At 41.1% G+C, this 122,548-nt stretch overlaps 1 protein-coding gene across 1 annotated transcript; it reads right to left on the bottom strand.

Moving 5' to 3' along the window:
• Window positions 1–41,155: 41,155 nt before the first annotated feature.
• Window positions 41,156–102,474, bottom strand: LRRC63 (leucine rich repeat containing 63). The gene is made up of 10 exons (XM_062195169.1): window positions 102,403–102,474; window positions 101,938–102,097; window positions 82,948–83,652; window positions 82,485–82,538; window positions 78,865–79,022; window positions 65,922–66,020; window positions 64,162–64,298; window positions 58,002–58,085; window positions 56,384–56,623; window positions 41,156–41,369 (listed from the first exon to the last, which is right to left on the bottom strand). Exons 1-10 carry the CDS (start codon window positions 102,472–102,474, stop codon window positions 41,156–41,158), a joined length of 1,923 nt encoding a protein of 640 aa, XP_062051153.1.
• Between the last annotated feature and the right edge of the window lie 20,074 nt (window positions 102,475–122,548).

Here is a 122,548-nt window from a genome sequence, read left to right as displayed (position 1 = left end):
GAACAGTGAACCTGCGCTGTGCTGCGTGTCTGAGACTTTGCCCTGCTTGTTCTTGCTGTGTGGCCTAGCCTATGCTAATACAGGAAGCCTCAGTGCCTGCTGTCTGGTGGATGAGTAGGTTTGGGACAGGTTTGTTGCTCTCTCAGTCTGGTTGGGCTGCTATACTAGAACACGTTAGGTGGGTGGCTTATAAACAAAGTTTATCGCTCATAGTTCTAGAGGCTGGAAAGTTCAAGATCAAGGCCGAAGATTTGGTGTCTGTGAGAGGCCCCCCCCCGCCGCCCCGGCTCACCCATGGCATCTTTTAGCTGTGTCCCAACACGGTAGATTGGGTGAGCCCTCTGTCAGGCCTCTTTTATAAGGACACTAATCCTGTTGATGAGGGCTCCACCTTCCTGACCAAGGCCACACCTCCTAGGGGGATTAGAGGGTTAGAGGTGAGGATTTCAATAAAAGAATTTTGAGGATCCATAAAACTTCAGTGCATAGAAGACATCTCAACAGCAAAAGTGATTCTATGGCTTCTAAGTTATCCGCTATTATCTGGGACTCCTTACATTTAAAAATAGAATAATAAAGAGGGCAAACAGTTCTTTTCCCTCACATTCATTTCCAGGTCCAACTCCACGCTCACATCAACATCTTTGCAAAAACAGCTTTTAATTTTTGTCTTCATGTCTGTATGTATTTTCTCTTCTACCTCCCCCAATAGAGTTTATTCCACTCACCCCACCAAAACTGTCAAGGCTACTAGCAAATTTCACTATCTTCATCTTTACCCCACTGGAACACCTGCCAAGGTTGCCTGTAATCTCCTTAGGAAAAAAAAAAACAAACTATGATCAAACTTCATTATAAAAATATAAAATCATAAATTAAAAAGCTAGACTATTATGAAATTTACCATATTTCACAGTGGGGGTATCTGCATAGTAAGATTAGAAAAATTTTACAGTGTTTCTTTTATAAGTTTATTGTATAGAATAGGTATTATTTTTCACATCACATCAGTTTATATACTTGTATTAAAAAAAGATGATGGTTCCATTTCTGCTGTCCATGCCTACAGGTGAGAAGTCAGGTTAGCTCTTGGGGACCACCTCAACCCCGTCTTGGTTGGGTCTGTTGATGGAGGTACTCTCTGGTCCCAAAGGCTCCTGAATTTCTTGATTATTTTTGCTAAAGGTAATGTGAGCGAAAGTGAGTAGCACTGGCCTTGGATGCATCAAATGGACTGGATGCATCTATTCAGTTTCCCCCACCCCTGAAGACTCTGGGACCCACTGGAACATCCTGACTTTGTGATCCCTCTCCTTCCTCCCCAGGCCACTCCTTCCTCATCTCCTGTGCACGTTCTCTTTTTTCTTCTCTGTTGATCTCCAAATAAAGATAAGATGCCAGGGCTTGGTTTTAATAGTGCTTTTTCTTCTTTCTTTTGCTAATCTTATCCAGTGAAATAGCTTTAAATGACTCCCAAATTTTAGCACAACTCCAGAGTTATGTAACCTACAGAAGACGGGAGTTATACAGTTCTCCCTTGGTATCTCTGGGGGGATTAGTTCCAGGACAGCCAAAAATCTGTGGATGTTCAAGTCCCTTATATAAAATGGCCTAATATTTGCATATAACCATACATATCCTCCCATATAATTTAAATCATTTCTAGATTAATTATAATACCTAATGTTATGAATTGAACAGAATTGGGCTATCTAAACTCATGCAGATATTTAAACTCTGAAGTCTTATGTTGTCGACTAATGGATTAAGAGTGAAGATTTGATGGAATTGTGACCTGGGGTGTGGGTCTGCTGGGAAGTCTGGATGACTGGGGGCTTGCTCTCGGAAGATGGCTCCTGCAAGTGGGTTGGTTATCTGAGCAGAGTTCAGCCTTGCTTCTTGCTCTGCTTCCTGGCTCACCACTGTTGACAATTCCTCCATACCCACTCCACCATGGCCAGCCTCCGCAGGTGCCTCCACTAACAGGCCCACCTGATCCTGAACTGTGCCCTCCAAACTGTAGGCCAACACAGACCTCTTCCTTCCCAAGAAGCTCCTAATATGCAGGGAGCTTCTCTCTCTCTCTCTTTAAAGTTTTATTTATTTGAAAGGCAGAGAGAGAGAGTCTGCTGGTTCACTCCCCAAATGGCCACCAATGGCCAGAGCTGCGCCTATCCGAAGCCAGGAGCCAGGAGCTTCTTCCAGGTCTCCCACATGGGTACAAGGGCCCAAGGACTTGGGCCATCTTCTACTGCTTTCCCAGGCCACAACAGAGAGCTGGATCAGAAGTGGAGCAGCCAGGATTCAAACCACCACCCATATGGAATGCTGGCACTGCAGGTGGCAGCTTTGTCCACTCTGCCACAGCGCCAGCCCCAGGAGCTACTCTCGATGATTATGGCCAACTGGGGATGCTGATAATACGTGGATTTGCACAGAGCTCTGCTGGTACAGGAAAATAACCTCGATTTTCTTGTCCCCATTGTCTGTCTTCTGAGTCTCTTGTTTAATCTGAGTTTCTTGAGTAATTATCATGTACCCAGCAATTTACCAGAGACTCTGGACTGCTGAGTTGAAGTCAGTTTAAAGATCTATCATTGAACATCAGCCTTGCTCTAGGCTTTGGAGCACAAGTGTGAAGCAGACCTGTGCCTGCTCTAGAGAAACCCACAGGCTGCAAAACTGATGGTTTCCTAATCAATCTAATTAATCACCTTCTGAGTCGAGGTCCTCCTCAGTCTCCTGTTCAGTTTATATTTTTTATTTTTAAAGCTTTATTTATTTAAAAATCAGAGAGAGAGAGAGAGAGAGAGATCTTCCATCTGCTGGCTCACTCCCCAGATGGCTGCAATGGCCAGGACTAGGTCAGGTGGGAGCCAGAAGCTTCTTCCGGGTCTGCACTTGGGCCATTTTCTGCTGCTTTCCCAGACCATTAGCCGGGAGCTGGATTGGAAGTGGAGTACCAGGACACAGACCTGTACCTATATGGGATGCCGGCATCACAGGGGGCAGCTTTACCCACTATGCCGCAGTGCCAGCCCCTCCTGTTCAGTTCTAAAGCATGACCTATAAAAATGCTCCAGTTAGTAGCTCTTCCTCACGCCATGGGGTACAGGAGTGGGTGAGGCTGTGCACTGCAAACACCATGAAACCCTCTCATTCTCTCTCCAAGTAGTCCTAGGGTCTTGGACAAATTTCCCCCAGGGGTACCTTGGGAACACCCTCCATATACACTTTAAATACAAACACAGGCAGAATTTGTTGACTTTTCTTCTTTTTTTTTTTTAACCAAACCTGATTCCAATGAGGTTGACTGCCTCTATTAACCACCTCCACCCCTCCCCATCCTGAAGTTGTTAACCAGTAATACTGTGTCTGTGCTCCAGTGCCAAGGTGGCCAGTGAGCAGGGCGGGTCCTCGATGGCCCCTGCCAGGCCCCTGCCTCTAACCCCTCCAGCCTGCCGGGTCTACGTAGGATTTCAGTACCTCAGCAGCCACCCACCTCCAAGTCCCTGCAGAGGAGAAAGCCAGGTAGGAAAGCGAGGCAGGGGCAACGTCGTGCAGTCAGTGTGTGCACTGCTTTTCCCGTTCTCAACATTTTCCTATTTATAGCTCCTCACACTTTTTGTCCTTGGAGTTTATATTTTAAAAGTAATTCCTTAATTGTTGTTTTTGAGCAGCTTACTGTTGCTTTATTTATTAATTTAAGAGGGAGAGAGGGAGAAGGGGAGAGAGACAGAGAGGGGGAGAAAGAGAGAAAGAGAGAGAGAAAGAGAGAGTTATCCTTTCTCCACTGATTCACTCACTATTGGCTGCAATGGTCTGACTGTGTCTCAAGAAGAAGCCTGGATCACAGCCCAGGTCTGCCCACGTGGCTGGCAGGAGCCCAATTACTGGAGCCATCACCACCGCCTCCCAGGGTTTGCAGCAGCAGGAGCTGGAGGCAGGAGCCTGAAACTAACCCCAGCACTCTGCCATGAGCTGCAGGCGTCTTCATTGGCATCTTAGCTGCTGGGCCAAACGCTCGCTCCTTCCTGTTGCTTTGGATGGCCTTCATCGGCATGAGAAGTAAATGTGTGCGCAACTGCCGTCTTTGTAGCAAGTTCAAGTTTACACTCTTCATATACACATATAAAATTATATATTATATAATTATATATTATAATTATATAATATATAACTATATATAATTTTTTCAGGATATGCATTTTCCAAGCCTTTTTTTTTTTTAAAAAAAAGATTTGGTTATTTATTTGAAAGGCAGAGTTACAGAGAGGCAGAGGCAGAGAAAGGTCTTCCATCAGCTGGTTCACTCCCCAATGGCCACAACGGCCGGAGCTGGGCGGATCCGAAGCCAGGAGCCAGGAGTTTCTTCTAGGTCTCCCATGCAGGTGCAGGGGCCCAAGCACTTGGGCCATCCTTCACTGCTTTCCCAGGCCATAGCAGAGAGCTGGACTGAAAGTAGAGCAGCCGGGTCTCAAACTGGTGCCCATATGGGATGCTGGTACTGCAGGAGGCAGCTTTACCCACTACACCACAGCGCCGGCCCCTTAAGCTTATACTCTTAACTATCACACTATATATGATCTCCACTGACACTGTCTCACTGTCTCAGAAGCACTTTTGACAGGGGACTACTATGTTTGAGTCACTTTTTTTTTTTTTAACGGAAAAAGAATTTCCAAGAAGACAAGGCAGAGAGAAAGCATATGAAAATATTTAAAAGCAAGATCTATTTAAGTCAGAGACTGCCAGCCAGAGTGGCATGGTGGGAGGGGCTCTAAGAAAGGAAAAATCCAAAGGGGCTGGTGGTACTGGGGTTTTCAAGCACAATTTTGGGGAAGAAAAAATAAAACAACTTATCAGCTTGATGTTCAGTTACAAGACGGGGACAAAAACCCACCAAAAGATCTGATTTGCAATTTTTTTTACCCTGCCTGGCTTGCTGTTTAGAAAGTTGTCTCTGGGGGCTGGAGCTGTGACGCAGCAGGTTAGCGCGCTGGCCTGAAGCCCGGCATCCCATAATGGGCACGGTTCTAGTCCCGGCTGCTCCACTTCCAATCCAGCTCTCTACTATGGCCTGGGAAAACAGTAGAAGATGGCCCAAGTGCTTGGGTCCCTGCACCTATGTGGAAGACCCGGAAGAAGCTCCTGGCTCCCGGCTTCGGATTGGCGCAGCTCCAGTCGTTGCGGCCATCTGGGGAGTGAACCAGCGGATGGAAGATCCCTCTCTCTCTCTCTCTCTCTCTCTCTCTCTCTCTCTCTCTCTCTCTCTCTCTGCCTCTCCTCTCTCTGTGTGACTCTGACTTTCAAATAAATAAATAAATCTTTAAAAAAATGTTATCTCTGGCAATGGCATGTGTGATGGAGGTAGGGCCGTGGCAGAGAAACCGCTTTGAGGCTATGGTTCACAGAGGCCTCAGCAGAAAGGAATGAGGGAGCCTGTGCTCACCGGGAGCAGCACGGCATGCTGGGGGCAGTGCACTCTGAGGTCAGCAGGTGAGAAACTGCTCTCTAGAAAGTGTCCTTCAAAACCTCTTAGTAAAGCCGGCACCGTGGCTCAACAGGCTAATCCTCCGCCTAGCGGCGCCGGCACACCGGGTTCTAGTCCCGGTTGGGGTGCCGGATTCTATCCCGGTTGCCCCTCTTCCAGGCCAGCTCTCTGCTGTGGCCTGGGAAGGCAGTGGAGGATGGCCCAAGTCCTTGGGCCCTGCACCCGCATGGGAGACCAGGAGAAGCACCTGGCTCCTGGCTTCAGATCAGCGCGGTGCGCCAGCTGCGGCGGCCATTGGAGGGTGAACCAACGGCAAAGGAAGACATTTCTCTCTGTCTCTCTCTCACTGTCCACTCTGCCTGTCAAAAAAAAAAAAAATCAAAACCTCTTAATAGCCACATGAGAGACAAAGAGATCTGGTAAGGCCAATAAAGCAAGGTTGTACTCAACTTTGTTTAGCATGCTGATATAGCAGTGACCAGCAGAGGATGTAGTTGTTCAATAAAGAACATCCATCTGCAGACGGCGCTTTCACACTCAGGTGACACTGGGCACACTATGGGCTCCTGCAAGGACCGAGAACACGGAGGGGACCACAGTCTCCTGTTTGCTGTCTCCCCGCAGGGCTGGCTTTTTTCCCCCTGATTCTTTCTTCTCTTTCTTTCTGCAAGCTTTTGGTTAAGCTGTAGTAAGTTAAGAAAGCAAATGATGAGACTTTAGTGTCACAAGAAGAAAGGCAGCCAAGTTAGCCACAGCGAAGTTAAGATCGGCTTCGACCTGGGTGAGCTGTGTGTTTATTCAGAAAATAGTCCCCAGTCATCCCCCTTCCACCTCGGTCACAAACTCACCGCAGAGTTGGCCCTCATATTTTTACTGCATAAAATCGATCCGAATGACAGAAATGATTTTTCTCCTACTTAGCAGCTAAGTTCCTATTCTAATTGCAGAAATTTTAATGTGATTCTTGGTGGGATCCATGACAGCTTCCTGCCATCAGTGCTGAGACTGCCAGACTTTGCCATTCCCAGCCTCCTCTGTAGCCAGGACACTGGCGTAGGACCCAGGCCCCACAGGCAGGAGGCTCCCCACCAGTTCTGAAATCAGGGACTTGGGATGCAAAGTGGTGGACTGGCAGTGACAATGCCTTCATGTGACTGTGCCTGCGGTCCTGGCTTTTTCTGATTCTTCCTTAAGGCCCCTGGATTCTGATTTTTCTAAGTTGGCTCTTCTGGAAGTCCTGATATCCTTTGGAGAAATCCCTTTTCTATTCAAAGCACTCTCGGCTATAAACCTCGACAGACAGACGAGGGAACTGTCCTGGAGTCTGGCCCTGGTTCATAGCCACCAGCATAACAAACACGCCACATGACGCAGACCTGTGTGTGTGCTGTGTGAGTGCAGACCCATGGGTTGACGCTGCTCTACAGGCGAGGGCTGGGACTTGAGCTTCTCTCGCTACAGTTGGTACTGAGGTTCCCAGCCCCCACCCAGAGGAAGTGGGCAGAGTGTCGAGAAGGAAGTGGGGAGGAGGAAACCCAGTGGCGGAGAGGGGTGTGGCCCTCACCCATCAGCTCCTGGCCCCAGCCCAGGCAGTGTTGATCTATGGGGGACTCTCATCCAACTTAACCTCAGCTCTGTTCTGCTGAGGGCAAAAACCTATTTTTCCTTCTTGAAAAAGCACTCTTGCATGGACTGTGTGTTCACTGTTTTAGTTGACATTGCAGGAGCTGCTGCTAAGCTTCTGGTTGGAATTTCAGAGCTGAAACTAAGCACTGCACTATCACAACTCGGAAGAAAACTCAAGAGGAAAGCTTCCCTCATTATCTGCCTTCCCTGTGACTCTACCTAGTGTCCCTGGCCAACTCCTCTCCTCATAATCTCTCCACCTTACTATTTCTGTACTTTGATACATTAACACTGTTAGAGAGCTGGCCCTGAGGATCAGTCTGTGTCACTTCCAAGGGTGTATGTAATATTTCTGAGCTGTTTTAATTCACGCTACGCCTGACACCAAGTGCAGGGGTCGGGGAGGGTTTCCACATCAGCCTATTTTCCAGCTCTTGGGACACCAGCTGGGTGTCCGCTGATTCACCCCAGCTCAGACTCACTCCCCAGAGCCAGTTTCAGTCTCCACAGGTTCAAGGGCTCAGCCCCACAGGCCTGACCTCACTGCAGAAGCCGGGCACCAGGGTTGGGCAGCCAGCTTATGATTCATGCTTCTGTCCAGTGTGGCTACACAACTGGGGTTCTCACAACTCCTCCAATTTTAGGTTCGATGATTTGCTCAAGTGGCTCCCAGAACTCAGGAAAGCACTGCACTCACATGGCTCAGTTCCTTCTGAAGGACACAAGTCAGGACCATCCACATGGAGGAGATGCCTGGGGCTGGAGGGTAGAGCTTCGCTGGGTGCACCCCCTTCTCAGCACTCCACATGTTCACCACGCCAAGCTCTCCACACTCTGCTGCATTGCTCTGTCCATTGTGGTATTCTCTCAATTTCTAGAAGGCATTAAACTCCTATCCCATTACACACTGTTCCCTGGGCTCCCCTCGTCAGATGCTGGGCTGCCTCCTAACCTCAGAGCTCGGCTCAGCTGCCTGGAGCAGCTGCCCTGACCTCACCTGCCCATCTCAGTGGGACTCCTTGTTGCATGGCTCCTACTTGGCATGGGTTATTTTCGTCAGAGTATTAAGCATAGTGACCATGCTGCCCCTTGAGTAGCCTTTAAACCGAGAGCATGCATATTTCATTCTGTTTTAGCATAATCTTGCACATACAGCTACTCAGTACATATTAAGTGAGTGAATCCTTCATTAAGTTTTTAAAAAAGGATACATCAACAAGTTCAAGGTAAGAAGTATGGGTGGTTAGCCTGGTGGCAAAGATGCCAGTTAAGATGCCCGTATCCCGTGCTGCAGTGCCTGGGTTTGATATCCAGCTCCCGACGTCAGCTTCTTACCGGTGCACATCCTGAGAGGCAACAGTGGTGGCTCAAGTAGTTGGATCCCTGTTATGCTAAGTTCTGGCCTGGCCCTCACTGCTGTGGGCATTTGAAGAATGAATCACAGGACAGGAGTTTTCTCTCTGCCTCTGTCTCTCTGCCAAATAAAGAAATATTTTGAAAAGTTTATGGAAAAATGAAATCAATGTTAAGTTCGCTTGGTGCAAATTATTTTGAAACCCATGTGTACTTTTTAAATTATATGCATCGTTCATGAGCTTTAAAAAGACCCCTTGGAAGCAAAATCAGGGTGAAGACAAAGTAAGAGGAGGAAACATACCTTAGATTCAGGGAATAAATACAAACAGAAAATACAAGCACAGGTTTCTTCATGTTTTCACAAGGAAACAAAAGTTTGGCCTTGAACTTTCTTATGGCAAATACAGAGTGGTACACTCAGTTACGCGGTTCAGGCTCTGAGATAGGATCAGACCTTTTCAGGAGAGGCACAATGTTTCCTAGAATTCACCCCTGAGAGCTATTTCTCCTCGGAGTCAATGAGAACATCAGAGAATCCCAGATCAGTGTACTAGAAGCTGACAAAACAGCATGGTACTGGGGAAAAACAACAACTGACACATGGACCAGCAGAACAGCATAGACCCACATACACCTTCAGCCAGCTGATCTTCAACAAAGGTGCCAAAAGCATACACTGGAGAAAGAACAGTCTCTTCAATAAATACTGCTGAGAATTTTAAAATTTACTTTATGTGAGTGAACTTGAACATCTTTTCATTGTTTATAGCCCTTGACTATTTTTCTGCTGAATTATGGTATTTGCACTTTTTGTGTGTTGAACTCTTTATTTAGTAGAGTATTAAGCCTTTAGCATTCATATAAATTAACAATATGTCATTTCAAAAGTAATAAAATAGGTTAAAAAAGGATTTCAGGAAATAAGAAAATAAATAGTGCTGAGAAAATTCAATAACCATGTGCATCTCTCATCATATACAAAAATCAACTCAAGATGATGAAATGTAGCATGGACGTTTGGTGCTGCTTGGGAGGCCTGAATCTGATATTGAGTGCCTGGGTTCAAGTTGCAGCTTCATTTCCGATGCCAGCTTCCTGCTAACACATACGCTGGGAGGCAGCAGGGGATGGCGCAGGTATTTGCATCCTTGCCACCCACCTGGGGAACCCTGATAGCTCCAGCTGCTGATTTCTGTTGGGCACAGCCCTGGCTGTGGCAGGCATGTAGGGAGTGAATCAGCAGATGGAGATACCTTTAAAATAAATAATAAATACGTTTTAAAAAATAAAGACTTGGGGCTGGGGCTGGGGCGCAGTGGGTTAACGCCCTGGCCTGAAGTGCTGGCATCCCATATGGGCGCCGACTCTAGTCCCAGCTGCTCCTCTTCCGATTCAGCTCTCTGCTACGGCCTGGGATAACAGTAGAGGATGGCCCAAGTCCTTGGGCCCCTGCACCCACGTGGGAGACCTGGAAGAAGCTCCTGGCTCCTGGCTTTGGATCGGCGCAGCTCCAGGAAGTGAACCGGCAGATGGAAGACCTCTCTCTCTGTCTCTACCTCTCTCTGTAACTCTGTCTTTCAAATAAATAAAATAAATCTTGAAAAAAAGACTTAAATGTAAGTTCCAAAACTATGAAATTATTCAGAGAAAATATCGGAGAAATGCTTAAGGACATTGATCTCGGCAAAGATTTTTTTGAATAAGATCCCCAAAGCACAGGCAACAAAATAAAAACCAGAAAGCTAAGGAGCTTCTGCACAGCAAAGGAAACAAACAACAGAATGAGAAACAAGTAGCAGAATGGGAGACAATATTTGCAAACTATCCAATCCAACAAGGGACTAAAATCCAGAATTTATGAGGAACTCAAACAACTCAACAATATAAACCAAATAGCTCAGTTTAAAAATAGGGAAATGACCTGAACAGATATTTCTCAGAAGAGGACATACAAATGGGCAACAAACGAATGAAAATTGCTCAACATCACTAATCATTAGGGAAACGCAAAATAAAACTGCAATGAGGTATCATGTCACCCCAACTAGAATGGTAATAGTGACAAAGACAAAAAAAATTACAAATGCTGGTGAGGGTACAAAGAAAGGGGAACTCTTATACACTGTCGATAGGAATGCAAATTAGTGCAGCCACTGTGGAACACAGTATGGAAATTTCTCAAAAAAACTAAAACCAAACTATCATACGACCCAGCAAACTCACGACTGGGTATGTAAATATCCAAAGGAACTGAAATCAGTGTATCAAATGTACCTGCTCAATGGTGTTGGCTGCAGCACTATTCACAGTAGTGAAGATATGGAATCAACCATGGTGCCCAGTGATGGGTGAGTTACTGGATAAAGAAGTAAGGCACATATACATGAGGGAATATTATTCAGCCATGAAAAGAAGGAACTGGAGGGTGTTACGTTAGCTGAGATAAGCCAAGCACAGAAAGACAAGTGCTGTGCGACACCACTCATAGATGGAGTTTTAATGGTAGATCTCATCCGGCCTCCTGCTAATGCACCTGAGAGGGCACGGGCCCTCCGTGTGGGAGACCTGGTTCTAGATCCCGGCTCCTGGCCTCAGCCTGACCCAGAGCCAGGCCACTGCAGCACTCTCTTTGGAGTGAACCTCCAGAGAGATCTCTGTCTCTCCTCTCTGTCACTCTGTTTTACAAATAATAAATCAATAAATCTCTCAAAGTATAAGTTGGACTCATAGAAGTAAGTAGAATAGTGGACACCAGAGACCAGAAAGGCTGAACAAAAGGAGACGCACAGGGAAGTTGGACAAGGGCTATGAAAACCCGGTTACATGGGAGAAATAAGCTGCAGTGTTCTGCAGAGCAGTGGGTGATTACGGTTTGCAACTTTTTTAAAATAAAGTTTTATTTATTTGAGAAAGTGAGAGAGAGAGTGAGACAGAGAGGGGGAGAGAGAGGGGAAATCTTCATCCACTGGCTCACTCCCCAGATAGTCTCATGACTAGAGCTGAGCTAGGCGGAAGTCAAGAGCCAGGAGCTTCTTCCAGGTCTCCCACATGGCTGCAGGTGCAGGGGTCCACGCACTTGGGCCATCTCCTGCTTTTCACAGGCCATTGGCAGAGAGCTGGATCAGAAGTGGAGCAGCCGGGACATGAACTGGTGCTCATATGGCATGCAGGCATCGCAAGCACTAGTTTAACCCACTATGCGATGCGGCAGCCCCTGTTTACAACTTTTTAAAAAAGTAACTAAAAAATAGAGGAATTTGAAGGTTCCAAACATAAATAAATGATAAATATTTAGGGAGATGGAGATGCTAATTACTCTGATTTGATCAAATATTGACTCTTGCAGGCATTTGGGAGTCAAAGTTTCTCTCTCTCTCTCTCTCTCTCTCTCTCTTGAACCAGCGCCCACATGGGATGCCAGGTCTGCAGGTAGCAGCTTAACTCACCATGTCACAGCACCAGCCCCAAATTTAAATATATTTTTTTAAAATGTAATTTCTTTGTAAGCCTCTTCAATTAGGATAATATTATTAAAGATTTATTTATTTATTTGAAAGCAGAATTAGAGAGAGAGAGAGGACCCCAGAGAGTGCGATCTTTCATCCACTAGTTTGCTCCCTAAATGGCCACAACGGCCAGAGCTGGGCCAGTCCAAAGCCAGGATCTAGGCGCTTCTTCCCATTATCCCAAATGGGTGCAGGGGCCCAAGGACTTGGCCATCCTCTGTTGCTTTGCCAGTCACATTAGCAGGGAGCTGGATCAGAAGTGGAGCAGCCGGGACTTCAAATGGCACCCATGTGGGATGCTGCTGTGGTAGCAGTTTTACCCGCTACACCAAAGTGCTGGCCCCAGGATAATATGTGTTTGTTCTTTTTAAAAATTTTTTTCTAAATGGAGAGGTAACGAGTTATTTTTGATTATGAAAGTTACTCATGTTCACTCTGAAAATCTATGGCATCTGAAGTGTATATGTATTTTGTTATGTATGTATACTTATTTTTCAAAAGTATTACAAATTCTGTTTTGTAAACTACTTTTTTTTTAAAAAAAGATTTATTTTATTTATTTGAAATACAGAGTTAGAGAGGTAGAGACAGAGAGAAAGGTCTTCCATCTGCTGGTTCATTCCCCCAGATGGCTGCAATGGCTGGAGCTGTGCTGATTCGAAGCCAGGAGCCAGGAGCTTCTTCTAGGTCTCCCACATGAGTACAGGGGTCTAAGGACTTGGGCCATCTTCCACTGCTTTCCCAGGCCATAGCAGAGAGCTGGATTGAAAGTGGAGCAGCTGGGACTAGAACCGGCATCCATATGGGATGCCGGCTCTTCAGACCAAGGTGTTAACCCACTGCACCACAGTGCTGGTCCCTTGTAAACTACTTTTTTCGCTCAATATTTCTGAGTATCTTTGCATGCAAATCCCCACAGACCTACACAATTATTTTAATACCTGCGTACTATCCTATTCCACGGCTCTACCACAATGCATTTGGCTGTTTTCCTTCTAGAGGTTTTGCTATTATACATTCACTAGGGTCAATTCTCATGTATCTTTACTTTTATTTATGGATCTAATTGTGTGGTAAGGGTGAATGGCCTCCCTTCTTCTTTTCCCCCTGCCATCCTTCTTTTGTTTATTTCTAGCTGCTCCTTTGGCATCAGCATGCACATTTTCCTTAAGCTAAATTCTGGGAAAAGGAACTGCTAGGTCAGACTGTGAATATAATTCATGTTTTTATAAGTTTTGCCAAACTGCACTCCCCGAATGATGACTCAATTCAGACACACTCTGGCTGGGCATGAGAACGTCCATGTCTCAGCAGTGTCCCAAACACCAGTTCTCTTCATTTTGTTTACAGCTTTATGGAAGTATAATTGAAATATACTAAACCATATGCATTTACTTTATATCTTTGCCTGTAAGTGGAACACGATGTGTTGTTTACTTAATTCATACTTCTTTAAAATTCTGATTATTATTATTTCTTTGAGATGAAGAGAGAGAGAGAGACAGCGAGCTACCATCCACTAGCTCCCCCCCCCCCCCCCGGGTTTGCAACAGTCCCCCTAGCTATAGCCTAAATCTGGAGAGAGGAACTCAGCCCAGGTCTCCCATGCGGTTGCAGGCATCCAATTACTTGTTCCTGCACCAGCAGGAAGTTCCAGTCGGGAACCAGGGTCCAACCCAGATCTCTGAAATGCGGCGTGAGTGTCTGAGTCCATGCCTTAACTGGCGGGCTAAATGCCTGCCCCTTGTTACTTCCTTCGGTTACAAGACTGAATTTCTTAGCGTATGTTTGTAGAACTGTCTTTTGAATGTTGCCTGTCCAGTTACCCATTTCCAGTTCATTTCCAGTCTTTTTCTGAAAGATTCATGACCGTTCCCTAGGACTGGAACACAGATTTGCCTTGGCCATCAAGGTCAAGGTTAAAATGTCAAGTTGTTCCCCCGCTGCCTGGCTGACATCTGCTGCAGTTCTTTCCCCGTCCGACAGGTGGCGTCACGAACCGCAGATGCGTAAGGGCCCAAAGGGGAAAATGACCCCAGCTGGGTGGAGAGCTGGTCTTGCTCACTGGGTCAGCCGGGAAAAGCAGACTCAGTCGGACACACACACACACAGATTCACCCGCACGCCTGGTTGGTTGTTGATTGGCTGACTGAGAGGAACGGGCTTACCGGATCGCTGGGCCAGTGAGGCAAATCCGAACTCTGCAGAGCAGGCTAGGTCGGAGCTGGGGTTTGCTCTTCGAGCACGGATCGTGCCCACCAGACGATGGGAGGCCGTCTCCTTTACTTCATGCCAGCTGAGTGTAGCTGCGAATCAGGTCGACAAAATCCCCCCATAGACAGGCCCACGCTAGCGACTGATTAAATAGCAGGGCGCGCCAGCCCCGGCCACCCTGGCCGGGAGCCACGCGTGTCCTGAGCACACAAGGGCGGGCTTCTCGGCGGGGCAGGCACCTGGGGCGGGGAGAGAGGAGGCCGCAGGGCTCCCCAGCTCATGCCAGGGGGCAGCCATGGATCTGCACGCCGCTGGGCAGATGCTGACGGCTCGTGAAGTCGCCGCAGCGGCTTTGTGACTCACCCATTGCTATCTGGCCAGAGCAGAAACGCTGTGGAGTGTTAGCAGCCGCCCCGCCTGCCGCGGGGGGATGGTGTGAGGGTGAAGTGCGGAGACGTGGGGGAGGTTAGGAGACCGGCACCCGGCACTGGGTCACCTTGCAGCGACATCTGAACTGGGGGTGTCTGTGCGGCGATTTTCCTCGCGGTGCGTGGCGGCGGTAGGTGTCAGATCTGCCCACAGGAGGGCGCTGTCGACACAGCCTTGCCCCGAAAGGTTTTTCAAACCCTCGCTGGAAGGCGCGCCGCGCTGTCTGGGTCCATAGCTGGATTTCCCAGGAACTGCTGAACCACGGGGCCTGAAAACCAGAAGAGGCCCCGTACACAATGTAATCCAGTCCTGGGATTTTACTCTTGGAAGCCGCAGGAGGTTAAATGTGGGGCTGGTGAGTGCGACTTGCAGAACCGACACAGTGGCAGGAACACCAACTCCAATTACATTCCGTGTGGCGTGGGAGAGGGGAACAGAAACCTTGCTTCCGAAAGGGAAAGGATGTCAAAAGTGTTACCAGCAGCTCTCGGCCGAAAGGAAAAGCAGGCACTGGTGTGTATGTGTGACAGAGAGAGGGGGAGAGTGTGCATTTCCAAAAGGTGTAAACACTGGATGCCGGTTCTTGCCTCTGGGCTAGCTAATGGGACTAATGTGTTCCAGATGATGTGGGGCCGGGCTGGGCCTGAGTGTGCCGGCCCCGCCCCGTGCCTTCTAAGAGAAATTTGCCTGCTGCAGCCGCTGTGGCTCAGGCAGCCTGCTCGATCCTTCCCCTTTCTCCCCAACCGCAGCTGACCCCAGGATATCCAGTCCTTAACCGGCCTGGGGCATGTGGCTGAGCCCCTGGTGGGAAAGCTGCCATGGACCCATCAGCTTCCTTTTCTCTGAGATCCAAGTGGTCGAAAGATGAGGTGGTGAGGCGGGAGGTCAGACAACACTGGGGATCCCGTGTTGTAGTGCCTGGGTTCAAATCTCAGCACAGGCTTCTGGTTCCAGCTTCCTGGCTGGGAGGCAGCAGGTGATGGCTCAAGGAGTTGGACTGTAGGCTTCCAGCGACCCACCTGGGAAACCTGCGTTGAGTCCCTGGCTCCCCGCTTCAGCCTGGCCCAGCCTGGACTGTTGCAGATATCTGGGGGAGTGAACCAGTGATCTCTGTCTCTCTCTCTGTCTCTCTCTCTCTCTCTCTCCCATTCAGATTATTAAACGGAAACCAAACAATCCATGTGGTGAGCAGCAGAAGTTCAGACAGCACAAATGAAATAGATCCTGATGAAAACAGAGGGGAAATTTAAGTTTATATTTTATATTGGGGGGGAGGAGTGTGCCTGAAGAGGGTAGATCTTTGTGGTCACGTATCTTATGGGCTAAAAGGACATGGAACCAATCACACACACGCAGTGTACCGATGTCAGTTCCCTGGTCTCCATACCGCATTATAGGAGTGTAAGAAGCTGGGAGCAGACACGTGGCTCAGCTGCTCAAACACCTGTTAGGAAGCTCACCTGGGTTCAGTCCCCAACTCTGGATCCTGACAGCAGCTTCCTGCTCATGGGGACCCTGGGAGAAGCAGGTGATGGCTCAAGCAGTAGAGCTTGCGGGCCACACACAGAGCAGGGCATGAGGGGGCAGCTTTCAATCCGGAGAGGAGCAAAGGCATTGTGGGAGCCAGGAAGGCTGTAGCCAGGGGAAACCATGCACCAAGGAGAGCCAAGGAGGTGGCAGCGTTCCCAGGGTGCCCCCCACCTGCCTTTTCTTGAGGTAACTTGCTTGGGTCTCTGGTTCTGTGCTGCTAAGTGGCTGGTGGTGGAGAGAGTTTGGAAAGCATTGCCAGACTGGAAACCCGGTGGCAAATGCAAAGTTGCTGGTGGGTGTGTGTGGAGTGGGACTTGCTGTAGGAGCTCCTGCAGAGGGGTGTGTGTGTGTGTGTGTGTGCACGTGCCCAGGGAACGGAGCAGGAGATGCTGCTGCTGCTTGCCCCTCCCCCCTCACACCCACAGGAAGGCTTAGCACAGGCCTGAGGTGTGTGTGTGTGGGGGCAGGGGTAGGAATGGGAACCTTCTCTGGGAGTCTCCATGCAGAGAGGTCAGACATCCTCCCCGCCCTCCTGACGCTGGGCAGCACCTCTCTCTTCCCTCAGGGCCCAGAGATCTATTCTCTAGGAAAACTGAACTTGAGAAACTCGATGGGATCCCAGTGAAGGGGGGTGGGGAGCCAAGGGGAAACGCAGAAACCCGGCACACCGAGGCCTCGGCTGCCGGCCCCCTCCCCCACTCTGCGTTCAGGGGGCTGCAACCACGCGTGCAGCTCTCCTGCCCCGGGGCAGGAAGACAGAGGAGGCGTCTCTGGGGCAGGCGAACGCATCGAAGGAACATATCCCAGGCTTTCCCCCTGATTGGGAAGACCCTCCAGGGAGGGATACTTGAAACACCGACCTCCTTGTGGTGAGTCCTACAGTGGCGTACACGCTACGCTGGGAATTTGCTCCATGCTTAAGTGTGAATGAGCGGGGAAGATCACCAGACATTCATGGCAGCCTGAGAGAGAGGAAGAAGAGGGAGGTGGGGGGAGGGTCAGTTTCCTGGTTTTGATATTGTATTGTGAGAATATAAGAAGCTGGGGCCAGGCACAGGGCTCAGTTGTTAAGACACCAGCTAGGATGCTCACCTGGGTTCAGTGCCGGCTCTGGATCCTGACTCCAGCTTCCGGCTCATGCGGACTCTGGGAGGCGGCAGGTGATGGCTCAAGCAGTTGGGTTCCTGGGAACCATGGGAAACCCTGAGCTTTGGCTTCTGGCTGTTGTGGACGTTTAAGGAGTGAACTGGTGGGTAGGAATGTGTGCTTGCTCGCTCTCTCTTGTCTCTCTCTCTTTCTCTCCCTCCCTCATTTCTCTCTCTTTCCCATTTCTCTCTCTCTATCTCTCAAATAGATTTTTGAAAAAGAAAAGAGGTAACCATTGGGGGAAAATAAATGAAGGCTACTTAAGACTTCCCTGTACTGACGTTGTAACTTCCTGCAAATTTGTAATTATTTAATGATAAAAAGTTAAAAAGACTAATATCCCCATTGAGTTCAGAGAAGCTATTTTGATGTCCAGAACAACTATGAAATAGTATGAAAAAATAAGGGAGAAAAATTTGAGGTTAACAGTGAGACACTTTTTAAAAAATGAAGGGGTTGGGAGATTATAAGGGAGAAATCTCATGCAAAATAGAAGCGAAGTTGAAGCAATGGAAAATATGCAAGAAGAATAAGAAAGTTAGAGGGTCTGTCTTGAAAGTCCCATGTGAACCTGCAGGAGCATCATAAGGAGAAGGGAGAAAACAAGAGGAAATCATCAATGCAATAACATAAGAGCATTTCCTGGAACAGAATGTTGCAGGTGAGTTCCAGGTGCCGGGGTTCACTGGGTGCCCAGCACAATGAATGAATAAAGACTCACACCAGACATTCTAGAAATGTCTGGAAATCCATCAGCATGCACAGAGGAGCACAAGTCAGACTAGCAGCAGGCCACTGAGTAGCAACTTTCAAATTCCGAGTGACAGTGATCTTCAGAACTCTATACACTACACATGTTGAGAGTAGAGGGGGGAATGCTCAGACCTCAACACGATGACCTCCTTTTCACACTTTCTTAGGAAGCTACTAAAGGATGCGCTCCCTAAATCAAAGGAGTAAGCTAAGAAAAAATACGTGGGGTCCAGAAAAGGGAGGCTCTACTATGGAAGAGTGGCAAAAGAAAAGACCTAGGATAGCAGGGGAGGAATATGAAGGGCAAGAGAGTTTTGAAGGAGGTCTGGGGAAGAGGACAGAAAGCTCAAGAAGGCACAAGAAGGAGCACAAGATTTGGGAGTCTGAGAACACCACTGAGTGTATGAGGACAGTGAAGGTGCATTAGGAAAGTTTCACCATCAGTACATAAAATATCTAGCAGGAAGAGACAAAGCAAACTCTTACCTAAGAATAATGAAGGATCTTATAATAAAGGGCCCTGCTCATAGTGTGCAAGGTACTGAGAGCGGGTGAGATTTGACTCCACCAAGAGTTATGTCATAATCACACTAGGGGAATTGTACTCCTAAGAGATGGGATAGGATAGATTTTTTTTTCCTACCATAGGAGAAAGTCAGTAAGTACTATGGAAATAGAACAAAAGCATTGCAGCTTAGGCGTATTGTTTGGAGATATGAAGGTAAATTCCAGTGGAAAGAACTAGAAAAGTTGAGAGCAGTTAAACTGGGAACAGGATTTGAATTTCATTTTAAGCCTTTAGCACTTTTAAACTTTTTTTTTTAAGATTTTGTTTGTTTATTTGAAAGGCAGAGGTATGGAGAGAGAGAGAGAGAGAGAGAGAGAGAGAGAGAGAAAGAGAGGGAGACAGAGAGAGCTTCCATCTGCTGGTTCACTGGCCCAGATGGCTGGCCAGGCCAGAGCCAGGGGCTGGGAGTTTCTTCTGAGTCTCGCATGTGGGTGCAGGGGCCCAGGACTTGGGCCATCTTCTGCTGCTTTTCCACGTGTATTAGCAGGGACCTGGATCAGAAGTGGAGCAGCTGGGACTCAAACTGGGACCCCTTTGGGATGACACTGCAAGCAGCAGCTTTTAACCCACTGTGCTACAGTGCCGGCCCCAATACTTGTTAAGTTTTAAAACTACAAACATGTAACAGCATTAAAACATTTATAAGGACACATGCCAAAGTTTTAAGAATACTGTAATTAAAGTAAGTAAAATTAAAATCACTTAAAAGTGAAATGAAGAGAAACTTTAATGACTAAAAATTTATTTTCACCAAGACTTTATTAAGTGTTCTTTTTATTTCAATGTGTAATATTCAGAGCAATGATACAAATCAAGACAAAGCAAACCGATCCAAGAGATTTTATTTTTAAATGGCAAATTCCCGAAGAACCTTGTGAACAGTTTCGTGCCCCTCCATCTTCCCCCCATTCTTTACTCTGTTGCATTAAATCTGTTTAACTTGTCAGAAAGATAATCTTTAACATTTTCAGTCATCAAAACATTCAATTATTTTTTATCTACTTCAGAGGATAGACTGGTATGTGTTAATATTTCTTATATGTCAATGGTTAACAGGCCAAAGGTCAAAGGCCACATCTATCTTATTCATTTGTATGAGCTCATGTTTAGAATTATGCCTGGTACATGGTAAGTGCTCAGTAAATTCGCATTTTGTGAGTGGTTATTAGTAACCAAGGAACTCCTCTGATCAAAGAGTCTTTCCTCTGTGCATTCGACTTTTTTTTTTGAAGATTTATTTATTTATTTGAAAGTCAGAGTTACACACAGAGAGGAGAGGCAGAGAGAGAGAGAGAGGTCTTCCATCTGCTGGTTCACTCCCCAATTGGCCGCAATGGTCGGAACTGTACCAATCCGAAGCCAGGAGCCAGGAGCTTCTTCCGGGTCTCCTATGTGGGTTCAGGGGCCCAGGGGCCCAAGCACTAGGGCCATCTTCTATTTCTTTCCCAGGCCATAGCAGAGAGCTGGATCAGAAGTGGAACAGTCGGGACTTGAACTGGTGCCCGTATGGGATGCTGGCATTGCAGGCGGCTGCTTTACCTGCTACACCACAGCGCCGGCCCCTGTGCATTGTACATCAGTCTCTTACCAAGTACACAAATCCACATTCCAGATTTTAATACAGGTTTGGTTTTGCTAATCAAATAAATAATTCCATATTGTAAGGATTGTGATAAGCTACTAAACTTTCAGCCCTCCAGGTCTGCCTGAAAACAAGGCTGGCTTCTCTCAGCACATGCACTGCCCACGTTCCCTGCTACAGAAAGCTTCCCCTCCACAGCCCCACACAGATGCCATGCCCTGGCTAGCCGGTGGCCTGCTGGCCACACTGTGTGGCATGCCTCTGCTGGTTGCACCAGGAAGGGCACCTGACCTGAGGGAGGACAGTCCATTGGCTGGGCAGCAGTAACGTGAACTGGGCCCACCAGAATGCTCTGTCTTGGCGATTTGGACTGGTGCCAATGAAGACAACAGGGAGTGGTGGTGGGGGGGGAGCTGTGAGAGCAGTGGCCATGTTCCCACCAAAGACCTAATGAAGCAGAGGCAGAGTCCGTGGAAGAAGCCGGTTGGCAGGTGCCGAGGAACAAAGGGACCTCAGTATCAATCCGTTGTACTAAAACCAGATCCTACGGGGAGGAACACCAAGCAGGCAGGCAGGCGGGCCAGAGTGGCTGTGGGTCCAAAAACCCTCCAGATCCAGGGCCCACCACAGTCCTTGGTTTCAGTGTTCAGAGACAGTTCACCTTCCCTGTTGCTTTACTTGTGCTCTGAGTGCGGTTCCTGCGGTCTGTGGTGTTTGTAATCCAATGAGACTCACCCGAAGAAGCTTAGTCTGTCATGAAAACTCTGTTGTTTCTGTGTTGACAAAGAAAGCTTTGCTGTGAGCTTCTTTCAAGGGGGAGAAGACAGCAAGTGCAAATGAGTGGGCCAGCAGGGTTTCAGTGGCACAGAGAAGGTAGTCAGTGCTGACAGTGTGGGTGTCTTTGGGCCAATCACATAGCAAATCACATCTAGGTCTCCTCTCTCTGATTCCAGGTTCCTGGCAAAACGCCTTGCATATTTTCATTGCTTGAAAACTACTTGTGGAATGAATGGATTCTGCAGTGTCCTGACTGGACTTTACCAAAAGCCCATTGCAATGATATGTAATTTGTTGAAAAGAAACAGAAGCATAAATGAGCTCTTGGCAGGAGATATTGCCATATCCGCTTGATAGTTCATTATTTAGGAAGCACCTCATACCAGGCACTGTATCCGAGACTGAGGCAATACAGCAAAGATGACAGATGTGGTCCCTGTTCTCAAAGAGCCAATAACCAAAGTGTAGAACAGAAATCGGATCAATAATTACACAGGCCCTGGGTGTGACAAAGGAATGGACAGGGTGCCAAGAGAACATTCAAAAGCAGAGGTCTAACCTAGTCTGGAGATCAGGGAACGTTTCCTGGCAGAGGTAATATTTAAGCTGATTCCAGAATAACCCATTAGCTGAGACATGGTTCCAGCATGTGCGAAGGCCCTGGGGCTGGAAAACTATAGTCCATGTGAGGAACCAAAAGAAGCCCAGATTGACCCAGCTGTAGACTGGGTGTGGCATGAGGTGAGGCTGCAGGGGACAGCTAGGCGCAGGTCCCTCCTGCTGGGAGAAGGATTGGAAATCTGCCTAGCAGCGTGGAGCGGGGCCGTGCTGTTGCTGTGTTCAGCGTTACCACTTGGAAAGCTCTCTTTTGAAGAATTCTGTGGGAAGCTGGCTAGAATAGGGTTGGAGCTGATGTGTATGGCCGTATTGATTATTAAACTATCATATGGATGAGTTGAGAGCTCACAGTGGCCCGGCATGAGTGGAGGCGGTTGATTAAGAGTTGCATGGAGATATTGGAGAGATACACAGGTGAAGGCAGGGGTGGAGGTAGAATGGATAGGATTCAGAAAGTTATTAGGAATGGAACGTGGCCATGGAAACATGGAACAGTTGAGGCATTCAACTTAACCTACTGTACCGTGTATGTGTGTATTGTATTGTGTAGTGTATAAGAGAAACAGGAGGGAAATTTTCCTAACAGGAATAAACGTTGTTTTCATTGGCTTCATGACATCTTCAGTCCACTCTGAGCAGAACTAGTCCTGGTAGAACATGGGGATGTTGGGCTGAAAACTTTGCTGTGCCTTCTAACACAGTGAGGAATGGCTGTGGGCTGATACCCACCACCCTGCCCTTAGCCCCACCAGGTCTGCTTGCTGCCCCTTTCCACCCTGCTGTCTGCCCTGGGAGGCCACCCTCTAGGCTGCGTGTCGATGGCTTCCCAGCCTCATGGCTTCCAAGTGGGTCTGGATCATTGGAAACCCTGAAAGGCAACCTGAGAGAGAGGAAGGAGGGTGGGGCCAGGGTATCTGCTCCTCCTGGTTTCTTCCCGTGAGGCTGCCTTGTGTGGCCCACACCATCCCTTGACCAGAGGTCAGAGCACCTGTCAGTCTGTTTATTCTCCATAACTCCCCCCAACCCCTTTCAGGTCTTGAACCCTCTATCTCCTTCGTCCCTTTAGGCTAAGGATGGGGCGAGTGTGCTGCCACCAGCCCAGGTTCCTCCCCCGTCTCATGTCAACTGTGCCCTGTCCTGGCCTTTTGGGGCACACAGCTTTGATGTCTGCCTCCCTCCCTGCAAGTCCCCACCTTCCTGCTGGGGGTGCGTACAGAGAAGCAGCGCTCCTCCTGTGAAGCTGCTTGTGTGCCTGCTCCTGAGTGTGAGGAAGCTGAAGGAAGAGATCACAAGGGACCGGAAGAGCTTTGCACCAGCAGCTGCCCCCCATGGGCAGGGGGTGAGTCAGCAGATCCACCAAAAGCACATGAGGTATGGGGCCTACAACATCAGTTCTCAGAGAGGAAACATGGCTGAGCCTCTGCCAATTTCTCTTGTGGCCAGCCCTTACTAGAAATAGACCAAGAAGCCAATTCTGGAAAATATAACCCAGCTTAGCCAAGTTGACACCTAAAACCACCCCAGGAATCCCACTATTATTCCTTCAAGTGTCCTTCTGTTATTTCTAAGGCACCAAACCAAAAGGATTAATTACATGGTTAATAACTGTGAAGGGAATGACTAGAAGTACCAACTTTGGTGAGAAATATCACAGGATAACGGTTTTTCAAGCTCCAGAGAGATGAATTTGGATTTTACCTTAAGCTAGCAAAAAGCTGGGGCGGGGGGCTGAGCACATATTGGAACAATTTTGTCCACTTTCCTAAGGGATTGTGAGAAAGTTTACCACGTGGGGAAACATGGCAGGGGGAAGTCATCCATGAAAAATAAAAATATTGCCTATGAAGTCTGAATGGACCTTTTTTGCATGGATTGGAAAACTGAAGCCAAGACATGAACATGCATGCACTAGACCAGAGCCATTGAAACCCCAAGGATCCTGACCACAACAGACGGAAGAGGGCTTTTATGACTTCTGTGGCAAGAAATAATCCCTACTAAAGATGAACGCAGTGAAAACAAACCGTGAGACCTGTGAGGAACTCATCCGGCAGGAAGAGTCGGCACACACACCAGACACGTCGCACGCATTGAGGGTCTGCCACACCAGGGATAATCTGGAAGAAACTGTAAAATAAGCACATTGATAATGACCAAATAATCTTAACAGGATGAAAAATCCCAATCAAAGAGTGGGTACTGTGAAAAACACAGCGCTGCACATGACTCAAATAGAATTCCTGGAAATGAAAAAGTCCTTAAAAACAAAAACCGAGTGTAGGAGTTAAATACCATAATAGAAACAGCTGAAAATGGGAAGATTGGAGAAATAAACTTAGTGTGGTTCTCTAGCACATCAAATAGATGGAAATATAAGTAAGAAGGCAGAAGACATGGAGGGCTAAAGAGGTCACAAATTCCACGTGGTGGGAGTTCTAAAAGGACAACTAAGAGAAAGTAGGGGAGAAGCTAATCAAGAACCATGGCTAAGGATTTTCTAGGAAGGAAAGGTATGCAGCCATCAGCCTACATCTTAGCGCAGCTAAATCATTATTTTACAGGGATGACAAGTAGAGGCATTTTGTACACAAACACCTATCATCTAATAAAACATCCTCCTCTACCTAAAACATATTTGCTTCTAAAAATTAATATTTTCCCATCAAATCCTTTATGAATGTTACTACTGCTGACTTCATTCTCTGAAAAAAATAAAAGCTGAGGTTAAAAAAAAATTTAAAAAAAACTTTCCCAAGTTTACCAGATACATTGAGGACAAAAACCCTGGGATTGTTACTTTCTGAATGATAAGATAGGGAAATAAAAGGTAAGGAAAGTCTGTCCTCTTTTTATCAAAGATGCACAACGGAGGTTAGTCAGCTTTGGCTAGGTTGGGTTGCAGTAACAAACGCCTCCAAAATCTTACATCAACACCCATTTCCTTACTCATGTGATGAGTCAGCTGGAAACTCTTCTTCATTCTGGCATACAGCCTGAAAGACCCCTACCTAGGACATACTCCTTTGGTAAGAGAAGGAAAGAAGCCATGGCTGAATTATGTGACAGCTTTTTTTTTTTTTTAAAGATTTATTTTATTTATTTGAAAGACAGAGTTACAGAGAGGTGGAGCCAGAGAGGGAGTGGGCTTCCATTCTGCTGGTTCACTCCCCAGATGGCTGCAACAGCCAGAGCTGAGCTGATCTGAAGCCAGGAGCTTTCTCTGGGTCTTCCCATGTGGGTGCAGGGGCCCAAGGAGTTGGGCCATCTTCCCAGGCCATAGCAGGGAGCTGGATTGGAAGAGGAGCAGCCGGGACTTGAATTGGTGCCCATAAGGGATGCCAGCACCTCAGGCCAAGGCTTTAACCCCCTGTGCCACAGTGCCGGCTCCCCCAACAGCTTTTTAAACACCTTTGAGATGTGTTGCAGGTCATTTTCTCACATTCCTTCAGCTAAGACAAGTCTTTGGTCAAGCCTGCTATCAATAGCAGGAAGAAATATATTCCACAGGGAGGCACAGTATGTCCCATGACCACAGGCATGGATGTGCGATTCTTTTACAGAGAGGGTGCACATAATTTGGGAAATACACTGCAATCTACCACACATCCTAAAGATATTTTCATACTTGTGTTTTTTTGCAAATATTTGCAAGATGTAGTTCTCCTTTCTTGCAAAACAAACAAGCATGAAAACAAAAAAGTTGCTGTCATGTGCAAAAATCTTTTGGACGTTTTCCCTCTGAAGTTTGAAGTTTTTCTAGATCAGCATTACTCAGAATCTGATCCAAGAACTATTTGTTAACAATCTGCAATGAGATAAGAAGATGAGGCCAGAAAGGAAAACACCTGCTTCCTTCATCGTGAGGGTCTTGACATGAAAAGTAAAATGACAGCAGAACTCAACAATCTGCTTCCTGATGTACTTGCTTGACATTTTGCCTTCAGCTCATGTTGTCAGATATGTACCAAACACTCTGTGGACCCACAGTGGTCCACAAACCATGCTTTCAGTAGCCCTGTCCTGTTGTATGGAGGTCTCACCCACACAATCATTCAATTATAGGATTTTAGAGCTAGGTGCTGTCTTAGCTACCATCAAGTCCAACCTTTGGTTTTAGAGTTGATGATCCTGAGAGTCTGAAAGTTGAGCAGATTGCCCAGTCATGGAGTGGCTTCAGTGGAATATGAATGGGAGGCCTTGTCCTGACCCTCTCCCAGGACCAGCATGCCCTGGAATTGTTGATGGAAGATGGAGTCCTCGGAACTTCCGCTCTCTGCGGGGTGCAGACTCGGGCCAAGGGGCCAGGTTGCCTCATGGGTGGGAATGTGGTGTGAGGTTGAGCATGGCTCTCCCGACAGACAGGTCTGGGGCATGGTCCATCTCTGTCTTTTACTTTCAGAATGTCCTTGGGGAAATTAAATTCTCCAAGCCTCGCTTGCTAACTCTGTGTCCTGCCTTGAAGGTTGCTGCAAGGATGAAAGATCCAAAGCTCAAGTCCCTGTTGTAGGCCAACCCTTCCCCACAAGGATGCCTACTTCCTTGTCCCCAAGTGTTATGTTACATGGCAATGAGAGAATTGGTGCTCTGGATTGGAGTAAGGTGGCTAATCAGCTGATCTTGCAATGGGAAGGTATCAGGATAAACATCTGAGACGGCCTACATGGGAAGGATGTAGGAGGGGGAGAATCCCAGAGATGGCAGCAGGAGAAGGACTCAGCCTGACACCGGTGGCTTTGATGACGGAGGAAGAGGCCATGAGCCTGGGGATGCAAGAAGCTGCTCTCTGGAAAAGGCAGGAAAAGAGATCCTCCCCTGGAATTGTAGATGCCGGAACACATTCCCGCTGACCCCTTGGTTTTAATCCGGTGAGGCCAGTTTCAGACTTTGGCCTCCAGAACTGTGTTTGAAGCCACTGATGGGGTCATTTGCTGCGGCAGCACTGGGAAAGGAAGACACCTTTCACCTGAGCATCGTCCCTACCCCCCGGGACAACTGTTGCATCACCTTCTTAAAGAGACAGGTTTTGAGGACCCATCTAGGAATGGAATTCTTTGGCTGCTGGTTTCTCAATTCCATTTAGCTCTTTGGGTTAGAGTTGGGCCAAAAGAAGCGTTTTGCATTTGGAGGTCACTGCACTTGAAGATTTAAACGTACTCTAAAATAGTTGGCAGTCCGATTTCCCCCTCTTGCCTGATCTTGGATTTTAGCTAGAACTGCCGTCTTCCCAGAAGGCGCTGCCCTCTCAACACCGTGTCAGCTGCTATTTGCCAGGAGAGGGTTGAAACAGAGGCAACAAGAGATTTCGTGGTGCTTGGCAGTGGTGGCAGACGGTTTGTGGTCTCTGCTCCTTGCAACACCCCTCATCCTGTTTGCTGCAACTCTGATGCTGTGGAGAAGGTGTTGCGGCACAAGCTGGCCCCTCTGTTGGACCCACTTCCGGGATTTGGATGTTTGATAGCCACATACTTTGCCATAACATTCTCAGCATGCAGCAACACTGTAACGTGACTTCCAGGAGCGGTGAGTTTAACTTAGAAGAGGCGAAAAAGCAGCGGTGCTGGCGGTGGTGGGGCTCAACCAAGTTTTGACTCAGACGTCCCGTCGCATGGGAGTGTCGTTCTGTTTTCTCTTGATGACGCAGATGTTGGTGCCAGAGCCCTGGCTGGGGAGAAGAGGGTGAGGGAACGCTTTTTTCTGGTCCCCAGAGCAATGAAATGGTTCCTTTTTTTTTCAAAAGATTTATTTATTTATCTTGAAAGTCAGAGAGAGAGAGAGAGAGAGAGAGAGAGAAAGAGAGAGAGAGAATGTTTCCATCTACTAGTTCACTCCCCAAATGCCTGCAACAGCCAGGGCTATACTGGGCTGAAGTCAGGAGCCTGGAGCTTCTTCTGGGTCTCCCACTTGGGTGCAAGGGGCCAAGCACTTAGGCCATCTTTTCCTGCTTTCCCAGGACATTAGCAGGGAGCTGGATTGGAAGTGGAGCAGCTGGGCCTTGAACTGGTGCCTGTGTGGGATGTCAGCATCACAGGTGGCAGTTTTACTCACTGTGCCACAGCACTGGCCCTGAAATGGTTCCTTTTTCTGGAATAAGCCGTAGAAATGTGGGAAGGACAATTCTTTGAGCTTTTCCCTTCCCTAACTTTTTCTTTCCTTTCAAGAATAAAACAGCTACTGCCAGCTGTCAGTAAAACAGTGAAGCATTTAGTCTATTTGAGATTTATGCCATGTCTGGAGCTCACAAAATTCAGGATTATCAAATTCAATCATTAGAAAAGGGAATTTAAAATAAACACAAAGGTGGGCATTTGGCAAAGTGGTGAAGACGCTGCTTGGGATGCCTGCCCAGCTCCTCTTCCGAATCCAGCTTCCTGCTAATTCCCGTGCTCAGAAGCAAGTTCTTGGGTCTCTGCCACCAACATGGGATGCCTGGATGGAGTCCCCAGCTCTTGACTTCAGTCTGGCCCAGCCCGGCCCCAGCTGTAGGCACTGGAAGAGCGAGCCAGCAGATGAGGAGTGTCTTTTTCTCTTTCTGTCTCTCCTTTTCTCGCCCTCTCCCTCTGTATATCCCTCTGCCTTTCAAATAAATTAATTAATTAAAATTATTTTTAAAATAAAGATAAAATAACCATAATAAGACAGTGTTTTCTCATATTATTAAAAAATTTAAGAGGCCACTTTTAAAAAAACTTTTATTTAATGCATATAAATTTCCAAAGTACAGCTTATGGATTACAATGGCTTTCCCCCCCATAACTTCCCTCCCACCCGCTACCCTCCCCTTTCCCGCTCCCTCTCCCCTTCCATTCACATCAAGATTCATTTTCAATTTTAAGAGGCCATTCTTAATGTTTCGGTGAGTGTGGGGTGCAAAAGCTGATTATACTGCCTGCTGAGTATGTCTCCTAGTAGGGGGTATCAAGCTTTCAGAAAGCAAACCGGCTGCCTGTATAGAAAATATACACCTTCATAACCCCAAAATTCTGCTGTTTGGAATCCACCCCTGCTTACCTTTACTTCCTTCGGCTTCCTTACCTGCAAGACAGAGCTGCTAATGGGGACAATTTCATAGAGAATTAGACAATGAGCAACTGGGATGCAGTGTGTGTTCAACAAGTGCTAAGCATAATTGTCGATGAAAATATAAAAAGGCTTTCCTGACAAAAGTTATCACAGCATCGTGGCACAGACATGTAAAGGCCCGACAGCTCCTCGAGCTGGAGGGAGCCTAAAACCCATTTTAGGAAAAGCGCTTTAGCTGCACTCGCCATCCTCCACCTACCCTCCTCCTCTTCAATTCCTCACCACATCGCTAAAGATGTCTGGAACTTAGGCAGATTGGAGGCCGTGATTTAAGGCGGAGATACTGTCATAAAAACAATGGAGGACTTCTTTGGTGTAAGAAAAGCTACTCATGTTATTTTTATGCAGTGCGTTTGGAGCGTTCTTCATATTCTTTTGAGGAAAATTCTAGGGAGCGCTGAGTTCCTTGGAGTTGTGTGTTTGATGTGGGCTTATCAACCTTCCCTAGTGGGTGCTATTGTAGGAATAGGAGCTGGGTCTATTAGGTGGTGTTCATTCGAAGATGGAGTCTTCCAGCTTCTTGAGTTCAGATTCAGAGAGTTCTTGACTGATAGTGATGGGGCCAGGGCTTAGACCGGCGACTCCAGGCCTCTTAGGGATGAAGGGAGAATGCAGCTTCTTGGGAAAGGTGGAAAGATGTGCAACAGGAGCCACAGAGAACAAAGAAAAGAGGCCAGCCATAGTTATGGGGCCAGAAGCCCAGTCACCTGGGACCTGAGCGAGAGAATTGTCTAGTGGTGAGAGAGAGTGAGAAAGCAGTGTAGGAGTGGGGCGAAGTGGCCAAATAGCAGGAACCCAGCACAGGGCACCTCTCATGCACTTGTGAGCTCCTTGAATGTTATCTGTACTGTGAACCACGCAGCCTTCCTGCATGTAGCCATTTGCCTTCTCTCCTACTCCAAGCTGTGGACAGAATGTACCCGAGTCCCACCCACCCACGTCTGCCTTACCAGCTGATGGATAGTAGGGATTACCCCAGCCGTGCCTCAAGTCCAGCAGCCCGAGGCAGACAACTCTCGCAGCTTCCCAGCGTACCTATAAACCCAAAGAGAGTTTGGATTCTGGTGAGCCCCAAGATTCTGGGAGGAGCTCCCTGCCTTGTGCTGGAGGCAGGGGTCCTGCCAGACTGTGTAAATGCTAAGGTCTCAAGCAAGGAGCGTGCTTACTGGCAGCACAGTACCTCTATATGGTGATACTGCTTTCCTACCTCTTTTATTCGTTTTTAACACAGGACATACCACCCACCCGTGTCCCCTAAAGATTACAAATTGCTGTGATTCCATTTAGTCTATAGGAAGTGGGAGACAAGATGACAGATCTAATAGTTATGATAACAGATATCTCTAGCGTGATAATGGGATGAATTCAAGGGGTATGTAAATATAAGGACATTTAAAAGTTCTTTGTGCTTTGCCAAAGGGAACATTGTAAATCATTTTGGGTCTCTTTCTTGGTGCTTTGCCAAACAGAAAGGGAAAATGAAATTGGAAAGTCCCAATTAGGCAGTTCTTTCTATGATGTATGATGTTATAAAGAAGTGCCCTTGTCTGAGTGCTGGTTCAAGGACTGCCTATTATCATGTTTTCCAGACTACGAGAAAGTCCAGTTAAGGTCAGTTGGAAATCTGGTGCCCCAGCAGATATTTCCAATTAGATAATGACTCTTTACAATTGCCTCTGTATATAACTGAGGCCTTATGGAGACTATTGATCTGCTTGATGAGCCAAATCTTGCATTACTTTAAATTACTTGGGTCATACTTACATTGTAGAACTCCACTCTTTAAATTAAAAGTGTATGAAAAAAAGCAACCAATGACTCAGGGATCAAAAAGTACAATTATTGAGCCTCTCTTTTAGTAGAAAAAAATTTATACTACCCATAAGATAAATAAAATCAAACTAGAGAGAAGTAAAGGGAGGAAATCAGACTATTTTTTTTTATAATTTCAGGTAGGCCTATTGTCCTCACTTGTTTTTTTAAATTATGGCAAGTGGTTTGCCTGAGTTCCCAAGGAATATTCTAGTTGGCTCCATATAGTTTAAATGTAAGAAAAATAAATAAATAAGTATAAGGAAAACCTCGTCATGATAGAGCTCTGGAGACAACTCTGTGTTCTGCAAAGATCCCAGCATGAGCTTTCTTTATTTGAAACATAGCAAAAGTTTGACTGGTTCAGATATTTCTGATGATCACACAAATTCATGACTTCTTTGGAAATGTTTAGGTCATCAGCCCTTCCAAAACTGTAGTGACTCTTTGAGTAGATTGAGCCTTATTCTTCCCATGCTCCAAGTGACAGAAAACACCCTTCCCAATGATCAGGTATAGCTGAATGGAATTCTTTCAAGAGAAATATGTAGTTCCAGTGCCCTGGGCTCACACGATGTCTATGGGTCATAAGGGGCCCAAGCTAGCGGGGCTAGCTTGGTCCTTTCTCATTGATTCCTTTTCCAAGACTGGTTCTTTACCTACCTCTACATGAAATCACTGATAGATCCTAAAGCCCTTCCTGCTGCATTTGTGTCAGAGCATTATCATTGTAGCAACAGTGCCTAGTGCTGTGTGATCATCACATCCCAAGCTCTTAGCCAAGTGAGAACAGCAATGTGTCAGGCAAACAACAGTGGGTTAGGGTCTGTGTCCAGCTAAATCTGTCACCCCAGCCTCTGGTACTCCATCGCACTTTGTTCCCCATTGACTTGATGTAGTTTCTGATCCTTTCAGAGTGGTGTCTCAGGAGCAAAAGAGAGTAGGGGCAATGGGCACCGTCTTGTGTCACAGACACTGTTGCGACCTCGTATTTGGCATTGGGTGTGGTGAGTACTCTGGGCAATTTTGTGGGTTTCTTGGAGAGGTTCTCAGAGTATTCAGGAATACCCACCGCAGCTCCTACCATCAGGAAGATGTTTCCTTCCCTTGAGCCCTACACCTCTAGCAGTGGATCTCTTAGAACCTATTCAACAAAACCTCAGGCTTGATCCTCCCTCCAGTCCGCCTGACTGAGAGGAAATCTCACACATCTTTGCCACTGTCCGTGGTCCTGCAGTGTGTGCTGAAGCTGTTCTGTCTCTTTTCTTTTTGCTTGGCTACCTTGGGCCAACAGCCAAAGTGTCTTTGCTTGCCATTTCTTTGTGTGTGTCTAGCACCAATGTCCTGTGTCCCTGAAGCTCCAGGGAGCACCCATAAATCTCCTCCAGTGGGATCTTTGTCACTCTGGGAAGAGGAAGTACCCACTGTGATTTCTGGAGTTGCTGTTCTACCACCGTCCTCAGTAAAGGAATTCCTGTATATGCTTCCTGAACTCTTTATCAACCTCCCATATATCTTTTACTTAACTTCCAGATGGAAGTATGACCAGCTGTTCCAAAACCAGTTTTTTTTTAAAGGTTTACTTATTTATTTGAAATTCAGAATTACACACACACACAGAGAGAGAGAGAGAGAGAGAGAGAGAGAGAGGTCTTCCATCTGCTGGTTCACTCCCCAGATGGCTACAATGGCTGGAGCTGCTGTGCCGGCACACCGGGTTCTAATCCTGGTTGGGGTGCTGGATTCTATCCCGGTTGCCCCTCTTCCAGGCCAGCTCTCTGCTATGGCCCGGGAAGGCAGTGGAGGATGGCCCAAATCCATGGGCCCTGCACCCGCATGGGAGACCAGGAAAAGAACCTGGCACGATGCACCGGCCGCAGTGGCCATTGGAGGGTGAACCAACGGCAAAGGAAGACCTTTCTCTCTGTCTCTCTCTCTCACTATCCACTCTGCCTGTCCAAAAAAAAAAAAAAAAAAAGATTGATTGGTAATTCTGCAGTTAACTAGGGAAGATGGTGAACAGATCTAGAAATTTGCCTTCCTAGTAGAGGTTAGGACAACCCAGTAATAAACAAGATTTTACATGCTATCCTGGGCTTTCATGGTTTGCTGATTCATAACATTTTTTCTCTCTTTTTAAAAAAAGTATACAGAGGTAAAAAATAAAAAAGGAAACTAATATGATCAGAAATGGTTGCTCTTCCTTGCCAGTTGGTCATACAGGTAGATGAGTGTCTAGTGGAGTGAGAAGACCTGGCCCCTTGCCCTATGTGATTGCCCTATGAGAGATCATAGATGAATCAGTTTACTCATACTTCTTCCCAGCCTTAAACACAAGCCTAACCAAAGTCAGGTTTAAAAGTTAAGAACAGCTTGAAGATGGAAAGAAGTGACCTAGCAACACATTACTCTAGAGGGGAGTCTGACTCTTTGCCGATGTAATTGATTGCCAACTGTAACAAACTGTTTGTTGGAAGACTCAGCTGGATATAATTGAAAAGTCCCAAATGCTAGTAGCTAAAAAATGGAAACTGATTTCTCTGTCATGTACAGGGTAGGTGATACCAGGTCTGATATCATGGCTTTGTGTCATCAGGGACCTAGGATCCTACTTTCTATTCTCAAGGTCACCTCATGGACCAAAATAGGTACTGGAACTCCAATCATCCTGTCTGAATTCTAGGCTGGAGGAAGATCAAAGGGAAAAATGGGGGCTTGGCATTGTGGCACAGTAGATTGAGCCACTGCTTGTGACACTGGCATTCCTTATTGGAGTCCTGGCTACTCTGTTTCTGATCCAGCTTCCTGTTAATGCACCTGAGAAGACAGCAGAAGATGGCCCAAACAATTGGGTTCCTACCACACACATGGGGTCTCAAGATGGAGTTCTTGGCTCTTGGTTTTGACCTGGCCCAGACATGGCTATTATGGCCTTTTGCAGAGTAAACCAGTAGATAGGAAATCTCAATCTTTCTCCCTCTCTCTGTCCCTCTCTGTCAGTGCATTTCAAATTAATATATCTTTTCAAAAAAGAAAGAAAGGCAAAATGCTCCTCTTTCATATCAGTTAGCTCCCTTCCTCAGCCTTCCTGGAATCTGACCCAGCCCTTTCACTCATTGTGCTGGCCATAGTTCAGTGTCCCGACATACCTTCAATGAACCTAAGAAAAGTAGTATCTTACTCAGAGAGGCAATTGTGCTTACAAGTACCAAAAGATCAGTATTGTTCTAAGCAGGAAAAAGGGAATGCCATGGGTTACATCAGTTTTCTATGCCACATAGGCAATACTAAAAATGAAATGATTTTAAAATTCTCCTCTTCCTGTGGTATATGAAAGTGCTCTGCAAAATCATAAAATGTGCAAGCAACGTAATCTTGTTTAAACCAGTATGTGTCTGAAATGGTGCAAAGACAGTAACTGTTTGATGAGATTTAGTGAGAAAATTAGGTATTCAAATCATGGTGCATTTTTGTCCTTAAAAAGCAACTTGAACATCATGATCATGCATCTGAATTTACTTTTAAAAAATGAGAATGCATAGTCTGCCATTTCATTTGAGTGTGGCAATAGATCAGAACATTTCACAGTGTGAGGCGATTTATGCTGTATATTATTAGAGTAATTTTCTGTTGTTTTGTGAATTTATTCAAATGAAGAAATATATGGAAGGTGTCTGCTCTATGCAAAGCAAGGCACTAGAAAACACCTTAAAACTAGCAGCTTACCCCATCTTTAAAAAGGACAACCTGGTAGGATAGGTAGGATATAAACGCTGCACAGAGAGGGATTTTGTCTGGCTCCTTCACTGATATCACAGAAGCTAGTAAGACAGTGTGTGACATAGACCAAGAATCCAGTCATTTGTTAACCTAATGAATGGGTAATCCTAGAAAATGCTGACCAGTCACTATTCTCAACAAACAACGCTAGGAGGGGGCACCATAAATCAACTTGGAAGTATGTATGTATCTTTTTTTTTTTTGGAAAATAAATATGTTTCTGAGGAGCAGGTATTAATTAAACTATATTTAGAGCTGACAGTTTAAAGGTGTCATATGAAGATTTATTTCATAAAACAAAGAATCCTTCCAGGAAGAGAATAATCACTTTTGTTTGTTTCCCATATCTAGATCGTTTTAATATGTCACATTTGCATAAAGTGGCCTCAATTCCACTTCAGTAAGTAGAGAACAGAATATTAATTAAAACCAACCAACACATTTACCTATCACTCATATAAAGCTATTTTTTCTTTTCTTTTCTTTTCTTTTTTTTTGACAGGGCCACAGCAGAGAGCTGGATGGGAAGAGGGGCAACCGGGACAGAATCCAGTGCCCCGACTGGGACTAGAACCCGGGGTGCCGGTGCCGCAGGCGGAGGATTAGCCTATTGAGCTGCGGTGCTGGCTCAGGCTATTTTTTCTTCTAAGACAAAGTCACAGAATGGGTGGCAGAATAAAGTAAATGATTTCTTTCTCTAGTAAAATACAAGGGAACTATCTTAAAGATACTCCCCCCTCTCTCATGCGCAGTACCACATCTGCCAATGCTATGCTCTAAACATTCCTTGAAAATTCTCCTCCTTACTATTCTTGGTTGTGAGGACTGTATGGCCTAAGCTCTGCTTATTTCTCTAGTCTTATCCCCCATAATTCTCTGCTGTGCTCTTTTCGACAATGACCCTGTTGGTTTGGCTTCATTAATGCAGCCTCAGGAAGAGTTCCCTGACCCCCCAAGCTGGCACTGGGCTGCTTTGCTGGGCTCCCATGGCATGATGGCTGTACCTCCTGTCATAGAATATTCCACATTACACTATCCAGAATTATGGTTCCAGGCATATAATAGGTGCTCAAGAAATCACTGGTGATTTGATTGAGCTAGAAAAATGTGATCTATAGAGAATACTGGTTTGAAAGTTTTACTCAACCAATAGTTGGTATAATTATTATTTCTATTTTTTTCTTTCACTACTAAACAACTCTTCTGCAGATCTACCCAAGGGTGTGCAGAGAAAAGAACACTGAACCATTTGATCTAATTACACAAATGTCCCTCAACACTATTTTCTGATCTAATATACAGTGTTTCTTATTGGTGAAGAATAGGAAGTCCTAGTGTGCTAAAAAAGAATGATTGGGTAGTCAAAATAGGTTGGCATTCTTGATTTGTGGGTGTACAGATTTCTGAAGTTAATCACATTTACTTGGAACATTTGCATTACTCCTAGCCAAAAGAAGCCTATTTTAAGACACAAAGTGCTTAACTAAGCACAACTTGGAGAAAATAGAAGAAGCAATTTTTTTTATTAGTCCTACATCCTCCCCCTCTATCAAATGTAATGAAACAACAAATGAAAAAAATCAGAGATCTTCAAATACCATTCAGTCATTTGGAGAGGTCATTGTGTTTATAATCTAAATGGAACAAATTGAAGAACTACATGTTTAAAATCTTTTTTAAAAAAACAACAAACCAGAATGCATTGAAGGCAGCCATCATGGTACAGGAAAAGGGAGAATTGGGCCAGGTCTGAGCAGGTGTGAAATCTGACGTTAGAAATAAGAGCTACCCTTTTCTGAGTATCTAGTATACACTAAGTCCTGCACCAGGCATTTTATCAGTTCTGCAATGAGCGAGGATTCTTGAGCAAGTCATTTGACCTCTGTTTTTGCTTTGTTTTTACCCTGAGCCTGAATCCTGCAAGGCAAAAAACGGAGAAGCAATGTTTTCCTCCTACATAACAGAACGTTAGCATTTTCATTTCTCTTCTGTTTTTTTTTCTCTTTTCTACCATTCTCTCCTTGTCCCCCCAATATAGTTAAAATCAATAAAATGGATAAACATAATAGGAATGTCAGAAAAACATTAAAGGGAAAAATACGAAATATTATGGAATTATTATCATTTAATAGGGAACTCCAGTCAGCTTAATAGTAGCACATTAAACTGATCATGTCTTTTGTCTAATTGGCAATGAACATATTAGATATTGATTCACTAAAAGCAATGATGCTGTAGATTTGGGAAAGAGGACATTTGACTCAGTGTTGTTGAAAAGGTAAAGTGATACAGGAAGAACAAGATTAAAGTCTTAAATCCGTACATAATGCCTGATCTAGCAATCCTAATGTCTGAACTTATTTTATAATCAAATAAATGTATAAATTTAGGGAAGATATAGATTTAGGATTTTATAAAAATCAAATTGTAATTTTTAACATAGAAAAGCATAGATAAATTATTTAACAGACAATATTAGATAAGTTGGGACACTTGAATAATGACATATCAATATTGGAATAGAATAACAGCCACTTTGTGATATGTGGTTGAGGAGAAAAAGAGTGTCACCATTACATGATCCCATTAAAAGCAGAAATGCTTTTTTATTTTTACAATAATACAAAATTATATTAAAAATTCCAACCTTCAGAAGTGCATGTAGTTTAAAACAAAAGACCCTTTTTGCAGCCCTGGATTCATTTCCCAAAGGTCATCATGAATCCATTGTCTATTATTCAGATGGCTTCTTCCAGCCTTTTTCTATGTGTATATTGATACATGCACACACATATGCTCACTGTTACAGGATGACTTTTGAGATACAGATACTGCCACTTGGGTGGCAGGGACCCAAGGACCTGAGCCGTCACATGCTGCCTCACAAGTGTGCATTCCAAAAGCTGAGATTAGAAACACAGTAGTCAGCCGGCACCATGGCTCAATAGGCTAATCCTCCACCTTGTGGTGCTGGCACACGGGGTTCTAGTCCCGGTTGCCCCTCTTCCAGGCCAGCTCTCTGCTGTGGCCCGGGAAGGCAGTGGAGGATGGCCCAAGTGTTTGGGCCCAGCACCCTATGGGAGACCAAGTTAAGCACCTGGCTCCTGGCTTCGGATCAGCGCGGTGTGCCAACCGCAGCGCGCTGGCCACGGTGGCCATTGGAGGGTGAACCAATGGCGAAAGGAAGACCTCTCTCTCTCTCTCTCTCTCTCTCTCTCTCTCTCACTGTCCACTCTGCCTGTCAAAAAAAAAAAAAAAAAAAAAAAAGAAACGCAGTAGTCAGGACTCAAACCAGAAACTCCAATGTGGAGGGTGTCCCAAGTAGTGGCTTCAAGAGCCTGCCTCACTCCCCACTACGTATTTCAGTTGGCTTAGCAGAAATCAGAGAGACAGAAAAAAAGAAAGGAAAGAAAGCAACAAAAGGAAGATTGGGAGAGAAAGAATGAGAGTTGCTGTGGACAAAGATGATGAAAGTCTATTGATAGAAATATTCCCCCTTCTCTGTCCTCCCACCTCTGATGCTCCTGGAGTTCTGGAAGTTACAGTGGCTGTAGGGCTTACCATGGATGTGCAGAGGTTGATTGGTCCTACATTCCCAGGGTAATTTTTGTAGATGAGAGCCTCACTGATGACAGCATGTGGCTTATCCTAATGACAAAACAGTGAAGTATATTGCAGCAAAAGCCACATCTCTTATTTAACCAACGTCCTGGTGATGAGTGTTCTGATCTGTGGAGACTATAGAGCTTCTCAACTTTACAAACACCTGGAGAGCTAGTGACTATGAAAATCCCTGCATGGTTTCCCCCAGAGATTTGCTTTATTAAGTTTGTGTTGATTATGAGAATCTGCACTTCCAACAAGCTTACAGACGATGCTCATGTGCTAATGAGCACAACAACGAAAACTACTGGAATAGAGGAGACTCACACACACACACACACACACACACAGATGCATGCTGCTATGTAGTTAGTGCTTAGGAAAATGAAAAAAGCTAGTATTATCTCTAAGTGGAAGTGGGCATATGAAGGAAATAATATGAGATAAACTTGCTTTTCACTCCTATCTAAATCTTTTTTTGGTTTGAGTATGCCACTATTACCTATTCAGAAAATGAATTAAATATATAACTCCCCCAACTCCCAGTTAAAAATAAATGCATATACCTTTAACCCAGCTATTTAATTTCTAAATGGGTTGATACCAAAGATATATCTAAACATGTACATAGGACAAAAATTATTCATTGCAACTTTTTTTCTGTAGCAATAGATTACAAAAATTGAAAATTCATTAGTAGAGACCGGTAAAATAAACTATATAGATTTTTAGTGAATAATATGCAATAAAAATACAAGGTAATAATGTATTTATATGAAACTTCCTCTCTGACATCATATTGATTGGAAGTGTGCAGAAAGGAGTATGTATTATGTTAATATTATGTAATTAGGGAAGAGCTATATTTGTAGTTTAGCTTAAATGTGTATAAGCTACCCTGGAAGAATACAAAAGGATTGATATCATTGATTGCCTCTGAGAAGGAAAATGAATATAGGACATTGGAGTTAAAGAATTTTTATGGTATATTCTTTTATACCTTTTGAATTAGGTTATTATGCTCCTATCACCTAGTAAACATTCTTCAAAAAATACTTGGTAGATGCCTTTCATGTCAAGGAAAAAGAATCATATAATTTTTAAAATGAACAACTATTGCCTTCTATGGGTTTACCATGTTAACCAATTCTTTGCTGATGAAAACTTAGACTGTTTCCAATTATTCACGCTTGGAAGAACTCTGGTAAATATCCTTGTGTTCTCCTTAGCTCTGGGTTACTACATTGGTATACTTGTTGACAAGCTACTTATAAAAAAGAAATTTATTTAGTTCATAGTTTTGGAGATTGGATAGACATTCAACAGCCACAGCTTTGGTTCTTGAAAGATGATGGAGTTGTGTTCAGAGGAAGGATTGCTTGGTGAACCAGGAAGCAGAGAGAACTGGTGGAACAAACTCAGGCTTTATAACAAAATTCTAGTGGGAACCCAAGAAGTCACTCAATAAACACCTTCCAAAGGCACACCTTCAATGATCTAAGAACTCGCCAGAGGGTTCCATGCCCCCACACTATCCTGACCCTTGGAGCCAAGCCTTCAAACCATGGGCCTTGGGAGAACACTCAACATCCAAACTATAGCACCTTAAGCATGTTTTTGCACATACATGCCATATTTTTGAGCAGAATATTCTTGGAATTGTGAAAATACATACATTTAAATTTGATATTTATGGCTGGCTCACTAGTTAATCTTATTGTTATTGTCACTGGTAACAGCTTGTTGTCATTACAAAGTTCAGAGGTCACAGACAGTTCTGTTTATGTATGGATACATTACCAAGTTGAGCCAATGAGACTAGGATCATCCAATTGCTGAGGTATGTTTGTTTCTCTGAAATGTGTCTAAGATGTTGTCATTTTTCTTGAAACTCATTCTTTCTTGTTTATTCCCTATTTAATTGTGATACTACCCACTTACTCCAACCAAAACTCAGTATTTTTGAATGAATAAATACATTTCTTCTCCCAAGAAATATTTCAGGGATAAGGGTGAGTATAATTAGGCTATATAACGCCAGCACTTCATCTTATATTGTTTATCTTGCTTTCTCATTATAGATATATTATGTTTTTAATGAATTAAGTTGCTATCATGATATAAATACTCCCTTTTGCATTTCATGTGTGATGTGACAGTTACTTCTAATTTAAATAATTTTGTTATTTTGCTAGAGAATGTAAGGTATACTTCTTAGGCAAGGTTTGTCTCTTCATGTTTAAAATCAACCTGAATCTGAAGGAAAAGAGGGCAAGTATCCCAGTTTATTGAAATCAATAGAGAAGTTATTTTGCCTGATTTATCTTTAATTTAATGACATAATTAAATGTCATACACAAATCTGACATATTATGAATTTTCTGACATTCTCCCATGATGAGATGGCTGTATGAATTTATATCATTTCACTAATTAACAATGATATTTTACTTAACTGCATATAAAAGATATGCTATATAAGAGACAATTCTATGACATTCTAAAATTGTTATATCAAAATTCTCTTTAGTTTCCTTTGTTAAACATTAGCTCTTAAAGCTTCAAGGTCTGTTCTGTGTGATGTTGATTTGCAATGCAAGTTTGTAATTTCTACTCTCTTTTTTTTTGTTGTTGCAGGGCTATCAGTGAAAGCCTTGGGAAATGCTGATGCTGGCCTATGGCATCCAACTTACGCCCAGTATCTCAGTGTTATGAGATGAAGGTCAAAGCGACCATTAGAGAATGTTCCAGTTTTTAAAAAGCTCAGACGAAGAATTCAAACAACTAAAAATAAGACTGAAGTTATTCTTTTATTCTCAAAGCAATCCAAAATGGTTGGCACTGGACAGAATTCCACAGAATGCACTTAGATACATGACATGACATAACAGAAATGGACTTGGATACGTGGCACGTGACAAAAGCCCCAGCAAGAACTCTGAAATGCTATCTTGTCATTTAGCGTCGCTGCATTAAAGCACCAGTTGTAAGATACAACCATTTTTGCAAAGGAGTCTAGCATTTTTTCTTTGTATAGTAAAGAGACTTAAATTTTCTTGGATCTTCATTGAAATCTAAAGCCTTTTATGAATCCTTGTGAATGATTATGTTATACAACAATTTCTTAACAATCACCACGTTTCATAAAGGAGATAAGATTGCCAAAGGAATTCATATGAGAAGGCACTTATGCCTTTTACACACAATCTATATTGTCAAAGAGATTAATTACTGACACCTAAATTTTTGTTACTTTTATGGTGTAAATGTGAATCACCATATTACAATTCTTTTGTTGGTTCCACATTTAGTTCTATTCTTTTACCAGAAATACCTTCAATAAAATAGGTGCTTTCCTTTAATCTTCTGTAACAGGAAGGAGAACAGACATGAAACATAATAGGAAGCTGTGAGGCTCCAAAAATGTCACAGGAACGGATGATACGTAAACCTTCACCGAACATGGGGCCGTGGCACCAGTCACACCTGGATGTGCTGCCATGGAGAACAAATCAAGTCAGAATTTATGAAATTTCTACTAAAGTAAAAATGCTCTGATTGCTGCTATGCAAGACAGAAGGAATACAGAATATGGCTTTTACCTTCATTGATATTATTATTTAGAAGAAGTGCTTTCTATCAAGTGAAAAATCAAGTAAATATATGTGGAATATAACCCTAGCTTTCTAATATAAAAAAGTACATATGCATAGTAAGAATAGACACTAAGGATAGATATTCAAATGAAAACAGTTGCTAACCTTAGAAAATGTGATCACAATGAATTTTAAATTTCTTTACAATCTTTTTTATGTTTTTCCAAATTTTCTATAAAAAATGTTATTTTTATAATTCAAACCAAATACATTTTTAAAAAACTTTATTGAAATATAATACACTACCAAGAAATGAACATAAGTATACAGATAAATGAGTTCTTTTTGTCATCTGGTCATACTCATAACCAACTCCCAAATTAAGAACAAAGAATTTATTTGAAATACAGAGTTACAGAGAGAGGTAGAGCCAGAGAGAATCTTAGGCCAGCGCCATGGCTCAACAGGCTAATCCTCTGCCTTGCGGCGCTGGCACACCAGGTTCTAGTCCTGGTTGGGGCGCCAGATTCTATCCTGGTTGCCCCTCTTCCAGGCCAGCTCTGTGCTATGGCCTGGGAAGGCAGTGGAGGATGGCCCAAGAGCTTGGGGCCTGCACCCGCATGGGAGACCAGGAGAAGCACCTGGCTCCTGGCTTCGGATCAGCACGATGCACCGGCCGCAGCGGCCATTGGAGGGTGAACCAACGGCAAAAGGAAGACCTTTCTCTTTGTCTCTCTCTCTCACTATCCACTCTGCCTGTCAAAAAAAAAAAAAAAAAAAAAAAAGAGAGAGAGAGAGACAGAGTCTTCCATTCTGCTGGTTCACTCCCCAAACGATCACAATGGCCAGAGCTGAGCTGATCCGAATCCAGGAGCCAGGAGCTTCTTCTGGGTCTCCCACGTGAGTGCAGAGGCCCAAGGACTTAGGCCGTCTTCTACTGCTTTCTCAGGCCATAGAAGATCTGGATCGGAAGTGGAGCAACCAGGATATGAACTGGCACCCATATGGGATACCGGCACTGCAGGGGGCAGCTTTAACCCATGTTGCTACATATGATAGATCTATTTTTAGTTTCCATGCTATATTCCATAATGATTTTACTGGTTTGCATTCCCCCCAACAGCATATTAGGGTACCTTTTTTCTCCACATCTTTACTGTCATTTGTTATTTTTTTGATTGGGTGATAATCATTCTAACTGGAATGGGGTAATAAATCATTGTGGTTTTTTATTTGCATTTTCCTGATGACTAGTGATCTTGAATATCTTTTCATGTATCTGTTGGCCATGTGTATTTCATCCTTTGGAAAAATGCCTGTTCATTTCCTTTGCCCATTTCTTAACTGGGTTGATTGTTTTATTGTTGTTGAGTTTTTTGAGTTTCTTACATATTCTGGTTATTAATCCTCTATTGGATGCATAGCTTGTATTTTCCTTTTTTTCACAGTTACGTGATTTATAATGTAAATTGACTTACATTTTCATAATGTTTCTATTGATTTCAGCCTGAAATCTCAGAAGTATAATGTGATATAGTATTCCCACTTACTTGCATATTTACATTTAATAAAAATATAATATACTCTTTGAACCACTAGGTAAATACTTGTGTTTGATTTTTATTTCTATGCATTATACTCTGTCAGGTAAAAATTCAATAAATGGAGTTGTTTGTTCAGTTACCCTGATGAACACAGAACTGAAGTAATGCTGTTTTTTTCCTCTACATGAATATAGACAAGGGTTATTAACAATAATCAAACCACAAGACGTCAATTTCACTCATCTATGTTAAAGTGTTTTTCTTTGCTGTATATTAGCTATCACAAATCAGAAAAAACATATGCTATTTGTCTTTTGGGGTCTTATTTCCCTAAATATAATGGTCTCCAGTTGTGTCCATTTTGTTGCAAAAGGATTTCATTCTTCTTATGGCTGGGTAGTATTCCATTGTGTGTTGTGTGTGTGTGTGTGTATATATATATATATATATATATATATATATATATATCACATTTTTTATCCAGTCATCAGTCATCTGGGTTGATTCCATATCTTAGCTATTGTGAATTCAGCTGCTATGAACATGGAGGTACAGATAACTCTTGTATATGCTGATTTTATTTCCTTTGGGTGTACTCCCAGCAGAGGGAGGCTGGATCATATGATAGATCTATTTTTAGACTTTTCCAAAATGGAAAAAAAACACAGAATTTCATTTCACTGATCTTTGGTATTTTTTAAAAATTTTAAATTCTTTTTTTTTTGTTCTATAATTTTTATTTCTTTCTTCCTACAAATTTTGAATCTGATTTTTTTTGTTTTTTAGGTGCTATTTGATACCCTACCAATTTCTTGATGCAGGCACTAATTGCTATAAACTTTCCTTTTAACACTGCTTTTGTTGTATCACATATGTTTTGATATGTTGTGTTGTCATTCTCATTTGTTTCAAGGAAATTTTGATTTCCCTTTTGATTTATTCTATGACCCACTCTTCATTCAGGAGATGTTGTTCAGTTTCCATGTGTTTGTAAATTTTGTAGAATTTCTTATGTTGTCAATTTCCAACTTCATTCCATTGTGGTCAGAAAATATACATGGCATGATTTCAATTTTTTAAAAGATTTTGAGACTTGTTTTATGACTTAGCATATGGTCTGTCCTAGAGGGTGTCTCATGCACTGTTGAAAGAATGTGTATTCTGCACCTGTGGGATGAAATATTTTGTAGATATCAGATCCATTTGGTCGATAGTGTTTCTTTGTTTCTTTGTCTAGTTATCCATCCATTTAATTAAAGTGGGGTGTTGAAATCTCTCATTATGATTGTATTGGAGCATATGTCTCCCTTTAGATACATTAACATTTGTCTTAAATAGCTGGGTGCACTAGCATTGGGTGCATACATATTTACAAAATCACATCTTCCTGTTAAGTTGATCCCTTAATCATTACATAAACACCTTCTTTGTCTTTTAAGTTTTTGTCTTAAAGTCTATTTTGTCTGATTTAAGGTAGCTATGCCTGCTCATTTTTATTTCTATTTGCATGGAATATCTTTTTCCATTCTTTCACTTTTAGCCTGTGTGTATTTTTGTTGGTAAAATGTTTTTTAATGCATTCAGCCAGTCTGTATATTTTAATTGGAGCATTTAGTCCATTTACATTCAAGGTTATCATTGATAAATAATGACTTGGTCCTGCCATTTTTCCATAAATATTCCTTTTGTTTGTTTTGGATTTCCTTTATACTATTTTTTTTTTTGACAGGCAGAGTGGATAGTGAGAGAGAGAGACAAAGAGAAAGGTCTTCCTTTGCCGTTGGTTCACCCTCCAATGGCTGCTGCGGCTGGCAATTCGCGCTGATCCAAAGCCAGGAGCCAGGTGCTTCTCCTGGTCTCCCATGTGGGTGCAGGGCCCAAGCACTTGGGCCATCCTCCACTGCCTTCCCGGACCATAGCAGAGAGCTGGCCTGGAAGAGGGGCAACCAGGATAGAATCCGGCGCCCTAACTGGAACTAGAACCTGGTGTGCCAGCGCCGCAAGGCAGAGGATTAGCCTGTTAAGCCACGGCGCTGGCCTCCTTTATACTATTGGTAGGAAGTTTTCTTTCTTCCAATTCTTTCATGATGCTGATTATCTTTCTCTGTTTCTTAAGTATCATTTGTCAGGCTGGCCAGGTGCTGATAAGTTATTTAAATTTTTGTTTGGCTTAGAAGGTCTTTATTTTGCCTTCATTTATAAATGAAAGCTTTTCTGGATACAGTATTTTTGGGTTGACAGTTTCTTTCTTCAAGGACTTGGTCTATATCTCTCCATTCTCTCCTACTTTCTAGAGTTTCTGATGAGAAATATGCTGTCAATCAAATTGGAGATCCTTTAAAGGTAATCTGACATTTTTCTCTTGCACACTTTAGTATATTATTTTTGTATTTTACTTTTAAAAATTTGAATATAATGTGTCATGGTGAAGAATCTTCTCTGATCATGTCTATTTAGGGTTCTATGTGCTTCCTATTATTTGTATGTCTATATCTTTCTCCAAATTTTAAGGACATTTTCTTCTTTTTTTTTGAGATTAATTCTGATTTATTTTTATTTTTATTTTTTTTATTTATTAAACTTTTATTTAATGAATATAAATTTCCAAAGTACAGCTTATGGGTTACAATGGCTTCCCCCCTCCCATAACTTCCCTCCCGCCCGCAACCCTCCCCTTTCCCGCTCCCTCTCCCCTTCCATTCACATCTAGATTCATTTTCAATTCTCTTTATATACAGAAGATCAGTTTAGTATATATTAGGTAAAGATTTCAACAGTTTGCCCCATATAGCAACACAAAGTGAAAAAACTACCGTTGGAGTACTAGTTATAGCATTAAATAACAGTGTACAGCACATTAAAGACAGAGATCCTACATAATATTTTTTAATTAATTTTCTATGCCATTTCCAATTTAACACCAGGTTGTTTTTTTTCATTTCCAATTATCTTTATATACAGAAGATCAATTCAGTATATAATTAGTAAAGACCTCATCAGTTTGTACCCACACAGAAACACAAAGTATAAAAATACTGTTTCAGTACTAGTTATAGCATCACTTCACATTAGACAACACATTAAGGACAGATCCCACATGGGGTGTAAGTACACAGTGACTCCTGTTACTGACTTAACAATTTGACACTCCTGTTCCTGGCGTCAGTGATCTCCCTAGGCTCTAGTCATGAGTTGTCAGGGCTATGGAAGCCTTTAGAGTTCACTGACTTTGATCTTATTCCGATAGGGTCATAGTCAAAGTGGAAGTTCTCTCCTCCCTTCGGAGAAAGGTACCTCCTTCTTTGATGGCCCCGTTCTTTCCACTGGGATCTCACTCACAGAGATCTTTCATTTAGGTCTTTTTTTTTTTCCATGGTATCTTGGCTTTCCATGCCTACAATACTCTCATGGGCTCTTCAGCCAGATCCAAATGCCTTAAGGGCTGATTCTGAGGCCAGAGTGTTGTTTAGGACATCTGCCATTCTATGAGTCTGCTGTGTATCCCGCTTCCCATGTTGGATCCTTCTCTCCCTTTTTGATTCTATCAGTTAGTATTAGCAGACACTTGTCTTGTTTGTGTGATCCCTTTGACTCTTAAACCTATCAGAGCCATCAATTGTGAGCTGAAATTGATCACTTGGACTAGTGAGATGGCATTGGTACATGCCACCTTGATGGGATTGCGTTGGAATCCCCTGGCACATTTCTAACTCCACCATTTGCGGCAAATCCGATTGAGCATGTCCCAAATTGTACATCTCCTCCCTCTCTTTTTCCACTCTTAAATTTAACAGGGATCACTTTTCAGTTAAAATTTAAACACCTAAGAATAATTGTGTGTTAATTACAGAGTTCAACCACTAGTACTAGAACAACAACAACAACAACAACAAATACTAAAAAGGATAAAGTATTACATTGTACATCTAGAGTCAGGACAAGAGCTGATCAGGTCATTGTTTCTTATAGTGTCCATTTCACTTCAACAGGTTTCCCCTTTGGTGCTCAGTTGTCACCGATCAGGGAAAACAAATGATATTTGTCTCTTTGGGACTGGCTTAATTCACTCAGCATGATGTTTTCCAGATTGCTCCATCTTGTTGCAAATGACCGGGTTTTGTTGTTTCTTACTGCTGTATAGTATTCTGTGGAGTACATAAGGACATTTTCTTCTATTATGTCACTGAATAAGCTTTCTAGCTCATTCTGTTTTTCCATTCCTTTAGGAACACCCAACAGATGTATATTTGGTCATTTGATGATATCCCATTGATCCTGAACACTGTTTTTATTTCTTCTAATCCTTTCTTCTTCTTTTTTTAATTGAAATATTTCAAAAAAATTTGTCTCTACCTTAGATATTCTTTCTTCTTTCTCATTAAATTGGTTGTTAAGTCTTTCCACTGTATTTTTTGAGATATTCAATTCTTTATTTCTAATATTTCAGTTTTATTTTTCTTTATTATCTGTATCTCCCTACAGAATTTTTCACCCATGTCATGTACAGATTTCCTTAGTTCTTATAATTCCTTCTGTTTGTTTTTGGATAATCTTACAATCATTATTTTGAATTCCTTTTCAGGTGATTTGTTAATCTCCTCATCTTTGCAGAATAATATTGAAGTACTATTTTTTTCCTTTTGGGGAATCATATTGTCTTCCTTGTTCATGTTTCTTCTATTTCTATGTATAGTTTTATGCATCTGGGGAAACACTTGTCGTTAATTCTTCTGAAGGCTTTTTTCTTGGGAATGTGCCATATATTTTACTGGAATGCCTGAGGTTTACAACTGATATCCCAAGGTGTGTGCTGGTTGGACCAGGGAACTCTAGCCAGTGTTTGTGGGTGGTGCAAGAGTCCAGAGTGACATCCAAGTTAGCCATGGTGAATCTCCTCTATCCTCAGTAGTTGGAGAGGATGGTTTCATTGGTTGGTGTGTTCTTTTCTGAGCCAAGATAATTGCTTAGTGTTAGCTAAAAGTGTCTGCATACCCCATCCACTTAGCACATGAAGCTCACAAAGGATCTATGCCCTCTGTAGTGTGAGTGATGAGCCCTCTGCAAGGTCCCTGCCCAGCATTCAGGGAGTTCTAAGCTTCTGGAGTGAAGGAATGCTCAAAGTCCTAGGCACACCCACACCTTCTCACTTTCCCAGCCTATATATAACACAGTAATAGGATTTTCACAGTCACAGGGTGCAGGGCTTTCATAGTCACCAAGAGCAAAGAAGTCACTCTCTGCCTTGGGAGCCTTCCCAACTATGGAGTGAACTGCCCATCCCCTGAGCAAGCTATCTCTTCAACAAAGACTATTGGTGTTCTGTTCTAGCAAACTGAGCATGGTGCTTTGGTGGCAGGAGTGGAGGGAAGACATGTTCCATTTACTTCCTGTAGCTAACTGGGTGCCCTGTTCCCAGCCAACTCTCCAGACTGGACTCAAAATTAATGGGGACCATGGAGTTCCCTTTCAGACAAAATTCACTAGTGGCGCAGGGGCTGCTCCAGCCTACAAATACCTTACTCTGGGTAGATGGTATTTCCTCTGCCAGCTTCTAGGTGTTTTCATGGAGGGAGGGAAGAAGGGAAGGAGTGTTATTTTCCTTCCTGATGCTAGGTGGGTGCCCTGCTTCCCACCAGTTTTTCAAGCTGAATTCAAAGTCAGGTTTGTGCTATTGATTTTTTGTGTTGATTTTATATCCTAGAGGTTTGTGCACTGTCTTTGCTGCTCCACTGTGTCTCTCTTCTGTACACTGTCCGCTGAAAAATTCTTTCCAACTGTCCTCTGGAAAGGCAGGCCCTCCTCAGTTCTTCTAGTATCTTCCCAAGGTTAAAATCAATGAGTCTTTTCTCTATTCAACCATCTTGGATCTCACATTTTCTCCCACTTGCCTCTTCGCTTTATTAATTGTTTCTTTTGCTGTGCTGAAGCTTATTAGCAGGGCTGGCACTGTGGCATAGCAGATAAAGCCACCACCTAATTGCTGGCATCCCATATGTGTGCTACTTTGAGTCCTGGATGCTCCTCTTCCCATCCTGCTGTCTGCTATGGCCTGGGAAAGCAGTGGAAGACGGCCCAAGTCCTTGGGCCCCTGTGCCTATGTGGGAGACCTGGAAGAAGCTCCTGACTCCTGGCTTCAGATTGGCCCAGCTGCAGCCATAGAAGTCATTTAGGGAGTGAACCAGAAAATGGAAGACTTTTCTCTCTCTCTGCCTCTGTCTCTCTGTAATCCTGCCTTCCAAATAAGCTTATTAGCCTTATGTATTTCTATTTGTTTATTTTTACTTTTTTTTAAAATCTGTGCTTCTAAGGTCTTATCAAAAAAAGTCTTGTCCTAGGCCAATGTCCTGCAGCATTTCCCTTATGATTTCCTCTAGTAATTTGACTGTTTCAGGTCTTAGATTTTGATCCTTTATCCACTGAGAGTTGATTTTTGTATAGTATGTAAAATCAGGGTCATATATTAAACTTCTGTATGTGGAAATCCAATTTTCCCAACACCATTTGTTTGAAGAATTGGTCCTTTTTTCAGGGAGTGATTTTAGGTTATTTGTTAAAGATTAGTTGGTTGTAAATGAGTGAGTTAATTTCGGGAGTTTCTAGTCTGTTCCATTGGTCTACATGTCTATTTTTTTTGCCAGTACCAAGCTTTTTTCATCATAACAGCCCTGTAATATGTCGAAATCTTGTATTGTGATGAATCCAGCTTTGATTATTTAAGGTTATGTTGGGTATCCAGGGACTTTGCATTTCCATAGGAATTTTAGGATATTTTTCTAGATCTATGAAGCATATCCTTGGTATTGTGATTGAGATCACATTGAATCTGTAAATTTCTTTGGATAGTATGGACATTTTGATGATATTAATTATAAAATCTAGAGATATGGAAGATTTTTCCATTTTTTTGTCTGCTTATATTTCTTTTTTTTTCCAACAGATAGAGTTAGACAGTGAGAGAGAGAAACAGAGAGAAAGGTCTTCCTTCTGTTGGTTCACCCCCTAAATGACTGCTATGGCCAGAGCTACGCCGACCCAAAGCCAGGAGCCAGGTGCCTTTTCCTGGTCTCCCATGCAGGTGCAGGGGCCCAAGCACTTGGGCCATCCTCCACTGCTATCCTGGGCCACAGCAGAGAGTTGGACTGGGAGAGGAGCAACAGGGACTAGAACCAGCGCCCATATGGGGTGCTGGCACCTCAGGCAGAGGATCAACCTTGTGTGCCACAGTGCCAGCCCTGCTCGTATTTCTTTGATTAATGTTTTGTGATTTTTCTTGTAGAGATCTTACACATCCTTGGTTAAAATTTATCCCAAGGTATTTGAATTTTTTGTAGCTATTATTGAATGGGACTGATCTTTTAAATTCTTTCTCAGCCAGAATATTGTTAGTGTATAACAATGCTATTGATTTTTTGTGTTGATTTTATATCCTGCAACATTGCTAAATTCTCATATGAGTTCTAATAGTCTCATAGTAGAATCTTTTGGTTACCCTATATAAAGGATCATTTCATCTGCAAACAGTGGTAATTTGACTTCCTCCTTTCCAATTTGTATCTCTCTCTCTCTCTCTCTCTCTCTCTCTCTCTCTCTCTCTCTCTTTTTGTCAGGCAGAGTTAGACAGTGAGAGAGAGAGACAGAGAGAAAGGTCTTCCTTTTTCCGTTGGTTCACCCCCCAAATGGCTGCTATGGCCAGTGCATTGCAGCTGGTGCGCTGTGCCGAACCAAAGCCAGGAGCCAGGTGCTTCCTCCTGGTCTCCCAAGCGGGTGCAGGGGCCCAAGTACTTGGCCATTCTCCACTGCACTCCCGGGCCACAGCAGAGAGCTGAACTGGAAGAGGAACAACTGAGACAGAATCTGGTGCCCCAACTGGGACTAGAATCCGGGGTGTCGCTGCCGCAGGCAGAGGATTAGCCTAGTGAGCTGCGGCACCAGCCCAATTTGTATCTCTTTGATGTCTTTTCCTTGCCCAATTTCTCTGGCTAAAACTTCCAGAAGTATATTGAACAATATTGGCAAGAGTGAGAATCTTCGTCTGTTTTTGGGTCTTTGTGGAAATGCTTCCTGCTTTCCCCCATTCAATATGATACTGGCTGTGGGTTTGCCATATATTGCCTTGATTGTTTTGAGGTATATTCCTTCTGTATCCAATTTTTAAAGGTTTTAATCATGAAAAGATATTGTATTTTGTCTAATGCTTTTCTGTATCTATTGAGATAATCATATGGTTTTTATCTTTCATTTTTGTTGATTTGCATTGTTGAACTCTCCTTGCATTTTTGGAATAAATTATACTTGATTTGGGTAGATGATTTTTTTATATGTTCTTGGATTTTATTTGCTAGTATTTTGTTGAGGATTTTTGTATCTATGTTCATCAGGGATATTTGTATTTTTCAGTTGGATCTTTTTCTGATTTTGGAAATAAGGTAATGCTGGTGTCATAGAATGAGTTTGGAAGTGTTTCCTCCCTTCCTACTGCTTTGAATAGTTTAAGAAGAATCTGAAATAGTTACTCCTTAAAAGCTTGGTAGTTACTCCTTAAAAGTTTGGTAGAATTCAGCTGTGAAACCATTAGGTCCTGGGCTTTTCTTTGTTGAGAGGGTCTTTATTACTGATTAAATTTCAGTCTTAATTATTCAGGCTTTCTTTATGTCTCAATTTTGGTAAATTGTATGTGTCCAGAAATCTATTCATTTCTTCTAGATTTTCCAATGTGTTGGCATATAGCTGTTTGTAATAATTCTTAATTATTCTTTGTATTTCTGTGCTATCAGTTGTATCTCCTTTTTCATCTCTGATTTAATTAATTTGGATCTTCTCCTTTTTTATTATTTCAGCTAATGGTTTAGCAATTTCATTTTTTTTAAAAAAAGGTCTTACTTTAACTTATGTCTGGTATAATTTTTTACTTCTATTTTGCTTTTTTAGCATTTAATTTTAATTATTTCTTTTCTCCTACTAATTTTAGATTTGATTTATTCTTGTTTTTTAGGTCCTTGGGATGCATTATTGGATAGCTCACTTGATACCTTTCTAATTTTTTGATATAGGCACTAATTATATCCTGTAAGTTTGATATGATGTGTTTTCATATATCATTGTGGTCAGAAAATATACATGGTATGATTTTGATTTTTTTTTTAACATTGTTGAGACTTCTTTTATGGCCTGGTGTATGGTCTATTCTAGAGACTGTTTCATGCACTGATGGAAATAATGTGTATTCTGCAGCTGTGGGAAGAAATGTTCTGCAGATATCTATTAGGTACATTGATCTGTTGTGTAGATTAGCTCTACAGTTTCTTTGTTGATCTTTTGACTGGTTGATCTGTCCATTGATGAAAATGGGGTGCTGAGTTCCCCCATTATTATTGTACTGGATTCTATGTCTCTCTTTATATCCTATGGATTTTTATTTACAAAACTGGTAACCTAGTATTGGGTTTATATACAGTTACTATCCTCACATCACCAAGAAAGATAATTAGCATCATGAAAGAATGTGAAGGCACAAAACTTCCTAGTAAAAGAATAAAGGAGACTCAAAATCAACAATAGGAATATTTGTGGGAAAATGGCAGCAGCAAGTTATTATTTATCTATAATAACTCTGAGTATAAGTGGACTAAATTCTCCAATTAAGATACAGACTGGCTGGAGATTTTTTTAAAAGAAGACTGATTTATATGCAGCCTATAAAAAACACACCTACCAATAAAGATACACACAGACTGAAATGAAAAGATATTTTGTGTGGCTGGCACAGTGGGGCACTAGGTTAATCCTCCACCTGAGGCGCCAGCATCCCATATGGGCGCCAATTCTAGTCCCCATTGCTCCTCTTCCAGTCCAGCTCTCTACTGTGGCCTGGGATAGCAGTGGAGGATGACCCAAGTGCTTGAGCCCCTGCACCCGCATGGGAGACCAGAGGGAAACTCCTGGCTCCTGGCTTCGGATCTGCACAGCTCTGGCTGTTGCGGCCATTTGGGGGGTGAACCAACGGAAGGAACCTTTCTGTCTGTCTCTCTCTCTCTCACTGTCTGTAACTCTACCTGTCAAATAAATAAATAAAAGATATTCCATGCAAATGGAAATCAAAAATGAGCAGATGTAGCTACACTCATATAAAAAATTGACTCTATGACAAAAACTTCTAAAAGAGTCAAAGAAGGTCATTATGAAAGATGGTCATTATGCATTTTAAAATAATTTGAGAGGCAGAAAGCCAGCCAGCCAGATACCTTGAGCTATTATCTGGTGATTCACTTCCTAAATGCCTACAACAGCCAGGGAAAGGACCAGGCTCAAGCTGGGAGCCCACATGAGTGGAGGAACTCAACAGCTTGATCCATCACTACTGCCTCCCTGGGTGCGCATTAGCAGGAAACTGGAACTGATAATAGAGCTGGGTCTCCAGCCCAGGCACTCCAATATGGGATGCAAGTACCCCAAGAGGCTTCTTAACTGCCTCCCCAAATGCCTGCTCCCAGTCTTTTAATTATGATAAAACAGGGAGGCTAAAAGAAGAAAATCTACTGTTACTATTTTCCATTGCAATTCCCTTATTACTGGTGATATTGAGCATTCATGTTTATCACCCATCTGTAGTCTTGCTTTTTCCTACCATTTAACCAATTTTCTGTGAGTTATAGCTTTCGGTGTCTGTGAATTCACATCTTTCATCACTTTTGAGACTGTGTAGTGATTATCTCATGAAACAACCATTGTCTCTGGTCTCCCATTCTGGGACCCTCAGTGTATGTTGCATCTTCTTCTTCGCTCTTAACTCTTTTGCCTCTGTCTGCATCTTCATCATCACTTCATCAAGTCTCTTGTCGTTTGTATATAATAAGCTATTTCATCCATGCCCCAGGTGAATTTCAATTATTAAGATTTTTGTTTCTAGAATTTTGTTTCATTTAAAGTTTCTTTTGCATATCTTCCTGATCATATCTGAAAATCTCTTTAAAAGATTGATTTATTTATTTACTTTTTTATTTAAAAGCTAAAGTGATGGGGGAGAGAGAGATTGATTGAGACTGAGATGGATTTCCATCTGCTGGTTCACTCTACAAATGCCCACAATGGCTGAGGCTATGGCAGGCTGAAGCCCAGAGCTAGGAACTGCACCAAGGGTGGCAGGAAACCAAATCCTTGGGCCATTTTCTGCTGCCTCCAAGCACATCAGCAGGAAGGTGGATCAGAAGCAAGGGACAGCTGATAACTGGGATTCAGTTCAGGCACTCCAACATGGAATGTGGGCAGCCAAAGCGGCAGCTTAACCTGCTGCACCACCAGGCGTGACCCAATAATCTTTTATTTCTTAACTATTTTTAAAAATATATTTATTTCTTGAAATACCCTGAGAAAGTATTCCATAGTCTTTAAATAATACCAATATCATACATGTTTGGAAATTAGTATCTGCTGATTGTTTTGGGTAACTTTTATTCTTAGTGTCATGTTTCCCCATGTATTGGAAATTTCTTTTCTTTTCTTTTCTTTTCTTTTCTTTTCTTTTCTTTTCTTTTCCTTTCTTTTCTTTTCCTTTCTTCTTTCTTTCTTTCTTTCTTTCTTTCTTTCTTTCTTTCTTTCTTTCTCTTTTTTCTTTTGACAGACAGAGTTAGACAGTGAGAGAGAGAGACAGAGAGAAAGGTCTTCCTTCCGTTGGTTCACCCCCCAAATGGCCGCTACGGCTGGCGTGCTGCACCAATCTGAAGCCAGGAGCCAGGTGCTTCCTCCTGGTCTCCCATGCGGGTGCAGGGCCCAAGCACTTGGGCCATCCTCCACTGCCTTCCCGGGCCATAGCAGAGAGCTGGACTGGAAGAGGAGCAACGGGGATAGAACTGGCGCCCCAACCAGGACTAGAAACTGGGGTGCCGGTACCACAGGCAGAGGATTAGCCTAGTGAGCCACGGCGCTGGCCTGTTGGAAATTTCTTTAACTTGTGAGATAATATTCATTTGGACTTAGTTGTATGGACCTTTTATAGACTAAACTGAGTTTATTCCTCTCAAAAACATTTGTTCTGCAGAGAGAGAGAGAGACATCATTCACTCATTTGGGATTTCTTACACTTTTTTTGGGTGGGTTCACATTTTACTCGGGAATCTCAGTTTTAACTCCCCTGCCTTGTGGTGATACCAAATCTCATGGGCACCTATCTATTAACCACTCACTGATTAGGTTTTTAGTCTTAAAAAACATTTGTCCTTGGAGATTTTTTTTTACATATATATAATATATACTTTACCATGTTCAAATTTCATGAGTATCAACATGTGAATGCATAAAAGTTGAAAAATTTCTGGGCCTGGATCTTTTTCATTGGTAATAGGTCTTTAATAATTTTTTTTTCAGTTTCTCTAGTGGCTATTAGTCTGTATTTGCCTTTACTGAGTCAATATTACTAACTTATATATATGTATGTATGTATATATATATATTCCTGGGAAGCCATTTTACTTAAGCATAGAGTAAATATTTGGTAAATCAATGATTCAGGCACTGGTGATCAATACTTGAGTAGAAATCATTTCAAACCCTCTGAGAGGAATCAGAAACAAACCTGTGTAGATGAAATGTGGGGGGTTTGCAAACCCTAGTCTTGAGATCAGGCAATGGTCTTTGAAATTAGAGGGAAAGAAGTCACTCATGTATACTTTCCGTATGCCTGTTCTCTGTGAGGTTACAGTGGAATAAAGGGTTCCACCATCTAGAGTGCCTGGGGCTAAACAACAGAAGGACCCACTTCTATGTTACTCAAGAATTCATAGAAAAAATTTATGCCACAGCCATACAGATACTGCCAGTTATACCCCAGCAACCCGCACTTCGCGCTGGACTTAAGTAATAACTTCATTATATTAAAAACTAGGGCAAAACGCACACGGCACTATTACACTTGAAGAACAGGAAGGAGCAATGTAGAGAATTGTATGTATGATTTTGTAACAGAGTGTGTGTGTGTGTGTGTGTGTGTTTGTAAAAGTATCCTTTGGGCCTGTTATGAAAACATTTTATTAATTTTTAAAATTGTTTATATGTTGGAGAGGCAGAGAGACGGAGTTTCCATCTGCTGACTCACCCACAAAATGCCTGCGACAGCCAGGACTGGATCAGGCTGAAGCTGGCAGTTGGAAACTCAATCCACATGGGTGGCAGGGACCCAACAACTTAAGCTATCAATCCCTGCTTTCCAGGGTCTGTGTTAGCAGGAAGCTGGAGTCAAGAGATGAAGGCAGGAATCAAACCCAGGAACTTCAATATGGGATACAGTGTCTCAAATGCTAGGCGAAATGCCTGTCCCGAGAGAATTTTGGATGCTCAGAAGTGTATTTTGGTTAAAACAACTTCAGAACTTACTTACCTTTTTAGTAACAGTTTAGCTTTCACTGGAATCTTTTCATATAATTTGTGAATATTATTTATGAGCATGAACAAAGCAGTAATTTGAGTAAGTCGTTGTGGACTATTCAAAGAATTCTCTGTCCAAAAACAAGGCAGGGTGAAAGTATTCTCCAAGTGGATTTTTGTCAGGTTAAGCCTTAAAATGCCAGGTGGTAAAGAAGTCACATAATTCCCATCAATATGCAGTTTGTCAAGTGATCTGTAAATGAAAAGACTACATTTAAAACATATTTATGTAATTTATAATTTTGAAATAAAATTCTGCTCCAGTGCTCTTGAAAATTAGTACTATACTTAATAGCAATAAAACACATGCAGAATGTTTAATTTGATAAACAATGAGACAAAGATTGATAAAGACAGACAGACAGATCTCCCTTCCTCTGGGTCACTCTCCAAATGCCCACAGTGGCCAGGGCTGGTTTAGGCCAAAGCTGGGAGAAGGGAATGCATCTGAGCTTCCAACAAACATGGCAGGGACCCAACCACTGAGCCATCACCTGCTGCACTTCAGGCTGTGCCTTAGCAGGAAGCTGGAGTCAGGAGTGGAGGTGGGACTTGAACCCATGTACTCCGATGTGGGATGAGGGCATCTGAATGTGCTTTAGAATGGAAAAATTTATTATCATCAAAAGTACAATAAATTCTTCAAAATTTATGTGTAAGCTCAAGGTAATTGCAATTAAAATTCTAACTTTGTGTTTATATGTGTTGAAGGAGGAATTATATTAAATGATCTTTAAGGTTAGAATCTAAATAGAATGGCTAAGAGATTATTATTGACAAATAATCTCTCTACTAGTTATTAAAAATTATTCTGAAGTCATAATCAAGATATTGTAATACTGACCCAGAAGGACACAGATGAGCTTCAGATTTTTAAAAATTAATATGAGAAAGAATCAGAGCTTAACATTAAGTTTACACTGTGTGGAATGGGCTTTGGTCATAGTGACGGACCCCAGTTAAGTGCTCCTGTCCCACATCAAAGTGTCTGGGTTGAGTCCTGCCTGCGCCTTCTGATTCCAGCTTCCTGCTGATGTGGACCTGGAGAGGCAGCAGCAGTGCTGACTCTGTTGATTGGTTCCCAGCCATCATGTGAGAGACCTAGATTGAATCCTGGCTCCTGACGTAAGCCCCACCCAGCAGTGGCTGCTGCAGCATTTGGATAGAGGGCCAGAGGGTGGGAGTGTTCTCCTACTACCCTCATCTGCACCTCAAATAAATATATAAATAAAAGTTTAAAACGAAATAAATTACACAGTATATTAGAAGTATTTTGTGCATATGTATTTCTTCTCCTTCCAGAGAATTCCGAAATGAGTAAGAGCCACAGGAGCAGACGGTACAAGGGACGAAAGGAGCTTGTCATTCTGCTAAGTGGTCATCCGCAGTGCCCTCCAAGTAATGTCTGAAAATGTTATTCCTTACAAATGCTGCACACCAATTATTAAATTACATTTTTAGTGAACTCCATGATTCACATATTACATTTTATGGCTATTAAGTAAATGAAAGGACTCAATTTTGTCCCTCACAATCTAAACCAAAAATATCTTCAGGGGCTTGCAAAATACCTGAGTCTGTGTATTTCATTTGGAATAAAGGTAAATTCATTGTAGGAAACATCGAGTTCCTCAAGGTGAAACAAGGAAAATAACCTTAAAAATAAAGAGAAAATTAATTATAAAAATGATTTTATATTTGTAATCAATGAAAAGAATACTTAAAGAGGTAGTACTATAGAGAAGCTATGCTTTTTTAAGATTTTGAAATTTATATAAATTTCATATTAGATATATAGTATAATTACCACGAAAGTTCGTAAAAATTAGTCATCTAGCCATTAAGACTGGCTTGAGATGTTTGAAGTGGATAAAGTCCCTCTTTTTTAAAAAAAATATTCATTTTCTTTATTTGAAAGGCAAGTTACGGGGCGGGGCGTGTCTTCCATCTCTTGGTTCACTCCACAAACCGCTGCAAAGTCTGCAGCTGGGCCAGGCAAAATCCAAGAGGAAGGGGCTTTTGCTTTTTTTTTTTTTTTTTTTTGACAGGCAGAGTTAGACAGTGAGAGAGAGAGACAGAGAGAAAGGTCTTCCTTTTTGCCGTTGGTTCACCCTCCAATGGCCACCGCGGCCGGTGCGCTGCGACCGGCGCACTGCGCTGATCCGATGGCAGGAGCCAGGTGCTTCTCCTGGTCTCCCATGGGGTGCAGGGCCCAAGCACTTGGCCATCCTCCACTGCACTCCCTGGCCAGCTTTTTACAGGTCTCCCACATAGGTGCAAGGGCCCGAAAAATTAGCAGGGAGCAGGATTGAAAGTGGAATATTCCGGGCTTGAACCAGTCTCCGTGTGGAATGCCAGTGCCACAGGCAGAGGCTTTTCCAGCTAGGCTACATGGCCAGTCCCAGACACAGACCCATGTAGACAAATGCACCAGAAAAAAATGCTAATATCATTTAGATATTTTTCTCTTGATTACCCAGTTTCCTGGGTCTACATAACAAAGTATCTCTAAAATAATGAAAATTTATTCTTTCCCAGTTCAGGAGTCCTGAAGTCTGAAATCAAGGTGCCAGCAGGGTTGGGTCCTTTTGGAGGCTCTGCCGGAGGATTCTGCCTTGTTCCGGTCCCACTTCTGGTGGCTTCCTGCAATCCTTAGCATTCTCCGGTTTGTGGCAGTATTGCTGCAGCTGCTGCCTTTGTCTTCCCATTGCTTCTTTTTTAAAAATTCTTTTAAAATTTATTTTATCTAAGTTATACAAGTTTCATGTATTTCATAAATACAGATTTGGGAACATAGTGATACTTCCCAGCCCCCATCCTCCCTCCCATCCAGGCTCCAAACCTTCTTTCTCCTCTCTCTCACATTCCCACTTTTAATTTTTACAAAGACCTATTTTTAGTTTATTTAATAATCATATAGTTAACCCTACACTAAGTAAAAGAGTTCAACAAATAGTATGAAGGGAAAAAAAAAAAACAAACACTGGTCCTCAACAGAAGGGAGCAGGGCTGTAAACAATCATCGAATCTCAAATGTCCATTTCACTCCAATACATTACATTTTAGGTACTCTATCAGTACCTCGGATCAGGGAAAGCATATATCTATCTTTTGGGGACTGGCTTTTTCCACTAAGTATAATGGTTTCTTTCTTCTTCTTTTTTTTTTTTTTTGGACAGGCAGAGTGGACAGTGAGAGAGAGAGACAGAGAGAAAGGTCTTCCTTTTGCCATTGGTTCACTCTCCAATGGCCGGCACGCGGGCGCACTGCGGCTGGTGCACCATGCTGATCCGAAGGCAGGAGCCAGGTGCTTTTCCTGGCCTCCCATGGGGTGCAGGGCCCAAGCACTTGGGCCATCCTCCACTGCACTCCCGGGCCACAGCAGAGAGCTGGACTGGAAGAGGGGCAACTGGGACAGAATCCGGCGCCCTGACCAGGACTAGAATCCAGTGTGCCGGTGCTGTAGGCATAGGATTAGCTTATTGAGCCGTGGCGCCGGCCAAGTATAATGGTTTCTAGTTGTGTCCATCTTATTGCAAATGACAGGATTTTCTTTTTTTTTAGAGCTCACTAGTACCCGTAGTGTATATATACCATAATTTCTTTATCCAGTCAACAGTTGATGGACACCTGGGTTGATTCCATATCTTAGCTATTGTGAATGGTGCTGCAATGAGCATGGGGGTACAGATAACTCTTTCAAATGGTTTGAGTCCATTCCCAGGAGTGGGATGGCTGGTCATATGGTAGAGCTATATTCAGATTTCTGAGATATCTGCATACAGTCTTCCACAGTGGCTGCACCAGTTTACAGTCCCACCAACAGAGGATTAGGGTACCCTTTTCCCACACATCCTCACCAGCATTTGTTGTTCGTTAGTTTCTGTATGTGAGCCATTCTAACTGGAGTGAGGTTAAACTTCATTGTGGTTTTGATTTGCACTTCCCTGATGGCTAGTGATCCTGAGTATTTTTTCTGGTGTCTGTTGGCCATTTGAATTTCCTCTCTTAAAAATTGGCTGTTCAAGTCCTTTGCCCACTTCTTAACAGGATTGTTTGTTTTGTTGTTGTTAAGGTTCTTGAGCTCTTTATAGATTCTGAATGTTAACCCTTTATCAGTTGCATTGTTTGCAAATATTTTTTTCCCATTCTATTGGTTGCCTCTTTATTTTGTTTCTTTGGTAGTGCAGAATCTTCTCATTTTGATGAAATCCTATATGTCAGTTTTGGCTTTGATTGCCTGTGCTTCTGGGGTTTCCCATTACCACTTAAAATGATACCAGTCACTGGATTCAGTGTGACCTCATCATTAGGGTCACCCTATTCCAGTATGACCTCATATTAATTTAGCTAATTAGATCTTCAAAGAACTTACTTCCATCTTTAATCTTGCCAGTGTCCCGCTTTAAAATAAACCAAGAGCCTCTCATGGCACATAAAATAAAACATACATTTCTTCATATGACCTCCAAAACTTCCTGGGATGTGGTCTCCATCAAATTCTTGAACTTCACCTATGGTCATCTCATTGGACCTGGCCATGTTGTGCTTCTGTCAGCCTTTGAAGAGTCCAAACCCTTACCTGCCTCCCACATGTTCTTTCCATTGCATGAACATTTTTCCCTATTCCTCATCTACACTAATGAGTTTGTACCTAAATGCCTTTTCTTCACACATGGCTTTTTTGCCGACTCAATTTAATTCATATTTTCTCTGCAATTTTATTATGATTTTCAGTTGGAGTGTTTTATATTTATTTTGGTATTTGTAAAAATTTTTGTATCCTGGGTTCAGAATAGTGGTGTACTGGATTAGGCTGCCTACTGCAATGCTGGCATCCAGTATGGGTGCCATTTTGAGTCCCAGATGCTCTACTTCTGATCCAGCTCCCTGTTAATGTGCCTGGCTTACACCCTACACCTACATTCATGCGGGAGACCCAGTGAAGCTAAAGACTTCAGCCTAGCCCAGCCTGGCTTTCGTGGTCATTTGGGGAGTGAACCAGTGGATGGAATAACTCTCTTTGTCTTCCCTTCTCTCTCTCTCTGTAACGCTGCCTTTCAAAAACATAAATAAATAAATCCTTAAAAAAATCTGTATCCTGCCCTGGATTCAGAACCCCATAAGGAAAAATCCCAACCCAAGTCTTCCAGCAGAGCCTAGTACTTAGAAAATACTCAATAAATGCATTTTATATGACCAAATTATTTGACTCTAGCTAAAAATCTGGGTGTCATGTTGACTGGCTAGGCTGAAGTGAGAAGCCTTCCCTGGTACATCAGCAGAGAACTGGATCAGAAGCGGAGTAGCTGGGACTCGACCTGGCACCTATATGGGATGCCAGCAATACAGGTGGCAGCTTTACCTGCTATGCCACAGCACCAGCCCCCATTTTTCATTCTTGACTTCAAGATTATATCAGTCTTCCTTGGGAATGCATGTTGGTCAATCCTATGTTCAAAAATATAGTGCTTTATTTCAGAAATGCTGATAATTTTGAAAAATAAATCCTTAGAATCTTTTGATTATCACCAATAGTTCATACTAATTTGCACAATCTCTAAGTAATGAACATAATGTTGACCCTTTAGTAATGTTAATTTTTTAGTTTGATAATTTTTACATTTTGTTTAAATGGTAGTTATGATTATTTAAAGTATGGAATTATGGTTACAGATTATCTAGTATGAATTCATGTTTAGGTTCTGCATATGTAGCTATATATGTACATATACATATTTATGTATATATGTATGTAGTTGTGTATTATACATATGTATAATTATAGATATGTGTGTATATACAGATTAATATAACTATGCATGAGAGGTCTTCAAAAATTTTTTGGAAAACACACATTATGGACAACTTTATGCATGTATTTCAAAAAAATTTATGTTATTTATTTGTAATGCAGAGTGACAGAGAGGGAGAAAAAAAGAAAAAAAATTTCCATCCATTGGTCCATTCCCCAAATAGCCACAATGGCTGGGACTGGACCAGGCAAAGGCCTGGAGCCCAGAACTCCATCTGGGTCTCACACAGGTGGTAGGGGACCAAGTATTTGGGCCATTTGTTGCTGCTTTTCCAGGTGTATTAGCAGGTGCCTTAGCAGGGAGCCAGATGGGAAGTGCAGGGACCAGGACTCGAACCAGCAATTCAATATGGGATGTTGGCATGGCAAGTGGCAGCAACCCTGGATTTTAAAATTTTTTGTATCAAATAAAATTACCTTTTAATTCCATATTTCCATGAACTTTTTGAAGTATCTCACATATTACCTCTGTAAGGGCCTAGAACCAATGATATTGCAATAGCAATGACACCCAATAGCCATAACACCCAGATCTTGGCCTTTAAATACCATTTTCCAGGGATCACCACTTTGGCACAGTGAGTTAAGTTGCTGTCTACAGCGCTGGCATTCCATATGGGCACCATTTTGAGACCTGGCTGCTTCACTTCTAATCCGGCTCCCTGCTAATGTGCTTGGGAAAGCAACAGAAGACGGCACCAGTACTCTCAACCCTCTTGGCTCCTGGCTTTGGCCTGGCCCAGCCTCATTGTGGCCTTTTGGGGAGTGAACCAGCAGATGGAAGATTTCTCTGTCTTTCCTCTCTCTCTCTCTGTACTCTGACTCTCAAATACATAAATAAATCTTCAAAATCAAAAAACTCCACCAATTTCCAATAAAAAGAAATAAAGTTTTCTTAGTGAAATGGCTAATGTGAGTAGTATTGGGGCAGAAAAAATACAATTTATGCTATTATGGGAAAATATAAATAAGTCAAACTGAAGTAAAATACTCATAATTCAGCATTCTTACTTATTTAGTGTATATTCGTTACACATATGCTATGTGTAACGTGTGATGTGTATATATATTTTATGCAGAAATTGTATACTATTTTATACAATGTCTTTTAAATAACTCAATATGTGAAATGTGAATGCCAATTTGTTGGATAATTAATTGCAAACAGTGCTGGAAGAACATCTTCATAAATTAATTTTGATGCACTTCCATAATCACTAAGAGAATCTCCTTTTTCAAAATATTATTTAACTATTTATAAGTTCCCGTCCCTTTGCTTTTAACTTACATTCAATTAGTTAAAATATAATTAAAATAAGTATAATGCTTTGGCATTTGGTTAAGGTTTGGTTTAAATTTTTCATTAGGAGTTAAATAATTATCAGGTCACATGTAAGAAGAAATCCATTTCTTATAGCCCAACACTCCCATTAGGGTGGAAAGGATTGTAGATATTAGAATGGGCAATTGCCTTAGTTTATAAACTAAAATACTGAGAACAAGAACAGTTAAATTATTTTCTGCAGGACAAATAAGTAATTACCATCAACTTAAGTCAGAGGTCTAGATTTCCTAACTGAAATGTCAGTGCTTTTTTCCCCATATGAAAAAGGCTATGTAATGTAGGTGCAGCGCTCACACCCAGAAGTGTGCTTCAGAAGGTTTGTGTTCACTTCATACCTACTCAGATAACAGGTTTCTTGGTATGTATTCACTAGACTCATGTTAACTGCCATCTATGTGGCTGGTAAGTATATTTTTAATGCCACAATAAGAAAAGAAAAAGCTAATTAAAACAGAATAAGAATTACTAAATAGCCAAAACTCTGCCAGGTGCTTTTAAAATGAAAATGGATCCCTTTCTTAATTATGAACTCTATTTTCTGTTTGCTAAAATTCTAAACTATCAACCTTACCCAGGTGGAAGATTGCTAATCAAATTAAAGGCAATGCTGAAAATTCTAAGGCATTTAAGTTGTTTGATTTCAGAAGGAATTTCTTTGATGGGATTATTTCTCAATTTCAGTACTTGTAAATTTTTAAGACAGAATACCTGGAGAACATAAAAGAGAAACTAACATGAGTAGAATGATAAAGCATGCAAACCCCTACTCATTACATTTTATAAACTCTGAACTAATGTAGAGAATCAATATAGCAACATTAACTGATTATACTATATATCTCAATAAACAACTTCGGTAAAAACCTCAAAACCAAGTGACCAGCATTAAACGTGTGTGATAAGGTGAGATAACTCAAGTACTTTACGCCAATACCCTTGGCTCAGGAGTAATCCTTTTTTGATATAACTGTTATTCAGTCTTCATCCATATATGTTTCAGACTTAACAATAAACAATTATTATTATTATATGTGACTTTATGTCTTTTAGAGAAGCTGAGAGAAGAAAGGACAGCAAGAATGTGTCCATAGGATTTGTTATACTAACCTTCTTCTTTAATATTGCTGCTGCTACATTCTCCTGCCCTAAACTATTTTATCAGACTCCATGCTTTGCCTGATTGCACAGCTTGACTTTTACATGAAACCAGTCTTCTATGATGGGACATACTTAAGATGGAAAGCAGGGTGGGCACTGTGGTGCAGCAGGTTAAGTTCCTATTCCCTGATGTTAGCCTGGGCCAGCCCTAGCTATTGTGGCATTTGGAAGATATTCTCTCTCTCTCTCTCTCTCTCTCTCTGTATCTCTCTCCCTCTCTCACCTTCTGTGTCCTTCTGCTTCTCATGCCTTTACATCATGCTAACAACTGGGCATCGCTAGACAACCCTTCTATGCCTGGATATTGCCATCCTCATTGACATATTTTATTTATAGCTATGCAACATAGGTCTGCACCTTAATGTCAAGTTTCACAGATTTCACTTTATTTCTTAGATCTAAATAGTTCCTTTGTATTTACACATTATCTCTGTCTACTTGTGAAGAATTAAGATCTCTTGGGAATTCCTTTCAATTTTTCAAGTTAGTAAAACTGGCTTTAAGCATTTCTTCCTGGTACTGAAAACAAAATTATACGGAAAGCATGGAAAATATATCTTTTCAATACTGCATGTTTGAAAATAGGAATAAGGACAACTCACTAAAATCAATCAACTAAAAGCCAACACTCTGGAAATCAATTCAAAAAACAACCAATAATCCAGTGACTAATGAAGCACAACCAGACAGTGAGGACATAATATTCCCTAAATATTCATAATGGCTAATGCATTTAAAATAACACTAAACTGGTTCTAATATCTACTTGTTCCTGATCCATTTTATTAAATAGAATATCCTTTTAGCATATGGCATATGACAATGAAAACTTGTTTCAATATTATCTGATCACTAACTTTATTTTTAAAGTTTCTGATTAGTACATAGAAGTCTTACTTAGGTTTTGTCCAGTTAGAACACATTATTTAAAATACATTGTATAATTGAGAGACTGACTATAACACTGTAACATGTCTTTGAGGATTATGTCATGCATGGTCCTATGAACGAACTACTATACTTTTCATACTTCTGAAATAGCTTTTTTTGAATGCAATCCAAAACCATATTTACTTAATAATAACTCTAGGTTTCATAAGATACCTATTTTATTATGATTATTATCCACAATAACAAGTATATTAATATATATGGTAATAAAAATGGACTTACTTCTGTGGGAAAGTGATAAAGATCATTAAATGATAAATTAAGGTATATCAATTGGAAGGCCAAACATGTCAAGTCTGGACAATTCAAGAGAAAAAAGCCCTAAAATAAAGTGACAAGAGAGAAGATGTTAATCATTAACAATGCAGAAAATATTTTATATGAGTGGAAAAAATGAGTATACAATGTGAATAAAATATTTGATATGACACACTAGCAAGCCTATATCCATCTTCCACTATTTTTTTATCCTGTCATAATACTTTCTTAAGTAACAAATAAATTAGAAACACTACTAAATATTTATGTATGGGGTAAGTATAGTGTTATATGCATGACTGTTTTATTTCAATCAATAACAAGCAAATATTTATTGAGTGCCCACTACATGCTGAAATATAAGTAATTTAGCCTGTTTTATATTATCTCTTCTGTTCATTTTTTATGTCTATACCTCTATTTCTCTATTATTTATTTATTAATCTAATATCTTCCTAAAATTTCACATTAAATATATCAGTTTCTGATTGAGAGAAATGTATGCATTGCTATGGACTGAATGGTTGTGTTTCCTCCAAGTTCATATGTTAAAGTTCTAATCTATTTGGAAATAAGACTTTGAGAGGTACTTAGGTATAAATGAGACTACCAGGGACCCCATAATGGAATTAGTGTTCTCCTAAGAACAGAAAGTGACTCTCTACCTTTGCCATTTGGTAGCCATCTGGCAGGAGAATGCTTACCAGGAACTTAACTGATTTCCACTTTGATCTCAGCCTGCAAAACTGAGAAATAAATGTGTGTTGAGAGAGAGATGGGCCAAGCCAATGCCAGCATCCAGGAACTCCATCTGGGTCTCCCACATGGGTGACTGGGATTCAGCCACTTGAGTCATCATCACCTATTATCTCCTAGGATTGCATTTGCAGGCTACAAAGGTGTGCATTAGCAGGAAACTGGGATGGGAAGCAGAGCTAGGACCCAAACTCAGGTACCAATAAGAGATGCAAGTGTCCCAAGCAGCACTCTAATTGGTGCTCCAAATTTCAAGCCATGCTTTTTTGAAAATAACAACATCAAAAAAAACTTTATTAGAGAGAAAGGGAGAGCATGCTCCCATTAGCCGATTTATTCTCCAAATGCCCTCAATAACCCAGACTGAGCCAGGCTAAAACCAGAAGCTGGGAACTCAGTCTGGGTTCCCCACGTGGGTAGCAGGGACTCTATTATTTTATCCATTTCCACTGCCTCTCAGGGTCAACATTAGCAGGAATCTGGAGTCAGAAGTGGAACTAAGACTTAAACCTAGGTATTCTGATATGGGATGTGCAATCTAGCCGGTATCTTAACCGCTAACCCCAATGCCCACACCACGCTGACTGCTTATCATCAGCTGTCTGGTAACACTTCCTCCAGAGAGGTCTTCCCTGACAGTGTATCATAAAAAGCAGCTTTTCAAACCAGTGCCCCATCTGTACCTTCCACTGTTTCTTCACAGTGCTTATCACCACAAGAAAGACTACACATACGTGTCTATATATGTATGTATGTATGTATGTGTGATCTCACCCCACCAACATATAAGTTCCATGAAGTAGGCATTTTGTTTGTCTTACTCACTGGAACATCATGAAACTAGGTTGTCACTGGTACATAATATAGTGTGTTCTTAATAAGTAGAACAGACTTAGAGTGTGTCCAGGGTTGCGTGTTGCCTCAGGGAGTCCCAAGGCAGTGGATATACCACAAGGCCCACCCCACTGTAGTGCCCAGGGAGCTACCTTTTCCATCATGTCATAAAACCTGTTTTCTGTTGCTGCCATGGAAAGTTGTGAAGAACTAAATAGCATGAGGAATGTGGGGGCTTTCCTAGTCCCTTGAACTGCACTAACAACCTCTTAGCATTTATATACTGAGTCTGCATTATATTAATTTTGTTTATATAAATTCTGTACCTTTAATAAGTCCCTGATATAGATCAGGATTTATAATTTTTAATTCTTTCCTATCACCCACCATGCCCCACACTGAGCCCAGGTTTCTACTCTGGAATCTTACTGGAGTCTAATATTGTTGGAAGAATACTAATAACCATCAGGTTCTGGCCTTTTTTTGATGGGAGACTTTTAATGAGTGCTTCAATTTCATTACTTGTTATGGGTCTGTTTAGATTTCCTATAACTTCTTGATTTAATCTTAGTATGTTATATGTATCCAGGAATTTACCCACTTCTTCAAGGTTTTCTAATTCGTTATGTAGTTGTTCACAGTAGTTTCTTATGATATTTATATTTCTATGATGTTGGCTGTAATGTCTACTTTTTTCAACTCTAATTTTATATATTTGCATCTTTCCTCTTTTTTTGTTAGTTTGACTACAGGTTTTTCTATTTCATTTATCTTCTAAAAAAAAACTAGCTTTGTGTTTTGTTGATCTTTCGTATTTTTTGTTTCAACTTCATTTATTTCTGCTCTAATATTATTTCTTCCTGCCTGCTAAGTTGGGGTTTGGCTTACTCTCAGTTTTATATGTCCTTGAGATGCAGCATTAGATTCATTGTGTGAGATTTAATGTAAGCACTTATTGCTATAAGCTTCCCTCTTAATACTGCTTTGGCTTTATCCCATAGTTTTTTTTTTTTTAATTTTAACTTTTATTTAATAAATATAAATTTCTAAAGTACAGCTTTCAGATTACAATGGCTTCCCCCCCATAACTTCCCTCCCACCCACAACCCTCCCATCTCCCATTCCATTCACATCAAGATTCATTTTCAATTATCTTTATATACAGAAGATCAATTTAGTATATATTAAGTAAACATTTCAACAGTTTGCAACCACACAGAAACACAAAGTGTAAAGTACTGTTTGAGTATTAGTTATAACATTAATTCACATTGTACAACACATTAAGGACAGAGATCCTACATGGGGAGTAAGTGCAACAGTGACTCCTGTTGTTGACTTAACAATTGACACTCTTGTTTATGGCGTCAGTAATCACCCTAGGCTCTTGTCATGAGTTGCCAAGGCTATGGAAGCCTTTTGAATTCGCTGACTCCAATCTTATTTAGACAAGGTCATAGTGGAAGTTCTCTCCTCCCTTCAGAGAAAGGTACCTCCTTCTTTGATGGCCCCGTTCTTTCCGCTGGAATCTCACTCGCAGAGATCTTTCATTTAGGTTTTGTTTGTTTGTTTGTTTGCCAGAGTGTCTTGGCTTTCCATGCCTAAAATACCTTCATGGTCTCTTCAGCCAGATCCAAATGCCTTAAGGAAGGGCTGATTCTGAGGCCAGAGTGATGTTTATATCCCATAGATTTTGATACAATGCAGAAAGACTTTGATTTCCTTTTTAATTTCTTTAGTGACCCACTTGTCATTCTGTAGCATATTGTTTAATTTCCATTTAATTTTAAATGCTCTATTGTTCTTCTTGTTGCTGATTTCTAAGTTTTATTCTTTTGTAGTCTGAGAAGATACATTTTATGATTTCAATCATTTTTAACTTATCGAGATTTGACCCATGGTTCAATATATTGTCTATCCTAGAGAATGTCCTATATGTTGATTAGAAGAATGTGTTTTCTGTAGCTATTGGGTGGAATGTTCTATAAATGTCTGTTAGGTCCATTTCCTCAATAGTATGGTTCAGCCCCAAACTCTCTTTGTTGATTTTTGGTCTGGATGATCTATCTGTCCATTGATGGCAGTGGATTGTTGAATTTCCCTCTACTATTGGAGTCTATCTCTCCTTTTAGATCTAATAATATTTGCTTTACATATCTGGGTGGTCTTGTATTGGGTGCATATATATTTGTGATTGTTATATATTCTTGCTGAATTGATCAATATATCAATTGATCAATTTAAAATGTGTGTCTTTGTCTCTTTTTATAGTTTTTCAGTTAAAGCCTGTTTTATGTAACCTGAGTATAGTATATGTTTGTGTGGTTTTTTTTTTTTTTTTTTTTTTTGGACAGGCAGAGTGGATAGTGAGAGAGAGAGAGACAGAGAGAAAGGTTTCCTTTTTGCCACTGGTTCACTCTCCAATGGCCACCGCGGCCGGCGCATCTCGCTGATCCGAAGCCAGGAGCCAGGTGCTTCTCCTGGTCTCCCATGCGGGTGCAGGGCCCAAGCACTTGGGCCATCCTCCACTGCCTTCCTGGGCCATAGCAGAGAGCTGGCCTGGAAGAGGGGCAACCGGGATAGAATCCGGTGCCCCAACCGGGACTAGAACCCGGTGTGCTGGCGCCGCAAGGCGGAGGATTAGCTTGTTAAGCCATGGCGCCGGCCTGTGTTTGGTTTCCATTTGCCTGGTATATCTTTTCCCAGCCCTTCACTTTCAGTCTATGTGTATTTTTATTTATGAAGTGAGTTTCTTGTAGGCAACATAAAGTTAGATCTTGTTTTTTTATTCATTCATTCAACCTAAATTTTTTGGCTGGGGAATTTAATCCAGTTACATTGACAGATAAGAATTAATGCCTGTCACTTTGTTGGTTGGCTATTGATTGTAGCTGCTCTGTTAGTGAATTTGATAGTGTCATGTGTTTTCATGATGTTTACTTCTAATGTAGGACTCCCTTCAGAATTTCTTGTAAGGCTGATCTGGTTTAGTGAATTCTCCAAGTTTTGCTTATCTGGGAAATAATTTCTTTCTTCTTCACTTCTAAAGAATAGCTTTTCTGGATATACTATTCTGGGTTGGAAGTTTTTTTTTTCCTTAAAGACCTTAAATATACCATTCCAATCACTTCTGACCTGTAGGGTTTTTGCTAAGAAGTGTTCTTTGGTCTAATTGGTTTTCTTTTATATGTAACCTGATGCTTTTCTCTTACTCTCTTTAAGATTCTCCCTTTGTCCTTAACTCTTGCCAATTTGACTACAGTATGCCTTGGAGAAGATCATTTTTGGTTGAGTCTGTGTGGGATCCTTTGAGCTTTCTGTATCTGGACACCATTGTCTCTTTCAAAACTTTGGAAGTTTTCAACTACTATTTCATTTAGTAACTTCTCAGTGCCTATTTCCTTCTCTACTTCTTCAGGGATCCCCATAATATGAAGAATTGGTTGCTTAAAATTATAGGCTCTCTTCATTCTTAATTATGTTCTCTTCATTTTTGTCTGATTGGGTTATTTCAAAAGTCTTGTCCTCCAGATCAGAAATTCTTTCCTCCACTCAGTCTATTCTGCTGTGGCAACACTCAATCATATTTTAATTTTTTTTTTATTTTAAAACTTAATTAGCTTTTAAGAAGTTCAAAGTAATTGCAGATACAATTAGAAGAGAATAATGATAGTCTCTCCCTCCTTCCCTTTCTCCCTCCCACTTTCCTTCCCTCTTCCTTTTTTTTGTCTTTTTTAAAATTTCATTGTTTGAAGTTCTCATCTCCAAAATTTGTTTAGTTCTTTTTAATGATTTATATCTCCTTAGAGAATGTTGCATTCATGTCACCTATTGCTTTCCTTATTTATTTATTTATTTATTTTGACAGGCAGAGTTAGACAGTGAGAGAGACAGAGAGAAAGGTCTTCCTTTCCATTGGTTCACCTCCCAGATGGCTGCTATGGCCGGCGTGGTGTGCCGATCTGAAGCCAGGAGCCTAAGCCAGGAGCCAGGTGCTTCCTCCTGGTCCCCCATGCGAGTGCAGGACCTAAGCACTTGGGCCATCCTCCACTGCCTTCCTGGGCCACAGCAGAGAGCTGGACGGGAAGAGGAGCAACCGGGACAGAATCTGGCACCCCAACTGGGACTAGAAACCAGGGTGCTGTCGCCACAGGCGGAGGATTAGCCTAGTGAGCCATGGCACTGGCCGTTTTCCTCATTTATTTAATCTGTCTACCTATATTCTCTTGCATCACATTGAGTTTCCTTACAATCATTATTTTGAATTCTATTTCTGGCATTTCATAGATTTCCTTCAGATCAGGATTTATTTCTGGGGCACTATTTTGCTCTTTTGGAGATGCCATGCTAACTTATTTCATCATATTTCCTGTGTCCCTACATTGATGTCTCTGCATCTGGTGTAATAGTTCCACCTTCTTTTTGTAAAAAAGGGTTTGGTTTAGATGGAATGCAGGGCATCACTGAGCTTGTTGCTTTGGCTTTGGTTCTCAGTGAGCCCAGGATTGCAACCTCCGAACAGTTTTTATTTTTTTTTTTTGCTTTAATCAATGTCTACAAGTGAGACAGTGGGACGAGGCTGCTACAGTTCATAAGGATAGAAGTGTGACTTGAGGGGAATGTGAGCTCCCTAGGGTTTGTATCTTCAATTCTCAGAGAGTTGAATGTCAGTTACACTAGGGATTGTGATAGCCAGGGACTTGTTCTTAGTGCTGAGGGACACAAAGCGAGATGTCCCTTTGTCCCACTGGCAAGCCTAAGTGATGCTGGGGTTTTGGGCACCAATAACTGTGGCTCTAGGAATATGCGATGTGGATGGGACCTTCATCGGGTCATATAGGAAGAATGAAACTGGTCTTAGGGCTCATAACACTGAAAATCCTAATTCCAGGACTAGGGGATGTGAACAGAACCATGCTCCTCTCCTCCATGCTTCTGGTAGCAGCATAATTGTGTGATGCCTGCTGAGTCAGAGCAGGGTTCAGCCAGGACTCCACCATACTCGGTTGAGACAGGCACTTTCGGGGGTGGGTGGGGTGGGGAGGAGGGCAATGTGACCTCCCTTCTTGGAGCAGAGTAGCCGCTCACACCCCAGTCAGCTCTCCAGGCTGGACTTGGAGTCACTGAGGGGCTGTAGAATTCTCTCTCAGTTAAAGCTGCCAGTGGTGAGGTGACATAATGACTTCATCTTACCTTGTCTTAGGAAGATGGTATTTGCCAGACAGATGCGTGGATGCAAAGTTGGCTGGCAGTTCAGGCACAAGCATGTCTGTCTTTCCTCACTGACCCACAGGGTCGCTCTTCTGTCCTGTCACTTCTCTGCTGAAAATTCTGTCAGTTCCCTGAGAATGTGGTTCTTTCTGTTCTCCTGTTAGCTTTCTGTGGCTGAAGTCAGTGCAGTTTCTCACTAGTCAGCCATCTTGGATCTCCCATTGGGAAGCCACTAAACAAGCAAATTTTCTTTTTCTTTATTTTTAAGATTTATTTATATGTAAGGAAAAGTCTCTTTCTCTTTCTCTCTCTCTCTCTCCCTCTCTCTCTCTGTCTCTCTCTCTCTCTCTCTCTCTCTCTCTCTCTCCCTCACACACACACACACATACATTGGGGCTGGGGAAGAGAATGATAGAGATTTTCTATTTTCTGGTTCACTCTCTAAATGCCCACAATAGCCTGATCTGAGCCAGGCCAAAGCTAGGAACCAGGAACTCCATCCTGGTTTTCCATATGAGTGAGAAGGGCCCAACCACTTGGGCCATCTTCTGCTATCTTCCCAGTTGCATAAGTTGGAAATTGGACTAGAAAAAAAATTTCAAATTATGGGAAACCATAAAAGAGAAAAAAGGAGTAATGGTATAGAAAACCTCTTCAATGAAATTGTAGATGAAAAGTTTCTTACTTTGGAGAAACATGTGGCCATCCCAGCACAGTACAGGAGGCTCATAGGAACATCTCAGTCCCAGTACAGGAGACTCATAGGAACATGGACCATAACTGATCCTTACTATTACACATTAAAGCCAACCTCTCGGGGCTGGCACCACGGCTCAATAGGCTAATCCTCCGCCTGCGGTGCCGGCACCCTACCCCAGGGTTCTAGTCTCGGTCGGGGCGCCAGATTCTGTCCCGGTTGCTCCTCTTCCAGTCCAGTTCTCTGCTGCGGCCCGGGAAGGCAGTGGAGGATGGCCCAAGTCCTTGGGCCCTGCACCCGCATGGGAGACCAGGAGAAGCACTCGGCTCCTGGTTTCAGATCAGCATAGCGCGCCGGCCGCAGCGGCCATTGAGGGGTGAACCAGCAGCAAAAAGGAAGACCTTTCTCTCTGTCTCTCTCTCTCACTGTCCACTCTGCCTGTCAAAAAAATAAATAAATAAATAAATAAATAAAGCCAAACTCTCAAAAGTATGATGCAAAGATAGAACCTCTAACCTACAGGAGAAAAAGCACCAAGTCAAATTAAAGGAAACCCCAATAGAATAACAGCAGAGTTTTCAATAGAAAACTTATGGGCCAGGAGGGAATGGAATGAAAATAATATGCCAACCCCGAACACTTTATCTACAAATCTATGTTTCACAAATGAAGGAGAAATAAAGAAAAATAAAAATTGGAAGAATTTATTACCACCAGGCAAGTTTCACAAAGGATGAATAAAGAAGTCTAATAAGAAAGAAACTGAGAAAGTTAACTACCATCATGAAAGCATGTAAAAGTATAAAATTTACTAGAAAAACAACAACAAATATTCAAATATAAGGGTTTTTTAAAATGACATGTCTAAGTCATTATTCATCAGCAATAACTTTGAATGTAAATGGACTAAATTCTCCAATTAGAAGATACAGACTGGGATTAGCACTGTGGTGTGGCAAGCTAAGCCTGTACTTTAACACCAGCATCCCATATCAGACCACTGGTTCAAGTCCCAGCTCCTCTGCTTCAGATAAAGCTTCCTGCTAAGATACCAGGATTGGCAGCAGAAGACTGGCCGAGTATTTGGGCCCCTGCCACCCAAGTGGGAAACCAGGCTGGAGTTCCTGGCTCCTGGCTTCAGCCTGGCCCAGAACTGTCCATGGCCATTTGGGAAGTAGCCATTTGGATAGTGAAGCAGTGAGTAGAAGATATCTGACTCTCTCCCCCTTTCTCTCTGTCCCTCACTCTCTTGCTCATTGTTCCTTTCAAACTGAAAAATGCTTTAAAATAAAAAGATCTATTTATTCGAAAGGCAGAGTGACAGAGAGAGGATAGACAGAGAAAGAGACCTTCCACCAACTGATAGCCAAATAGCCACAACGTCTGGGGTGTGGCCAGGCCTAAGCCATGAGCCTGAAACACCATCTGTGTCTACCAAGTAGAGGGGCCCAAGCACTTTGGCTAATTTCTGCGTTCCTGGTGGCATTGGCAGGGAACTGGATAGGAAGTGGAGCAGGTGGGATTGAACTGGTGTTCACATGGGATGCCAACCCCCCAAAAATAGATACATGGTTTTAAACTGAATACATAAAAAATAAGACTCAACAATATTCTGTCTATAAGAAACTCATATCACTAGTAAAGACAAATAGACTAAAATGAAAGCATGGAAGAAGATATTCCATGCTAATGGAAAAAAAGTGAAGAGTGGTAGCTCTACTTACATTAGACAAAACCGATTTTAGAAAAAAATCATGTTTTCATGGATTTATACCCAGTATATAGAGTACAAAAAATGTAATGTACATTAATTAAATTGACATCTTGAGATTTTACTATTGTTTATAGTCCTAGTCTATACTTCTGCAAGACTTGGTCTTTCTACTTTCTACTTGTTGAATTCTTTATTTAGTGGAGGATTAATTCTATAATTATAAAGTAAATTTGAATTATGTTATCACAAAAATTAAAAGAAAAAATGAAGGAAGGAGGAAAGATGGAGAGAAGAAGAGTGGGACATATCATTATATGCTTCAAGTTGTATATATTGAATACTTGAAATCTTTCTCTTTATATATATAAAAATAAATAGAAAAAGAAAAACATTGTAAAAGAGACAAAGAAAATTATTAACTATATAATTTTCAAGGAACCTATTTAACAAGAAGATATGATGATAGTAGATGCAAGTAAACAAAATGCTAGAGCACCCAATTTTGTAAAACAAATATTATTTGTTCTAAAAGGAAAGATAAACCCTAATAGATTAATAGGGAGAGACTTCAACATCCCACTTTCATCAACAATCAGGTCATCCAAACAAAAAAAAATCAACAAACAGCAGAGTTAAGCTACATTATAGATGAAATAGACATAACAGACACTACAGAACATTCCATACAACACATGCAGAATACATATTCTTTTCATCTAATATTCTCTAGGATATACCATATTATTGGGCTTCAAAATAAGTTTATAAAAATGTAAAATAAATAAATGTAAAAATCAGAATCATATCATGCATCTTTTTTTACCATAATAGAATAAAATTAGAAATCACAACAACTTATACAAATACATGGATAACCAACATTATACTTCCAAATGAAGAATAGGTCATTTAAGACACAAAGGTTAATTTAAAACTTCTATGAAACCAATAAATGTGGAAACAACATACAAAAATGTATGGGCTATGACAAAAGCAGTACTAAGAGGGGAGTTTATAGTAATAAATATGTGTACCTTTCTCCAAAAAAAATCAAGGATCTGGAAATAAGATCAAACCAAGCCCAAAACTAGTAGATAGAAAGAATTAACAAATATTGGAGTAGAAATAAATGATACAAAAACTAAGAAAACATTACAAAGGATGAATTAAATGAAGAGTTGCTTCATTGAAAAGATAAACCTTTGAAAAATTAAAGATAAACCTTTAGGTAGACTGAGTAAAAAGGAGTGAAAGCTCAAATAAATAAAATCAGAGGTGACAAAGGGCATATCACAAAGATTCCATAAAAAAAAAGAATAATTAGTGACTATTATGTATAATTATGGGTCAACAATTGAAAAACCTAGAAGAAATGGAATAATTCTATAAGAGTAGTATTGCCTTGATCCCCAAACCAAACAAGCCCATAATAGCAACAATCAAACTAGAGGTAAAAATTCTCAATAAAATACTAGGAAATCAAATCTAACAATACATAAAACACACACACACCCTGATCAAGTGTAATGCATAGGAGTGAAATTGACATTTTGAAATTCTATTATGGTTTACATCCCTTGACTTGCCTGTTGAGGAACAGTAGTTTTTTTCCTTCATGCTGTTTAGTGTAATTTTTATGTACTGTAGGGTTAATCTTATGAGTATAAAGTTAACTGAAAATAGATCTTTGTAAAACATAAGAATGGGAATCAGAGAAGGAGGAAGAAGGGTAGGACTGCAGGCAGGAGGGAGGGTAGGGTGGGAAGAATCACTACCTTTGTATATATGAAATGCATGGAGTTTGTAGAACAAATAAAATTTTTTAAAAATAAAATCAATCAAACAAACAAAACCACCAGTGTGAAGGAACTCTATAGTGAAAATTACAAAGCACTAATAATAAAAGACAATGCACAAGACACAAAAATGGAGGTACCTTCCATGTTTATCAGTTGGAAGAATTCATACTATTAAAATGTTCATAGTGTTCAAAATAATTTACATGTTCAATATAATCCCCATCAAAATGTCAATGATATTCTTCACAGAACTAGAAAAAAAATTCTAAAGTTCATATGAAAGCACTGAAAACCACAAATAGCCACAATAATCCTGAAGGAAAAGAAGATATCACAAGACTGTATTTCAAGACTTACTACAAAGCTATTATAACCTAACCAAAATGGTGCTGGCTTAAAAAGAGACATATAAACCAATGGAACAGAATACAGATTTCAGAACTGAATTCATGCATCTATCATCAACTGATCTTTGACAAAGGTGACAAAAATGTACAATGGAAAAAGAACAGCCTCTTAAATCAATGATGTTGGGAAAACTGAATATCCATATGCAGAAGATTGAAGCAAGACTTTTCTCACCTCCAACAACCTTAACAAAAATCAACTCAAAATGGATCAAAGATCTAAATAAATAACTGGAATTATGAAACTATCAGAAGAAAGCATAGAGGAAACACTTCAAGACATCAATATAGGCGATGCCCAAAACACAGGCGATAAAAGCAGAAAGAGATAAATGGGATTATAACAAACTAAGGAACTTCTGCACAGCCAAGAAAACAATCAACAGAGTGCAGAGAGAACCAACAGAGTATTTCCAAATTATTCATTTGAGAAAGGATCAATAGCAAAAATATATAAGGATTTCAAAAACTCAACAACAAAGAAATGAATAATCTAATTAAGAAATGGGCAAAGGGATCCAGCTTTGTGGCACAGTAGGTTAAGCACAGCCCATTTTGGAGTGCTTGATCTAATCCTGGTTGCTCCACTTCTGATCCAGCTTCCTGTTAATGCACCTGAAAAGGTAGTGGATAATGGCCCAAGTATGTGAGCCCCTTCCACACATGTAAGAAACCAGGATGAAGTTTCTAGCTCCTGGCTTTGGTCTAGCCCAGACCTACCTGTTTTGGCCATCTGTGGAGTGAACCAATGGATGGAAGATCTCTCTTCCTCTTTTCTCTTCCTCTCTATGTCACTCTGCCTTACAGATAAATAAAAAAAAATCTTAAAAAAAAATAGGTAAAATATCCAAATAGATATTTCTTGAAAGAAGAAGTACAGGAGATTCCAAGAGGCAAAATAGCAACAGGGCGGTCTGCTCTAGGCTATTAGAAAATACTGGGAAAAAAAGTGGAGAAAGTGCCTTCTGAGGGGAGAGTTGAAGGGAAAACAGCAGTGGAGATTCTGAGGGAGGAGGAGAGATGCTGTGGATCTGTGTGGAAGGTGCAGACGCACAGCAATGAGCACAGTCACAACACACAACGCCAGCAGCTGAGAGCCGGAGAAAGCGCCAGCTCTGGAGAGCAAGGTGAGATAAGACTGCAGTGGCCGGTGCCACTGGTGATATAGCCGGAGAGACAGCCTAGTGAACTACACTGTCTTTGAGTCTGGCCCAGAGCCCTGAGGTTAACAGGGTGCCCACTCACTCAGAGAAAAAGAAAAGGGGCACTTCTCTCTCTCCCCCCTTTCCCTACCACCACTTCATTGGTGGATTTCAGGAAAACTGGGACACATAGGTTTGGAGATGTAATTTGAATGTGCTCCTGAGAAATTTCTATTGCAATAGGAAAAGCTCTTTCAGTATCATGGAAATTTGCCTAATTTGGGAAATCTAAAGCAAAAAATAATTGATAATACATAGGATAATGTCATTAAAACTATCCAGCATACCTTAAGATTAAGTGCGTTTCTTCCATATAGTTGACAGTTCATTATGGCCAGATCAGTCATAGCTGCCAGTGTTTCATATCGTGTTGCTGCAATAGTCTTAAAACCTTCACCATGTAAAGTAAGTACCTCTGATTTTTCTTCTTCGATTGTAACAGGAACTAAATAAATAAAACGAAGCATGAAACTTACACGTCATTATTTAGAGTAAAAATTTGAAGGTATCTATGCTATGATAAGATTAAGGTTACCTACACTCTTCTAGAAAGTATTCTCCACAAGCTCCACCCACTGAATCGCAGCTGGTTCTGTCTGCCGAACTGGGTGTTATTTGTTTGTTGTAAAATATTAAATAGCACAATTTTCTTTCAAAAAGAGAACAATATGCTCATAGATTTCTACCTGTATGATTTAGATTCCTTCAGTCTTAGTGTTTTTGTACTATATGTAACTTTTTAAAATTTTACTATGTATTATGTAAATGACTTCTTTGCTCTCAAAATTAATTAAGGACATCATATAAACATAACTCCAAGGGGTAGCTTCACGTTTCCCCTCACATCATCTTGATGCATGGCTCAAATGCCTTATATAATTAAACTCTTCCCTTAGTGTATAGATCTCACAAAGGAAATAGAAGAGAGAAAATGAACAACTCAGGGGTTACCCAAGCAGAGAGGATCTAAATTTAAATTTACTTTTTATGATGACTCTTGTGAGTTTCACCTTCCACCACAAATGGTCTATGCAAGTACACATCAAGTGCGGCAGGAAAATATTTTGAAATGTCATGAAATATATATTCCCAGCCACTCCCGATGTATTACTTGCAGAAACATACTTCTACAGTCTCAGTAATTCTTATATTGCTTCAATGAGAGGAAACAGTGCATCCTACAACAACAACAAAATGACATTCAGGTTTTAATTTCTAATATAGACTCTTCATGCCCATTTCAGCTCAACAGATGTGAAAGTGAACTACAGAATAAAGAAAGATGTAGAAGGTGATACAAAGAGGAGGGGATGGAGCAAGAAGGAAAGGGGAATAGTTACGATCGAAGTCTGTGGCCAGCTCTGGGTTCACCCACCTTTAGGGTCTAAGCCCAACCAGTTGCTTTTTCAATAAAGCAAGGAAGATAGAGTAGCAAAGATGGCTAGAAATTCCCTTATACATCTCTGGAAGTTCCAAGTGCCCTTATAGATACCTGCAACTTCCCAAGGAGGGAACCACCAGAGCAGAAGAAACTCAATAAAGCAGAAACAGCACCAAAACTTGTTTAGGCTCCTGACATGGAGGGGTGCTACAAGTGAATTAATGCCAGAGATATTGATAAAGAACTACTGGGAGGGACAGCGGCTAAGAAAGTCCTATCTTTAGAGCATTCTGCCATGTATAATTTATTAAACACAGCTATTGAGTAAATTTGTTACATTATCTTTTTGCTGTTCTAGAGTTTTGCACAACTGTTATTTTAAAAAACAAAAACTCTAGTTCCCCACTGAAATGCTCCAGGTTTTCTTAATTTTCTTGAACACAGTCATCACAGTCACTTTAAACTCCCTCCTTAAAATGCTACTATCTGAATCAATCATGGGGCTGTATCTATTGTCTATTTCTTTCAAACATTTTTATCCTGTGTCTTAGGACGCTTTGTGAATTTTTAATTTGAAGCTGGAGTTCATGGATGGACAATGCTAAAGGATTTGGATAATGTTATCTCTAACAAGTGTTAGCTGTTCTTTGTTTAAGCAAAAGCGCCACTTTGGTTTGTCAAGGATTGGTTTTGATCTTCTTTAGGGATAGTCTATTTTAGCTTAATTCTTTTCAGAAAATATCATTCCTATTCCTTAGTGATGGGTTCTCTGGGTCTTCAACTGAAAACCCTATTTGTTTATAAAAACCTTTATACTTTGACAAAGCTGGTACTCCAATTTCTGTCCTCAATTCCTTAGTTTCTCCGCCAATGATTCTGCTGTTTCTGAGTCTTATCCTGTATGTGCACAACTTGGAAATCAGCTGAAACCCTTAAGGAGTTTGTAGGCAGCTTTTTTAGATTGATTCTCCTTCGATTCTTTCCTTTTTAAGATTTTTGCTCTTTATGTCCCAGTGCTATTGGCGGCTCTGAAGTCTGAATGCTGTCTTCTCCATTCGCTACACTACTCCTTTCTATAGTGCAAGCCACAAACGCCCCAGGCAAAAGCCAAGGCAAAGGCAGAGAACTAACCTGAGGATTTCCCTTCCTGCATGGACTGTGGCCATTCAAGTCATGTGTGCGTGCTTGATTTTCCAATGCCTTAAATAGCAGTTTTATATCTTTCTGGCAGGTTTAATAGTTGATTGTGGTAGGAAGATTTGTCCAATACAAGCTAATCAATCGTGGACAGAACCAGAAGTTATCACATTACTTTCTTTTTTTTTTCTTTTTTCTTTCTTTTTTTTTTTTTTTTTTTTTTTGACAGGCAGAGTGGACAGTGAGAGAGAGACAGAGAGAAAGGTCTTCCTTTGCCGTTGGTTCACCCCGCAATGGCCGCTGCGGTTGGCTCACTTCTGGTCTCCAGGTGCTTCCTCCTGGTCTCCCATGTGGGTGCAGGGCCCAAGCACTTGGGCCATCCTCCACTGCACTCCCGGGCCACAGCAGAGAGCTGGACTGGAAGAGGAGCAACTGGGACAGAATCCGGCACGCTGACCGGCACTAGAACCCCAGGGTGGAGTGCCGGCACCGCAAGTGGAGGATTAGCCTAGTGAGCCGCTTGAAATCTGTGTCTGATAATCCTAAAACTGAATTCTCCTGTGGGTATGTTTATACTGCTCACTGTTTTTGAGAGTTTTCATTCATTTTGTCTTTCTCTTTGTGTACCTGGTGGTTGTAAAGTATTTACTGCAGACTATTTGTGAGACTGTCTGTAGAGATAACGTGAAGTTGAGGATGGGATATTATTTCTTCAAAGATGGTGCTTTATTTCTGCTTGGTAAGTAAGACCAAAGCACTGGAAACAATTCCTTACACACGGCAAGTCATTCACTCATTATTCCATGTTACCTGCCCCACCCAGATTAAGAACACATTGGTTTTCATCTTCCCAGTATCAGTACAATATCTGGTTTATAGTCACTACTTAAAAATAGCTGCTGCATTGGCATTTAGCCTTGTGGTTAACATGCCTGTTAAGATGCCAACATCCTACATCACGGTACCTGGGTTTGATTCTGGGGTCTAGCTTCAAACTTCAGCTTCCTACTATGCAGACCTTTGGAAGTAGTAGTAATGGCCCAAGTAATCGGGTTCCTGCTACCCACTAGGAGGACTTGAATTGAATTCCCAGCTTCTGGCTTCAACCAGGCCCAGCCCTGACCATTACGAGTGTTTGAAGAATAAACCAACATTCTCTCTCTCTCTCTCCCCCCTCATAGATAAATCAATAAATAATTTTCTAAAATTTAAAAAATTACTGAGGAACTGAAAATAAGGGGAGACATTATGTGTGACTCATACATATGTGTATATATATATATGTACATATATATATACATACTCATACAAACACATAATCATAGATACTTTTGTGGTGAGATAATCTTTATATAATTTCTAAAGGAATGATATAAACATAGCATTTACCTTCAGATGGTCTTGGGGCAGTCTCTACCTTTTCATTTTCTGATGAAATATTTTCTAGAAAAGAAAGAATGCAGCAATTTTTGGATGCCCAGGAAAATTCATTGAGGGTGTTGTGACTTAAGTCCAACTGTTCACTTCATGAATTGGGATCCATCTAGATCACCTTCTGAATAATCAAATAACCTCACCACCCCCTTTATATTAGTTTTTCTGATCTTTTTAAAATTTCCTTATTGGTTCCCATCATTAGCATCTGGATAGAGTTCCCAGTTTGACTTTGGTATCTATCTGTAGTGTCAGGACTCCTGCTCTTGTCCTTTGGTCCAAGACCAAAGGTGATTTTATCTTCTTCCTACCCTGCAAACCCAGAGTGGGGGTGGGGACACCCTTGGCTCCCATGCCTCCCCTCCCCTGTGTTCCACTTGACCCCATTATGATAGAACCATAGTCAGATTATATTTACCTATGATAGACTGTCTCCGAGGCTTTCGTGGTAAAGGTGGCGGTGGTAAGGGAATGGTACCCGGAAACTGAGTGATACTTACTACCACTTTACTAAGATGTGTGGGACTTCGCTGGAAACGTTCTGACCACAGACTTTCAGGTCTACCAGACACAGTACTAGGTAGAGGGCTTATGTATATTGCACTTAACTCTCTCAAGGGTTGCTCATAAATGTGGGTTGGAGTCATCGGTAAAGGTTGGAACTCAGGGTACACTTTCTCATAGTTACTGGTGAAGACTGGCCAGCGAGCACTGAAGACGTTAGATAAATCTGAAGGGTATCCATACATGTCTTCTAGTTTGTCTTCGAAGTAAATGATTTTTCTTTCTTGCTGTGGCTCTTTTTTGAGCTTTCTTAAACTCCCCATTCGGGTTATTTCTTTCCGAAAAACTCGAGAAGAAGCTGATTGACAACTTGGGATAAAGACGGAACCAGTAGCAGTATCTGGAATGTGCCAAGAAACATTTTTGGTAGATTTTGGGGCTGTGGAAATAGTAGCCACTCTTTCTTGTACTTGACGCTCCATAAAGATATTTTGGATCTTGACAGGTGTTAGTGCTTGTAAATCTTTGCTTGAAACAATATCAGCTTCTTCGCTTTCAGTTGAAGTTGTTTCATCTTCGGGAAATTCTACATACAAGGACCCAATTTTACCACTCTTGGCTAAATCAGAAAAAGAAAACAGAAAAAGGAAAATTAGGTGTCAGATATATAAAACTATTAATGTTTTCATATTCATAACTTTTCTTTATCCACTCACCCCACTCTCACCTTCTAAAAATGTTTATATTCCAGCTCAGCTACCAGGACTTTTGACTGGGATAAAATGTCAGAGAATATCAAAGTGAAGACTAAATTGTATATTTAGAAAGGGAAAGGAGTGTCTCTTGGAAGAACATATTAGATGGAGAGAAAAGTGGAGTATAAGGAAATATTTATGAGCAGTTACCACTAAACCCTGGCTACATGGTTAAAATGTTTTTGATGAAATTTTGCTATTTCATCATTACCTCTTTCTCATTTAAAATTTTTTTGAGCAAAGATTATGTTTCTTTTCAATATCAAGTGTCAAATCAATGTATCTTTTAAATATCCTAATATTTGCATAGACTACAATGTGTCAGCAGTTCATTTAGGTTACAACAGTAAATATTCTTTTTTCTTTTAGATCCAGAAACTGCTCTTAACATCTTAGCTTTCCCCCACTCCTGGGCCCAGAATTAGAGGAGCCAGAAACTCTGAGTTGGGCAAGAGAAACAGAAGAACAAAGTGGAAAACTGATCAAAACCTCTCTCCGTGTGGCTTGTGTAAAAAAATTGCAAGCCTAAGCCGGCGCCGTGGCTCAGTAAGCTAATCCTCCGCCTTGCGGCACCGGCACACCGGGTTCTAGTCCCGGTTGGGGCACCGATCCTGTCACGGTTTCCCCTCTTCCAGGCCAGCTCTCTGCTGTGGCCAGGGAGTGCAGTGGAGGATGGTGCAAGTGCTTGGGCCCTGCACCCCATGGGAGACCAGGAGAAGCACCTGGCTCCTGCCATTGGAACAGCGCAGTGCGCCAGCCGTGGTGGCCATTGGAGGGTGAACCAACGGCAAAAAGGAAGACCTTTCTCTCTGTCTCCCTCTACTGTCCACTCTTCCTGTCCAAAAAAAAAAAAATTGCAAGCCTAGATTAAGCTGTGAGAAAGTATTGATTTAGATTGGATTAGTTGTTTAATATGTGAAAATTAGTCAAGGCTAATAGACAAAGTGACTAAGAATGGGTACCACATGAGTTTGAAAAGCAGTAATAATAGAATAATATTTGCTTCCTTATATGGTACTAATCAATGCTAGACTCATTCCATAAAAGGGATACCAACATCTTCAACTTCATTCCCCCTCATTAGCATTCTCATTCTCATTAAAATGAACAGCTTAACAAGGCAAACACTACAATGAATTCCAAAACTCCTGACTACCACCATCCCACCGTATTCATCCTCCCTACAATGACAAACTCTAGTCACTTACATCCACTGGTTTGATTTCCTTTTTCATTTTTGTTCTGTTTATTGTTTCACTTTATCTTGCAACTTTTTATTAAATCAATAGACTTTCTTTTTGGAATAGTTTTAGATAAGAAAATTAGGATAATACAGAGAACTACCATTTTTCTTCAATGCCACTTAGTTCTACCTATTACAATCTTACATTAGTGTGATACATTCTAATTAATGAAGCAATGTTAATACATTATTAATATAAGTCTATAGTTTATAGTAGGGTTCACTCTTTTTGTTGTACAAGTTTATGGGTTTTGGTAAATGCATTATGTTGTGTTTTAACCACTGCAGTATCATACAAAATAATTTCACCACAGTGAAAATCCCTTATGCCTTACTTGTTTACCTTCCCCTCGCCCCCAACCAAATCCTGGCAGCCACTGATCTTTTTACTCTCTCTATGTTTTGCCTTTCCCAAAATGTCATATCATTGGAATCATAAAATGCACAGCCTTTTCAGATTGGCTTCTTTCAGATAGCAATATGCAGTTAGAGTTCCCCTATGGTTTTTTTTTTTTTTTTTTTTTTTTATTTTTTTATTTTTTTTTTTTTTATTTTTGACAGGCAGAGTGGACAGTGAGAGAGAGAGACAGAGAGAAAGGTCTTCCTTTTGCCGTTGGTTCACCCTCCAATGGCCGCCGCGGTAGCGCGCTGCGGCCGGCGCACCGCGCTGTTCCGATGGCAGGAGCCAGGGGCTTATCCTGGTCTCCCATGGGGTGCAGAGCCCAAACACTTGGGCTATCCTCCACTGCACTCCCTGGCCACAGCAGAGAGCTGGCCTGGAAGAGGGGCAACCGGGACAGGATCGGTGCCCCGACCGGGACTAGAACCCGGTGTGCCGGCGCCGCAAGGCGGAGGATTAGCCTGTTGAGCCACGGCGCCGGCCAAGTTCCCCTATGGTTTTTGATGGCTTGAGAGCTCTTCTCTTGTTAGTGCTGAATACTATTTATTTGTCTGGATGTATCACAGTTTGTTTCTTCATTGCCCTGCTAAATAGCTTCCAGTCTGGGGCTCTCATGAATAAAACTGATATAAACTTGCATGTGCAGGATTTTGTGTGAATACCAGTTTTTATCTCAATTGGGTAAACACCTGGGAGTGCAGCGATTGAATTGAATAGTAAGTGTTCAGCTTTTGATAAAATGGCCAAGGCATCTTATCTCCAAAAGTGGCTACACTATTTTATATTCCCACTCTCAGTGGGTGAGAAGTCCTGTTGTTCTTTTCCAGGTTTGGTATTGTTAGTGTTTGGGATTTTAGCCATCCCAATATATCTACAGTTGGTATCTCATTATTGCTTTAATTTGCAGTTCCCTAATGACATATGATGTTGGACATCTTTTCATATGCGTATTTGCCATCTGGATGCCTTCTTTGGTGAGGTGTCTGTTCAGGTCTTTTGCTTGTTTTAAAAACTGAGTTGTCTTCCATGAGTTTAAGAGTTCTTTATTTTAGATGTAAGTGCTTCCTTAGATATGTGTTTTGCAAGCATTTTTTTCCAGTTTGTTGCTTGGCTTCTCATAAAATAGTCAATGTGTTTGGTAGAGCAGAAATTTTTAATTTAATGAAGTTCAAATTATCAATGTTTTATTTTCATAGTTTACTCTTTTTCATTTTTCTTTTTTTCTTTTTCTTTGCACTGTATCTAAAAGTCCTCAACAAACCCAAATTTCATCTTAGGTTCTAAAACTTCTATAATATTGCATTTGTACATTTCGATCTATGATTTATTTTGTGTTCATTTTCGTAAAAGTCACAAGGTTTGATCTAGATCCATTTGTATTTTTTTTTCCGTTTTGCATGTGGATGCCCAGTTGCTGCAGCATCATTTGTTAAAAACATTCTTTTTTTTTCATTATATCATCTTTGCTCCCTTGTCAAAGATCAATTGACTATATCTCTATGGGTCAGTTTCTGGACTCTCTATTCATATCTATTGATCTATTTGTTTATTCTTTTGGCAATACAACCCTGTCTCAATTACTGTGGCTTTATTATCACACGGTCTTAAAGTTAAGTTGGACAGTCCTTCTACTTCCTTCTTATTCTTCAGTATTGTGTTAGCTATTATGGGCTTCCTGACCTTCCATATAAACTTTAGAATCATTGTCTATCATATACAAAACAACTTGCAGGAATTTCTATGGAATTATATCAAGTATGTAGATCAAGTTGAAAAGAATTGGCATGCTAATAATACTGAATCATCCTATTCATGAACATGGAATAGCTCTTCATTTATTTAGATACTGTTTGATTCCTATGTTCACAATCTTTTCTTTAGTTTTTCTCATATGGATCCTGTACATATATTGTGAAATTTATGTTGAAGTACTTCTTTTAGTACAAATATCAATTATGTGTTTTAAATTTCAAATTCTAACTGCTCATTGCTGATATAAGAACAGTTGACTTTTTTTTTAATTTGACAGGCAGAGATAGTGAGAGAAAGAGACAGAGAGAAAGGTCTTCCTTCCACTGGTTCACCCCTAGATGGCTGCCATGGCCGGTGCACTGCACCGATCCAAAGCCAGGAGCCAGGTGCTTCCTCCTGGTCTCCCATGCAGGTGCAGGGGCCCAAGCACCTGGGCCATCCTCCACTACCCTACTGGGCCACAGGACTAGAACCCGGTGTTCATATGGGATGCTGGTGCTGCAGGCGGAGGATTAACCAAGTGAGCCACAGAGCCAGCCCCAACAGTTGACTTTTATATATTAACAATATATGCTGTAAACTTTCTGTAATCTTTATTACTTCCAAGAGTTCTTTTGCTAATTTTTGAGATTTTCCATACAGACTTTCCCTTTATGAACAAAGCCAATTTTATTCTTTCTTCTCAATCTATATAGCTTTTTATTTATTTTCCTGTATTGTTATATTGTCTAGAAGTTTCCAGTACAACATTGAATTGTACTGGTAAGTGGTTAGAGGGGACATCCTTTCTTTGTTCTTAATCTTAGTGGGAATGCTTCTAATTAGTCACCATTAAGGATGTTGTTAGCTGTAGTGATTTCAGATAGTTCTTGTCAAGTTGAGAAGCTCTCCTCTGCTGTCAGTTTGATGAGTTTCTTCATGACTGAGTGTTGAATTTTTAAAAAATATTTATTATTTATTTGAAAGGCAGAGTAATAGGGAGAGAGGAGACAGAGAAAAATCTTCCACCTACTGTTTCATTCCCCAAATGCCTGCATGATGAGCCTGTTCTAGACCAGGTCAAAGTCAGGAAAACAAAATTCCATCCAAGTGTCTCTTGTGAGTGGCAGGGACCCAAGTACTTGAGCCATAACCTAGTGTCTCACAGGATGCATCAGCAGGAGGCTGGATCAGGAGTAGAATATCCAGGACTCAGAAGTGGCACTCATATATGGGATGTAGGCATTCCAAGTGGCCGCTTCACCCACTGTACCACAGGATCCACGACTGTATGTTGGATTTTGACAAATGCTTTTTTACATGAATTGATGTGATCATGAGACTTTTCTTCTTTAGTTTTTTGATGTGATAGATTACATTAATTTATTTTTGAATGTTGAACCAGCCTTTCATATCTAAAATAAATCCTATTTATTGTGGTATATAATTATTTTTATACATTGTTGGATTCAATTTGCTAATGTTTGGTTGAGAAGTTTTACATCTGGGTTCATGAAAGACATTGGTTTGTAGTTTTCTTCTTTTTGTAATCTCTTTGGTTGTAGTATTAGAATATACTACTCTTATAGAATGACTTAGGAAGTATTTCCACTGCTTCTATTTCTTTTATACATGTTTGGTATAATTCACACATCAAGCATTCCCTGTCTCTTAAAACTGAATTCCCTATCTCTTCAAACTTTTTTTTTTTTTTTTTTTTTTTTGCGTTTAAGCATAGTTTGTACTGTGTTCTTGAAAGACAGTCTGGGAGAGAGCGGCAAGATGGCGGAATAGGAAGAGAGCACACTGATAGTCCGGGAAGACACAGGTTAATAAAAGTGGAGATACTGCAGGGTCAAGGAAGAATAGGGGAAGAAACAGCAGAGGAAACTCTTCCGGAACTAGTGATTCACAGTGGACCTGCGTGGAGAGCGTGGGAGCCCAAGTTCAGGACACCAGCGGCAGACTCAACACACCAGCACTGGAATGCGAGGTGAGCCGAACCTCAATAGCCTGAGACACCAGCGGGCAAGCAGAAAGAGGAGACTAGAGGGAACGAGGCTTGAAACTCCATGGGGAAAAGTTCACCAGGCTAACTAGAAGAGAGATAGGAAAAAAAAAAAAAGTGACCGATACGGACACGAATTTCTCTCTCTCCACTCACCCCTCAAAGGCGAGCAAGACAAAGAGCAGGCGCCATTTTGGACATACGTCATAAGCAGGGCGACCTCAGGTCTGCACCGGCCCTGGGGGGGTGAAATAACAGGAGATTAGGATCTAACTTGGCAACCCAGTGGGAGACTGCAGGAGAATTGGAGCCTACACCGAGGGCAGCAGAGATTCCCTGTGTGGTCCTTGGGAAAGAGCTCTGATCTCTGGCTCCTGTGGGTATATCATTTGCCTGCTAACTACCTCCAATTACGTTCAGCTGTGCGGAATTACTTCCCTTTTGAATCAAAAAAAAAAAGAAAGAAAGAAAGATTTACCACGCCTAACCTGGGAGTGTCATCTTTGACACACCCTCAACCCTGAGGAACCAAACACAGCTCTCAGGCCACACTCATCTCAAGCCTCTAAGGCTCCACTGAAAGCAGACAGTCCACTTAATATAGAGCCATAGTGTAACAAGAAAAAACACCACAGTGAAGAAACCAAATATCTCCAACATGCCAAACAACAAACGCAAAAACTGAGGTAATAAGAACAAGGAAGACACTATGATGCCCCCAAATGAAAAAGACACCCCAATTCAAGATTATGAAGATGATGAGATAGAAGCAATGCAAGAAGCGGATCTCAAAAAATTGATAAGAACATTAAGAAGTTCTCAAAAACAAATTCTTGAACTACAGAAATCCTTAATGGACAAGATAGAAAATCTCTCTCATGAAAATGAAATATTAAGGAGGAATCAAAATGAAATGAAACAACTAGTAGAACAAGAAACTGTGATAGTGATGAGAAATCATAATGAAATGAAGAATTCAATAGATCAAATGACAAACACATTAGAGATCCTTAAAAACAGAATGGGCGAAGCAGAAGAGAGAATATCAGATTTAGAAGACAGAGAACAGGAAAGGAAACAGGCAAACCAAAGAAAAGAAGGAAATTAGAAAAAAAAAGAGGAAATTAGAAATCTAAAAAATATTGTTGAGAATCTACAGGATACTATTAAAAAACCTAACATTCGGGTACTAGGAGTTCCTGAAGGCATGGAGAGGGAGAAAGGATTAGAAGGCCTTTTTAGTGAGATACTAGCAGAAAATTTCCCAGGTTTGAAAAGGAAAGAGGCATCTTAGTACAGGAAGCTTATAGAACCCCTAATAAACATGACCAAAAGAGATCCTCACCACGACACGTTGTAATCAAACTCACCACAGTGAAACATAAAGAGAAGATTCTAAAAGGTGCAAGAGAGAAACGTCAGATTACTCTCAGAGGATCTCAAATTAGACTCACAGCAGACTTCTCATCAGAAACCCTACAAGCTAGAAGGGAATGGCGAGACATAGCCCAGGTACTAAGAGAGAAAAACTGCCAGCCCAGAATATTATATCCTGCAAAGCTCTCATTTGTGAATGAAGGTGAAATTAAGACTTTTCATAGCAAACAGAAATTGAAAGAGTTTGTTGCCACTTATCCTGCCTGCAAAAGATGCTTAAAGATGTGTTACACACAGAAACACAGAAACATGGTCATCAATATGAAAGAAGGTAAAGGAAGGAACCCTCACAGCAAAAGATCACAGGAAGCTCAATTTCTCTTTGACATAGAATTAAACTCTGATGCTCTGTTAAAGCAATGTGTTAAAGTAATCTATTATGTTCTCTTGATGTCTGTGAAATTCTAATTGTTCAAAAACAGCTGAATTTTTATTAAGAGCTATGGGTTGTTTAAATATGTACTTATTTTCAAAGATTTGAATAATCACCTTGTAACAATGATCAAATTTGGTCTATGTTATGTCATGATTTTAAAGAATCTTATTTCAACCAGATATTTTGGATTTTGAACCTTCTTGGCATTCTTGACAGGCATTCAAAAAATCCAAGTTTCAAACAATCTGGACTCTAAAATTTCCAGAAAATCCTGGACTTTGGTTTTTCCAGTTTGGGCCCAACTGAAAAAAATCGAAGGACCTATGTCTCTCATCTTATAGAGACACCAACTAATCAGGCTATTTGGATTATATTAGAAGTACTGTCAAGATGTGACGTGGTACCAAATTTTAAGTTTCTATAATGGAAAATGTTTGAGAATTAAAAAGTCTAATGATCTTGTGTTACTAGACATGATAGTTATCTTAATGAGAAAGCCCCAGAGGCCTAAAGGGTTTAATACTTGTAAAATCCTGCAGGTGCTTTCAAAAATGCTGTGAAGTAAGCAAGTGCCTCTTGTTGGTTGATGAGTTTATAATTTTAAACATGGCAACTTAAAGTCTTTTGTCATCCACAGTTATATATGATGTGCTGCTCATAAAACTAAAGTGTTGTTGGTTCTGTGTTTAGCTGTCCTCCTATAGGTTCCTATGGACTTTTTCCAGCCACTTCTATTGTATTCAGTACTTTGGGATGGATCTGTAAACAGATGAAGCCAATAATGTATTGACAGTACCAACTGAGAGAAAGTATGGTTAACTGAGGTTACTAAAAACAAAAAGCAATTCAAATCAATTGGCAATCTACAAAAAGAGTTAAAGATTTTAAAAGCTATTATTAAAATTGCTATATTGGTCTATTATGCTATGTTATATGTGTGTACATATTGTATGTCCACATGGGAAAATTTTATTAAGAGTTTTATTTTAAATGGTTTATAGATAAGATTGTCCATAAATTTAAGCTGCTAAAATCAATCAAAGATACATTTTAATTTGTGTGACCTGAATCTGTGTATCATATGTTTTAAACTTGTTGGTAGAAAGAAACTAAAAACATTTTATATGGTTGTGCTTAAGTTTACTGGTTAAACAAACTACATCATGTTAGATATTTAAGAGGTGTTTCCAAATACATGATTCTTAAAATTTATAGAAGGCATTGGACCTTCTGGTAAATGTTTTCTTAAGTTGTTATCTAATGGTTGAAACTGTTTGCTAAGTATTCATGTGATATTGCTATTGTCAGCAAGCGATCTAGGACTTGCTCCCTCATTTCTCTATTCTAAGCCCAACTTGTTCTTTCATTTCTCTATTCTCTTCAAGGTAGGAAACTAATTCTATTATGAAGGAATCTGTAGGACACACAATTTAATCTTTAGACCTTATAAAACTGATGGCTAACATTTTTCTATAATAGCATAGCCAAAATAAGAGCTTAAATAATAATCTCATAGCTAGATTTACTTCGCCATCAGCGAAGTAAACAGTAAGTAGAAAAAACCTTCCTTTCAGACCAAAGGGAAAGAAACTTTTTAAGTAAGAATATAATTTTCCTCATGGGCATTGTCTACCTTAGAAAAACTACTACAGAACATGCCTGTGACTATAGACTTGTAGTTCAGGCCACCGAAGATTAGAGATGGGAAACGGGCACTCCCTTGACTTGCATCCTCTGGTCTGCTTTAACACAAACCAGGAGGAAAAGAAAGCTAGGCATCAGAAGCAATGGGTGGCAGGCCTATTAATGCCTGATCTGTACAGTGATCTGCCCTCAAGGAGACCCAACAGGTCAGTCTACTGCAGTGGCTTTCAATGTGGTAAGCCTGGGCTTCAGCAGAAGTCAGCTTGTGAAGAGCCCTGGCAGCTCTGCCAAGAGTTGGACCACTGGAAATGGACCTGCCCTGGAGTCGAAGGATGCCCAGGTCAGAGCCACAGATCTTATTGGCTCTAAGCTGAAAAGCCCTTCACTCAGCCCAACTTCCAAAGTGACCACTGCAGCTGAGGGGATGGTCAAGTAGGGTCAGCAACATTGCAGGCAGAACTGTAAATTTCTTGTTAGAGATGCCCCCTGCCTTTACCTGGCCAGCTCTCCTCCCAGGCCAGCCAAGTAATGAAAGTCAACAGAGTGCCTTCTCCTGGGAGGTTCACACCTCCCTTAGGATATACCCCATGTGAAGAGATAGATAGGTCTGGGCCTCTTAACTTACAAGGCCTAAAGCCCACCAGTGCCTATTTGCACTCACTAAAACCTTCAGTACTATACTGTGACACAGTGGGTTAAGCCACCAATTGAAACACCAGGAATTCATGTTGGATCCAATCTCATTGCTTCTTATTGATCTACTCAGGTTTTCTATGTCTTCATGATTTAGTTTTTCTGAAACATATGTCCAGAAGTTTTTTTTTCCCCCAGGTTTTCCAATTTGTTGACAATTGTTTTTAATAGTCCCTAATGATCCTTTGTACTTCAGTTGTAATATCCTTCGACCTCAGTTGTAATATCTCTATTTAAATATTGGATGCTTTTCCAGGCCATAGCAGGGAGCTGAATCAGAAGTGGAGCAGCTGGGACTCAAACCAGCACCAATATGGGATGGGCAGGTCAGTTCTTTAACCCACTGAGCCACAGCACCAGCCCCAGTAATGGTCTTTCTTTTGCTTCTGGATGTAGGACTTCCTTAAGCATCTTTTGTAAAGTCAGTCTGATGTTGATGAATTCCCTTGGTTTTTACTCATCTTGGAAATTCTTTATTTCTCCTTCTTTTCTAAAGGATAACTTTTTTTGGGTATAGTATTCTTGGTCGAGAAAAGTTTGGGGTTTGTTTTTTTGCTTTCAGAAGTTAGAATATATCATTCCATTCTCCACTGGACTGTAATATATCTGCTGTAAAATCTTTTGTTAGTTGAATGGAGGGTCTCTTGAATGTGACTTGGCAGTTTTCACTTGTGTTTAAGTTCTCCATTTGATTACTCTTTTGACAGTTTCACTAAAATATGCTGAACTGAGGATCTTTTCTGGTCATGTTTATTTTAGGGTCCAATGGGTTTCCTGTTCCTGGATGTCCATATCTTTCCCAGGACTAGGGACATTTTCTGCTGATTTCATTGAGTAAGTTTGCCATGTATTTCCCCTTTTCTTTCTTTCTTTTTTTTTTTAAATAATTTATTTATTTAAAAGGCAGAGTTACAGAGAGGCAGAGGCAGAGGCAGAGAGAGGTCTACCATCTGATTCACTCCCAAAATGGCTGCAATGGTTGGAGCTGGGCTGTTCCAAAGCCAGGAGCCAGGAGCTTCTGGGTCTTCCACATGGGTGCAGGGGCCCAAGCACTTGGGCCATCTTCCACTGCTTTCCCAGGCCATAGCAGAGAGCTGGATCGGAAGTGGAGCAGTTGGGACTCAAACCAGTGCCCATATGGGATGCCGGCACTGCAGGCGGCAGCTTTACCTACTATGCCACTGCAGCAGCCCCCTGTATTTCCCATTTTCTTCACCACCTGGCTGTGGTTCCCCAAATTCAAATATGTGTCATTCAATGGTGTCCAAAAGATCTCAGAGGCTGTCTTTGTTCTTTTATTTTATTTTTATCTAAGAAATTTAATAAAATTTATCTTCAAGTTCAGATATTCTTCCTTTTGCTGATTCAGTGTGTTGTTGAAGCTTTCAACTGTATTTTTTAGTTCTTCCTTTTCAAGTTTTCTGTTTGGTTCTTTTTCAAGATTGCTACCTCTTTGTTGAGTTTCTCCATATTATTCATTGTTTCACTAATTTTGTTAAATGTTCTGTATTCTTTTGTTTCTCCCTATAATCATTCTTTTTTTTTATTAAACTTTTATTTAATGAATATAAATTTCCAAAGTATAGCTTATGGGTTACAATGGCTTCCCCCCTCCCATAGCTTCCCTCCCGCCCGCAACCCTCCCCTTTCCCGCTCCCTTTCCCCTTCCATTCATGTAAAGATTCATTTTCAATTCTCTTTGTATACAGAAGATCAGTTTAGTATATATTAGGTAAAGATTTCAACATTTTGCCCATATAGCAACATCAAGTGAAAAAACTACCATTGGATTACTAATTATAGCATTAAATAGCAATGTACAGCACATTAAAGACAGAGATCCTACATAATTTTTTTTCAAATTAATTAATTTTCTATGCCATTTCCATTTTAACACCAGGTTGTTTTTTTTTTTCATTTCCAATTCTCTTTATATACAGAAGATCACTTCAGTGTATAATTAGAAAAGACCTCATCAGTCTGTGCCCACACAGAAACGCAAAGTATAAAAATACTGTTTCAGTACCAGTCATAGCATCACTTGGCTTTAGATGACACATTAGGGACAGATCCCACATGGGGTGTAAGTACACAGTGACTCCTGTTGCTGACTTAACAATTTGACACTCCTGTTCATGGCGTCAGTAATCTCCCTAGGCTCTAGTCATGAGTTGCCAGGGCTATGGAAGCCTTTAGAGTTCGCTGTAATCATTCTTTTGAATTCTTTATCAGACACGTCATCAATCTTGGTTTACTTTAGGTCTGTTGCTAATGGCTTACTGTACTTGTCTATTGGCATCTCATGTGGCCTTATGTTGATATTTCTGCATCTGACAGATCGGGTTGTCTTTATCACTTTTAGAAGGTAGCTTTCATGGTAAAAGCCTTTTTATTAATGTTAATTTGGGTGTCAGTTTGGTAGGCTACTTTGGCTTCTGTTCCATTTGGATGCGGTAGTGTAGTCTCCCTATACTTTCTTCCACTGCAATGGAAACCAGGCTTTGGGAATGGTGATTTTACCCATAACCTAAATTCTCTGATAAATCTAAGAAAATCACTGATTATTACTTTCCTTGATTTTGTTGTTGTTAGGATGGGTATGAGGATTTGTAATCTCTTAATGTTTTAAATCCAAAATCGAAAGTCTTCTTATATTTATTTTTCAAATTTTTATGACCTATAATTTGCCACTTCTATATCAAAACTTATTACAAATTATTATTATTTTTTTAAAGATTTTATTTATTTGAGAGGTAGAGTTACAAACAGTGAGAGGAAGAAACAGAGAGAAAGGTCTTCTGTCCATTGGTTCACTCCCCAAATGGCCGCAATAGCTGGTGCTGTGCCAATCTGAAGCCAGGAGCCAGGTGCTTCTTTCTGGTCTACCATGTAGATGCAGGGGCACAAGGACTTGGGCCATCTTTTACTGCTTTCACAGGCCATAGCAGAGAGCTGGATTGGAAGAGGGGCAGCTGGGACTAGAACCAGCACCCATATGAGATGCTGGCGCTGCAGGTGGAGGATGAACCTACTGTGTCACTGCGCCGGCCCCACAAATTATTATTGATGTCTTATTGTTAAGCCCAATCGATATTTATTATTATTTATCTTTATTCAAAGTCTTTTTATCTATTTTATTCTCCATAAAATTCACTTTCTTTTTGATTTCCATGATACTCTGTCATTTTTCCATTCCAAACTCTCATAGAATTTATTTCTTTTTCCTGGAAAGTCTTTCTCATTCCCAGTTCACTAATAAATATTGTAAAGGTTCTATCATCATCTTTCTCTTCACTCCTACTCATTTTCTAAAAACAATAATAACTCTAAAATCTGGGTCTGAAGTTCAAAGCATCTCACACTTATCATGTCCAAATCAGACCCACCAGTAGTTTCTATTTCCCTATATCTCACAGAGGTACACCTGTTATCTAATAACAAAACAAACACAAAACACCAAAACATAAACCTTAATTCTTTCTGCATACATTCCCCAAGTTTTGTGTAACAAATTATCATAAAACTGGTGACCTGAAATGATGGATATTTCTTATTTCTTGTCGCAGTTCTGGGGTGCCAAAGTCAGTATCACTAAGCCAAAATCAAGGTGTCAGAAGGACCGTGCTCTTTCTGAAATCTTTTTTTTAAAGAAACCATTCATTGCTTGCTCCAATTTCTGGTACTCCTAGAATTTCATGGCTTGTGACTTTAGTTGCCTTACCTTGAAATTTTTCTTTGCTCCATCTTTGTATCATCTTATGTGTGTAATCTCTCTGACTCCCTCTTACAAGGACAAATGTAATTGTATTAAGGGCCCATCCAGATAAGCCACAATAATCTTTCCATCCCCAAATCCCTGAATTTATCATTTCTAAAACCTCAGATAACTTTTTCTGAGATGACATTCACAAGTTCCAGGAAGTAGAATGTTGCTTATCTTTTAGTGGGGTTATTTTTCAGCTTATCCCACTTCCTGTCCTTCAGGCCTTACATTTAACCCAGTCAGTCATCTATGGGCTTTATTCAAATTATATATGTCAGGGCTGGTACTGTGGCACACAGGGTTAAGCCACTTGCAACCCTAGCACCCCATGTCAGAGTGACAGTTCAAGTCCCAGCAACTCCACTTTTTTTTTTTTTTTTTTTTTGGACAGGCAGAGTGGACAATGAGAGAGAGACAGAGAGAAAGGTCTTCCTTTTGCCATTGGTTCACCCTCCAATGGCCGCCGCGGCTGGCGCGCTGTGGCCGGCGCACCGCGCTGATCCAATGGCAGGAGCCAGGTGCTTCTCCTGGTCTCCCATGGGGTGCAGGGCCCAAGGACTTGGGCCATCCTCCACTGCACTCCCTGTCCACAGCAGAGAACTGGCCTAGAAGAGGGGCAACCGGGACAGGATTGGTGCCCCGACCGGGACTAGAACCTGGTGTGCCAGCGCCACAAGGCGGAGGATTAGCCTAGTGAGCCGCGGCGCCGGCAAGCTACTCCACTTTTAATCCACATTCCTGCTAATGCACTGGAAAGGCAGTGGAAGGTGACTCAAGTAATTGGATCCCTGAAACACACATGAAAAGATCAGGATTCAGGATGGAGGTCCTGACTCCTGGCTTCAGCATAGCCCAGACTTAGCTGTTGTGGCCATTTGGGGAGTGAACCAGTAGATAGAAAATTTCTCTCTCTGATGCTCTACCATCCAAATAAATATGTTTTTTTAAATTATATATTTCAACTCATCACAATGCACCTCACCACACCTTAAAATGATATGTTTTTCTTTTTTTTTTATTTCCTCCACTATGAGAGTCACTAAAGTGAGCTGTTTTTCTGATGGATTTGTGTACAATCCTTGAAAACTAGTGATTTAATTAAAGTCTGCTATTTCAGAATCAAAAAATAAGACCAGTTGAATAATCACTTGCTAAAGCCATACATCATATTAAGTTTGGAAGTGAGATTAAAATTCAGATACCTGGACTCCAATTCTAGAGAATTTTTTACCATCCCAGGTTGCTATAGTCCATAAATAATCTTGGGCCACACAACTATCACAACTATCAAAGCATCTTACAGCTATTCAGTTTTTTTGTTTTTGTTTTTGTAAATATGTTTATAAAGTTCTGGCACACAGGTTATTGCATTTGAACTTTCTTTTCTCCTAGTTAAATGACCAAGAAACAAAACAATTTTTCCCTTCTGATTCTCACTGCCATGATCCTAGTCTACATTGACGTATCCCCCTTGTTTTTCTGATATTTCTTTAAAATGTCTTCATCCAATTGTCAGAATCTTATCAGTGATCATTCAGATTTCTTCATTTGGCATGAACTGGATCCACTTACTCTAAACATGCTGTGTGATGACTCCTTACTTTCCAGTGAAAACAGTCACTGCAATTACCTCTGACAACCACAAAGACAATACTTCATTTATAACTTCATTTCCTATGTCAGTCTCACTGTGTGGAACATCTTCTCTTCCTAATCAATTAAAATAATTGTATCCTTTCAAAGTCTACCTTAAATTTTTTTTAAAAGATTTATTTTATTTATTTGAAAGAGAGTTACGGAGAGAGGTAGAGACAGAGAGAGAGAGGGACTTCCATCTGCTGGTTCACTCCTCAGATGGCAGCAGTGGCCGGAGCTGTGCCGATCCGAAGCCAGGAGGCAGGAGCCAGGAGTCTTCTCCGGGTCTCCCATGTGAGTGGAGGGGCCCAAGGCCTTGGGCCATCTTCTACTGCTATCCCAGGCCATAGCAGAGAGCTGGATCAGAAAAGGAGCAGCCGGGACTAGAACTGGGGCCCATATGGGATGCCGGCACTTCAGGCCAGGGCTTTAACCTGCTGCACCACAGCATTGGCCCTTATACCTTAAATTCTGTGCAATTCCTCCTTTTTTTTTTTTTTTTATTAACACAACCTACACTTACTGCTATCATTAATTCATTCAACAAATATTTAACATCTACCATGTGCCAGCCATATTCACAGTGCTGTGGTACGATGATATAACAAGCTTTCCTACAATGAAAGATCTCACATTATAGTATAGAAATTGGGCAGATAAACACTATAAGAGAGAATAAGTGTTCGGTAAGGTAAAGTGTGGGATACTATTAGAGAAGAGAGGAAGGTACTCTTCCTGAATGATCAGAGAAGAGGTTGGTAAAGAAATCTCCCCAACGCAGATGATCTCTGTCTCCTTGATTCCACGATTTCCTATTGTGTTTTTTTAGAAGCATATTTTGCAATATTTTCAAGTTTTTCCCTGGCGTATTAAATTTCTACTTTTTAAATATTCTCTTTTGCCATCAGAAACTACAGAAGTCTCCTCTACAATTGAGCATATTTTATTCCACTTTTATTAATTCCTCAAGTCTAAGTTCCAGCCTTATTTATTCCTGCCCCAGTGTTGTCTCACATCTCTGAACTATTCCTACTCTATACCACCAATTCTATGCTGCTTTGTACTGCTGTTTCAGACTTATTGTATGTGTGCCTCACTGGTAAAGTTTAAAAGATGTCAGAGCTTTGAAGGTCACTGGAAGATCTTCAGAGTCCTGAAAGGCAATGGCCAGACATTCATCTCATTTGAATTTAACATTATGAATCAAGTTAGTCAGTTGGGGCCGGCGCCGTGGCTCAATAGCCTATCCTCTGCCTGCGACGCCAGCACACCGGGTTCTAGTCCCGGTTGGGGCGGCGGATTCTGTCCTAGTTGCTCCTCTTCCAGGCTAACTTTCTGCTGTGGCCTGGGAGTGCAGTGGAGGATGGCCCAAGTCCTTGGGCCCTGCACCCACATGGGAGACCAGGGGAAGCACCTGGCTCCTGGCTTCGGATTAGCATGGTGCGCTGGCCGCAGTGTGCTGGCCGTAGCGGCCATTGGAAGGTGAACCAACGGTAAAGGAAGACCTTTCTCTCTGTCTCTCTCTCTCACTGTCCACTCTACCTGTAAAAAAAAAAAAAAAAGTCAGTTGGTAGAGGAGATTGAAAAGGAGAAATATTCAGCTGGTGTCGCGGCTTACTAGGCTAATCCTCCGCCTGCGGCACCAGTACCCCGGGTTCTAGTCCCGGTTGGGGCACTGGATTCTGTCCCGGTTGCTCCTCTTCCAGTCCAGCTCTCTGCTGTGGCCCCGGCGTGCAGTGGAGGATGGCCCAAGTGCTTGGGGCCTGCACCCGCACGGGAGACCAGGAGAAGCACCTGGCTCCTGGCTTCGGATTGGCGCAGCACCAGCCGTGGCAACCACTGGACATTGGAGGGTGAACCAACAGAAAAGGAAGACCTTTCTCTGTCTCTCTCTCTCTCACTATCTAACTCTACCTGTCAAATAAAAAAAATTAAAAAAAAAAAAAGAAAAGGGGAAATATTCTAATTCATCAAAGCTTATTGTAAGGAATTAATGAGAAACTATGCACAAAAATGTAGGATTAGGGACTTAGAAAAATTATAAAAGTAACTCATCTTTGCTTCATATTATTTATCACATGGTAATTTTACATTTATTTATATGATTAATTGACTATCATCTCTATCTCACCAGGGAGTAACTAATTAAGGGGATTAGCAAGGTCTCTATTTTAAGATTTATTTTATTTATTTGAAAGGTTAGTCCATTCCCCAAATCGTCACTCCCAAAGGGAACTCCATCCTGGCCCCCGGGTGTGTGGCAGGGGTCCAAGCACCTGGACCATTTTCCGAGGATTTTCCAGGTGCATTAACAGGGAGCTGCATCCGAAAGTGCAGAGAAGCCAGGACCTGACCCAGTAGTCCATCACAAGGCCAGCCCCATGCAGGGTCTGTTTTTGTTCAGTATTATAACTCCAATTCTGTATAAATGCAGTCAACCCTCATTATCTGTGGTAGTTCTATTCGATTAAGTCTCAGAAAACACTGACTTATCCAGTGCTAAACTGTTAGGAAAAATACACGATTAGGTTCCTTTGAGTCTCTGGTCTCAAGCTATTTGACAACCAATCCTCAATACATAATCTTACTGCTTGTATTTCTATTTAAAGACACCTTATGAAATATATTTTATGTACAATGAGCCCATGACTAACAGCCTTGTCCCTAAGCCAGAAGGCAGCTTATCTAACACATGCATTGTTCTCTGTCGGCACATCACAGCCTTCTCATGCCCAAGGACACTGAGCAGTTTGTCGGGACTATGCTTGGGGCCCATTTTCAGCAGTGAAGTCAAGCACACCCATTCCACAAACACAGCACCACACAGACTGGGGAAGCGGCATTGAGCTCAAACAAGAAGGCAGAAGTAGCCTTATCCCCCTCAGCTGGAACCATGTGCATCCTGAAACGTATTTTCCACTCCTTTGCCCATGTCCACAAATGACTAGGTATGACCTACAAGTGCTGATTTGGGGGTTACAAATAAATTTTGTTACAAATAAATTTTATCAATGAGGTAAATTTACATCTACTGTATACATGAATGAAGATAAATGACTATACGTGTTGAACTGCATTGGATGTTACATCTTCTTACAACAAACATTGTAAGTTATGGTTATTAATGAATGTCTTTTTTGGATTCTGAGCTGTGCAAGACAAGGAATTTTTATGTAAAATACAAAAATGTTAATATACATTTATGACTACTACACATACCTGAACGGAATTGCTTCTTATACACAGACACCTTACGGAGTTTTGGAGGTAAAGGTCTTCGAAGAAGTTGTGGGTATGTCTGCATTTTAATGAAAAATAACCGCTGTTTTTCATAACTGTTCCTTAAGAATCGAAGTTTTGGAATATGCTTGAATTGCTGCTGAAAAACAATTGGAATCTAGATTATATCTTAATGAAAATGATTACATGGTGATGTCTTAAACCAAAGTAGAATTCCTTTATTTAAAAAGGAAGGTAAGAAAAATTTTCCTTGAAAACTTTTCAAAAGCATACAAATAAAATTTAGGTACAATACAGAATTTTGCTAATCAAGATCATTCCAAAATTTCCCATGTTATAAAACTGAATCTACCAATGCTATTTCAGCTAGGAAATACAGATTTTTCAGAAAAATAGAAATGACAATTTTTCACTACTTCCAAAATGTTATCACTATAAATTTACAAAATGTTTTTGATCAAAAAGATGTGGAAGATCATTGTACAAGGGGAATTCAAAAAATTCCTGGAAATGCATTTTATGAATAACTATGCGTGGATTTCAATTTTTTTTCCCACAAAACGCCTTTTAATTCCATTTCCACCATCTTATAGAAGCTTCTGAAGACTCTCAGTGTCTAATCATTCACCATAAGTTGTCTCCTTTCTTCAGTGGTACCTGTTATAAATTTCAGACACTCTAGGTGGGCCCTAACAACTCAGTCTAAAAATAAGACAGACTCCCGTATAATGCGAATTCCCGGAGTCGCTGGGAATCCCAGTTAGCCCAAATCATGCAAGAAGATGCGTCCAAAAATGTGCCCTTGGTTTGCAGGGCAACAGCGAAAGCGCCGAGCACGCCGCCTCTCTGCAGACGGCCTAGAAGGGACCAGTCGGGAGCCACACAAAGGGGCCCTGCACCCTCGGAAGGGAACTGTACACACAGGCGCTCCAAGTTTGCTCCCTGGAAGTGCGTCCCACGCGACGGGGCAACTTTCCTCCTTTCGTATCCGAAGAGATGCCTGGAAGCGCCGAACTACCCATCACCGCTGGTGCCCAAACCAACCGGCGTTTCGTCTGCCATCCCCTCTTCCTCGGGACCTAGGCCGCGACGTAAAGGTCCAGCGAGGTCGGGAGGCCGTCCCGCTACGTCTCGCTCCCAAGGTAGCATCTAGGCCACCTCACACCTCCTAGCGAAGTGCAGCCGGAAGCCAAAGAGGCAGGCCCTGGCAACCAGAGGCCAATCAGCCTGTTCCACCTGAGGGACTCGCGGCGCCGCGGGTGTGGCCAGCGGCAGGGGCGGGGCCGGAGGCAGGGGCGTGGCTGGCTCAGTGGGCGGGGCCAGCGGCAGGGGCGGGGCCGGCGGCCACGGCGGGACAGGCTACGCGGCTGTGGCCGACGGCAGGGGCGGGGCCGTCGGAGGGCGGGGCCGGCGGCAGGGGCGTGGCTGCTCCATGGGCGGGGCCAGCGGCAGGGGCGGGGCCGGCGGCCAAGGCGGGACAGGCTATGCGGCTGTGGCCGGCGGCAGGGGCGGGGCCAGCGGCAAAGGGCGGGGCCGGCGGAGGGGCGGGGCCGGCGGCCAGGGCGGGGGGGGGGCTACGAGGGCAGGGCCCGGCGCGCGCCCTCCGAGCCCCGCGGGGCTCAGTCGCCTTCGTCCCGCGCTGGTGTGGCGCTGCCGGGGAGGCTGCGGGTGCTGGGGGCAGGAGCCGCCCGCTCGGTGTGCAGCTGCGGTACGGAACGCAGTGGGGATGCTTGTTGCTACTGTTCTTATTTCTTAATGACCAGGGCCACGGGCGTGTGGCGTCCGGGCTGCACTCTCCCTCGCGCAGCCGGCTCCCGTGGCTAGGGTGGCGGTGCCCTCGGATGGGCGAACCTGCTGCTCTCTTTGCGTGCTCCTTTAATGCAGCCTGTCTCGTCTTTCCGCTGAGTCCTGTAAGGGGTGTGCTGCAGAGGTATCGGGGCGTCATTGAAAGAGACCCATTGCTCAGGCAGAGTCACTCGTTTGATGACCGCACTGAGTGTCCCCGTCGCGGTGCTGACGGGCCCGCGCGTCCGCGCTAGAGCGTCGTGTGTGTTTGCAGGTATGTGCCTGAGGCTCTGGTTATGAGGGAGAGAGCCCAGGAGAGAACTCAGGAGGCAGAAGTGGAAATCTCAACTCGGAAAGTAAAGGATGCGGACGCCCCCGCCCCCGCCCCCGCCCCCGCCCCCGGTTTGTTTTTTGATGGTGAATTTTTGTTTTTGTCTTTTTAAGTGTTAAGTGCAGGAATTTTAGTGACATATTGGACAAGGAGAGACTTCCGTGCCAATGGAACCTGGTGTGGGGGATCTTTCCAGGTCACTCCCTAAGTCTGCTTTTTTCTTCTTAGGAACAAGGCTGTATTTTAAAATAATCAATGAAAAAAAGTAGAAAAGTAAAAAAGTGTATGCTGGAACTCTGGGAAATGTGCAAATTGGATTCCCTTAGAATATTAGCATGTGGTTTCTTCTCCATGTCAGACTACTGTGTCCCAATAGACTGCAACCCCAGCTCATGAATTTATTCCAGTTTCCTGTGTCTACATCAGAGATTGATTAGCTTCTGGGAAAGGTAAGAAAGTTGACAGTAAAAGGCAGATCGGATGGCCGCGTTTGGCCTCAAGTAACAAAGATTTTGTGCGTATTCTGTGAATGTGAAAAAATGTTTATGTTCAGAAGCATAAGAAAGTGTGTGCCAGTTTGTAAACTGAGTGAGGTTCCTGTGTTCTTAAAAGCCGTTTGAACTATGACAGCTACTAGAATTGTTTTACTGGCTGATGCTTGGCTTTTTAAATTCGTATTTGGTTTTGCCTAGTCGAAGTCAAGGCTAGGCATTGCTCAGTATTTGTTGTGAAGTGCTTTGTCACATGGGCTCAGGTATCAGGCATCATTCCTTGCAGATTTGTCTCCAAGTACCAGGCCACATCCTAGAGCTGTTTAGTATGCAACCTCTGCAGAGTTAGCGTTTTGGCTTCTACTGCTCACTGTTTCTAGCACAGAGGAGCAAGTGTTTAGACAAATGAACTACTTGTGAAAATTAAATCCGTGGCTTTATATGTTACATATCTATGTCAGTTATCATCTTTCATGCTTTATTTATGGAAATGATATACAAATGTAGGCTCGATTTAGAAAGCACAGAGCAGGTTCAATCTGGATTATTGTACCAGTCTTTAGATTTATTTTTACCATTTTTTGGGAAAATATTACTATCTCTGTTTTCTTACTGTTTTAAAAATTTTTGCCTCTTGGAAATGCTGTAGCTTGCTTGCTCCTTGATTTTAAGGGTCTGCTGTATCTACTGGACATTATCTGTCCCAACAGCTTTGCAGTTCGGCAGAACCGCGTGAAGAAGCTTGTCAAACGGAACCACAGCGCTTTCGCTCTGTTAGCAGATTTATTATGGTGGCCAGAGTAACTGGGGAGCACCAAGGTGATAGACAGCCTGCATTTTTTTCAAATGAGATAAAAGCACTGTACAAAAGCACCCCTAGGACCTGCTAGGAATTGATAGTGAGTTCCCTGGTTCGTGGGGAATGCTTGGGGAACCTTAGATGTGCTGTTCGTGAGAGCACACAGCTCTGATGGAATGACATAAAAGGTGTTCCTGGAAATTTTCAATACACCTCTCTCCTCTTACTTATTTACTTTTTAAACAAGAAAGAAATTTATCAAACAGTTGGGCCAGTGTAGATTTAATCTTACATTTTACCTCATGGAAATTATTGGGGTAATTCGTGGTTTTATGCTCATGTTAGTTTTCAAACATTCTTTTAAAGACTGGATAGTTATATAGGGGCACTTACTTGTTCAACTGTTGAGTCCCAAGGCACTAAAATACTTTTAAGCAAGAGCTATTTCCTTGTGGTTTGAATTTATCTTCTGTTTGTATTAACTATAAATAGTGCGAAATGTCTTTATTCACCAGTCATAGCATCTTAACTGTGTATGAAGCTTCTTCAAGAAGTTCATGAAGGTGCATATTATGAAAAACTATGCATGACTTTCAAAATCTTTTTTCAACAAAGTGAACTTATCATTGGATTCCATTTTCCGTGGATTTTTGAAATACTCTTGTACACATAGTCTGTGTTTTTATGCTGTTACCCAGAGAGCAGTTTTATATTTTCTCAATTATTAACAAAAATATTTGGACTAAGCTACTTATCTTTTCACCCCTCGTATCTCACTGCAGAGACAATACATCTTTTCTATTCTTCATTGTTTTGGCCAGTTATTTATTTGTATTTTTTAGATGATAGTCATTTCCTTTTGTTTAAACTAGAAGTCCTGGGAGCCCTTAGGACACATCCATGCACACATACACACATCATAAAAGAAATGTCATGCAACTTGCATCAGGAAATTAAAAGAAAAAATTCCAAGCCTAATGAAAGGACAATGTCTATCTGTTTTTCAAAACCATATTCATGGATTCAGTCATTCATTCCAGAATGATTTATTGGTAACCCTCTATGCATAAAGCACTTTGCTAAATGCTAACTTTAAATTTATAGTGATTAGTTTGAGGCTTTATAATTTTAAAGTTTGAAATGTTAAATCATTTTCAAAGGCTTTATTTATCTATAATTATAACTACTTGTTAGTTTTTTTTTCAGTTTTAACAATGTTTTAAAAAATGATGTTGCTTGGGTAGAATGGTGTTACTAATACTCCCTCACTCAAAGGCAATTTGTATTTTTTTTTAGCTACAGTGGTCATTTTAGACTGGCTGCAACCAGCTGATATTAGATATTTATATATTATATGATTGTGTCTTTTACCTAAAAAAGTTAAACAATCTTAGTTCCCTTAATGTTAAGTTGACTAGACACATTATCATCAAGTGCTGTGAGTTATGAAATGTTTCCCATTTAGGCATATAGCAATGTGGGTTACTCCCTTCCTATAGAGGACACTAAGTGTAGATTTTGTTTTATTTTGTTGCACAATTATCACATGATTTGAGACTTCTAGTATCTGCTTCAAATTTAAGTCAAAGGCCGCAAAGTGTAGCTCAGCTTTTTGGGCGTCGGGTCTGCCACCATGCCATTGGACCAAACTTCTCAAAACCTCATGGTTTTTCCTTGCTTGCAAAACTGGGTGCCCATTCAGGGTCTTATGAGGAGTTACAAGCGTTAGTCTATGTCAAGGGCCTCGTTCGGTGCCGGCCACAGAGTGAGAGTGAGAGTGCACAGCAGGCATGAGTTGTTAGAAATTAAAATAGGCATGCAAATAGCTGAGGTTTCCTGTCTCCGTGCTCCCTGCTTTATGTGATGAGAGTTGATTTTCACCCAGGTGTTAGAAGGGCTACAAGGTGAAACCTGGGAATGTATCTGCAAATTTCATACTTACTTTGTCGGTGTCTCCAAATGTTGGAAAGTCTAGTTTGCAGTTCTCAGAGTGAGACACGAAGGCTGTATGCTGGGAGTTGTGTTACATTCTGTTCCTGGTTCTTCTGCCCCGAGCCATATGTGAACTGTGGGGTAGCTTGTGTCTGTAAGAGTCCAAGAACCATGACCAATCTAAGGAGGCCTGACTCCTCCCTCACGTGAGTGGAGCCTGCGAGCCACTGTCAGCACTGACTGAGACAGGCTGAATCCATGGCAAATTCCAGCCAGGACCCAACAAGGAATGCCACCTTGTTCTCAGCACTTGCCAGATCAGTTGGTGAGAAGGCCCACAATGTGAAGCTCCTTTGAATGGCTTCAAAGGTGTTACCAAAAAAGTTGTTTTTTTTTTTTTTTTATGTTTTGTCTTTTTTTTTTCTGAATATGCACACTAGACTTTAGGAGACAAGTCTATGGAATTATTGGGAGCAGCTGTCCTGCAAGAAGCATATATTGTACCCAGCAGGCGTTTGATCTGCACACTCTCTGTTCAGCGCTCACACAGTGGTGCCACTTAGAAATGCTTTATGACAACATATTCTTCATTCGAATGTCAACAGCAATTTGTGGCCTTAGACAGTAGACACAATGATTTGCATTTCAAACCTACCATTCTGCTTTGTGGTCGCCGTTCTCATGGAATATGTGTTATTCATAAATGTAGTATTTTCATCCTTGACACTTAGTCTGTGCACCCACTTCTTGCTGGATGGTGCCTGTCCTCGGTCATGAAACCTTGGGTGACCATTATTGATGAAATCTCTTCCTTATGCCCGGAACTGCACACACCATCGCCTCCCAACCCACTCAGAATCAGACCCATAAAGAGACGCCTCTAAGTCACCACTGCTCTCCACAGGAGCAAGGAAACCAGAACATTCCCTTCTCCAACGCCCACTGCCCCACTCCGCTACCGAGACTCACAGCATTAGGAAGGATTGCTTCCAGAAGACTTAGAACATGGTATATCACTTAACACAGGTGTTCCTACTGGAGAGGAGAAAAAAAAAAAAAACAAACTTTCTTCCTCCACTCACTTGCCACAAGTCATAGTAGTTAGTAGTTGCGAGATAGTACATACTTGTAAGACATTTGTCTTCAGCAAAGATAAACGAGAAATGGCTTGAAAAGGGGCAGTGATGATAACCAGTATTCTGAAAGGAGTGATTGAAAGTGGAACTGTGACTATAACAAATCCGGTCTGGCACCGTTGGCTTAGTACAAATTATTTAGTTAGGAACCAGAAGGGCTGGTTTTCCTAATCTTGTCCTGTGACCTGTAAGATGAGCTGTGACGAATTGGAATAGCTGTGATTTTTGGACCTGTATTTGAGGACTATTTTTGGTGAAGTGTGTTTCTTAATAAGTGTATTTCACTCATTGATGCTTATCTTCATAGTGAAAATCATTGTTTTCAAGAGGAAATGGTTCCTGTAAAATGAAGGAGCATTAGAACATTGAATGCTTCAAGAACTTCCTACAATAGGAGAGGTGTGGATTTTAAGGTCAGAATTTTCCAAACAGGTTGACACATTCTGAGCTGAAGAATTAAGAAATCTCAAAGGGAAAGAGCTCTAGTGGAGATGGAAACCAGGCCCTTATCTCCTGGGTGACATCTAGAGCTCCCCCCGCCCCCATGACCTCCACCCTTCAGAAACACCTGCAGAAAGATGAAGAGGCACCTGAGAGCAGCTCTCTGAAGTAGAAGGGACAATCCTTTGATAGGGATGGGGGAAGCACAGGAAGTCGGTACCCTCTAAGGAGGTCACAAAGCCATAGTCAAAGACAAGATCAAGGTCTTAGCCCCTGGTTTTACTAAAATGCCCTCCATGGTAGTCTTAGTTAGTGTTTGCTTTTTAACAGCATGTGCATTTTTCAAATGTGTGATCGTGAAATTTACATAAGAATGATCATGAATGAGTCAGCACAGGCATGGCTCTATCCTAAGTCTCCAAAGAAAGATCTAAGGGAATTGTTGGGGATTATTGTTATCTGCATTATCAGTCTAAAAGGTTCCCAAAATTGACAGGGAGTCACGTGCTCAACTTCTAATTCTGGTGTTGTATGGCTTCAGTCTGGGAACTTAAGTTTCTTTGATGTTAAGACTCTTTTCCTTTTCGAAGTCTATGAGTCTATTTTTTTTTTTTTATTAAACTTTTATTTAATGAATATAAATTTCCAAAGTATAGCTTGTGGGTTACAATGGCTTTCCCCCTCCCATAACTTCCCTCCCGCCCGCAACCCTCCCCCCTCCCGCTCCCTTTCCCCTTCCATTCATGTAAAGATTCATTTTCAATTCTCTTTGTATACAGAAGATCCATTTAGTATATATTAGGTAAAGGTTTCAACATTTTGCCCATATAGCAACATTGAGTGAAAAAACTACCATTGGATTACTAATTATAGCATTAAATAGCAATGTACAGCACATTAAAGACAGAGATCCTACATAATTTTTTTTTTTCAAAATAATTAATTTTCTATGCCATTTCCATTTTAACACCAGGTTGTTTTTTGTTTTTTTTTTTTTTTCATTTCCAATTCTCTTTATATACAGAAGATCACTTCAGTATATAATTAGCAAAGACCTCATCAGTCTGCGCCCACACAGAAACGCAAAGTATAAAAATACTGTTTCAGTACCAGTCATAGCATCACTTGGCTTTAGACGACACATTAGGGACAGATCCCGCATGGGGTGTAAGTACACAGTGACTCCTGTTGCTGACTTAACAATTTGACACTCCTGTTCATGGCGTCAGTAATCTCCCTAGGCTCTAGTCATGAGTTGCCAGGGCTATGGAAGCCTTTAGAGTTCGCTGACTTTGGTCTTATTCCGATAGGGTCATAGTCAAAGTGGAGGTTCTCTCCTCCCTTCGGAGAAGGGTATCTCCTTCTTTGATGGCCCCGTTCTTTCCACTGGGATCTCACTCACAGAGATCATTCATTTAGGTGCTGGAGAGGATGTGGGGAAAAAGGGACACTAACCCACTGTTGGTGGGAATGCAAACTGGTTAAGCCACTATGGAAGTCTGTCTGGAGATTCCTCAGAAACCTGAACATAACCCTACCATACAACCCAGCCATCCCACTCCTTGGAATTTACCCAAAGGAATTTAATTTGACAAATAAAAAAGCCATCTGCACATTAATGTTTATTGCAGCTCAATTCACAATAACTAAGACCTGGAACCAACCCAAATGCCCATCAACAGTAGACTGGATAAAGAAATTATGGGACATGTACTCCATAGAATACTATACAGCAGTAAGAAACAATGAAACCCAGTCATTTGCAACAAGATGGAGCAATCTGGAAAACATCATGCTGAGTGAATTAAGCCAGTCCCAAAGAGAAAAATATCATTTGTTTTCCCTGATCGATGACAACTGAGCGCCAAAGAGGAAACCTGTTAAGTGAAATGGACACTATAAGCAACAATGAACTGATCAGCTCCTGTCCTGACTTTAGATGTACAATGTAATACTTTATCCTTTTTAGTATTTGTTGTTGTTGTTGTTGTTCTAGTACTATTGGTTGAACTCAGTAATTAACACACAATTATTCTCAGGTGTTTAAATTTTAACTGAAAAGTGATCCCTGTTAAATCTAAGAGTGGAAAAAGAGAGGGAGGAGATGAACAATTTGGAACATGCTCAATCGGACTGGCCGCAAATGGTGGAGTTAGAAATGTGCAGGGGATTCCAACACAATTCCATCAAGATGGCATGTACCAATGCCATCGCACTAGTCCAAGTGATCAATTTCAGCTCACAATTGATAGCTCTGATAGGTCTAAGAGTCAAAGAGATCACACAAACAAGACAAGTATCTGCTAATACTAACTGATAGAATCAAAAAGGGAGAGAAAGATCCAACATGGGAAGTGGGATACACAGCAGACTCATAGGATGGCAGATGTCCTAAACAACACTCCGGCCTCAGAATCAGCCCTCAAGGCATTCAGATCTGGCTGAAGAGCCCATGAGAGTATAGCAGGCATGGAAAGCCAAGATATCATGAGTCTATTTTTTTTTAAAGATTTATTTTATTTATTTGAAAGACAGAGTTACAGAGAGAGGTAGAGACAGAGAGAGAGGTCTTTCATCCACTGGTTCACTCCCCAGATGGCCACAAGGGCCAGAACTGCACCAATCCGAAGCCAGGAGCCAGGAGCCAGGAGCTTCTTCCTGGTTTTCCATGTGGGTGTGGGGCCCAAGGACTTGGGCCATCTTCTACTGCTGTCCCAGGCCATAGCAGAGAGCTGGATCAGAAGTGGAGCAGCCAGGACTTGAACTGGTGCCCACATGGGATGGCAGCACTTCAGGCCAGGGCTTTAACCTGCTGTGCCACACGCTGGCCCCTATGAATCTATTTCTGATTTCCATTCATAATACTAATAATGTGTAGTAATTCATATTACTAAACAATTACTCAGACATATAGCTAAATCATGACTGAATATGTTGATATTTTCCACACATACTGATCTTACCATACCAATGTCTACATATTTGCTTAGGTTTCAAGTACTGGATTGAATGATATAATTTGCCATTAAATAATATGTGCCAAGCTTTGGTGGATGGAGGTACTGGGGCTGGGTATTCCTAGCAGTTAATAAACAAGGCCATGTGTATGTTTTATTAATTTTGATCAGTTCCTACTCCAGTTTGCACATTTTTGAATATTTTAATTATAAAATGCTTTATGTTTACTATTGGAAAATAGTACAGAGCATAGAAAGTAAAAGACTTTTCCACATCCGATTTGGTGTTTCAGATTCCAGAATATGTATGTATGTAAATGTGTAAATATATAGTGCATTTCAATAACTTCTGTAAAGAAATCACGTATTTTTTAGCAACTCAATTGTTTTCTCTTGACCTTTTGTCTCAGACATCCTGTATAACAGTAGGTGTAGATCCACCTTACTCTTCCCAATATCAGCCTTCATTTTACAGATTCAGCACCTTGATTTTCACGCAGTACACACATTGTTAAAATACTTTGAACTATAGGTCATGAAATTCATTTATGTTTGTTGGAGAAAAATCAGATCATACAAATAAAGAAAAAAGAGAAGGAAACAAAATGTCCAGTAATCTTTTGGTATAGAGATAATTATTGTTAATATTTCCACGTAATGCATATACTTAAAGGTATATTACATACAGATGCACATGTGCACATGTATGTATATATTTCGATTTAAAATGATCTCTTACATTGTTAATTTATAATATACTATTCTCAAAAATATGAGAACTTTTTCAAAGTGGCATAAACATTTTAAAACTTTTTTATAAAATATTTCCTATTTTTCTTCTGAATGTCTTTAAGTTCCCATCAACTGTATAGAAAACTATTCCTTCCCTTCACTCTAACATAGCATGGAAATTCACTGATTTTTTTATTTTCATTACTGTGATAGGTAGAAAAATAACATTTTAATTGGTATTACTTATTAATGAGCTTAAACATTTTTTTCTGTTTCTTACAGAATGTATGCTTAGTAAATGACTTATACTAGCCCCTTGTACATTTTTACATTGTAGTGTTTATTGTCCCCTAGAAATTTTTTTAATTTATATTTTTCTTTACTTTTTTCTCATTAAACTTTGTGAATAACATGTGAAATGTGTACTTTTTTTTTTGAAGTACAGCGTGGTGCTGCAATATGCACGCGTAGGATAAACCAATCAACACAGGCAACCAGCCTCTCCTTCTCCTTTGTGTTTGGAGCCTGCCCGCTCCTCTCCTCCAGCTCTTCATTTAGTGTCTAATACGTTACTGTGAACCACAGTCACCCCACTGTGCAGTAGAACTTTTACTTCTATCTTACTGTGTTTTACCTCTATACCCTCCCCCACCCCACCCCACCCCCCAGCCATCCCAGGCTGTAGGAATCATAGGAATCACTGTTCTAAGTACAAATCAGCTACTTATGAATTTCCACAGATGAGGGAGAATATATGCTATCTGTCTTCCTGTATCTGACCCATTTCACTTAACATAACGATTTCCAGCTCCATCCGCTTAGCTGAAAAGATCAGGACTTCATTCTTTGTTACAGCTTAATACTATTCCATTGTGTATATGTGCTGTATTTTCTTTATCCATTCGTTTGTCAGTGGACACCTAGGTTGATTCCATTTCTTGCCATTGTGAATGGTGCTGCAGTGAACGTGGGGTGCAGGTATCTCTTTCACAAGCTGCTTTTGCTTTCTTCAGGTATGTACCCAGAAGTGGGATGGCTGCGTCAAATTTCAGGTCTGCTTTTAATTTTTTCACAAACCTCCATGCTGTTCTCCACAAGGGCTATCATTTGTATTCCCACCAGCAGTCTAAAAAGGTTCTTTTTTCCCATATCTCCACCAGTATTTGTTTTCTTTAATCTTTTTGATAATAGCCATTCTAATTGGGGGATGATACATCATTAGGGTTTCATTTGCATTTCCATGATAGCTAGTGATATTGAACATTTTTTTCATGTGTTTGTTGGTCATTTGTATTTCTTCTTTTGAGAAAAGTCTATTCTAATCATTTGCTCATTTCTTAACTGGGTTTTTGTTGTTATTGTTGAGCTTATATATTTTGAATATTAATCCTGTTTCAAATCCATATTTGAAAATCTTTTCTCCCATTCTGTAGGTTGTCCATTCACACTGTTTTGCTGTGAAGAAGCTATTTAGTTTGATATAATCCTATTTGTCTGTTTTTTCATCTGTTACATAGTTTTGGGGGGTCTTATCTGAATCTAATGTCTGAAGAGAGTTTCCCCTATGTTGTCTTCTAGTAGTTTCAGGTTTACATTTATGTCTTTGATCCATTTTGAGTTGGGTGAGGGGTAGAGAGTGGGGAGGGGCCACCTTGATTTAACCTGCGTTTGGGGCTGGCGCAGTGGCTAATCCTCCGCCTGCAACGCCGGCACCCCGAGTTCTAGTCCAGTTGGGGCGCCAGATTCTGTCCCAGTTGCTCCTCTTCCAGTCCAGCTCTCTGCTGTGGCCTGGGAGTGCAGTGGAGGATGGCCCAAGTCCTTGGGCCCTGCACCCGCATGGGAGACCAGGAAGAAACACCTGGCTCCTGGCTTCGGATCGGCACAGCGCCGGCCGTAGTGGCCATTTGGAGAGTGAACCAACGGAAGGAAGACCTTTCTCTGTTTCTTTCTCTCACTGTCTAACTCTACCTGTTAAATAATAAGTAAACAAACAAACAAACAAACAAAACCACTTTGCTGGAATGCTTTATGAGTTCCAATAGTCTCTAGTAGGAACTTTAGGTGTTTTTTTTTTTAAATATATAATTATGTCATCTGCAAATGGAAAGAATATGACTTCAACCTTTCCTGTTTGTATGCTTTTGTTTCTTTCTCTTGCCTAATTGCTCTGGATAAAATTGCTTGTACTATATTGTATAAAAGTGTGAGAGTGGACATCCTGCTCTCGTAGATTTTAGTGAAAGTGCTTTCAGCTTTTTTCCATTCACTATGATGTTGGTTGTGGTTTGTGATATAGCCTTTATTATGTTGAAGAATAATACATCTATATTTAATTTTCTCAGGGTTTTAATCTTGAATTGGTGTTGAATTTTGTGGAATGCTTTTTCTGTATAAATGATGTGGTTGTATGATTTTTTTATGATTTGTTTTATTGATGTGATGTATTCTGCTTACTGATTTACTGAAGTTGACACACCTTTGCATCCCTGGAGTAAATCCCATTTGACTATGGTGTATGATTTTCTGATATGTTCTTGAATTCTGTTTGCTAGTACTTTATTGCAAATTTTTGCATCTATATCCATCAGGGATGTTAGTCTATAGTTTTCTTTTGTTGTGTCCCTGTCTGGTTTTGGGTTCAAAATATTGCTAGGTTCACAGAATGAGTTTGGAAGTGTTCCTTCCTTCCAACTTTTGGAATAGTTTAAGAATAACTGATGTTAATTCTTTTTTAAAAGTCTGGTAGAATTTATCAGTGCAGTCATATGGTTCCAAGCTTCTCTATTTTGGAAGACCTCGGATTACTGATTAAATATCTGTGCTTTACATTGATCTGTTCAGGTTTTCCATGTATGAGCGGTTCAGTTTTGGTAGCTTGTATGTGTCTGTAAAAATTACCGTTTCTTCTGGATTTTCTAATTTGCTGGTATATGCTATTCACAATAGTCCATTGTTATTCTTTGTATTTCTAAGTAACCAGTTGTTATATCTCATTTTTATCTCTGATTTTATTTATTTGAGTGCTCTTTCTTAGTCTAACTAATGTTTTATTGATTTTATCTTTTGAAAGAACTAACTCTTCATTTTTCTTTTACATTATTTTATTACTTTCTATTTCGTTTAGTTCGGATCTAACTTTCATTATTTCTTTCCTTCAACTAACTTTGGATTTGATTTCTTCTTATTTCTCTGGGTCCCTGAGATGCGTTATTAGGTTGCTTACTTGAGATATCTACATTTCTTTGATGTAGGCACTGAATGTTATAAACGTCCCTCCTAGTACTCTTTTGCTGTGTTCCATTAGCTTTGGTATGTTGGTTTCTCTTTTCATTTGTTTCAAGGAATTTTAATGTTTCTATTTTGATCTGTGCAGTGACTCATTGTTCATTCAGGAACACAGTGTTCAGTTTCCATGTGTTTTGGAGGGGTTTCTTTTGTTGATTTTTAGTGTTATTTCATTGCGGTCAGAAAAGATACATGATATAATCTTGATTTTTTAAATTTATTAATACTTATTTTGAAACCTAATAATTTAGTAGATTCCAGAGAATATTCCAGGTGCAGATGAAGAGTGTGTCTTCTGCAGGTGCTGAATTGAATGTTTGTGTAGTCTTTTATGTCCAATTGGTGTATGGGATAATTATAGTAGAATTTAACTCTGATGTTTGTTGATTTTTTTATCTGAGTGATGTGTCTGTTGATATAAGGTGGGGTGGTGATGTCTATATTATTGTGCTAGTTTATCTCTCTCTTTAGGTCTAATCTCTTTAGGTTTGTTTTACAAAATTGGGTGCTCTAGCATTGGGTGCATATGCATTTGCTGTCATTATAACTTCTTGTTTAGTTGATTCCTTGATCATTATGTAGTGACTTTCTTTCTACAGTTTTTGTCTTAAAGTCTTTTGTTGTATGATATACTATAGCTATCGCTGTTCATTTATGATTTTCATTAGCATGGAATATCTTTTTCTATCTTTTCATTTTCAGTCTGTGTATCTTACTGGGAAGTGAGTTTCTTTTAGACAGAATATTGTTTGGTTGCGTTCCTTTATCTATTCAGCTAGTCTGTATATTTTAACTTGGAAATATAGTCTATTTACATTCAAAATTGTGATTACCAAGTAATGAATTAGACTTGACTTTTAAATTTTTCTTGTAATTATTTTTGAATATCTTATGTCTTTTATAGCTTTTTTATTACAATTTCACATTTTTCTGATGGTAGTTACCTTTCTTTGTTTCTGTCGCAGGACTCCCTTAAGCATCTTTTGTGAAGTCAGTCTGGCAGTGATAAATTCCTTCAATTTTTTCCTTGTTTTGGAGTGTTTTTATTTCTCCTCATCTATTAAACATGACTTTGTTATTTGAAGTATTTATTTTATTTAAGAACTTGGACTTTGTCATTCCATTTCCTCCTGGCCTATAAGATTTCTGTTGAAAAATCTGTTATGCTAATAGGATTTCTCTTAAAGTTGACTTGGTGTTTTTTCTCTTGAAGATTTTATAATTCTCTCTTTGTGTATGCTTTTGTGAGTTTGACCACAATGTGTCATAATAGAGATTTTTTTCTGGTTCTGTCAATTTGAAATCTTATGTCTATTTTAATGTCCACTATCTTTCTCCATATTGGGGAAGTTTTCAGCTTTTATTTCATTAAATAGGACACTGCTATTATTTAATTTCTAGACCATTACTGCTATCTTCTCTCTCAGGGATCTTTGTGGATTATGAATACCTAATATGCTCGCTTTGTCTACGTTGGCTGTTTAAGGGGAGGTATAAAGTGGTCCCTAAGGTCAAAACCAATTTCAATCCTGACACTACCATTTACTAATTAGATGACTTTGGTTAAGTTATGCAACCCTTTAAGCCTTAATTTCCACATCTATAAAGTTGGGACAATAATAGTACCTATGCTGTGTAGATTTGTGACAATCAAATGAAAATATCCTCAAAGTCCTTTAACTTAGTGCCTGAAAATGAAATGCTCCATCAATGTACACTGTTCTTTTTTCCTCAGTGTTAACTCGAATGATAACTCAAAAGGAGTTGCCATGCTCATGTATTATTAAAGTTAGATATAAGTGACTTGCCAAATGACTTGAAAATGGCACTTGTATGCTTCAAGTGTTTTTCATGTACATAATCAACTATTTTGCATGTCATCCTGTATAGTTTGGTTAGGAATAAATCAGGGCTGACACTTTCAGTTTGTGTGGCCACTGGTGCTGATATGGATGACCTCCTGCCCACCCCAAATATATAAAAGTGCCAAATAAATATGTAGCCAAGGGCTGGGCATTTGGTCAGTGTCCCACATGAGAGTACCTGGATTTGATACAGAGCTCCAGCTCCTGATCCCAGCTTCCTGCTAATACAGACTCTAGGAGGCATCAGTGATGGCTCAAGTGGTTGGATCCCTGCCATCCATGTGGGAGACCAGAATTGAATGACCAGTTCCCAGCATCATTCCAGCCCAGTCCCAGTCATTGTAGGTATTTGGGGAGTAGCCAGCATATGGAAGTTCTGTGTGTGTGTGTGTGTTAACTGTCTCCCAAATGAATAAATAATTTTTAATAAATCAATTTAATTAGGTAACTGAGATACACAGGGAGATCTTGGCTGCTGGTGACAAAAGGAAAGTAATGCCAGTGAAGTAAGCTGGAGGTGTAGTCATGGCAGTCTGCAGAGGCATCTGATTTGGGTGTGGGCTTTCAGGGGCAGCTTCTGTCATTGTCTTACTACCATGGGAAGTAGTGATGGACTGTCTGGCCTGTAGCAGGCAGAGAGCTGGACGGAAATATCCTGCATAAAGCTGAGGGCATCGGAACTGAGATTCTGTCTCTGCAACAGGATCTAGAGAATCTACACCTGGCCAGTGAAGTGACAAGGAAGGTGACTATAAGGCTGGGCAAACAATATATTAACAATGGACAGAGTAAGCACTAAAGGGTCATTTTTTGAAGTACATAAATAAATGACTCTTCAAGATGATATGCCAACACAAAACTGTGCACCTATCATCGTGACTTCTAAATACACAAAATGAAAATTGAAGAAATTACAGGGAAATACTGACAACTCTAATTCTAAAATATATAAAAAATATATTTTAACACGTGTCTTAGAAAATAAGAGATAATAAACAAGATTACTAAGGATATGGAAGATTTGAATAATTCACTTAATAAGTTTGATAGAATAGACATATATAGATACATAGATCTGATAAGCAGAAAACAAACTCTTCAGTGCACATGAAATACTTACCAAGATTAGTGTGCATTTCCCACAAAGGAAATCTCAACAAATTTCAAATTTGTACTTGGCAAGTATTGCAGTTTGACCAGAGAATAAATTGGAGAGGTAAGGCTGGAAGCTTCAGTATTGTGGAGGAAATTCAGTAGGAGGATATTGACAGGCAGTAGAGAGCCACGGAAAGATGTGGAGCAGGGAAGCTACAAGATGTGCATTAAGAGATGAGTCTGGAATCGAGGCCAAGTTACTCCTTTAATTTTCAGGAGCTAATGAGAAAAGAACCAGCTCTGACTAGATCATGAGTTGTGTAAAGTGAAGGACAAATGATGTCACCAAAGGTAGCAGTGGTTCAAAGAAAGCACATTTGGAGAATTCAGGCACAGGCCATGAATGCAGAAGAAGCTGGGCCATATGAGGTCAGCACCGTGCTCACAGAGCAAAGCTCCATCTAATTTCAGGAAATCACCATTGTCCTCATTAAAATGCTTCATTTAATTGTGTGCATGTGAAATTGAATTTTCAAGCTCACTTTCAATTTATAGTTATGATCTAACATCATGAGCAATTTATGCCAAGTTTTAAGTTTGGTTATATGCTAGAAATACGTGAAGACAACTCTGGGAATATGGTTTAATTATTTCCACATAGTTTTTCATGTTAGGCTGTAGTCTTCTCTGGCTCTCTTCATGCTACAGTTATAAAAAATGAAGCAGAGAAAGGTGTCTAATAATGAATTACAATAAGCAGAATGAAAGGTAGCATTATTTCTAGCACTTTAGTTGTCATTATACTAAGTACTTTCCATGCATTTCCTCATTTATGCTTTGGCATTGTGCTAGGATGTAAGTGCTCTTTAGTTTTCCTGCTTTGCTTATAAAAAAGCTGAGGCTCCAAGGGATAAGAAGCTTGTCCAAAGTCACAAAGACCCTAAATCCAGACTCTGGAACCCAGGCCTGTGTAACCTCAAAGCGAGAGCACTTAACTACTTTGCTAGGCCAGCTTGAAGGGGCCATGCAAGTTGCAACCAAGCCAAATTTAGACTCGGGCTCCCTTGTCTTTGTGGTCTAGTAACCTTCCTGTTTTACCTTGGCCTTCATTCTTTTTATTTTTTTCGAAGTTTGCAGCCAGGGCCATAGAGTATTTCAAGAAGCAATTGTAAGAAAAATGTTTAATTAGGCACATCTGTAGCAGAAGTTCTGAATATTTAATCCTATTTCCACTTTCATTTGAGAAAGTGATATTTCATAGAGTCTCTGAGATATTTTAATTAGGTAGTGGAAGCCTTTTTAAAATTTTCTCTATTACCTGTGATATGAACCAGGTGTTTAGGTTTGGCCAGATGTTGGTTTTAATAAGTATTTGATGGATGAATGAATGAAAAATCTAGGCCTTCCTTTCCACTGATGAACAGTTAGATTTCAGAAGGCTGCTTTCAGGTGTGAAGGTATCTGTGAATCCGGAATGACTGAAATGGAGTTAAGGATGTCTCCAGAGTTGTCAGAAGCATTTCTATAAAGATGGATATAAATCAGTCTTGTGAATTTTTTTTAAACTTTTATTTAATGAATATAAATTTCCAAAGTACAGCTTATGGATTACAATGGCTTCCCCCACCCCCATAACTCCCCTCCCACCCACAACCCTCCCCTTTCCCGCTCCCTCTCCCCTTCCATTCACATCAAGACTCATTTTCAATTCTCTTTATATACAGAAGATCAGTTTAGTATATATTAGGTAAAGATTTCAACAGTTTGCCCTCACATAGCAACACAAAGTGGAAAAATGCTGTTGGAGTACTAGTTATAGCATTAAATCACAATGTACAGCACATTAAGAACAGAGATCCTACATGATATTTTTAAAAAATTGATTACTTTTGTATGCAATTTCCAATTTAACATCAGGGTTTTTTTTTTTATTTTCAATTATCTTTATATATAGAAGATCGATTCGGTATATGCTAAGTAAAGATTTCATCAGTTTGCACCCACACAGAAACACAAAGTGTAAAAATACTGTTTTAGTGCTAGTTGTAGCATCACTTCACATTGGACAACACATTAAGGACAGATCCCACATGAGACATAAGTACACAGTGACTCCTGTTGTTGATTTAACAATTTGACACTCTTGTTTATGGCGTCGGTAATCTCCCTAGGCTCTAGTCATGAGTTGCCAAGGCTATGGAAGCCTTTAGGGTTCGCCGACTTTGATCTTATTCTGACAGGGTCATAGTCAAAGTGGAAGTTCTCTCCTCCCTTCAGAGAAAAGTACCTCCTTCTTTGATGGCCCCGTTCTTTCCACTGGGATCTCACACGCAGAGATCTTTCATTTAGGTCTTTTTTTTTTTTTTTTCCAGAGTGTCTTGGCTTTCCATGCCTACAATAGTCTTGTGAAATATTAAAATCAGGTCTGTTTTTCTCCTTTGAATAATTTATCATACATCTTTCTGTAACTAATTGTTTTGTTATATACTGAAAATCTATTGGGCAGTTAACCCTCATCTTTGATGACATCAGTGACTGTTTTAGGTTTACCTTATCTAAGGTATTCACTTTTCAAAACCACAATGTTAAATCAACTCTCAACCAACTCAGTACCTGTACTTGTGTATCTGAAGATGGCAGGAAGAAACTCATGTGGAATGCTCTTATTTTAAACCTATGATCACTTACTTATTAATTACAAATAAAAAAAATAGTTACTTTACAGTGGAGGATTCCTGCAAACATCATGTACCCATAATATGATGCACTGAGAGAGATAAATCTTGCCAAAAATAGATGACTTCAATTGAGAGGAAGCAGACAAGCCCAAACCAAGACACTCTATGATTGGCTTTTTCAAATGTGTTCAAGTGGCAAAAGGCAGATTGAAGAGCTGCCTCGGGCAAAAGGACAATGAAACTTCATGGAAATGGGCTCACGGATTGGATCCTAGTCCATAAACAGAACATTAGTAGGACAATTGACTGAAGTTAAATAATAAATTCTGTAGTTTAGTTAATAGTGGATCAGTATCTGATACTGACAGTTGTGCTATGATTAGGTAAGCAGGTACCAGCTTTGGGTGAAGGGTATATAGGAGTCTCTGAACTATTTTGCACCTATTTTTGTAATTCTAGAATTATCTAAACATTTTTTAAATCACAATAAAATTTTTAAACTATAATCATCGGCTTTAAATACTGCCCAGCCATCATGCCATATTCCCCTAAAACATTCATTCTTCCAAATTTGCAGACACTTATTTCACAAACTCTCCTTTCTCTGTAACCCTTCTTTAGCTCCTTCCCTAGCTTCATTTGTTGTAACAATGAAGGCATACAGAAGGGTTCCCCTGGCCCATCTCCCAACTCCTATGCCTGTTCACTTTTCCTGCATTGCCGCTGAGCTGTCCCTGCTCCTAGACAAAGCCCAGCCCCTACTTCTTTCCTGCTTCTCATCTTCTATTATCCGTTTGAGAAAATTCCTCCAGCAAATCTTCCCTCTGTCTCCCTCCCCCACCCCCGTGTCACCTGCTGGATAATTCCTGGAATCACAGAAACATGCAGTTATTTCTCTTATTTTGGAAAAAAAAAAAGACAAAAAACCAAAAAAACCCACTCTTGAGCCTACTGCCCACCTTCAGCCAGCTCCCTTGACATTTCTCTGCTTGCTTTACAATGAATCTGAAATTGTTGCCAGTTCCTTTTATTTTTGTCCTCTCACTTTGGGAAACCATTCCAA

This window comes from Lepus europaeus, chromosome 6 (assembly GCF_033115175.1).
Source record: "Lepus europaeus isolate LE1 chromosome 6, mLepTim1.pri, whole genome shotgun sequence".
Taxonomy (NCBI): Eukaryota; Metazoa; Chordata; class Mammalia; order Lagomorpha; family Leporidae; genus Lepus; species Lepus europaeus.
This window is presented reverse-complemented; position numbering and strand designations above follow the sequence as displayed.

Bases quoted from the DNA above. Each gene is read 5' to 3' on its own strand.
- LRRC63 (XM_062195169.1), bottom strand. From the start codon at position 102,474: ATGCATTTCCAGGAATTTTTTGAATTCCCCTTGTACAATGATCTTCCA. The intron at 79,023-82,484 runs GTAAATGCTATG...TTATTTATTTAG, and splicing joins TGCCCCAAGACCATCTGAAG to TTCCTGTTACAATCGAAGAA. The intron at 41,370-56,383 runs GTAAGTAAGTTC...TCTCCATGGCAG, and splicing joins GCTAAACTGTTACTAAAAAG to CACATCCAGGTGTGACTGGT.